At 44.7% G+C, this 134730-nt stretch overlaps 4 protein-coding genes across 10 annotated transcripts; 2 read left to right on the top strand and 2 right to left on the bottom strand.

The window, feature by feature from the left end:
- The first annotated feature begins 16476 nt into the window (after positions 1 to 16476).
- On the top strand, positions 16477 to 27675 carry PHYHIP (phytanoyl-CoA 2-hydroxylase interacting protein). The gene is made up of 5 exons (XM_020975781.2): positions 16477 to 16962; positions 21308 to 21495; positions 22720 to 22894; positions 23676 to 23793; positions 25302 to 27675. The coding sequence occupies exons 2-5, from the start codon at positions 21328 to 21330 to the stop codon at positions 25834 to 25836; spliced, it is 996 nt and encodes a 331-aa protein (XP_020831440.1). The 5' UTR covers positions 16477 to 16962; positions 21308 to 21327; the 3' UTR covers positions 25837 to 27675.
- Positions 27676 to 34640: 6965 nt separating this feature from the next.
- Positions 34641 to 93642, bottom strand: BMP1 (bone morphogenetic protein 1). 3 transcript variants are annotated; one of them, XM_020975711.2, is made up of 20 exons: positions 93196 to 93635; positions 80656 to 80769; positions 78345 to 78521; positions 77677 to 77794; positions 77135 to 77313; positions 76200 to 76305; positions 74456 to 74580; positions 73038 to 73153; positions 54986 to 55088; positions 53810 to 53926; positions 52459 to 52604; positions 51995 to 52190; positions 50565 to 50690; positions 50022 to 50182; positions 48000 to 48180; positions 43487 to 43612; positions 41947 to 42074; positions 41324 to 41537; positions 39722 to 39972; positions 34641 to 35469 (listed from the first exon to the last, which is right to left on the bottom strand). In XM_020975711.2, exons 1-20 carry the CDS (start codon positions 93386 to 93388, stop codon positions 35335 to 35337), a joined length of 3012 nt encoding a protein of 1003 aa, XP_020831370.1. In that variant the 5' UTR covers positions 93389 to 93635; the 3' UTR covers positions 34641 to 35334. The 3 variants fall into 3 exon arrangements, with proteins under 3 accessions (XP_020831370.1, XP_078005765.1, XP_078005764.1); XM_078149639.1 differs by lacking the exons at positions 34641 to 35469; positions 39722 to 39972; positions 41324 to 41537; positions 41947 to 42074; positions 43487 to 43612 and adding an exon at positions 44361 to 44686 and having other exon boundaries at positions 93196 to 93642; XM_078149638.1 differs by lacking the exons at positions 34641 to 35469; positions 39722 to 39972; positions 41324 to 41537; positions 41947 to 42074; positions 43487 to 43612 and adding an exon at positions 44633 to 46681 and having other exon boundaries at positions 93196 to 93642.
- Positions 93643 to 93796: 154 nt separating this feature from the next.
- LGI3 (leucine rich repeat LGI family member 3) lies at positions 93797 to 119315 on the top strand. 4 transcript variants are annotated; one of them, XM_020975750.1, is made up of 9 exons: positions 106294 to 106382; positions 106696 to 106793; positions 108388 to 108459; positions 110614 to 110685; positions 111348 to 111419; positions 111614 to 111685; positions 114705 to 114874; positions 115227 to 115391; positions 116982 to 119315. In XM_020975750.1, exons 3-9 carry the CDS (start codon positions 108440 to 108442, stop codon positions 117797 to 117799), a joined length of 1389 nt encoding a protein of 462 aa, XP_020831409.1. In that variant the 5' UTR covers positions 106294 to 106382; positions 106696 to 106793; positions 108388 to 108439; the 3' UTR covers positions 117800 to 119315. The 4 variants fall into 4 exon arrangements, with proteins under 4 accessions (XP_020831408.1, XP_020831407.1, XP_020831406.1 ...); XM_020975749.2 differs by lacking the exons at positions 106294 to 106382; positions 106696 to 106793 and adding an exon at positions 93797 to 94038; XM_020975747.2 differs by lacking the exon at positions 106696 to 106793 and having other exon boundaries at positions 105974 to 106382.
- SFTPC (surfactant protein C) lies at positions 94849 to 97898 on the bottom strand. 2 transcript variants are annotated; one of them, XM_020975754.2, is made up of 6 exons: positions 97791 to 97898; positions 96642 to 96800; positions 96062 to 96184; positions 95586 to 95696; positions 95366 to 95513; positions 94849 to 94939 (listed from the first exon to the last, which is right to left on the bottom strand). In XM_020975754.2, the coding sequence occupies exons 1-5, from the start codon at positions 97839 to 97841 to the stop codon at positions 95376 to 95378; spliced, it is 582 nt and encodes a 193-aa protein (XP_020831413.1). In that variant the 5' UTR covers positions 97842 to 97898; the 3' UTR covers positions 94849 to 94939; positions 95366 to 95375. The 2 variants fall into 2 exon arrangements, with proteins under 2 accessions (XP_020831413.1, XP_020831414.1); XM_020975755.2 differs by lacking the exon at positions 96642 to 96800 and having other exon boundaries at positions 97791 to 97876.
- Positions 119316 to 134730: the final 15415 nt, after the last annotated feature.

The raw sequence follows: 134730 nt of genomic DNA, 5'->3' as shown, positions 1-134730 counted from the left end.
AAAAAGAAGCAGACAATCCCTGCCCTCACTGAGCTTCCAATCTAAAGGAGGAAACAACATGCAAAATAAATTTATTCCCCTTTGACCCAGCAATAGCACTTCCACGGCTGTATCCCAAAGAGATCATAAAAATGGGAAAAGGACCCACATATACAAAAATATTTATAGTGGCTCTTTCTGTGGTGGCAAAGAATTGGAAACTGCCTATCAATTGGGGAATGGCTGAACAAGTTGTGGTATGTGAATGTAATGGAATACTATTGTGCTATAAGAAATGGTGAACAAGCAGACTTTAGAAAAACCTGGAAAGACCTATACGGACTGATGCTGAGTGAAGTGAGTAGAACCAGGAGAACGTTGTACATAGTAACAGCCATGTTGTGTGATGACTAACTTTGATAGACTTAGCTCTTCTCAGCAATGCAAGGATCTAAGACATCTCCAAAAGTCTCATAATGGAAAATGCTATCCACATCCAAAGAACGAACTGTGGAGTTTGAATGCAGATCGAAGCATTACTGTTTGCTCTTTTTTTTTCTTCTGTTTTGTTTTGTTTCCACTTTCTTGTGGTTCCTCCTATTGGTTCTAATTCTTCCTTACAGCATGACTAATGTGAAAATATGTATAATAGGAATGTATATGTAGAGCCTATATCAGACTGCACACCATCTTGGGGAGGAAAGTAAGGAGGGAGGGGGAGAAAAACTTAAAACTCAAAAGCCTATGGGAGTGGTTGTTGAAAGCTAAAAATAAATTAATAAAATAAAATAGATACTTAAAAATAAATTTATGCAAAACAAACTATAGATAAGATAAATAGGAGATAATTACTGGAGAGAAGGTACTAGAATTAAGAGGAGATGGGGCAAGTGGCATGTTAGTTGGGACTCAAAGAAACTAGGGAAGTCTGTAGTCAGAATGGAGGAGGGAGAGCATTCCAAGCATGAGAAATAAGAGATGGCATGTTTTTTTGTTTGTTTGTTTGTTTTTTGTGGAATAGTCAGGAAGCCAGTGTCCCTGGAAGAGAATAAGGTGTAAAAAGACTGGAAAAGTAGGAGGAGGCTAGGTTATGAAGGGCTTTGAATGCCAGACAGAGCATTTTGCATTTGATCCTGAAGGCAATAGGGAGCCACTGAAGTTTATTGAGGGGAAAGGAGGGGCAGTGATACATGATCAGACCTACCATGCACTGTGCTATATAGACACTGAGGGTTCACACCAAAGAAAATTAATTTTTTTCAATCTTGACATTTGCACTGTAAATGAGATAAGAAAAAAGAAGTAGTTGGTAGCTAAGTGGAAAAATAGTTCATTGGTTCTCCTTGGAGGGGCAAATAAAGGAATTAGAATTGTCTCACCTCCTTCATGCATCTCCTACATATACTCTAGGTTTTATGTAGCTGGTTTTCCCATTTTTGTTCTCTTCACTATTAGTGCTACCTCCTCTATAACGTAGCTTGGGTGGTGATGTTAGCATAAATGTGGTGGACTTTACTGTCTTTGATGGTTAAAAAAAAAAGAGTTTGCTGTAGAAATCTTTGTAGATCTTTTCCATTTTTCTCTTTTTGTTGTAATTCCATTTTCACCTTCAAATGCCTTTGGGATGGCTGCTCAGTTGGGTTTCTCACCAATTCTACTTTAAATTGGTTTTGCCCTATACTGCTTCTACCTATTTTATCTCTAAAAATGGGCATAATAATAGCACCTACCTCCCAGGGTTGTTGTGAAAAGAAAATGAGATCACATATGTAAAGTGCTTTGCAACCCTTAAAGTCCTATGTAAATATATGTTAGTTATTATTATTATGAGTGACTCTGTCCATTCTTCCATTATCTTTCTCAGTATGATCTTGTAAATGAGTTTATATTCTGAACTGGTGTTGCCCTTGATGGACACATTTTATGACTGACAAGTAAGTCAAGTGTTTACCAACAATTGTGTCACTTCCAGTACTGTGAACATTTTCACACAGATAAACCTTACCTTATTGTCAATAAACAGGTAGAGAGAATTGTGGGAAGATGGTAGTATGTCAGGACCTAGGAAAGACCAAACCATTCACAAATACCTCAGGAAAGCTCTAAAAGTGAACTAGAATGAACAATAGTAAAGGAAACCAAAGGAATCAGCTACAAATTCCTTTATCCAGTTCAGGATTGCATAGGACAACCAGGATCCTGCTGAAGCCCCAAATGGAGACGTAAGTGGAAAGCACAATGTTAGCTAAACAGCCTGGCCTTTTTTTTAAAAATATGGATTTATTTATTTTTAGTTTTCAATATTTACTTCCACAAGATTTTGAGTTCCAAATTTTCACCCCATCTCACCCCTCCCCCATCCCCAGATGGCATGCATTCTGAATATCCCTTCCCCTAGTCTGTCCTCTCTTCTATCTCTCCCCCCCTTCTCTTATCCCCTTCCCCTTCTATTTTCCTATAGGGCAAGATAGACTTCTGTACCACATTTCCTGTATTTCTTATTTCCCAGTAGCATGTGAAAACATTTTTTCTGTAAACATATGTTTTTAAAACTTTAGGTTTCAGATTTTCTCCCTTCCTCCCTCTCTACCTACCCTCATTGAGAAGGCAAGCAAGTCAATATAGGACATGTGCAGTTATGCAAAACACTTTCATAGTAGACATGTTGTGAAAAACTAGCTCTATTTCCCTTAATCCTATCCTGCCCTCCCATTTATTCTATTCTTTCTTTTGACCCTGTCCCTTCTCAGAAGTATTTGCTTCTGATTACCCCTTTTCCCAATCTGCCCTCGTCTCTATCATCCCCCTGCTCTCTTGTCCCTTCTCCCCCTATTTTCCTGTAGGGTGAGACAGATTTCCATACCCAATTGAATGTGTATGTTATTCCCTCCATAAGCCAAATCCTATGAGAATAAGATTCCCTCATTCCTTCTCACCTTCTCCTGTTTCCGCTACACTGTAAGAGCCTTTTCTTTTCTGTTTTTTTTTTGTGAGACAATGTACCCCATTCTACCTCTCCCTTTCTTCTTCTCCGAGTATAATCCTCTCTTACCCCTTAATTTTATTCTCCAGATATGACCCCTTCATCTTCAACTCACCCTGTGCCCTCTATCTATCTATCTATCTACACATACATATAATTTTTTCCCTCCATCTACCCTAATACTGACAGAGGTTTCATGAGTTATAAATATCATCTTTCCATGCAGGAATGTAAACAGTTCAACCTTAATAAGTCTCTTATGATTTCTCTTTCCTATTTACCTCTTCATGTTCCACTTAGTCTTGTATTTGAAAGTCAAATTTTCTATCAGCTCTGGTCTTTTCATCAAGAATGCTTGAAAATCCACTATTTCACTGAATGACCATTTTTTCCCCTGAAGGATTATACTCAGTTTTTCTGGGTAGGTGATTCTTGGTTGTAATCTTATCTCCTTTGCCCTCCAGAATATTATATTCCATGCCCTGAGGTCCTTTAATGTAGAAGCTGCTAAATCTTGTGTTGTCCTGATTGTGTTTCCACAGTACTTGAATTGTTTCCTTCTGGCAGCTTGTAATATTTTCTCCTTGACCTGGGAACTCTGGAATTTGGCTACAATATTCCTAGGAGTTTTCCTTTGGGGATCTCTTTCAGGAGGAGATTGGTGGATTGTTTCAATTTCTATTTTGCCCTCTGCTTCTAAAATATCAAGGCAGTTTTCCTTGATAGTTTCTTGAAAGATAATGTCTAGGCTCTTTTTTTGATCATGGCTTTCAGATAGTCCAATAATTTTTAAATTCTCTCTCTTGGATCTATTTTCCAGGTCAGTTGTTTTTCCAATGAGATATTTCACATTGTCTTCTATTTTTTCATTCTTTTGGATTTGTTTTACAGTGACTTGATTTCTCAGTAATCTTTTGGACTTCCTTTACTATTTGGTTAATTTTGCTTTTTAGGGTATTCTTCTCCTCATTGGCTTTTTGGACCTCTTTTGCCATTTGGGTTAGGCTATTTTTTAAGGTGTTATTTTCTTCAGTATTTTTTTGGGTCTCCTTTAGCAAGCTGTTGACTTGTTTTTCATGATTTTCATGCATCACCCTCATTTCTCTTCCCAGTTTTTCCTCTACTTCTCTTATTTGCTTCTCAAAATCCCTTTTGAGCTCTTCCAGGCCCTGGGACTGATTCATATTTTTCTTGGAGGCTTTGGATGTAGGAGCTTTGACTTTGTTGTCTTCTTTTGGTTGTATATTTTAATCTTCTTTGTCACTAAAGTAAGATAATATAGTCTGACTCTTTTTGTGCTGCTTGCTTATGATCCTGGCCAATTACTTGAGTTTTACACTCTTTGTTAAGGTAAGAGTCTGCTTCCAATGTGGAGAATGTACTGTCCCAAGCTTCGGGTGTTTGTATAGCTGTTTTCAGAGATACTTGTAGGGACCTGTAAATTTTCAGCTCTTCCAAGGTGGTATGATAAGGGGCAATGTGTTTACTCCTTTCCTGGCCTGTTCTCTGGTCTGTTAGTGACCACAAGTACTCCTTTCTGTACTGTAACTATGAGGAGGGTTTTCTCTCCACCTCCACTACAAGCTCCACCATGCCAGTGCTCCTTCTTGCCCCAAGACCACCGCCCAGAACTGTGACCCAGATCCAAGCACAGGCAAAGCAAGAGATTCCTGCCTCAGCACTGGCAAAGAGATCCCTGCAATCCCTCTCTGATCAGCCACTTGATTCCCCCTCAGTCTGTGGGCTGGAGGCTCAGGATGCAGCTGCCCCCTCAGGGTCGCACTCTTGGGGAACTGGATCTGAGACCCTGCATTCCTCTCTCAGCACTGCAGAAACAGACTTTTCCCACTGAGCTTCTTAAATTGTCTTTGGCATTTGTGGATTAAGGAGTCTGGAAACTGCCACAGCTGCCCACAATTCAGTCCTCTGAGGCCTGTTCCAGGTTCACTGCACTCTGCACGCCCACGCCAAACTATACTTCTCTCCCAGCCCAGCACTATATACCTTTCTGATCAATCATCCAGGTTGTCTTGGGCTGGAAATTTGTTTCACTCTGTCTTTTTGTGGGTTCTGCTGCTTTAGAATTTGTTTAGAGCCATTTTTCATAGGTATTTGGAGGGGTTTGGGGGAGAGCTCAAGCAAGTCACTGCTTTCACTGTGCCATCTTGGCTCCACCCTCCTAAACAGCCTGGTCTTAAGAGCAGAGGCTGCAACAAGGGTAAGCCCCTGAGCAGTGTTCAGGCATCACCAGTCCCACCTAGTATCCAGGCAGCCTTGGCCTCACCCATGGTAAGAAAGAAGGCCAGATAATTCCTGCAAAAAGTGGGGCCTTGGCTTGTTCTCTGCACTCATGAGATGAGGAATGAAACACTGGTCCCTAATTCTGACACTGAAGCTGGTGATATGAGTAAACTGAAGAACATACCCAACACAGTGATGAAATTTCTTGGATTAAGAGATGCTTAGGGCGGGAGGGCAGAGCCAAGACTCACCTGAGCTCTCCCCCAAATCTCTTCAAATACCTCTAAAAAGTGACTCTGAACAAATTCTAAAGTGGCAGAACCCACAAAGAGACAGAGTGAGGCAGATTTCCAGCCCAAGACAACCTGATATGTCTACAGGAAAGGTCTGTTGCATTGACTTGAAAGAGGAGCGTTCAGCATACAGGACACAGTGTGGAACCAGCCTAAGCAAAGGCGGAGCAGGTTTTCGGGCACTGAATCACCAGTAGCAATGATGGTTTGCAGTCTTCTCGGCACACAGACTCCAGAGACAACTTAGAAGGTCACTGGGAGGGTTCTGTCGGAACTGGGTGAGAGAGAAACACAGTCCAGTACAAGGCTGCAGGGCGTGCAATACAGCCCTGGCCCCAGCAAACTAGGAGCAGGCTTTGGGAGTGACTGAATCAGGAGCAGTAGTGGTGGCAGCAGCAGCAGCAGCGCTGCTCTTGGAGCTATTAGCCTACACGCTGAATGTTTGAAAGCCACCTATTTTGACTTCTGGGAGCCAAGATGGTGGAGTAAGCAGTAAGTAGCTCTTACCCTCCCTTATTGACCTTGAAAAACCCAGAGAATACTGCCCTAGGGAAAATCCTGAAATGATAGAGTCAGCAAAAAGACTAGATGCACAGTCTCTTAGCTCCTGAGGCTAGGGGGATTAATGGGAAAGGTCCCTGTTGCTGTGGCTGAAGGAAGGGAGGCATCCCAGCAATCCAGTGGCAAGCCCCACTCAGCAAACTAGTAACGGGGCCCCTAGCCCCCAGCACAAAGCCTGCGACGGTGCTCCCTGTGTCCCAAGAGCAGAGATCAAATATAAAAGCCAGAACAAAAAGGCAAACCAGATGAGCAAGAAGCAATATAGAAAAACAGTGACCACAGGAAAGTATCTTGGTGACAGGGAAGGTCAAAACACAAATTCAGGAGAGGAGAACATTGTCAATATCCCCACATCTGTAATCTCAGAGGGGAATACGAACTAGTCTCAAGCCTAAAAGGCTTTCTTGGAAGAGCTAAAGAAGGATTTTAAAAATCAAAGAAGAGAGGTAGAAGAAAAATTGGGAAAATAAATGAGAGGTATGCAAGAGAGAGTCAATAGCTTGGAAAAGGAAGGACAAAAATTAACTGTAGAAAACAAGTCCTTAAAAAGTAGAATTGGGTACAAAAGCTAACTGAAGAGAGATGCTTAGGGCTTAACCCAGAAGAAGAGAATAGTTCTACAAGTCTAAGTAGGGTCTCAGAGAAAAACAAACCAAAGCAACAGTCTGGTTCCAAGGACCACAAGAGTACCTGGGAGAAACTATGCCAGAGATAAAAAATGGAAAAGCTAAGAAAGAAAGAGCGACAGAGAGGGTGAATACCTTGCAGATAGGATGACAACCCAAGAATGTCCTGAAAATTAGAGTGGGCCACAGGACAGAAAAGCAGCTCTGTGAGGCGACAGGAAACATGGAAACAAAATCAAAAGACTGAAAAAACCAAATGTGAAGAACATAGTATCAAAAACAACTGGCCTAAAAGACATCGAGGAGACGGAATTTAAGAGTCTGAAAGTCACCGTCAATCACCAGGCAAGCCTCCATTTCCTCATTTGTACTAGATAACTCGAAGGTTACATCTCGCTTTAAATCTATGATTCAGTGATGAGCCTGTGATCTTTGTGGAGTATACATGCAATCATATGAGTTCTGGGACAAATGATAGGAATAATAATTTTTTTTCATAATTCCAAATTATTTTCTAAAATGGTTGGTCCAAGTCACAGTTCCACTAGTAATAAATTAATGTGCCTCATTCCCCCATGTTTCTGTTTTCCCCCCCATATTTGCCAATTTAATGGATTTGAGGCAGAGCCATAACTAGCTGCAGTTGTACAGGAGACAAATTTGTAGTGTGTGTGTGTGTGTGTGTGTGTGTGTGTGTAGGATTGGAGCATAGTGGTGATAGTTCAGCAGAGGACAGTCTAATCTTAGGTTGCAACTCATTCCCCACAAAGTCTGGCCTTTACCTTGTGAAAACCGAATGAAAAGGAAGGCCCTGGGAGAGAGGCCCCATGGCAGTTGGACCCTACTGGTTATAGACCATACATGGCTATGCTGTATACTGCTGGAAGACTTTGTGGTTAGTCGTAAGGACAGTAGTCATTGCAAGGAGGCAACATTCCATCACCATTCACAACAAGGAATATAGATAAAAAATATGTGTATACACACACATACACACGAGATATATATATATGAAAAATGAAATAAAGTAATAATGATGAAAAAGTAGGAATGAGAGGTGATTGATATGACCTGAACTAAAACTATATTATAAATCAGTAATTATGCAAACTATCTGATTATTAATAGAATTTTCATGAATACAGTTTTTTTGCCCCAAGGCGAAGCCCCAATCGTCATACCCTAATTTTGTCTCTGGCTTGATATCTCATATTTCTTTGTGATTCTCTGATTATTAGCACATTGTTAATGGTTTCTGGGTTTGTTTGCTTTTTGATAATCGCTCGTACCCTTTGACTACATATCTATTGAGGAATGGTTTTGAATTGTATGGATTCATATCAGTTTCCTATGTGTCACACTTTGGGGCAAATATTTTTTCCAGACTGTATCTTTTCTTATTCTAGCTATATTTCTTTATTTAGATGAAAAAAGACATTTAAATTTATTTTTGTATTATTGAAGTGGTCTATTTTGTCTTTTATAAAATTTCTATATCACAACTGGCTACCTACTCATTCCCAAACTGCAGTCATTATAGAGCCATTATTCTTTAACCTGGGAACAGTTCGCCTTTTATATTTAGCTTATTTATCTATTTGGAATTTATTGTGGCATGTAATATGTAGGTCTGGTCTAAACCTATTTTACATTGGACTGCTACCATCTTTTTCTAAAAGTATTGTGTAGAAACAAGAAACTTTTTCTAGTATTTCTAGTATTTTCTAGTTCATCAAAAATTAGACTTTTCTATAGGCTTTTTCTAATTTAATCTCTATGTGTTTATCTAATCTAATCCACTCATCAGCTTTTCTATATAATAGCCAGTATCAATCGATCAACAAGTATTTATTAAGTGCTTTCTGTGTAACAAATACTTTTATTCATAATCAGATAGTTTGAATAATCATTGATTTATATATGAATTCTGGTAGTACCAATCTTCCATCATCCCTACTTTTTCAATATTATTGCTTTATTTCCTTTTTCATATATATATATATATATATATATAATATATATATATATAATATATATATGTATATATATATGTGTGTGTGTGTGTGTGTGTATAAATATATATATATGTGCATGTATATATATATATATATTCTTATATATTTTTGACCTGTATTCCTCCTCATGAATTCTAGTATTATTTTGCCTAATTCTATAAAGTATTCTTTCAGTAATTTGATGATATAACATTAATTCTAGAAAATAATTTGGACAACATCATCTATGACCCAACCATTTACATTGAATATTTCTCCATTTGTTTCAGTCTTCCTTTATTTCTATGAGAATGACTTTCTAGTTGTGTTTATATAAGTCCTATGTGTATTGATTGGTTAATTCCCAGTCTAGAGGAGGCCATGCACTAAGGTAGTGCTAATGTGAATGAAAAAGAAGCAACGGATTCAGAAGATATTGTAGAAATGGAATGGACAGGAATTTGTTATTCATTAGATGGCTACAAGCTTTTTGATCCCTTTGCCCCAGGTCTACTGTGTTCTGAGCGTATAGTCAAAGAAGCTGACACCCCTACCACTACCCCATCCCTCCAAGATAAGATCAACTCATTCTTCTTCTTTCCTGTCGTTGGAAAATTTCTAGCTTTTGTGTACCTTTTCCTCGTGAGTCAGAATCCTTGTTTGCTATGGTGAAACCATTTTTTCTTTCTGTGCTTTTCTCCTCATCTACCCCAGCCCTGCCCTATCAACCCTTCATAGCTTTCTTTGCCCTTTCCTTTTCTGATGTACCCTACGGAACTCCGACTCTATGGTTAACAAGCTGCCCCGCGGCCTCGATCTCTGCCTTACAATTTTAGCATAGGCTTGGCCGAGCACCCCTTCTCCCTAGGCTCTAAAGTTTGCAACCTCAGTCGTCTTAGAGAGATAGCTAGGTGATACAGTGGATGAAGTTCTGAACTTGGAGACAAGAAGACCTGAGCTCTCAGCCTCATTTTCTTTCTCATCTCCAAAATGCAGAAAATAATAGCAGTGAATCTGTTAATAAACATTTATTGAGTGCCTACCATGGGCCAGGCACTGTGCTAAGAGCTGGGGATACAAAGAGGCAAAAGACAGCGCCTGCCCTCAAGGAGCTCACAATCTAACGGGGGTAGGGGTAGGGGTGTATGAAACAAACCAACAAATAAATACAAGATATACAGAGTAAATAGGAAACAATTAAAAGAGAGAAGGCACTAGAATTAAGAGTATGCTTCACAAGGTGGTTGTGAGGATCATATGAGAACATACAGAAAATGTTACAGAAATCCTAGTTGTTATTATTATGCACTCAGTTGCAAAGTCCTGGCTATTCTACCATTGACATTTTGTCTCTGTCACCTTCACTCTACTTGTACAGGCGCCGCCCTAACAAAGGTCTTCATTATTTCTTGCCCAGATTGTTGTGATAGTCTCCTAATTGGTCACATTGCTTCCATTCCTTCACCTGTCTTAAGTCTAAGCTAGCTGCCAAATTAATGCTACTAAGATGCACGTCTGAACGTGGCACTCTGCTCATAAATCTTGTTACTACTACATACAGTCTCTAGGACAGGGAATCTTCACTGGTCCGCGGACTCCAAGGAGCCCATGGATAGATTTCTATCCATTCGGATGGGAAAATATCTTTATTCTAAATTGGGTTATTTTATAATCTCACGCATTTTATTTTAAACATAAGGGTTCACCAGATTGCCAAAGAGGTCTACGATGCAAAAAAGGGTTAAGAACTTTTGTTCTAGGACAAAATACAGTATCCTTATCATGACATTTAAAGTTCCCCACAACCTGGATCCTACCTACCTTTGCAGACATATTACTCCCTTTTTATTATTCTACTTTCCAGGTAAACAGGTTTACTAGCGGTTCTCCCAGTAAAGCTTTCCCCCTTTATGTCCATATCTTTGCACAGGTAAAGGGACTACTCCCCTCAGGTTCACTTATAAGAATCCCTGGTTTCCTTCAAGGCTTAGCTCAGGTGCCCTCTCCTATAGGAATCCTTTCCTGATGAACCCAGCTATTAGTGTTCTCTGTATCACAGAATACCAATCTGGACCTTATCTGTGTATGTAGTATGTCCTCCTAAGACAGCATAAATGCCTTGAGGTCAGATATTATTTCATTCTTGTATGTCCCCAGAACCTAATGCATTAATCACATAACAGGTGATTCATGAATATTTTTAAATTAAATGTTTTACTTTATTTCCTTTTGGGTCAAAGTATAAAAACTGGAAGCTAAGAGGAAAGACATGGGTATAATTTAGAGCTTTGTAAAATATTTGGTTGAGTACTTGATGCTGTGTTGGTGGTGGGGGAAATTGGAGGAATATAGGCTATATGATAGTACAGTTAGATGGATTTGGAACCGATTGAGTGGTTTGTCTCAAAGAGTAGTTATTGATGATGTGATATTCAGCTTGGAAGGAAGTCTCCAGTGGAGTATCCCAGGGATCTGTGTTTGGCTCAGTACCATTTAGCACTTCTGTCAATGACTTGAATACAAACACGGACAGCATGCTATGCATGACAATATTGTATATTATATACTACTATGTTGTACATTATTTAACATACAATATTATATATTATACAGTATAATATGATAGTTTTGCAGAGGATGCCAGTCTGGTGGGAATAGCTGACACAGCTGATCAGCATCTCGAAGGATCTTCATGGGCTAGAACATTGGGCTGAATAGAATAAGATGAAATTTAACAGGGATTAGTGTAAAGCCTTATACTTAGCTTCGAGAAATTGTCTTTACAAGTTCAAATTGAGAGGTACATCATAGCAATTTGGCTGAAAAAAGACTTTGGGATTTTAGTGGAATGAAGTTGACGGTATGATTATAGGAATCAAGAAAACTAAGGTGATCTTAGGCCACATTAAGAGAGGCAGAGCTTCCAGGAATACAAAGGTCGTATTCACACTGCACTCTGCCCTGGTCAGGCCACATCTAGCATACCAGTTCAGTTCCAGGAACCACAGTTTAAGAACAATGGTAATAAAGTGGTAACTCTCCAGAGAAGGGCTATCAGAATGTTGAAGGACTCAAGTTGGTGACATATGAGTATTGACTAAAGGATCTAGGGATGTTTAGGTTGAAGACAAGAAGATTGAAAGGGGTGGGGAGGGGAGATCTCTTTCTTTTAGGGCTAATCAGTTGGACTTGGTCTGTCTGGCCCCCAGAAGGTGGAGCCAGGAGCAATGAGTGGAAATGATAAAGAGGAATATTTAGGCTTGCTATAAGAAAAAAATTTCTTAGACTTAGTGCTATTTAAAAGTAGAAAGGGGTGCCTGGGAAGGTAGTGGTTTTCCCCCTCATTGGAGCTCTTCAAGAAAAGGCTGGATACCACCAGGTTCTGGAGGGTGGTGCCAGCTAGGTCTCCCAGTAGCTCTTCTTCAGTGTAGATCCTGCCCGGCTCTCCCCTTCCCAAATGTTGTGGGTCTGGGTTCCTCCAGGGCCCTGGCTACAGGGTGATCATGGCTGATCACACCACTTCAGTGGAGAGATTCACCAATTATGATCTTTCCAGTAAGATAGAAGTCCAGCAGAACTTATCATCTGCCCTGTTGATGATTTCTCTAGTAGAGAGACACTTGGCCCGTACCATCTACTTGCTACTTCTAAGAGTTCCTGGGCACCGAGTACGGTGGTACATGCCTGTAATCCCTGGTGTCAGGCTAAAATTGGCAGATCTCTTGAGATTGGGAATTCTGAGCTTCAGTAGCCCAAGACTTCAATGGCAGGTGTCTGCACTGTTTAGCATCAATATAGTGAGCACTCAGGAACTGGGAGGCCATCAGTTTACCTGAGGAGAGGTGAATTGATCTAGGTCAGAAACAGAGTAGGTCAGAGATACTGTGCAGATCAGTCATAGGACCAGGCCTCAGAGTTTTTCCTGCACTTCCAGCCTGGGTGAGACAGGGAGAGATAGTCTTAAAAATAAATTGGTAGACCCTGGTTGACTTTCCTTGACTTGTCAGATGCCTTGTAATGATAATTGTTGTTTAGGAATGGGCTGGGCTGGATGGCCACTGAGGTCCCTTACAATTCTGAAATAATATGATTCAGTGGCTCTATGATTCTGTGAATTGAATACCCACTCTTAGAGGGTGGGAGGAAAGGAACCAACCAAGGTGATGAAGAAAGAATGATTGAGCAGGTAGGAGGAGAACCAGTAGAGAACGGTGTCAGTAGGCGAGGGAGAAGAAAGCAATAAGAAGGAATAAGCAAGCGACAGTGTATTAAATGCTGCAGAATGGGCAAGGAAGAGGAGAACGGAGAAAAAGGGAGACTTTTGCAATTAAGGGGCCATTGGAATGGTGAGGACAGAAGTCAGATTGTAGGGGACTGAGTGTGTGGTAAGTGTAGATTATTCTCTCCATTACTTTGGCAGTAAAGAAGAAGGAGATGGTAAGATGGTAAGATGAGCCAGGAGCAGGGGCCCTGGAAGGATTTTTGTTGTTGTTGTTATTTTAGCAAAAGAAAGACCTGAGTTAGTCTGTAGGCAATGGGGAAGGAGGGAGAAAGATCGAAAGTGAATACAGTGGGAATGTGAGGACAATTGTAATTATGGACATAAGTGAAGGGGTTAACCTTGGTATATAAAAGCATCCCCTCTGCCCTCTGAGGCAGGAGGGAAGGCGGGTGAAGAAATAAAGAAGTTTTGAGGATGGAAGATGGAAGATGATAGTGCTCAGTCAAAAAGGAGGAGGCAAGCTTATCTTCTGAGAGATGGTGTGTAGCGGTAGAGAGAAGAAAGTTTGGAATGAGAGGGTTTATATAAGCAAGAACATAAGCTTCTAGAGGATGTAACGCTAATGTTTTCATCTAGTATTCACTCCAGCTACTAGCTCAGAGGCCCACAGATATGCACTTAGTCAATTAATTCTTATTCACCTTTATTTATTATTCATTCCCTGGAGCTCAACACCATTCCAAACCAGAAATATTCCCATGCATCATCCACCAAGCATCTGTGGAAGGTCGAATGTAGGGGTGGGTCAGGGCCTGACCTCCCCTTTTACAGAGAAGGAAACTAAACCAAATCTTCCTTTTTTTAATATTGCCCACCCCAAGTGGCAGTAGAAACAGGACCAAAAGCTGATGTCCTTAATGTCTAATCCTGGGCTGTATCCACAAGATTAGGTTGCTCCTTATCTTCTATGTTTTGACATCTTAGTGTAGGTGTATGAGAGGAGGGGCCTAGTTACTTGGCAGAGGGAGTCATTTATCCTGCTTTGTACCAAGTTGCGTTCTGTGGTTCAGAATCTGACAAAACTTGCTGAGGCTCCCCACCCATTTAAGGCAACATGATTCTTGTTTGTCTTGGATATGTGAACTCTTCTTCCCTTTCTACCCACACCTCCTTCACTGGTCCTTTTACAGTGCCTCCTCTACTAATTCTTGAAAGTACCCCTCATTTCTTCTCTGTGAGTGCCCACTCTGACTCAGATAATTCCCTTTATCCCAAAGCCAACCACCATCACCAAGGCCCTGAAGTATTTTGCCGAAAGCTTTCCTTGTTACTCCTTCTCAGCTCTGTCTGCTGTTCACAACCTTCCTTCCTACCACTGAGTCCCCTCTTTCCGCTATCTCCTCTTTCCCATTCCTTGTATTTCTGCTCCATGAACCTGATGCTTCTTCCTTGATGTATCCCATGTCCTCACCCAGTCCTTCCCTGATCATTCTAGCCTAAATCTCTCTCCCCTGTGTCTGGCTTCTGCCCTCTCCGATCCATCCTTGACACAGCTGCCCAAATGATATTCCTAAAGCACAGGTCAGTTCTTGGCCCTCTTCTGCTTAAGAATCTTTGGGGACTTTCTATTGCTTCTAGGATAAAAATATAAATTCGGTTTGGCATTTAAAGCTCTTCACAGTTTGGCTCCAATCTGTCTTTCCTGACCCTTCACGCGCTCTTTTTTTCAACCAAATCGGCCAGTTTAGCGTTCCCTGTACTCAAGTTTCCATCTCCTACCCCCATTGCCTCTGCACGAGCTGAAAAGTTCTCCTTCCTCACCTCCATAACCCCAACCACAAGTCAAGTGCCACTCCTCCAGGAGGACTTTTCTAATCTCTTCTCCTACCCCTCTAAATTTCTTTGCATTTACTCAGGGACACCAGGAATACTAGATTTAAAGTCAGGGATATGGGGGTTCAAGTTCCAGCTGTGAAGTGTGCTGGCTCAAGCCTTTGTCTCTGTGGAGCATGTGTCACCTTGCTATGGTAGAGGTAGCTTCATCTTCGGGAGTTCCCCAAACCACTAAAATCACAGATTCCTTCCAAGAAAAAATCATATTTGTTTGTGTCCATGTTCTCTGTCCCTCCACCTCACAAGAATGCAGACTCCTCGAGGGAAGAAACTTTCATTTTTGTCTTCACCATCCATTCACAATACTTAGCCCACAGTATCCCCCTCCCCAACTCAATACTTAGTACACAGTATCCCCCTGCTCAATACTTAGCACACAGTATCCCCCCACTCAACACTTAGCACACAATATCCCCTCCCCCCAACTCAGTATTTAGCATACGGTAAGTAAATGCTGGTTTAATTAACTGGAATCTATCTCTGGAGTCTCTGGATTCCTGCTGTATTAATTCTCTATGTGTTAGATTTTGTGCATCATTATGCAGTCTCTCATTTGCTATGTCATATGTATAATCCTAGGAGCAAGGCTATAAGCTCCTTGAGGGCAGGGACCATATCTTATTATATCCATTTGGTATCCCCCATAGTATTAGGTAACACAGTGCTTTCTCCATCAATGCTTGTTGCTTGATTACAATACACTAAGTCATTTTTTTTCTTCCAAGTGTCGCCTCAGAGTCCTTATTTCTTGGCAAGTAGAATATTTTCTTGCAGAAGTGTGTGTGTGCCTTGATGCCCAGGGCACAGGAGAGTGTGCTTAGCATGGACCCTGAGATTGACCTGTACTTGTCTCCTCTTGACAATGAAGTTTTAACAGGGATGGGCACAGTTAACTGACTGCTTGTTCTCCCACAACCCTTCATGTATATTTTCCACACCCTTCTGGCTCTACTGCTTCTCCCACTCCTTTCCCTAATAGATCCTTAACTTCTAGCTGACGCTCATCAACCAAGCATAGTTCACCACCCCACCCCCTTCTTGCAGAAGGCCTTATTGCCTTTTATGTTACTGGGAGGGAAACTGAGCCACTCCTTGATGAAAAGTTCTGAGAATCAGGCAAGAATCAGGCTATCTGCAGGCTATACGCAGGTATCTATTGGTAGCTGCCCCAAGCAATAGGATCCCACCCCCAACCTACCCTTTCCTCTCTTTTTTCCTTTCCCCAAACAGAAATGCTGAACTGGGGCTTCCTGGCCCAACACTTCTTAATTCCAGCACCTTCTCTCTTTTATTTCCTATTTGCCCTCTATGAGCTTGTTTGTATATACTTGTTTGCTTGTTATCTTCTCCATTAGATTGCAAGCTCTTTGAGAGCAGGGGCTATCTTTTGCCTCTTTCTGTATCCTCGGCACTTAGTAAATGTTTTTTGACTAACTGACTAGTCATCACCCTCTCTGCCTATAGACCATTATTCTGAAGTTTGGGGGCTGCAGTCAAGTCAGACATTTCCAAGAAGGGGCAACTTTTCTCATGGCGGAATGGGAAGGGGGGGGAGGGTGTCAGTCATCATCAAAAAGCAACTCTGTTCATTCCCTGGGAGACACCCCCCCCCCCCGCCCTTTCCTCCTCCCACCCAGCCCCAGGGAGAGCAGGGACAGAGCTTCTTTATCACCTGACGCTGTGCAGTCACCGATCCCATTGGTGGAGCCAGATTCAGTTGGTCTCTCTCTCTCTCTCTCTCTCTCTCTCTCTCTCTCTCTCTCTCTCTCTCTCTCTCTCTCTCTCTCTCCCCCTCCCTCTCCCTTTCTCTCTCTCTTTCTCTCTCTTTCTCTTGCTCGCTCTCTCCCCTTTTCCTTCTCCTTCTCTCTCCTCTTGTTCTCTCCCCCTCCACGTTGCTTTGATTTTTCCTTCTCTCCTCTCTGTGAGGCTAGGGGACGTTTCACTGGAGATAGCAGGCAGTGTGTGCCACGGAGAGAGAGAGAGACAGGCACTGCCAAGGGAAGAAGCCGCATGGAAGAAAGGTCCTCAGCTGCCAGGAGCCCAGCAAGACAGTGCCGCTGCTTGTAAAGCGAGGAGTGCAGTGCCTTCTGCTGGCCCCAGCCCCGCAGGGGGTCCAGACAGTGGTCCCCGTCCTTGCCAGGTCTTCTTTTGCAGTACCTGGTAGAGACAGGTAAGATGCTCTCCCTCCCAGAAGCAACTTGATGCCCCCGGGGGGCATTGCAACCCTTGGGATAATCAGGCAAGGGGGGTGGCTAGGATCTACAGACTCTGGTCCTCTTTGCATTGCTGTGGACGCTCACCCTGGCATGTGTGTAGGACAAATGGCATTCTCCGCCCCCCCCCCAATTCAGGGGGCTTATGGTAAAAGTGAGGACTTGCCTCAGGCTCCAGGGCACAAGACTGCTCGGTCACCTCGTGACCAGTGCTGCTGCAGTGAATGGTGCCAATGGGGACACAGCAGGTTGGGAGGAAAGGCTTCTGCTGGCATATGGGCTGCTTGTGGGTATGTGCGTGGCAGAAATATGGGTGCCTGTATGCACAGCATGTGTGCATGTTGGGGGGGTGCAGCTCCTTAGATGCACAGAGACATATGAGTGCAGAGCAGGAGGGGGATGTCAGTGTCTGGGTATGGGTTTATGCCAATATATGTGTTTTAACCTGTGTGACCATGTGTACCAGTCTCTGAGTTCCTGTGTCCATGTGAGTGTCCATGTGAAGAGCACAGGAGCAGTTTATTGGTGGTGGGCTACTTTGGCATGTGTTGGCATGTGCACACGTGCAGTAAAATGGGCATGGTGTGGGTATGTTGTGTGTATCATGTGTGCACATACAAGTGTGTGGGGGTGTCCCTCGACCTTGGGGGAGGAATGTGCTCCCGTCATCTCTCCATGTGGGGAAGCTTAACTGTAGAGCAGGAAAGTGATTGATAGGTGGGAGAGAGAATAAATGTTCATGTGTGAGGGTGTCTTTAGATGCAGGTCTCTGTGGGTGTATGATCTGCATAGGTTTGCTTTAGACCTAACATACGGTATACTGTTAAAGCATATCTTGAGGCAAGCTAGTCATACATGCATTTCTGTGCCTGTGGAGTATATATGTACCCATGTATATATATTGGATCAACATGCATGTAGCTTTCTTATGGAGATAGAGGCATATGTCTGTACCTACTGTATGCACTTATCCCAGAATACGACTCGTGAGTCGGAATGCATATGAGTTAACATGCACATACATGAGGATGTCTATGGATAGGACAGCTATGTGGGTGGGATAAGAACAGGGCACTGTTAAAACATGGAAGGTCAGCATAGGCAAAAGGTATAGGGAGACATAGAAGAATGTGTTTGTATGGAGTTGGAGTAGCCGTGTAGAAGTATGTGAGTTGGTATGGACAGGCTGTGTGGATGTATTCACGTGGATGTGGAGGGCAGCGTTTACCTACGAATATGCTGACACGTGGGTGTGAGAATGTATTTCTATATGTGTGTGTGTGTACATGAGAGTGTAGGTGTTTCTCTAGGGTGTTGTCTCGGCCTGTCCCTCACACCCTGCCCTTCCCCAGCTTATCTGGGCGTAGGAGACTGAGTGGCTCACCCCCACCCTCCATCCACAGGAGCTCTGGCTTTATGGCTCTCCCAGTATCAGCCATCTTCACACTCCCAGAGCAAGGATGGTGGAGGCTTCTTAGCCTTTCCAGATCCCTAGGGAGAGCAGGGGGAATGGGGAAAATAACCAGGAGAGGGGCAGTGGCCCAGGCACCAAAGGCCACATTTTCTAGACCCCTCCTCAGACAGCAGCTGTTCCCTTTAGTAGACTTGAAGGGATGTGCGCATCAGTCTAGGAATTCATGCCTCCTCCACACAAATTGGTGAGGGGGCCTCTTGGTTATGTACCAAGGCTGAGCTGTAGCTCTACCGTCATCTCTGTGTACATGGAAAAGGTACAGAGGTTTGCTCAGTATTGTCAGTCATGTCCCAGTGATTTGTTAGCTGGCTCATTCTCCTAGGGCTGCTCCCAGGGCAGCAGATTCTGTTCTGTAATCCTGTGGTTTCTCCTGGGTGGCATTCAACTGCTTATTTTCCAAAGGATTCTAATATCTACATATCCCCACTCATGTCTATGAACAACCCATGCGCCATACACTCTAGAGGGACATCCAAATGGTGCTGTCAATCAGTTAATAAGCATTTATTAAGCACCTACTATGTGCCAGGCAATGTGTTAAGTGCTGACAAGGCACAGGGATAGCTGATTGAGCTTCATAAGTGGCAAGGAAATATTTTGGAGTTGAAACACCAAGGCACAATATAGAAATGACACCATTAAAAGCCCGACCCTATCCCCACCCATACACACACATTGTATCTGCCGCCTAAACATCTCACAGTTAAATGTGGAGACTCTGAGCAGTCTTAACTGAAAGGGAAAGTATAAACTGAACAGTTAGCTAAAAATAAAAGCACATATTTCTTAGACAGGTACAAAGTAAATCCACCACAGCTCCCCCTAACTCTTGGAAAATGGACAGAGTAGACAAGGACATTGCATTCAGAGGAAAACCAGGTATTCTTCTTCAGGGACCTATGTTGTATAAAGACGAAAAGACAGATGAAAGATTAAAGAGAAGAGAAAGAATGGAAGTGAACCAGGGAAGAATAATAACCAAAAATTATATAGCACTTTAAAATTCACCATACTTTACAGTATACTTTTAGCTCATTTGATCCCCACAACAACTCTGCCCAGTAAGCATTATTGCCCCATTTTTTTGGATGAGGAAACTGAGGCTCAAAGGTTAAGTGACTTCAGGGGTAGGATTTCAACCTAAGCCTTTCAGGTTCAGAACTCTTTCCACTACACATGGGTAGGCATGTGATAGGGAGGAAAAGAAAGAGAGAAGAAGAGGTGGAATGAGAAAGAAAGCATGGGGTTGTAAAAGGAATAGAAAGAAAGGGGGAGAGAGATCACAGAGACCAGGGCTCCTCCAATCACTCATCTCCAGACTTCTTCTTCTCTCCTCCATTACAGAACAAGGAAAGCCCTCCTCACATGTAGAATCCACTTCTCTTTGAGGGGAGTCTCTAAGTTGGCATCCCCGTGCCTGAGGAAGTCACACCAATGGATGATGCCCTTGAAGCCTGGCTAAAAGAATCGTCTTCTTTCTGCTGTGGCAGCCTCTAGTTAAAACCACCTGTGATGGTGCGGGGTGAAATGGAGTGGGAATCAGAAACATAACTTTCTTGCTACAGAGGCAAGGAAAATTGTAGCATAATGGATAGCTGATTAACCCTGAAGTCAAAAGACCTGAGTTTCCACCTAAGGTCAAAAGAGGTGCCTCAGATGCTCTCTCCCCAGGTGATAATTTCTCTCCTTTCAGTTTCATCTTCAGCTATATGGAGATAACAATACTCATGCCACCCAGGTCACACAGTTGTCTTCAGGAGATTGATTTGCAAGCCTGATTTAGATGTGAATTATCATGATTATCCTTTGGCATTACTCCCATGAAGCATCAGAGAGAAGGGTAGGGGAGATGTTGGGAGGAAGAGGAATGAAACAGATGGTGCTACAACTAAGCAGGCATTTATTAAGCACTTACCATGTATCAGGCACTGGTGGGACAGGTAAGAGGGAAAGAAAGATATTGTGATAGCATGAGATACACAGAGATCCCGAGAGACAGAGGGGAGAGAAGAAAACCGAGACATTAAAGGCTGACTATTAACAGCACAGGAGGAAAGGCACCCCCTGTGACATTAGGATATGATACCCACATCCTATCCATCAGCTCTTTGCATGCACACCTGTTTTGCACCTAGACACGTCTGTGCCACCTGTACAAGGTGGGCTATTGACCTAATTGACTTATGAGAGTCTGTTTTTTAAAAGTGTTTTTAAAAGAGATAAAGGAGAGAATGCCCACTTCTTCTCTCCAATATCCCCTGTGACCGCTGGATCTCTGAATTTACCTCCTCTCTCCTTATTGAATTCCCTAAAAGTTACCTCTTGCTATTCCCCTTCATTTTCTTTTCTCCATTATCTCCTCCCCTCCTCCATCACTGTCCCTTTCTTTTTTTGATGCCTGCTAGCCCAGAGGCACCCCCCCTTCCTCCCCAGCTCCATCTGCTCAGAATCTGTCCTGCCCTGTGCTTGCAACATTCTCATTGCCTCTGCCACCTGCCAGGTGCCGTCTGCTATGCCTTCCCCTCTGCAGAGAGCTGAGAACTGCAGGGGAGCTGCAGAATGGGAGAAGGCACCCTTCTTACCTCCCAAGCTGGGGGAGGAGAGTCCTCCCACTCGACAGAACCCTGGTTCTCCCTAAATGTTTCTCTCAGATCAGATCTGGGGATATGGGGACATTGGCATGGCTGCAGTGAACATCCTCTCTGAACCTAGGTTTGCATACATTTGGAGGTGGAGGGCAGGGAGGGTGGTGGGGAAGATGACAGGAAGAAATGGTCCTGGGGAAACCATAGGGAAGTAGCATTGACTGCCCCCCACCATTCCATTAGGAGTTGAGCCAGAGGAGAGCATGGAAATGCTGCTGTCCACTCCACACAGCATTGAGATCAATAACATCACCTGTGACTCCTTTCGCATCTCCTGGGCCATGGAGGGCAGTGACCTCGAGAGGGTCACTCATTACTTCATTGACCTCAACAAGAAGGAGAATAAGAACTCCAACAAGTTCAAACATAGGGTGAGTAGGTGGCATGTTGGGTGACCGTCTTCTTCCCCTGGGAGTATTTTGAGGCTGAAAAGCCAAGATGAAATTTAGAAATAATACCACCACCGTCTGACACTCACCCCTTCACATACACACACATTGCACCTGCAACCCAAGCATCTCACAGCAATACCCCTTGGGCAGTTGTTGAGGCTTCAGGGCAGCCAGCAGGGACTGGGAATGAGGTGAGGGATTGATATACTGCTCACGAGGTCCAAGTGTCAAGTTCAAATCCAGCTCCAGGGTTAGATTCTGGAACCCCCTGTGAGTGTTGGTTAGGAGGTCCCCATGAACAGGAGGCATGATTCTGTCTTCTACCCCAGCTCTCACTGCCTAATGGCAGGCAGTCTCACCCCCAGACTGTATCTATGCCCGCACCCTCTACCCTGGTTTGTCGAGAAAGATGTCAGTGTTACCCATGGTTTCCTTCACCTGTGAAGCATCTCTCTTCTACAGGAGGAGATCTCCACTCTGAGGAGTTTGGAGAGCACAGAAGGAAGGTTTCCACTTTCCCAAACTGGGGGAAAAGGAAGGGAGAAGAGGGAGGTGGGAAGGAACTGGTCCACATGATCATAGAACATCAAAACAGGTTACTCACCATCCCCCCCTGGAACTGTTTCCTTTGATCTGGGTGTCTTTTGGCAGGCCAGTTGCCACAGCAACTGAATGCTTAGCATCACCACCATCACCACCACCACCGCCATCTCTCTACTCCCCCCTCCAACATAAGTCATTTTTTCTTTTCTCCCCGGCTTCTTAGCATTTGCTGTTGCCGTGGAGACAGCCCTGCAGTGTGGAGTGCTCTTGGAGAAGTCTTCCTCAAAAAAAAGAAGGCCTTACCGCCCCCAACCTTAGGGCCCTTCCTCCACAAGTCTTTCCTATCTAGCTCCCAAGAAAACTGGATCTCAGGGGAATTTGGGGGCTGGGGGATGCTGGGGGAAGTCTGAGCTGCGTTAATGATCACGCTTGGTATCAGTGGAGAAATGGTGGTTTGGAGAGGGTGGTTAGTTCATGGGTGGTGCTGTGAGTCTCCTAATCTTTGGGCCGTCATTTTGTGAGACCCACCCCTGCCCCCTTGCCAGGGGATGATGGTGTTCTGGTGAGAAGGGAGGTTTCAGGTATGTTGGAGGCAGCAGGGCGGGACAGCCACCTAGCTTGACTCCTGGTTTCTCATCTTCTTCCCATCCTGTCCTATAGGATGTGCCCACAAAACTGGTGGCAAAAGCAGTTCCTCTGCCCATGACAGTGAGGGGTCACTGGTTCCTGAGCCCCCGCACAGAGTACAGTGTGGCTGTGCAGACTGCAGTGAAGCAGAGTGATGGGGAGTACCTGGTGTCTGGGTGGAGCGAGACAGTCGAGTTCTGCACAGGAGGTAGGGAAAGGATCTCTATGACCCAAACAACTCCGCCTCCAGGACCTATTTATCTCTAGGCCCACGGGCAAGGCTCCCCAGGAGCCTCCTCAGATGAGTCCCCAGAACCCTAGTTCTCTGGCCTTTGGCCAACGGGTCAAATTCCCAGCTGTCCCCTCCTCCCAGCCTTGCCGCATGAAAGATAGCGGATTCAGCTCCCGTTCTACCCAAACTCGGCAATGGGGTGAAGAGAGGATGGCATACACACCTGGCACCCTGCCAGCCTTCTCCAACAAAATTCCCCTTTTCCATTGTCAGGGTTCACTTATGAGTGTGACTTGAAGGGTGTCAGGAGGGTTCACACCCCCGAATGTTTCCCTGTTGAGAAGTTTAATACTGGCTTGTTCTCGGGGGCCTCTTCTAGCTCAGTTACTCCCAGGAAGCGAAGCTCCCTCACAGCTTAGGAACTTAGCACAGATTATTTGATCTGCTCCTCTCCTCAGGGACAGAAGAGAAGGGGAGATGAAGGGAAAGACATTGAAAAGAGAAAAAGAAAAGAGCATCGCCAGAGGTGGGGGTGGCAAGCAATGTCCAAAGCATCGGCCTCAGTGTTTTGCTGACGGCTGGGGTCTGCCTATCACATCTGTTAATGAACCTGCCACAAATCCAAGGTCCAGCCAGTTGTCCTGGGATTTGGCTGGTCATAATTAGGGGAGGCAGGATTTACAGAATAGGCTGGGTGACAAAAGGTGGCATTGCCCCCAGCTGGCACAAGACCCATGATCACTTGGGCTCCTTGTAGATTATGCCAAAGAGCACTTGGCCCAGCTGCAAGAGAAGGCTGAACAGATCGCTGGGCGTATGCTCCGATTCTCTGTCTTCTATCGGAACCAGCACAAGGAGTACTTCCAGCATGCCAGGTACAGTATGTCTGGGTTCCCCAGAGGTTTTCATAGGGGATCATGTATTTCTTGCCCCCTAGTTTGAGTCAGCCTTTTCCTCCTACTATCTCTTTCACCTCTCTGTACACAGGGTCATCCTTTCCTTCCAGTCACCCTGGTTGGAATTGTCTCAGCATCCTCAGCTGAGTAGGAAATCTGAGACATGGGGGGTCCTTACCCAGCATATGTGGGTGTACACCCCATTTATCTCAGCTGGTAGAACATCGTGCCCCTGAAGTTATGGGTTGGACCCCCGTGAAGGTCAGTTAGCTTCACTTTCTTCCCCAATTTGACCTTTAATACTGAACAAATCTATTGTCTCCCAAATTGACTCCCTTAGTCAATAAAAAGCATCAATGTTAATTCATCCCCACTACTAGAAAAACTGTTAAAAAGTGTGTGCCTTTGGATGGTGGGTTAGTAGACTATACCACTGTCATATGCTAAATGTTAAAAATGATAAAAATCATTATTATTGGCTTCAGATAGGGACAGAAGGCTGAGAGAATGATATAAGATCACAGATCTAGAACTGGAAGGAATCTCAGAGGCCATCTAATCCAACCCTTTTATTTTACAAATGGGGGAACTGAGGCCCAGAGAGATTTAGTAATTTGTGCAAGGTCACAGGAGTACTAATCAGAGGTGGAATTTGAACCCAGAGCCTGAGCTCTCTATCTGCTGTATACCACATTGCCTCCCACAATTTTAATTCTGCTCCAATCAGTCAGTCAATAAGCATTATTAAGTGCCTACTATGTGCTAAGCACAGTTCGACCTCTGAGGGGAATCGATACTGGCATCTTCTTCAAGATAAGATGTCTCTGGGAAAGCAAGACAGGTACAATGGAAAGGACCCTGAATTGGGAAAGAGAAAAGCTGAGTTTAGCTTAGACTCTGTAGCATCTCTGTATGTGATACAATGTATCTAGCCTGGGCTTGGAGTCAGTAACACCTGCATTCACAATAAGCTCAGACACTTAGCTGCTGTGAGACCCTAGGCATGTCACTTAACCTTCTTGTGACTGTTTCTTCAACTGTAAAATGGGGATAATAATGGTAGCCACAAATCATTTAACTTTCCTTTGACTCAGTTTCTTCCCCTGTAAAATGGGGATAACAATGGCACCCATACCTCAGGGCTGTTCTGGGAACCAAATGAAATATTTGTAAAGTGCTTTGCAAACTTCAAAGTGTCGTACAATTAACTAACTTTCAGCCTGGCTTTGGAGCAGCCACTTGTTTCCTCCCTGAGCTTTTTGTTTCCCCAGTTTATAAAATGAGGGGTTTGGCTTAGATTGCCTCTGAGTTCTAAGAACTTCCAGCTCTAACGTGCGAGGGTTCTCCATTTGACTTGAAGGGACTAGTGATCAGGATGTCAGAGCCTGAGAGCTGGGGCAAATAGCTTCCTCCTCTTTTAACCACAGAGCACCAACAGGCTGCTAACAGATCCCATTCTCTCCCCACCCTCCCTCCTGGCCCAGCAGGACTCACTGTGGGAACATGCTTCAGCCTTACCTGAAGGACAACAGTGGTAGCCATGGCTCTCCTACCAGTGGAATGCTCCATGGGGTCTTCTTCAGCTGCAACACTGAATTCAACACAGGCCAGCCCCCTCAGGACTCCCCATATGGCCGCTGGCGCTTCCAGATCCCGGCCCAGCGCCTCTTCAACCCCAGCACCAACCTCTATTTTGCGGACTTCTATTGCATGTACACAGCCTATCACTATGCCATTCTGGTATTGGCTCCCAAAGGCTCCCAGGGTGACCGTTTCTGCCGGGACCGCCTTCCCCTTCTGGACATTGCCTGTAACAAATTCCTGACCTGCAGTGTGGAGGATGGGGAGCTGATCTTCCGCCACGCCCAGGATCTCATCCTGGAGCTCATCTACACGGAACCCGTCGACCTGTCGCTTGGCACTCTGGGTGAAATCAGTGGGCACCAGCTGATGAGCCTTTCCACTGCTGATGCCAAGAAAGACCCCAGCTGCAAGACCTGCAATATCAGTGTGGGGCGCTAGGGACTCCTAGAGGCTGGGGGGAGGAGGGGATGGATGGTGAGGGGACCAATGTGGAGAGGACAAGGGAGAAGTGGTACATGGGAGGGAACATTAGTTGGCATTGGGCTAGGGAGCTGGGCTTCTCCCTTGTCTCCTCCTGACCCCCATTCCCATGCCATGCTGCCCTCTTTCCCCTTCTCTCCCAGCACTAGTGGGTTAGAGGGAGTGTGGGTGAACGGATCCCCTTTTCAGCTGGCACTGGCAACTTCTCACTCCCATTGGAAGCAAGTCCCCAAAACCTGCCCTTGTCCAGAAGGGCCTGACTGTTGCTTCCATAGGTGTGGCCCACCCTGTGTCTGATGGATTTGGCAAAGGTGTTGGCCAAGTGTGGGTGGGCTGGCTCTTTTTGGAGGTCTCCTTTCTCTTCTAGTCTCCCTGTTCTGCTGTTCCGGCTTTACTCTTACCTGCCCCTAGGTAGTATTGCCCTAGTCCTGGATAGGGCTTCTGGCACTCAGTCCCAGCCCCCGTGATGACTCTTAGGCTTCATCTTCCTGAGGCTTGTCTCCAGGAAAGACGTATAGGGAGGCTTAGGGAGCTCTTCTCCTCAGCCCCAGCCCCCTTACCCAGAGCCAACCGTAAAACTCCCCCGTGTCTTTTTTTTTGAGCCATGTACTCAAATGCCTATTCCCTCAGCAGCTCCCACCTCCAGGTCCAGACCTCTTTCCTCTATAAATAGTCTCCTTTCAATGTGACTTCTTGGCTGTCCCTTGCCCCTGCTATATCCCTAGGAATGGCTATCCTCACCCTACCCCAGGGGCCTCCTGCTTCCCAGAATAGGAGCCTTCTTTCTTTTCTACACCTTGTGGGCACTTAGCTGTTGTTTTTTTCCCCTTTCTTTTCCTTCCTGGGAGTTGATGTGCCCTGAGGCACCTGCCCCTTTGTCCCAAAGCAGCAGAACTCAGACTATAATTAATTGGGGTTGAGGATGGGGAGTAAGGGGTAAGGAAGGCACTGATACTCAGAAATGCCCTTTCTCCATCAGGAATGGACTCTTTAACCCAGTCAGGGCCAGCATGGAGCTGGAGTGCCACAGACTTTCCTCCAGGGGCCTCTGGCACCATGCCCAGCTAGGCTGCTTCTCTCTCTGTTTGCCATGGTTCTGTGCCTGTGTTGTACCTGTGCATAAGTCAGACTGTGGCTTCTCCCACAACCACCTGCTCAGGCTTTTTCTTTTCACCTGGAGGAATCTGGCATAGCCTACCAGGGCCCATTGCATTTTGCCAGAGCAGGTCCCAGTTGGATGTGGGGTCCCCCTTTTGTTGGGATTACTTGAGACTCCCAAGGAAAACATGCCAAGCTTGGGGCAGCCATCCAGGGCTTCCCAGTGATTTCACATAGTTGTTATTTAAATGTGATCACAGGTCAGGGGGTAGATTCCTAGGAAAGGGTCTGACAACAGGTGAATCCCTTCTTGGAATGGATAGTTAAGGGGAGGTCAGAGCTTAAGTCAGGCAGATAAGGAGGTGACAGCAGCTTTCATAGATAAGGAGATAACCAGGCCAAAGAAGTAGCAGATACTTTTCTGAGAACAAGACAACTTTATCCCCAGATGGAAGGATTGAGTGGCTAAAGGACTGTGTCCCTGAGATGGGGCTGAAGGTAGCTGGTGTGAATGGATTGTGCTCTGAGATGCTTGGAAGAGGAGAGGACATAGACACTTCTGGCCCTTCCTGCTCCCTCTGCTTACTACAATGCCAGCAAGAGGTCCTTCCCCTCTGCCCCAGTCCATGTGTATGACCTTTGCTGATGGCCTGCCTGTGCTGTGCTTACAATGTGCATCAATAAACCACTACCGCCAGAGCCCCCACCTACTCCTTCCTTGGGCAGGGTTGTGGGCTGGGGTGTATATATATTCCCTATCTTAAAAAGGAAACTTGAAAGTACTCTCAGGGGTCACTAGATCTATTCAGGAAAGGGATCTCAGGAATCCTGTTCCAAAGCCAAGAGGAACACTCTGTATTGTAATCCCCCTTCTTGGAAAACAGGGCTAGAATACTCCTTCAGGGGTAGCCAGGTGGTGCAGTGGATAGAGCATCGGCCCTGGATTCAGGAGGACCTGAGTTCAAATCTGGCCTCAGACACATAACACTTACTAGCTGTGTGACCCTGGGCAAGTCACTTAGCCCCCATTGCCCAACCAAAAAAAAAAAAAAAGAAAGAAATTGAATAGAATACTCCTCCAGGAATCAGAAAGCTGATACAGATCTGAAAGATCATCAATCTAATCCAGGGTCTTACAGACAGGGAAACTGAGGCATAGAGCCAAGTAAGTGGCATGCCTAAGATCCCACAGCTAATTACTAGTAAGAGCTGTGACTAGCCTCCTAATCTGTTCTTTCTAATAGACTTTGCTGCCTCAATTCCAAACCTGGATATCCTCTCCCCCTCGCCAGGCTCTAAAAGGCTGCTGTTCTGAGTCACCTCTTCATTAGTTACAGTTATGAAAATGGCCCCTTTGCCTAGGCAGAAAAGATCCAGAAAAAGCCAAACAGCCCATTGGCTCTTAGCATGCCTCCCTCAGGAACTGCTAATGTATAAGAGCTAATGAGCACCCTTTCTGAACAGAAGTAAGGATAGCCAGAAGGCTGAGTAAAAGGCTTCCCTCATGAAAAAGTCAAAAGTGGCCCACCGGCCTGGGATTAAGTGTGTGCTTGGTGGCAGCTCATAGGTTAAAGGCAGCTAGGTGGCCCATTAAACAGAATGCTGGACCTGGAGTCAGGAAGATGACTTCAAATCTGGCCTCAGACACTTCCTGGCTGAGCGACTGTGGGTAAGTCACACCTTCCATCTGTCCCAATTTCCTCATTTGTAGAGTGGGGATGATGATTGCCCCTACTTCCAAGGGTGGTTGTGACAATCCAATGAGATCATAACTGTAAGTGCTTTCCAGACATTAAAGTGCTATCTACATGGTAATGATTATTAAAGACAGGACCTCATATAGCGCTTTTCTGGGACTGAATGATATTCTCTGGTGCTGTCCTACCTTCCCTGCCCCAGCTATCCAAGATGGGAATTCCAGTCTAGTTTAGCACCAGGGGGAGCTGTGGAGTCATAATAATGTCATATCATTACAAAAAAAAAATTTAAATAAGAAGGGTGGGTGGGGCAGAGAGTTTAGAAGGCCAAGGATTAGAAGGGATGGCAAAAGGTCACCCAGGTCATCCTTCCTCCAAGTAGGCCTGCATGAAACTATCCCAGCCAGAGAACTTGCCTTGTTTTAGAGTCTAAAGGGTGCCAATTCCACAGTTTCCCCTGGTAACCCTAGGAATAATTTCTTGGGAAATTCTTGGCTCACTGTGAGGTCTCCCAGATCCCCATCACCACCTGGGAAAGAAAGATTATCCTTTGATTCTACCCCTTGTTCTCTTTATTGGGGGTGGGAGTGGGGAAGGGATGATGTGGAAGGGATGAGGAGTTTGAGAGATGATTTTCCATTCCCAATTCTAACTAGTGACTTCTTCCTGTGTTCTTGGGCAGCCACCATGATCAGCTGGGGCAGGAGGCAAGAATTTGCCCTAAGGGGCTTTCCTAGCCGCCTTCCAGAACCCCATTTTTCCTCTGGTCTGACCCAGCTGGTACTGACACGTTAAATATGGGTGAAAAGGCACACACAGTACAGTTATCTTTCAGCTAAGAGGACTGAAGACAACTTTGGAACCTTACGTTGCCCAACCATCTCTTCCCATCCCCTCCCCACTGTGCCTGAAGCTCCTGCCTTACCTCTTAGGGTAGGGCAGGCAGAATGAACAGAGAGACAGTGGGGATGAGAGCCACAGGGAAGAATCTTGGGGGAGGGGTACAGCTGGAGTATCTGTGTCCATGGGGCCAAACTCTGATTCATTCACATAACCACCTCCATTTTGTACACATCCCTAAAAACTCACACGCACGCACACTTCTGATGATACTTGGATATACTCCTGAGTTCACATATGGACATAGACTGGGACAAGCTCATATATACACTCACACTTTCCCTCCTGTTGTCTGTCTACCCTTCCTCACTGCCCCCCTCCTTGGCCAGAGCCCCTCCTACTATCCCTTCCTCCTTTTCCAAGGGGTTGAACCTTATTTTTCTTGTGCTGTAGCTTAGCGGACAAGCCCACATGGTAGGCTGCCACAAGGCTGCTTGCCACGAGGATTCCAGATAGTTCCTCCTGGCTCCTGTCACCTACCCTTCTCAGCCTCTGAGGAGAAGGTGACCACAGGGGACCAGAGACCATCCCCTGAGGTAGGGGGCCCTCAGGAAGCAAAGCTGAGGCCTCCTAAGGCAACCGGCCATAAAAAAGCTAGGCCACTACATCTGGAATATATTAGAACCAGATGTGGTGGGGAAAAGGAGGTGGGGGTAGGGAGAGGTGGTGATGAAGCAAAAGAAACAGCAGCCCTCATTTGATCAGGCAGCCAGTAGGAGGGAGGGGGCAAGAGACCCCTAACATTTATTTAGGAGAATGATGGCTTGGGTTTACGCTAACCCCCTCTCCCACCCCCACTTCGGCTTAGGCTCTAGAATTTTTCTACCTGGCATAAATCCTGTGATATGCCACCATGGTGGAGTAGGCAGACACTACATCATGTGATTTAAAGGTTGCCTGTGCCCTCAAGTACGTCATCCACCCTAACTTTGACTTCTTATGTTCAGCCATTAGTAATTCATTGCTTTAGGTTAAACATTGCCTACTCTTTAGATTGTATTTTAAGATTCACATACAACTAGATGGAGTAATGACTTTGTGGGGACTAGTTTATAGTAGCTTTCCTCTAAGATTGGAGTGGGGTCCAGTGTTCCATAGAGACCCTGGAATATCTGGAATGGCAGGGGATAATAAAAGAGAAAAGGGCAAAAAGAGGGAGAAATCAACAGTTGAACAGAGTCCACTTCACTGGCCTAGGAACCACTCAATTGCCACATGTCTCCCACTATCACTGCCAAGAAGGGCCCCTCAATAACCCTGAGAGGGAATCTGCAAGATGTCTCTGGTACTGTCTAGACTCATAAGGATGCCTTACTATGACTACACCTCTCTCTTACCCCTGTTACCCTTTACCCCGTGAAAGGGGCCAGAGAACTTTCAATCTTTGGTTTCTTGCCCTTATCCAGAGCATTGTGGCCACCACTGCTCCCAGCATCCCTGCCCCAGGTAGGAAAGCTGGCAAAGGACTGCCTAAGTAGCATTCATTTTAGGGATGCACAATAGTCAAAAATCGTACCTCAGAAGCAGCAAAAATCCATACGACACAGAAGTTGAGGTTCCAACACTACTGGCTGGAAATGACTTCAGAGAGGACATCTCTGGCACTTTTTGCTCTTCGTGCCTTAGGGCACCCAAATCAAGGAATCCCTTAGACCTCCTTATGTGGGCTTCATTCTAGGGCCTTGCTCTCTCTCACAGAGTGTCCTTAGGTTGTTTTCCCCTAGGCAAGGGCCATTCTTGACAGCCCTTGATTTTAAACGTTCTCTGGACCTTATAGGACCCAATCTGATCCTAGGATTATGCAGGAATTGCTTTCCCCTTAGAATTATATGCCAGAGCTAGAAATGACATCCATTTCAACCTCTTCATTTTATAGATGAGGAAATTAAGGCCCAGAGAAGTTACGTGACTCAACTAACCTCACACATGTATTAAGTGACTTATCCAGGACCAGAAATTTTCTGCCTTCCACTATGATGTTCATTCTACCACATCACAATGCCTTGTGCTTGGCTAGAGGAATTCTGCATAATGTGGAAGATATACTAGTACTCAGGGGTAATGAGGGTATTTAATTGTGGACATGGTTAAGTTAGGGACAAGGTCTGAGAGAGATCAATTTGTTCACCTCGCCACATGCCCTAGGTATTCAGGAGTTCAAAACACCACACTTAGCTCCCGGGGAAGAAAGGTGGGAGTAGAAAGGAGGAATATGGAGATCTTAGGGTGGCATTTTTGGGATTGAATGAGCTATAGGGATGGTGTCTGGAGGTTATTGGCGCCTATAAGAGCACAGGACAGAACCCAAGAAAAAGAGAGGAGCAGTGCCACTCCAGAATTGGAGGAGATGGTGGGGTGGGGTAAGAACCAAGGATGGAGGCATATTCCTGGAGAACTTAGTAATTTATTAAATTCTGAAATATGTCTCCAGGGACAGCAACCAGCTCCTGAATAGCTTCCACCATCCATAGGAAACGGTTTCTTCCTCCTCTTCCTCTTCCTCTTCCTCTTCTATCCATTCATCCTTTTCTGCTGGTTTCTTCTCTTCACTCTCCTGGAAGACCTCGTCACTGGCTTCCATTTCCTTGTTGTATTTGCTTGCTGTCAGCTGGGTCCCAGGTGACAGGTTGTTGTATTCACCCTGCTCCTGGGAAAACTCCAAGCACTCTATAGGTAATGTCGAATCTGATCTGATCACGATGGAAGGAACCTGTGCAGCTGAGTGTACTTTCCTGGTCCTGGACTTGCGTTGCCTCCGGGCTTTTATATTCCGGAGGGGGACCCTACCACTCTTGATTTTCTTGGACATGTTCCTGTACCACCGCTTCCAAACCACTGGATTCCGAGTATGATTTCTGACATACTTCCTTCTGGAGCGAGGTGACTTCCTTCTGGGTGGCATATTGCTAACTGACCATTTCCTGAGTGTGGGTTTGGTATAACTTGGGGACTTGGGGACCTTGTCATGTTTGGTCTCACAAGTAGAGGCAGAGAGTCTGTCTTTGCACATAATGGCAATATTGGACTTTTTCCTGGCCTGACCGTGTTTAGAGAGCTTGATCCTGGATTGAGCTTGTCTGTGTCTCTTCAAACCAGCCCTGCTCCTCCTGGTCATGGCCCCACGGTATCTTTGGGAGGCTCGCACCTTGCTGGGCAGTGTATAGGCCGACTTCAAGGATGTGACTTGCACAATGTCTTTGTGGTCCTTCACAGTCTTGCTCTTGGAAGCTTTAGGTTGGCAGGGAGGGTGCTGGTGACCGTAGACTACAAACTCAGCCATGGAATAAGTGACCCCAATCCGTCTGGCAAACTGTCTAGCTGAAAGTCCCAGTTTGCTCCATTTTCTGGGGAGCCCTTCCATTCTGCTCCTGGCCCCCCAGCCTGCCCCATGGCGACCTCCATCCCAGCCTTGGGGAGGGTAGGAAATAGGGTGGAGGTTGCCATGGCAGCACTGGCTGTAGTGAGGTCACAAGCACTTTCCCCGTGACTGTAATAAATGGACTTGTTGGGTAATGCCTCCAGTGAATTCCAAGCTCAACCAAGAGATAGAGGTCTATCTCACAGAGGACAGAACTTCCACTTAAGAACATGTCAAGCACTTATTGTGGGGAAGGGGCTCTGAGGAGGTTGGGGATAGGGAGATGGAGAGAATAGTACACCGTCCTTCACAGCAGGCTGGGAACAATCCCCAGGATGCCAGGGCCTTACATAGGGTTGTCAGTGCTGCTCCTTCCCCCACCTTCCCCTTGGGAAAGTACAAAGTCATATTGGAACACTGCTTAGAACTATACCCACCCTCCCAAGCCTCAGTTCTTTCATCTGAAATGGGAAAAGGTAGGATAATAAAAAGCTTGATGAACCAACTATCAGCTTAGGGTTAGGCTATCAACTAGGAGCTGGAGAGTTAGGTAATTAGCTATCCCAGCTCCTCCCTAGAGTAGGCCGCCTGGGGCCATGGTAGCTGTCCAGCTGGAATGTGCCAAAATAGGGGGTAAAGTGAGAAATGAGGCAAAGGATCAGTAGTCCCCTCTCCCAGCCCCAGACCTCTTTCTCTTGGATTAGACTTTAAGGCAAGGCGAGAGAACACAACATTTGTAGGCAGCAGGGATGTGTGTGACTTTTTGATCTCTACTCCCTATAAGTATAGGGGATGAGGTCAATGTATGCTGGTGTAACATTCTCCGCCTCTCCCCATACTCCAAGATATATACACACACTTAGACTCCCAGGAGTTTGGGGAAAGGGGCCTGGAGCTGGAATGTTTGTTCAGCAGCTAAAGGCTGTCTGACTTTGTCTCTCACAAGGAGACAAGACCCGGCAGTGCCTCCAGAGACTTAAGAGCCTGGGGGTTGATGGGAAAACACTGAAAAAAGAGGCTGCTGGATTATTTGGGGAGGAGGGGGGTTGTGTAACAACCCTAAAGTTAGTCTTTCCAGCTCAATCCAGGCTCCTTTTTGCCTGGATTCGGTTTGATTCTCGAGATTAGAAAACTAACCCGCATTCCTCCCCCCCCCTTTCTCTCTCTCTCTCTCTCTCTCTCTCTCTGTCTCTCTGTTCTCTCTCTCTCTCTCTCTCTCTCTCTCTCTCTCTCTCTCTCTCTCTCACACACACACACACACACGCAGGGATGGAAAAATCCAGATTGACAAGGAAACTTACTTCCCCCGTCCTTTACAACACCCCCTCAACTCTCAGTACACGATCTCCCTAGGGATACATTCTCATTCTTCTTGCCAGTGGCTCAACAAAGTGGGGGAGGCAGGGTGCCTGTAGATGCAGGTTCTGTGTGTCCTAGTGGGCATGTATTTTTGCATGCCAATACATATCATATGTGCTGGGTATGTCTGTGTGCTGTGACAATGGGTGTGTACTCTTCTGCCACCATGTTTGAAATAACAGCCCCAGGGGACCAGGGAGCAAAGAAAGAGTGCTGGCCAGAGAAACCAGGTGTCCTGGCTCCTTCCCATACAGCACCAGACACACAGCAAGCCCACACATCTGGAATCAGTATAGCCCCCCAGGCATGCGTGTGCCGTGGAGGCACATCTGGCGAGGTTAGTGAGTACATTGGTTGTAACACTTTCGGTTTATTGGCTGGAGTATTCCCAGATGGCTGACCTCACTGCCCCAGGGAGAAGAGAGGCCCCTACACTGCCCCATCTCCCCATTCCCCCATCCCCGCCCCCATTACCTCCCTCACCACTGCCCATTGGACAGCATGCTCTGAAACCAGAGCTTAAGAATAACACCAAAATGAAGTGGGGGAAGGGCAAAGGAGGAGGATTGGGTTTGTTGGTGCGTTACAATGAGGACTTTGCCACTGACTATACAGAATATAATTTGGAGTGAGAGGGACAAGAAAGATGGGGAAGTCTTCCTCTCCAAGCATACCTCTCCCAGATCACGGTGGAGGGGAGGTTGTGGGGAGGGAGTGCGCTTGGAGAACACTGGTGTCGTCAGATGTTTCCATGAAAACTTCATCTCCTGGACCTTCACCCCTCTCAGTCACAGGGCAGGTACAAGAGGCGAGAGAAGAGCAGTGGGGGGGAAGCCATTTAGGGTGAAGTCTGGTTCCCCTGCCCCCAGAGACTCAACTGGTATCCAAGCTGGAGGCTGTGGCTCGAGAGGGGAAAGGGAATGGCCTCCCTCTGTCCCCTTGTCCAACCATGGCGGACAGTCTATGGGGAGGGGAGGAGCTGGTGTCGGAGGAGAGGAAGCCTTCCTCTTCCCTCTGGGGATGAAGGGAGAGGTCACTTCCTGCTCATTTCCTGCTGTGAAGGGTGTCCTGGAACTTGGTGCTGGTGTAGCGAAGATGGAAGCCTTTTTTGTTGATGGTGTCATCAGAGTGGAATCTCACCAGGACCGAATCTCCAGCTGAGTACACCTCCTCTGGGGGCTATTGGGAGACAGGGGTCAGGGGTGAGGGCTGGGACCCTGGGTCAGGATGGGCAGATGGAGAGCCCTCCCTCTGAGAGAGTAGAATCATAGGATCATAGATTTCGAGCTGGAGAAGACCTTTAAGGTTACTGAGTTCAACCCCTCATTTTACAGGTTAGGAAACTGAGTCCTAGAGAGGTTAAGTGCCTTGTTCAAGGTCACACAATAACTTAGGGTCTGGGACAGGATTCAAACCCAGGTCTTCCTGACTCAAGTCCAGCCCCCTCATTTTATGGATAAGGAAAAATGAGGCACAGAGAGAAATCAAGCAACTTGCCCCATATCACACAGCTAGCTGCTGAAGGAGGTGAACACAGGGCTTTGGACAACAAATCCAGGGCCCTTTCCACTCTACTCCCTGCTTTGCTTGAGTCCCTAACTCACTCTAAGCCTAATAGGAGGTCACGAGACAGAAATTATGGCGCAACCAAAAACCACTGAATTCCTAGTCTGTAGAGAAGTCCAAGTTGTTATAGTCCTGTACCTTGCTGTGTGATTCTGAACAGAGTTATTACTCCTCTGTAGCCCTGGTTTTCCTCATCTGTAAATTGAGGGAGTGGAACTCTTATCTCAAAGAATGTTTCCAGCTTTAACATTCTATGTGCACTATTGCTAGACTGCTCTCTCTGTCTATCTGTCTGTCTGTCTCTTTCACACACACACACACACACACACACACACACACGCATACAAACACCCCCCCAAAAAACCCCCCCACCATTTTCACTGAATTCCTTGGCCCCTTCAGTGCAGGAGAGACTCGTGCAACAAGAATTTGAAGAAGGCTAGCTGGGAAGACAGGTTGACTTAAGAGGGCTCTCAAGTCAGGGTCTAGCTCAGCCAATCACTAGCTCTGTGAACTTGGGCAAGTCACCCTTACTTTGGTTTCCTCACTGGTAAACAGAGCTAATAATTAATAGCTGCCTTCCTTACCCTTCCAGATTGCTTGTAAAAGAGGAAATGAGATCATAGATTCAAAATGTTATGTCATAGTTCACAAAAAGGGCATTTTTTTAAACTTGAGATTTCATTTGTAGAATGAATTACTAAAAAGGAAACTCATCACCACCACCAATGTAGATCAGCAACTCTTTTGTCTTAAAGAGTTGCCTGTAAGGTTAAATGACTTGCTAGGATTACATCAGGGTCACCTAGCTAGTATCATAGCTATCAGGGATAGGCCTGGAACCCAAACCTTCCACACCCTGGGACCTCTCTAATTGTACTACACTGCTTCTCACTTTATAACTATGTGCTTGGTTTTTTAAAAAATTATTATTATTTTTCATCCAGTTGTGCCTTAGAAAAGTTTGAACAGGACAGGGTTCTCTCCAGGATGATTTCAGTGATGAGGATGAGGCTAGAGGAAAACAGAGAATGGAAGCAAAGTCTCCCCCAGACCTAACTAAGGATTTTACCCTCATACCATGTGGTGATTCAGCCCATCATTCTTAAGGAGGAAGGGATAGTCTCTGCTCCAGGCCCTCTGCTCTTTTCTCTCTCTTTTTTTCCCTTTGGTGATTTCATCAGCCCCCATGGCTTCGGCTATCATCTCTATGAAGACTTTTCTCAGATCTATATATATAGCCATAGTCTCTCTTCTGAACTTCAATCCTATGTCTCCAAAATGTCCTATTGGACATTTGAACTGCATGGCCCATAGGCATCTCAGAGTCAAAACATCCAAACAGAACTTACCTTTCCCTACCAAAACCTCCCCTCTTCAGACATCCCTATTACTAGTTGTTGTTCTTGTTTTTCTCTTTGGGGTGAAACAAGGATGTCCATTATCACCACTTCCCTACTACTGCTGAGGGCACCATCACCCTCCCAGGTTCACAACACAGGTTGTTCTTGAGTCCTCATCCTTGATCACTGCATATATCCAGTCTACTGCTATGATATTGTTATTCCTTCCTTCACAACATCTTCTGATATATTTCCCTTCTCTCCACTCAAAACAACCACTAACCTCGTTCAGGCTCTCATTACTTCCCACCTGGACCGCAGCTTGATCTATCCTGCTCCTCCATCATCCTCTACAAAGCTGCCAAAGTGATTTTCCTAAATGTAGGTCTGACCACATCTGGGCCCTTACTCAACAAACTTCAGTGGCTCCCTATTACCTCCAGGATCAAATATCAAGTCTTCTGTCTGGCATTTAAGGCTCTTCACAACCTGCTGATTTCCTACCTTTCTAGCCTTCTCATCCTTTGCTGTCTTCCATGCCTACTTGCATATTCTGTCTCCATGCCTTTGCATTAGCTGTCTCCCAGGCCTTTAATACTCTCCCTTCTCACCTCTGCCTCTTCACATCCCCCTCACCTCTTTCTAGACTCTGCTCAGATGACATCTTCCCACTTTCCTCAGCCTCTCCAGCCTTCCCCTCTGAATTTACCTTCCTTCTGCTCTGTGTGTATCTTATATTACATATGTATTTACATGCTGAATCCTGCATTAATATGTAAATTCCTTCAGTGCAGGCACTACTTTTACATTTTTTTTTTTGGCCTTTGTTTTCTCAGCACTTAGCATAGTACCTGGCACATAAAAAATGCTTATTATTTGAACGACTGATGATCGATAGTCTTTACTTCCTACACTTAGGGTGAGATGATATCCATAAAACAGCCTTGATGCTGGCCAGGCTGCTGCTCACTGGACATCCACGTTAGCCTTTCCTCCCACTAAGGGATCTGTGACCCCACAGAACACCAAGTATTCCACTTCAATCCCAGACTGTCCCTGTCTAGGCTGTACACCTGAGTGGTGGCATATGCTGAGGGCTTTTCTCACCAAATCACAACTGAGTGCTGACTGTGTACAAGGCTTGGAGAATGGGAAAAAAGAAAGAATCCTGAGGTTCCTCAGGATCCTGGTAAATGACCAGACTGCTAGAACTGGGAGACCCTGAAACTGTCCACCTTCATTTCCCTCATTCCATATCTTCTACTGTCCAAGGACAGGAGGGAAATGGGAAAGCAGAAGGCTGCTTGGGGCAGATGATGTCTATGGAAAAAATAATTAGAATTCAAAGAAAGACAAGGAATTCCTTTCTCTTCTTGGCCAGGGCTGGGCTGCAGTGGAAGGTATCGGTGGGGAGAAGCTGAGGGGTATAGGGTGATGGAAAACAAAGCTTTGGAGCCAGGGGATACCAGGCCAGGTGGTCCAGCCTAAGAGGGGCAAGCCAGGAAAGAATGGGGTGTGTGGTCTCTGGACCTTCCTACAACTCCACCCACCACCTCTCCCTACTCCCCTTTCCCCAACCCCTTGCCATTTACACAAAGGCTGAATAAAGCTGTGCTTCCATAAAGGCCAGACCAAAGCTAGTAAGCTAGCAGCTGCTGCAGGGTCATTGGTATTTAACTCATCCCCAGGCATTCAGGCTGCCCCCCAAGAGTGGCCCTGCCCTGAAGAGCAAGAGAGCAGGGAGGTGATGGGAAGGTAGGAGTGTGTGTGTGTGTGTGTGTGTGTGTGTGTGTGTGTGTGTGTGTATGCGTGTGTGTGTATGGAAGGGGGTGGAAGCTTAGGAGAAAGGTGTTGAAATAATTTCACTGGAGGAGAAGAGGAGAGATTTATGTAGAAAAGATTTGTTTTAAAGGAGAGAAAACATGAAACTTACATTGGACTGTTAGACTTTGATCTCCCCTCTAGGACATACATTTTTAGGGGCCTCCTATGGGTGGGGGTGGGTAAACTCCTAAAGTGCTGTGGAGGTAGCTTGGTGGGATGAACTCGACTCAAGGTGGGGAATTTTTATATGTGGGCAAAAGGGACACAGAATATAGGGTGAGTTCTTATTAGATTCCATACCCTCCTCACATGATGAACTGACATAGGCATCTTCTGGCTTCTGGTCTCTTTCTAACCCTGGTTAGAAGGCCCCCTAAGCCTGCTTGGCAGCAGATACATGGGACTGACCCCTTAGGGCAAACAAAACTCCTTCCCTTAAGGATGGGTGGTTTTAGATCAATGCAAACAAAGACTTCAACCAGGAGTAGATCGGAACCTCATGCTTTGGCCCCAAACTGGCCTGTTTCTCCAAGGTCTTCAGAGATACTCATGTAGGCAAGCCAAATATCTCGCCTAATCACCAGCAAATCCTTAGTTCAGTCAGGCCTTCCCTGTCCACACTCACGGACCCCATTTCAAGAAACAAAAGACAAACCCCTAATACAATCTATCTAGTGGAGGGGTAGGGAAGAACTCACCCCAGAGCCACAGTAGCGCCCAAGCCTGGGGGCTGCGCTATCATAGCCATCAAAGAGTTCCATGTAATCATAGCCACAGTCAGCCTCCTCTTCCACCTCGAAGGTCTGGAATACCAGCTCCACACCGTAGCCCTCCTCCGCTACGATGACCCACTCGCAGTCTGATCCCCCAGGGTAATTGTTGTCCCCAAACTGGGCATGGGAGTAGAGGTCCTTCGTCTTCACTTCTGCCCTCACGTGGCCCCCGCATTCTGTACACAGGAAAAGGAGACACATGCCCATGGTGTGGTGGGGAAGGTGAGCAGGAGAGAGAGGTGAGGCAGCTAGCAACACCATCTCCCTTTTCCTCCTTCCTTCCTCTCTCTCCTCTCCTCTTTCTCTCTCTCTCTCTCTTCTCTCCTCTCTCTCTCTCTCTCTCTCTCTCTTTCTCTCTCTTTCTGTCTGTCTCTCTCCGTCTCTCCCTCTCTCCCTCTCTCCCTTTCTCCATCCCTCCCTCTCTCCTTCCTTCTCTCTCTTTCTTCCCTTCTCCCTTTCTCCCTTCACTCTCCCTCTTTCCCTCGCCTTCCTTCTTTCTTTCTCTTCCCCTTCCCCCATCTGTCTGTCTGTCACACACACACACACACACCACACACACACACACACACACACACACACACACACAACACACTCTTTACTGCTTATTGCAAGTTTCTCCTTGGGCACACCCAGGAGCCCAGACACTGCTGATGTGGAGGGGGTGAAGGGGTAAGAGCAGGGACATGACAAGGTCACAGGAAGGAAGATGAGGGAGAGGGGCCAAAACTGCAAAGGGAAGAGGGGGAAAGCTGGGTGCGTGCACTTCACATCAATCAACAAACATTAAGCAGCCATTTTAGGCCTCTGCAAAAGGCCAACCTTGAACAACCAGTAAATACAGTAGACCTACTCAGAAGATCTCCCAGCAGACATCATGCTCACCCCTGCCCCCACACGACTGACTGGCAGCAATGCCCTTGTGGACCCCTATGCTGAGAGATCTCAAGGCCAGTACCCTTTACCTCTAGCAGGTTTACCATCCCCAAGGAAGCTTTACCTGACATCCTAGCCCACAAAGATCATCGACCTCCCCTTCAAATTCTCATAGTGCTTAGTATTTCTACCCAAGGTATTGTTAGATGTGTAATCTCTTCACCTAGACTGATTTGGCCCCAGCGAGCCTAGCATGGGAATCCCTCACCTTTTTATGTGCAGAGGGCCTACTGTGCTTTCCTCCAAAAGTGTCATGATCCTTCAAGGCCCTGAATAGCACCTGACTTCTTCCCAGGATCATTCCAACCCAGTGATCCCTTCCTTGTCAGAAACCCTAGAGAAACTTACTGATTCTAGCACTAATTTGGTATTTGGTACATTAATTGTTCTCTTATGTGTAGATAGATATACATCATGACTCTCTAATTAGATTGTTAGCCACTTAAAGTCAGAGCCTATGTCTTATATTTTTTGCATTTATCTACAATGCCCTATAAACAGTGGTTAAATGAAAAAATGAACAAATGGATGAATGAATGAATGAGGATGCCCAGCCCAAGACCCACCCCCTCCAAACCAAGTCCCGGGTCCTACCTGTGGAATGAGAAGCCTGGAAACCCTTTCTCTGGACAGAGTTGTCAGAATAGAAGCGCAGGAACATGCGATTTCCAGTGGCCAGGACAGGTTCAGGCTTCTTGCTCCCGCAGAAGCGGCCCAGGACAGGGGCTTTGGCATCACGCCCATCATATACCTCCAGGTGGTCATAGGCACATTCTGGCTGTGACTCAATGTCCAACTCTGAGAAGGTCTGGAGAAAAGGAAGAGAGAAGGAGGACATAAGCTAGAGGGGCAGGGGCAGGAGGGGTACAGGGCAGTCCACTTCCAGCCTCAGAAATAAGGCCACCCTGCATGAGATGCCCACAGATTAGACTAGTGGAGGGGGAGGGGCTCGAGAGGGAGGCAAGAAAGGGAGGCAGTGACAGCTGCAGGATTGGGGGGAGATGAGATAGAAAGTTAACATTCTCGGGCGTATGTCTGGGTCAAGTTCAACCATATACCTAGGGCTGGGCAGTGTCACTCTCTATGGCTATGCTCACTTGACTCAATAACCCAGGTGCCAGCCACCCTGTGACTTATTCCAGAAGGTGGAGCAATGGGAGATCTTGGCCAAAGGAGGCCAGAGGAGGGAGAACACATGTACACGTGTGGCGTCTTACCAGTTTGACACGGTGCCCAGCAGTGCTAGAGATAGACCAGGTGCACTCCTTTTTGCTCGGGTATTTATCAGGCCAGTTGGGGCTGGTGATGGTGCCACTGGTGGATGTTACCTTGTGGTCACAACCAGCTGTGGGGAAGTGGGGGAGGGATCAGCATGGACAGGAACGCCATTCTCCCTGTGCAACCCCTGGGAAGGAACTACTTTATTTATGTTTGAAAATGAGGTTTTGTGGGCTATATTCCCTGTCATTCATCTATTCAGAGGAAAATCTAGCTGGTTGGTCCTACATGCCATTAGCCAGTAGGCACCATGTGGGGGTAGTCACCTGAACTACAGGTTTAGCAAACAACAGGACCTAAGTAAATTTTGAAGGGTGTGTGTGGCAAATTCAAACATACAAAAGGATGACAAATGTCGTAACCTCGGGTCTCCCCAAGAAACAAAAAGGCCCTGCTAGACCAGGGAGAAAAAAAAGGGCAGGTAGATGGGGAGTTCAAAATCCTGCCTCATCCACTTACTATCTGTGACCCTGGGCAAGTCATTTAATCTCTGTTGAACTTAATTTTTCACATGTAAAATGGGGATTAATAATAGCACCTACCTCATAGGTTGTTGTGAGGATTAAATGGAATATATGTAAAATGCTTTGCAAACCCTAAAACACTATATAAATGCTGGCTATCATTATTATTATTATTTCTCCAATGACAAATGACAGTTTGATGACATCACGAGTAAGGACAAAAGTGAGCCCAGGATCACCGCCATGCCAGGATGAGGCATCAGATTTACAGATTTAGATACTGTCATTGTATGGTTGTTTTGCATATGTTAGCGTATGCATGTTAGTTTACACTGGTTTACACATTAGTTTACATATGTTTATACATGCTAGTTGCATACTCAGATAGATTTTAGGATTCTCAAGGGCAGGGACTATATTTTAATAAATCCTTGTTGATGATTAATTGATTTGCAGTTTCTCTATCAGTTGACAGTAGATAAATGGGTATTTCCAAAGTACATAAGAAAATGGCTGGTCGTTGTAAGTAGTTTGCTGATGCTATTAACTGGTTTAGCAAATCTTTTCTTCCCATGTAATACAGATAAGTCGAAGGCAAACTTTGACTCAGACCATGTTGGAATGCTAAGGTTCCAGCTATAAAATAGAATTAGTCAAGCCCAAAAGAATGAAGCTTTCCTATTTATTGGCACAGTAGGGAAGGGGGCCAGGAACAAGCATTAAATACCTATTATGTACCAAGTACTGTGCTGAATGCTTTGCAAATATTATCTCATTTTGATCTTCACAATAACCCTGAGAGGTAGGTCCTGTTATGCTCTCCATTTTACAGGTGGGAAGAACTGAGGCAGACTGGTTAAATGACTTGCCCATAGTCATGCAGCTAGTAAGGATCTGAAGCTGGGTTTGAACTCAGGAGTCCAGACTCCAGTCCCAGAGCCCTGTGCACCATGGCGCCCCCTAGCGGCGGCCCCTGCCAGGTAGGTGCCTTGGCATCTCCCGTTCTAGACCTCACCTTCCTTGCAGTCATGTTTGTTGTCATGAAGGACGAAGCCGCTTCGGCATTGGCACTCATAGCTGCCGAAGGTGTTGACGCAGTCCTGCTGGCAGCCGCCATTGTCCTTGGAACACTCGTCCTTGTCTGGGTGGGAGAGAGAGCAAACACAACACAAAGCCCTCTCTGTGGGCTGGGGGCAGGCATGGCAGGGCCGGGGCAGGGGAAGCAAAGGGCTAGACTCCTGGCGTGGGGAGGAGAGGCCAAGCTTTCCTCTCCCCCGAGGGCAAAGGCAAGCTGAGGGTATGGGATCCTGAGGTCAGAGCATGAAGCAGTAACCAGATGTGGGGGGCCTAGCTGCGCAGCCTGGGAATAATCCACGATGTGGGCAGAGAAGGTAGGAGGCAGAAAGTGGCATGGGGGGGGAATGCAAATGGCCGACGTGGGGACCCCCTACCATTACCTGCTTACTGGACAGACGGACAAGTGGAAAAACAGACACATGGACAAGCAGACTGCAAGAGAAAGGAGCAGGACGCAGGGGTCCCTCTTTTACTTCACAACAGGAAATGTCACAGACACCATCAAAATGGGAGGGGATGGGGTAGGGAAGCACCCGGGGGGGAAGGGGAGAAGAGGAGAGCACCAGTTCTGTCCGGCCAGGGCAGGGGGACAGGGAGACGAAGGCCGGAATGGAGGGAACAAAGGAGTTGAGGTGTGGGTTGGTGGGACTCATGGCCCCCCCCTTTCGTCCGAGGTGGAGTTCCTGAGTAACAAACAGGCTGGAGAGGCCACATTGGCCTCACTGAGGGGTCCGGTTTCTTTTCTGCATTCGGTTTTTGAACGGCTGGGGGCGTCCCCGGGGTGGCTGCAGGTGATGGCCTTTTTTCTGAAATGAGAGAGAGAAGGAGAAAAGGGACCAAGGGGGAAGGGTGGGAGAGGTAGGGGGTCAGGAAAGAAGAGCAGGTAAAAACCACATCCAGGATCCGAGAAGCACATTAAACGGGCTGGGGAAGGTCACAAGGAGGGGATGGGGAGTGCCAGGGGCATGCAGGACAGCCATATCCAGGAGCAGCCAGGTCACAGGAGGGAAGCGAGGAGTGCAGCAACCATGGCATAGGAGGGGGAGCTCCTGACAGGGAAGGCAGGGCAATGTGTCCCACCCACCCAGCTCTGAGGAGAAGCCGTTGGGAGGGCCTGCTGCACCAGAGATCCAAGAGTCTAGGGCAGGAAACAAATGAGATGGAGAAACTGATTTTGGGAAGAAGGAAGGGAGGAGAGACAGTTCCTCTGTGAAAACCTAGTTTGTTTTTACAGGCCATTTGCTGGGCCTATAGAGCATCCTGGACATATGATACATGCGCACCCACAGCTTCACTGACGCACTATGACTGACACACATTCATGGAGATACACAAATAGAACCAGATTCACATTCGGATAGGAGTATAGATAGAAACACAAACACATCCAGAGAAGCAGGCATATATATGCCTTCTCGCTCTTTCCCTCTCTCCTCTCTCTCTCCTCTCCCCCACCCCGCCCCCGTCTCCTCTCCTCTTCTCTCTCTCTCCTCTTCCCCTCTCTCTCCTGTCTCCTCTCCTTTCTCTCAATCTCCCTCTCCTCCTTCTGTCTCTCTCTCTCTCTGTTTCCTCTCTCTCAATCTCTCTCTCCTTTCTCCTCTCCTCCTCCCTCTCCCCCCCCCTCCATACACACACCCCAAGACATAAAACAAAGGGAAGAACCTAGAAGTGTCAAACTGCCTCTTAGCAACCAGGTTGCCAAGTTAAGCTCCACTTGCAATCCCTTGGCTAGAAAGGGTTAGCAGGTTCTCAGGCCGTGAATTTGGAGATCCTGGGGTACCAGTCCTCTCTTAAGGTTAAAGGGGTGCCTGATGGCTGGAGCAGATAAGAGAGGGAAGTTATCAGGAAGCAACTCTGCCCTCCAAAAGGCACTGGTGTTCAGGGACAAGAGAGCACAAAGGGGATGCCCACAAAAGTTAGTAGGACAGAGGGCCCTCCACCACCACCGCCACAAAGGGGTAGTTTTACATGACCATTCAGCTCTGACTGTGGGCTCAGCTTCCATCTCCTGGGGATTCTTATTCAGACTAAGTAATAATGGGAGAACTCCTGGGCAGAGTACCTCATGCCTTAGAAGACAAACATGGTATCAAGAGGGGGAATCCCTGAGGCTTTGTCATAGGGAGAAATTTACCAAAACCTCTGGGCGAATTTCCCAAGTCCTGGAACAAGGTGAAGGCTTCCAGGCTCAAAGAGGAGTAAAGAAGATGTATTTTTAGGGGACTCTTGATTTTTCTTATCCCTATTCTCAAATTGGTTTGGAGGGCAGTCGGGAATGCTAGGTCCCGTGGGCCTGTGAGATTTATCAAGTCTTGGGTGCGGATGAGAGGGAGCCTCACCTTCTGAGCCAGGGAAGGGAAACGTGGGAGTGTCAAGGGCAAAGGGAGAATGGGCATGTGCCTGTAGGAAGAGACACCACTCACCCTGCAGTGCCTGCAAGCCCCTTGGCATCTTGCTTGGCTGAGATTGAACTGAAATTCTTCCAGGGTCTTCTGCTTCTCAGCCTAGGGTCTCCTCGTGAGTGTCCAAATGGTTCAAAGAGCCCCAGTCCTGGGGTTCCAAAGCCAGGCACCCCATGCCCCCAGCACCAAAGGAAGAGCCCTCCAGCCAAAGGCTCTTCAGCAGTCTCTTGTACCCACAGGCAGGGTGGGACATCACTGAGCTGAAGGAAGCCATCCGTGGGCTGGCCAACCCTGGCATCCAGGCCTAATGGATTTTGGTTTTAAGAACACCCTTTTCCCCATTTCGTAAGACCACAGTAATAGAAATGCAGAGGAAGACAAGCATAAGCAGGTAATGGTTTTTCCCTAGGGCCACGTCATCCCTTGAGTGGGGTGCAATGTCACTTCTGGCCACTTTCATTAGGCATCACGCACCAGCGCAGGACATGTGGTTTGGATAGGAAAACAGTCTTGTCCATGTTGCATTAATGGACATCTCAGCAAGCAATAGAAAAGGGACAGGGGATGGGAAATGGAGAGTACTTCAAGCAGAGCGGTGGAGCTGGCAATGCCAAGCGGGACAGGATGAAAGAAGCAGGTGCACGGTGGCCAGGTGGGGCAGGCAAGGGAGGGAGAACTCCAGGAACAGGGAGAAGTCAACTGGTGCTGCTGGAGAATGCAGTGCACTGGGGCTTAGGGTGAGGAGGTAGGAAGGCACAGGATCGGGGTGGGGAATAGACAAAGGGAATGTGACTGGTATGTAGGAGGGGGATGTGGCACGAGGAGCAGACAATATCCCTCTGGACACATCTCCCCTTTCCCATAAGGCACTGCACAGGGTGGACTTCTGAGTCCTTTTATTTAGGTGGGGAGTGGGAGGTGGGAAAGGATGGCTATAGAGGAAAGGACGAAAACTGCTTGTGGGCCCAAGTCCAGTGGCTCTAAGCCACATGGTCCTCCCTACCCTTGAGCACCTTCAGAATATTCCATACAATTTAGCCCTGGATTATCATACGGCATTTTCTACTGTTTCCTATTTCCTATGTGTCTGTCTTCTCTCTTTGTGAGTCTGCCAGCTTTCTGAGACCCGAATCCTGTCTTACACTTCTCCTATAGCAGCTCCAAAAGGCAGCTAGCCCAGGATGGAGCTTGCAGTAGTGACTCAACAAATACTCATTGATTAACTGAAAGGCTGGGGCGGGGGGGGGGGGCAGGCAAGCAGGGGGTATTATTCTGGGACCCCTAGCTGCCTTATCTCCCAGCAAGGGGAAGGATCCTATAGACTGTCCTGAAACAGAAGGATATAAAGGGAACAAGGATAGTGCTTGGTATGTTATAAGCATTTAATAAATACTTACTATTGTGACATGTCTTAATCTGGTTCTCCCTCAATTTGGGGCGGAATGGGGACAGGGAATGTTTTATGTTAGGGTGGAGATGCCTAATTATTTCTTTTTATTCCCCTATTCAGGGCCTGTGATTTCATCAGTGCAGGGAACTCTCTGGTAGAGAAACTCTCCAATACTGCAAATCCCCAGCTCATCCATAATATATAGCCTTAAAGGGTCGTCTGGGACAGTGAGAAGTTAAATGTCCCTCAGTCCATATGTGGCAGAGATAGGACTTGTCCCCAGCCTTCCTGACTGCAAGACCAATCCTCTGGCTACTCTACCATACTACCTCTCTATTCTTTCTTAAATCCCTGTAATGATCCAGCCCCACCTGCGTGGAGTTTGGCAAGTGGCCTGACCACCAGCCAAGGTGTTGACCTGTTGCCCAAAGTCTCCAGAGAACATCAGCTCTAAAAGGAACGTGGGGGTGAGAGGGCTGACTCTGCCCCTGGAGGGGTGGGAGGCAGGAAATCCAAACCCACCAGGCCCCTGACCACGAGAGCTCGAGACAGACTGTCATCTCCACCCAAGGTGGAGGAGGAGAGAGAAGAGCTGCACCCTCTAGGCATGATGGGAGAAGCACCATGTTGGATCCTGGGGCAGGGGATGCCAGTGTTACCTGAGAAGAAGTGAGCCTTGAAGCCCTTCTTGGAGACGGTGTTGTCCGACTTGAACTCCACACGCATATTGTTGTACTGGGAGGTTATCACCTCAGGTTTTTCAGCACCACAGAACTTGCCATGAAGTTTGGAATCTGCTGTCAGTCCACTCCTTACCTCCACAAAGTCATACTTGCATACCTGCCCCGATGGGTACAGCTCAAGTCCCACTTCTAAGGAAGCCTCCCTTCCCTAACTTATCCAACTCTCATTGAACTATTCATTCTCTGAACTACGAGGATGGGTTCTTAACTTGAGGTCCACAGACCCCCTCCCCACCCAAGGTGTCCAGGGGTTGATTTCAGGGGGTCCATGAACTTGGATAAGAAAAACAATTGCATCTTTTATTTTCACTGACCTTTAATTGAAATTTAGCATTTCCTTCAAATATTTAAAAACATGATTTTGAGAAAGGGGTCCATAGGCTTCATCAGATTGCCACAGGGGTCTGTGACACAAAAAGGTGAAAAGCCCCTACCCTAGAGTGCTAAAAGGTATCTGGATCCCAAACAAGGACTAAAATTGCTGTCTTATTTAAAAGGTGTTTCATGAGTGCTAATTCTGGTCTTTCCAAAGAGAAAAGCTATTGCTCTTTCCACTGGCTCTGGAGGTCAAAGGATCTGAGTTTAAATCCCATCTCTGATATTTATTTGTGCTACCATTATCCCCATTTTACAAATGAGGAAACTGACAAGGAGAAGGTTTAAGTGATTTGCCCAGTGTCACACAGCTAGGAATTGTTTGATTTGAACTAAGGTCTGCTCTGTCCACTCTGCCACCTAGATGTCTTAATATATGCAAACTATGCACTTGTGTTATGTGAAATCTGTCAATAACAAAAGAAGAGTTTTCCGAAAGCCCTAGGCAGAGGGGACATAACCCTCCTTGGCTGTACCCTGGGGATGGAGTAAAGCCTCATAACACACAGTGCTTGCACTAAATTTCAATCCTATAGGACAAGAGTAAAATACCCACTTGTGAGCTGACTGGTACTATGCCAGAAGAAGACTCATGAGTCACAGTGGACTAGAACTGAATATAAATCCGCAATTTTTAAAAAATCACAATTGAGATACTGATCTACATTATTAGAAGTGCTAAAATGTAAGAGGACATAAACTTTGCAGATGCAGTAGTGTGCTGGTATATGTTTAACAACTAGCTCTCTGGGGAGGAGGGAAGGAAATGTACATGGAAAACACTTTTAAGTTTGATCTGCATTATTATTATTTTCTCCATCATTTCTTTAAAGTCTAGAAATCAACAAAACAATAAATAAGCTCTGATGTGTAGTTTGCTGATTTCCAAAGTATAAATGCTCACAATGAAAATTTAACAATCAGCTCTTGCTATAACTGATCCAAGTTGGCTCTAGCATAGTTCTGCTTAGACTCTCATTAAAACAAAATATCCAGGTTTGTTATTGCTATTCTAAAAAGGTAAACAGAAGGACTAACTTCCTGACTATAAGGGGGATCCCCAGGGTTCTATGACCTTGTCTTTGGGTGTTGATCCCTAAAGTTCTGATTTATCAGCAACAAAGATTTATCAAGCATAGAGTATTGTGTCATAGAGTACATAGGAAAGAAAGGAGGATAGAGAATGCACCCATGATTTTGCCAGTATAGGGAGCTCCCAGGCGAGAATACTCCCTTTGCCAGAGTGGAATGGCATCATTTCTGCAACTTACAATAGTCTTAGAGAGTTGACCAGAGCGTGGAGTCACACAGCCAGTGTCAGAGGTGGCAAGATATGAACCCAGGACCTCCTGGCTCTGAGTCTAGCTTCCTATCCATTAAGTGATGCTCCCTCTCCTAGGCTACATAGATAAATAAGCCCTCCTTCCCCCATCCCCTCCAGACCCAAGTAGGAGGTAAAGGACAGAAGAATGGGAAATGGGATATTAGAAGAATATGGGAATAGAAGAACGGGGCATGACTTCTTGGCCCTCTCCTTGCCTGAGCACTGGAGCTGGTACTTACATCATTTCCCTCTGTCTCAAAGAAGTCAAACTGTAGGGAGATTCGGTACTGGGTAGGTGCCACAAGCTGCCAGATACAGTTCTTGTTGGGAGGGTACTCCTTGGGCCAGCCTGGGCTGGTGATGGAGCCATTAAGCTTGGTAAGGAAACCACCGCAGGCCGCTGTGGGGTCAGGAATATGGGAAGGTGGGGTCAGAGAGGTCATCATATGCCAAAGGTTCCTGGCGTGGGAGTGGGGAAAGAGCATAGGAGAGAGGAGCTGGCAGCCCAGCAGGTGAATGTAAGGGGAAATGCCCAATGGCTCCACAAGCCTACACAGGCAGGACTGGATGAGGATGGGGTAGTGACGGTGGTGTCAGGGGCCAGGCAGAAGCCTCCAGAAACTTTGGGAGCTCCTACATAGAGGGATAGACCAAAGCTCCCATGTCTTCAAGAAACGAACTTATCCAAGGGGTATCAGGAATGACCACTGCTAACGAGTTAATTTCTGGGCATTAGAGGGAGCAGAGATTGGTGGAGAAGGTGGTAACGCAGTGTTGCTCACCTTCACAGCGGCGTTTGTCTGGAGCCAGCTCATAGCCTGGGTCACAGCTGCATTTATAACTGCCCAGAGTGTTGAGGCAACGCTGTTCACAGCCACCTCGGTTGGGCCGGGAGCACTCATCCACCTCTGGTTGGGAGAGAAAGGAGAGCCGCAGGTTAAACCTTGGGACTGAGGTCCCTGCCCGTGAGGTTGTGGAGAAGCTTTCTCGCCCAGGCCTCTTCTGGACTCTTCCAAATCTAAGCTCTTCATTCCCTTCTATGAGTCAAGCTCTCCCCTCATTTCTCTGTCCTATTTTTCAGTGCTCAGGAGGGGACACAGTCTCCTGTGTCACACATGTCCAAGAAGGACATCTAATAGGAGGGGGTATGGACAGAAATGGAGAGCTAGGGCCCTGCAGCTCCCCCTTGGGAAAATAAGGCCAAAGGTTCTTACCCTTTTTGTGCGCCAGGGACCCCTTCTCCTAATGATGTTTTTAAATGTGTAAAATCAAGTACATAACATTACAAAGAAAACCAAAGGTGAGTGAAAATAAAGATGGAATTTTTTCCCATCCAAGCTCATGAAATCCTGTTACTTACAGGCACAGAGATGAGAGTCGTGGGTACCAGAGAGTGAAATTGATAAATTATATGTGTGTACATATCTGTGAATGTGCATGTGTTTGTATGCATGTATGTGTGCACTGTGTGTACCTCGTGTATGCATCACGTGTGCATGTGTATATGTGTGTATGTATGTGTGTGTATATAATTTAGGGGCACTGAACCATTCAGGAAGCTTTTCCTAACTACCCTAACCATAATGACCTCTCCTTCCTCTGAACTAGAACACTGAGTGTAACAGTCAGTTGGCACTGAGCATATCCTGTCCTGAGAGGAGGTATGGTAGAGTGGAAAGGGTGCTGGGCTTGCAGTCAGGGGACACCTGAGCTGAAATCCCACCCCTGACAGTTATTTGCTATGTGTCCATGGACAAGTCACTACCCCTCTCTGAGCACCTTAACTATAGTGGGGATAATCATACCTGCAGTACCACCCTCATGGGGTTGTCATATGGAACAAATGTTTGTATATAAAACCCTTAGAAAACATTAAAGACCTATCTACAGGGTATCCCAAAAGTCTTAGTGAAGTTTAAGCTTTAATAGCTACTCACTTCATCTGGTTTTAAGCTATTAAAGTTTAAGTAAGCTATTAATGCTTACTGCACTAACACTTTTGGGACACCCTGTAGAAATGCCAGTTATTTTTATTATGTCTTATACCATTTGAGATTTGTATTATTGGTTAACTTTTCACTGTGCATATGTCTTGTCTTCCCAACTAGAGAGTGAATTTTTTGAAGGTATGGACTGTGTCTTACATTTCTCAGTTCAGTGGGGAATGAGTAATTATAACTTAGATTTCTGTAGCAGTTTAATGTTATTGCACCTTTGAAAAAGTTGACAGCAAAGCCAGCTTTGTTGATGGAGCCATCGGAGACAAACTTGAGCCAGAGGCGGCTGGATGTACTTTTGATGTCATCTGGCTTCTCATAGCCACAGTATCGTCCAATAAGGGTGCTGGTCTCACTGTGTCCATCCCGTACCTCCAAGTAGTCATAGGCACAGCTGTCATGGCGTTCAATCTGGAGGGGAGATGAAGGGCAGAAGCCAGGTTGGGAGGAGGAGCTTCCAGCTGCCATAGTAACCTGTACCCCAGCTAGGCCCTTGGAGAGGTAGAAGAGATAGGCTTAAAAATGTGAAGAGGCAAGAAGGTGGTTGATCAAAAAGAACTAGGGGAGAGTTGTTGGGCATTGATTGCCTGAAGAGAAAGGAACTAGTGATACACAGGTTTAGAGGGCCATCATTTCCTACGATCAGGATGGTCCCATGTTCAGAGACTCAGCACCATACCTCAAAAGACTGGAAAGTAAGCCCCACGTGGAAGCCCTCAGACACCTGGATCCGCCAAATACAGACTTTGCTGGGTCGGTAGTCATCTGGGTAGTTGGGTGACTGAATGTGACCATTGTCCTTCTTTACATCACCCCCACAGATAGCTGCAAACAGTATGGGTGGAGGAAGTCAGGATAATAGAGGAGACTATTCTATCTGGTGGGGTATTTGACCTTCCTCACCCTCCCGGGTTCTCAGAATTCATGATAATTCCCTACTCTACCGGACTCCTCCCCCTTCTGGCTTCCCTCATTCCCCCGTTCCTGACATTTGTAGAGTTCTGTCAGCTCCTGGATTCTCTTCTTCATAATCCCATTATCTTCCTTCTCCTGTTCTACATATTTCTCTTCTATCTTCCTTTAATCTTGCATCCACTCCAAATTTTCCTGCACCTCTGTCTAATCCAGTCTCCATTTGTTTTCTCTTGGGTTCTGCCTACTGCTGTTGCCCTTTTCCCTACAGCAAAGTGGCTCCCTAATGCTCCCTGTTAATAGGGATCAAATTATCAAATTCTCTGTTTGGCTTTTAAAGCACCTTACAACCCTGCCCCTTCCTACCTTTCCAGTTTTTTCCCACTTTTCTCCCTCCCTTGTACTCTAGGATCTAGCAACACCGGGCTTCCTTTGCTTCCTCTCACATTAAACTCTATCTCCAAATTCTGTGCCTTTGCATTGGCTCTTCCCCATGCCTGGAACACTCTCCTTCCTTACTTCTGTTTTCCTTCACTTCCTTTCAGACACAGTTCAAATCCTACTTTCTGCAGGAAGCTTTTCCCAGTTCCCCCAACTCCTTACCCCAGCTAGAACCTTCCCTCTGACATTACCTTCCATTCAAGCTTGGTATGGACAATTTTTTGCATGTTGTCTCATTAGGATATAAGCTCCTTGAGAATAGGGACCTTGTTTTTGCCCTTTTCTTCCCCCATGTAACCAGTTGTGTTTCAGTCGTGTCTGACTCTTTGTGACCCCATTTTTTGGGGAGTTTCCTTGGCAAGGATACTGGAGTGATTTGTCATTTCCTTCTCCAGTTCATTTTACAGATGAGGAAACTGAGGCAAACAGGGTTAAGTGACTTGCCCAGGGTCACAAAGCTACCACCTGAAGTCAGATTTGAACTCAGCTCTAACTGATTCCAAGCCCGGTGCTCTATCCACGTTGTCTCCTGGCCACCCCATATAACCAGAGCTTAGCACATAGTAAGTGCTTGGTAAATGTTTATTGACCAAGGTCAGTTTAAGAGGGCAAGGACAAGGCATTCTCTTTACACCCAGGCCTTATTGACCCCCCGACAGCACATTTCCCACAAATACCTTCATAAACAGCAAAGAAGCCTTTCCCAACCCAATTGCTGCTGCTTCGGAACTCCACCCAGAGGCGGCTGTCAGTGGAGACAATGGGTTCAGGGAGTTTGTTCCCACAGAACCTTCCTGTAGGCAGTGAAAAGATAGGGAGAGTGTGAGAATAGTGCAAATAAATCCATCTAGAAACCATGTGTAGCTAAAGCAGGCAGCACAGAGGAGGGTACAACAAGGGACTCTTTAACATGACTTTGCAAGTGCACATGTTTGCAATATCAGAAAATCCCACTGTCCATAGCCTGGATGTGTTTATTTTATGATGTCACGTCCCATGTGTCATAGGGAAAAGCTTAACATCTACTGTAGATTGAAACACAAAGGAGACACACATTTCTTTTCTTTCTTTTCTTTTTTTTTTTTTAAGGCAAACAGAGGTTAAATGACTTGCCCAAGGTCACATAGCTAGTGACTATCTGAGGTCACATTTGAATTCAGGTCTTCCTGACTCCAGGGCCAACACACTATCCACCAAGCCATCTACCTGCCCCTGAGATACAACTTTCAAACCTTGCCTGGGGCAGCCAGATACTTCCATCCCTACCTCAGCCCTGACCTTATCTCTGCTTGTTACTCTCTCTTCTCATGCTCCTTTCCCTCATTGGACCATGTACCTAACCACGTACAATAATTGCAAATTTCTTTCCCTTCCACAAACTGCAAAACTGTGAACCAGACCCTGGACCTTGGGGGCAATCACATCAAGGTTCACAGATACAACAATAAACAACCTGCCAGGCTTTTTCCTTCTTATCTTATCTCTACTCCAAAGCTGTCACTACACTGACAGGCAGGCCAGGTAGACACGATTACTCTTGCTTGGTAGAGGAGGGAACTGATGCTCACAAAAGTGATTCTTAAGGCCATAGAGCACAACTGGGATTAGAATCCAAGGCTTATGCCTCTGAGTCCAGGGTTCATTACAGCATATTGATGAGAATGTTTGGAACCATATGTGGAGAAAGGCTTAATTAAGGGAAGTTATAAGGAAAGAAGTGGGTAGTTCTCAGAAAGGAGGATAGAAGTAATAATAACTACCAGCATTTATATAGCACTTTAATGTTCTCAAAGTGCTTTACATAGGTTATCTCATTTGACCATGATGCCTAGAGCAGGGTAGGACACAGTTACCTCGGAGGGGAGCTTTTCTCCAAAACCCGTCTCTAACCTCTACGTAGTCGTACCAGCATAGCCGGCTGCGGTATAAATCCAGGGAAGTAAAATTCAGAAGGATCTGTCAGGGAAAAAGAGGAAGGTGAAAGGCCATATTGCTTCTCCTGTCATCCCCTCTCAGAGATGGGGAACTTGTAGCTTGGAGGCCACATGTGGCCCTCTAGGTCCTCAAGTGTGACCCTATGACTGAATCCCCTTAAGGCCCAAGGACTAGAAGGCCAAAGGCCACAAGTTCTCCACCCCTGCTATACCTGTCCCCAACCAGCTTCCTCACCATAGTGTGTCCCAGCTACCAGTTGAGTGGCCTGCAGTCTTGTGGGGCTCAAGAAAAGACCTCCTACCCTAAAGCTCCCAATGTGCCAAATAGATATATTCTAGAGCAGTGGTGCCAAACTCAAACAGAAAACAATACATAAGTTTCCCTACGGGCTGCAAATTGACTTTGTTTAATCATTTCAGTTGTGTCCAATTCTTCATGATCCCATTTGGGTTTTCTTGGTAGAGATACTGCAGTGGTTTGACATTTCCTTCTCCAGCTCATTTTATAGATGAGGAAACTGAGGCAAATAGGGTTAAGTGACTTGCCTAGGGTCACAAAGTTAGTAAGTGTCTGAGGCCAGATTTGAATTCAGGAAGATGAGTCTTCCTAACTCCAGGCCTGGCACTCTATCCATTGCACCACCTAATTGCTCACATATTGACTTAGAAAACCACAGATTAATATTAGATATGATGTATTGCATTTTGTTTTGTTAAATATTTCCCAAGTACATTTAATCTGTTTCAGGCATCACTTGGCTTGCATTGGGGCAATGCAGACTGCAGGCTGCATGTCTGACACTTCTGTTCAATAGCACCAGAGAGGTACACTCTCACTAAAGGCTTCTTTTCAATGTTCAACTGACATAACTACTAATACTTTAGTGTGAATTAGCTGATCAGAAAGTATTCCTTAGTGACAAGAGCAGTCTAGAATAACATGAGAGTACTGGGTTCCTGAGAGAGGAAAAGTCCTAGAAAGAGGGAAGAGTAGGATGATGGAATGCTGATAGTCATCCCACAGTTATTTTCCTCTCCACAAACTTCATTATTAAGCACCTGTTCCATGAAGGGAACTATACTAGACACTATAGAAGAGACACTATAGTGTCTATACTAGACACTATATAAGAGACACTATAGTGTCTATACTAGACACTATAGAAGAGACACAGTCAAGGAACTCATAGTCTGTTGGGAATGTATAAGAAAAATACACATGAAAATATAACTAATGAGACAGGGCAGCTAGTGATAAGATTCTGCTTTTCTGTGAGTATATCACAGAATAATACTCCTTATAGTCACTAGCACAGTTAGGACCTAACAAATGCTTTTTGGCTGGTTGATTGACTGAATCCATGTTAGGTTAGCAGATGGGGACCTAGGCCTGAGTAAGCATAAAAGCCACACTTCTAATGGTAGTGGGAACAATTTCCTTGGCAGCTTCTAGGTGAGTGTTTCCAGGGGAAAAGTATAAGACAGGTTAATTTGCCTCAGGAAGTATGAGCAGTAAGGGCCTTGACCCAGAGGTCTATTTTCTATGTATGTCTTCTTTCCTGAGATGGTAGCCAAATTATGAGGGCTTTAAATGTAAACTAATCCTTCGACTAGTGGTGAAGTGAAAGAATTTGAGGAATGACTCTCTACTCCATCTTATTAGAAGGGATGAACGGCTCCTAGATAAGAAGAAAGAAATAATTCTGAAAGGTTAGTTAGTAACCGAGAAGCAAAACATACCAGTGGGGAATCAAAGATAGTGGTTGGTGAATGTAAGAATGTAATGCAGGGGACAAAGAGAAGGAGGAGGCAGTAATTCTGCCCCGCTCAAGACTAAGTGGGAGCTCTGTCCACAGAATCCAGACCTTCTGAAGAAGCATCCAATACTGACTGGAACACAAAGACACCAGCAAATGAGAAGAATCTGTTCCCTTCTCTGAGAAGAAAGAGATGCATTATGGTGGTCTGGACTCCCTACTTCAATCTGATGTGCTTGGTCTACTTATGTACTTAAGTACTATCAGGCTGGTAAATACCTTTAAAGCTAAATAAATATACTTTAAACCTTCCACTTCACCCATTCTTACTGACTTACATGGAGACAAATGAGTTGTTCAGAAAAAAAAAACCTCTGGAATATTTCACTAATAGCTCTGGAGCCAAGGGATTTGGTTTTCTGGATGATGAGTTAATAGAACTGTATAGGGATAACAGGAAAGGGATGGTGTGTATCTCATAAATACCAGAGATTTACTGACTTAATCAGTAGGGCTTTCAACTGAAAATTGAGGGAGAGGGGAAAAAAAGGCCCAGATAAAATTATGATGACAAATGGTACGGAGAACAACAGGTGTGATATAGAAGACTCCTAACAGAGGAAATGCCCAGTAATTCTCTGCAGGAGATGGGGTAAAGAACTATAAGGAAGACAGTTAAATTTAATACTTAACAGATTTAACTGTCTCTGTTGTAGTTAATGAACAGCATATGGGCAATAACCAAAGTGAATCTGAAATTGTAATACAAACAGGTTGTTGCAATTTCACAGTTATCACTGAGATGATATATGATGGGCCTCTGGGCTGGAATAAGGCAATGGTAGGACTGCCATACTTGTTTGAACAGAAGGAGTGGGTAGTACATATACCCAAGAGGTATGGAAATCCATGAGGCTGGGAGGGGAAACATGATAGAGGGCGTATAGATAAGGATCACAGGAGGGGAGAAGGTTGATATTGTTCATAGAACAAACCACAGGGCCATTAGCCTATTACAGTTTACAAAACTGATACAAAGAAAACAACAGCATGGTAGCAATAAGCAACTTCAGATATAACGACATCACCTCTAGCTGAAGGATCAGCTTACATTTGAAGCCCTCATAATTGGGCTGACATCTCAGGAAAGAAGACATACATGGCCAAAAAAACCCTCTGGATCACTGGGTCGAGTCCCTTCTTGCTCACATTTCTTGCATCTCAAGGCAAATTAATCTATCTTATACTTTTGCCCTGGAAATACTCACAGAGAAGCTGCCAAAGATGCTATTTGATACATTCGTACCTTACTGATAACTTCACCACTTAGAAGGCAAAGGGAATGATAAAAAGACCTGCTACTCTAGACTTAATTTTAACCAACGATGAAAACTAGTTGGTAATGGCTTTGTGAAGGAAGTACTAGAAAGAGCAAGACATGGACCCTTGATTTTAGGAAAGTAGGTTTTGTTTGTTTGTTTGTTTGTTTGTTTGTTTTTTAAAGCCCAGAGGACAGATCCGTAGGCAAGTCTAAAAGGAAAGCTGTCTCAAGAGGAATGAAAAGTTTACCGATTGTAATTGTGACTAGTCAGTTGTGAATATTCCCAATGAAAAATGAGTCAGGCAGCAAGAGGAATCAATATCACTGCAAGGAAACTCTTGGAATTTTTAACACTCACATATAAAAGATGAAGGAGGCACATGCAACCAAGGATGAATGCAAAATAGCCACAGTGACAATAACAATGTATCAGTCACAAGCATGGTGATTTATATTTATCGAAGTCCTTTTCTCACAACCACCTTCTGAGGTAGGTTAACACTACTACTACCTTGAATTGTGATAATCATGTCAGGAATGCAAAAGCCCAGAATGAACTTTATTTTTAAAATTGATAAGGAAAACAAACCAAAGAAAAAATACTTAAAAAATGTTTAGAATCCAAAAAAGAACAAAAAAAAAAAGGAACAGATCTGGGGAAAACAGTGGAAAGCTAATAGATGATACTGCTCAAGCCATACTTTCTGTCCATTTTCTTTACCAAGGACAATGACTTCTCCAACCAGACCCAAAGGCATAATAAAGCAAACATGATTAAGAGGCAACTGAAGCCTGAGATGAGGTGAAGATGGTAAGAGCACATATCATCATTTTTAACAAGCTCAAGGCTTCAGGCCTAAAAAAATAATATCCCAGAGTACTGAAAAGAGTTGCAGATGTGAGAACATAGAACCACTACTAGTGATGTCTGAGAAATCATGGCGGATGGGAGAGGGGCCAGGAAATCAGATGGGTAAATGCTGTTCCAAATTTCAAAATGTGGAAAAAGGTAGATCCTTTAAACTAAAAGCCAGTGATTTTGACACTGATCTCTGGCAAAATTCTAGGATGATTACTAAACACATGGTTTACATGCACTTAAAAAAGGAAGCAATGATCATTAGTAGTCAGCATGAGTTCACCAAGAATAAGTCATATCAAACTAATGTCATTTTTAAAATTCTGTTTCTAGACGTACACCAGGTGATGCCATATATCTAGCATATCTGTATTTGAGGAAGGTAGTTGCGAAATCACTAGATGTAGAGTTAGAAGAAAACCAAGCCCTGGTTTTGCCAATAAATACCTTACGTTACCCTGGCAAAGTCACTTAATCTACCTGAGCCTCAGTTTCCTTATTTCTGACTCAGAGATATTCTCTGTTCTACCTATCTCCCAGGATTGTTTTAAGTCCCATGAGAGTAAGGACAACATCTTACTTATATTTGTATCTCTTTCAGAGCCAAGTACAGTGTTTTGAACATAGTAGGCACTTCATTTTGGCTCAGATCAATTATTACACTACTGCTTAATAAATGTAAACTTCTAGAAAGGCAATGACTGTTTTTTATGTTTTTGTCTTTGTATACTCAGTGCCTAGCACAGTGACTTACATTAAACACACACTAGGTATTTAAGTACATTTGTTGAATTGAGCTTCTACGTGCCTACTATGTAGGCACTACGCTAGATCCTGGAGATATCAAAAACACAAAAACAAAAAATAACCTCTTGCCCTCAAGGGGCTTACAGGTGGTAGCAACATAGATAGAGAGCAGGAAATAGAGTCAGGAAGAATTGGGTTCAAATCCTGCTTCAGACACTAGCTATTCAATTCTAGGCAAGTCACTTAAAACCTGTCTACCTCAGTTTCCTCATCTATAAAACAGGGATAATAATAGCACCTACTTCCCAGGATTGTTGTGAGGATCAAATGAGATAACAATTATAAAGCACTTTGCAAACCTTAAAGCACTATATAAATGCCAGATACTACTACTACTGCTGCTGCTGCTGCTGCTACTACTACTACTATTTTTTTTTTTGGTGAGGCAGTGGGGTGAAGTGACTCACCCAGGGTCACACAGCTAGTGTCAAGTGTCTGAGGCCAAATTTGAACTCAGGTCCTCTTGATTCCAAGGCTGGAGCTCTATCCACTGCAACACCCAGCTGCCTCCTCCTCCTACTACTATTTCTACTCCTACTATTGGAATTCACTCAATAAAAGATTGTTGAATGAAAGAATGAATAAACGGTAAAACACAATATAAATGTAAGTTAACATTATTATATGTCATGGGCAAGATGAGATGGGTGATAATACACATAGGTAAGTTGTCAAAACAACCAAAGAATAATGATCTAAGTTGATGGCAACTAGGGTTGAAGCATATTCAGTTCACATCAACAATCATTTACAGAGCCACTAAGCAATCATTTACAGAACTATAACAAGGAATCCTGGCACCTATGAAAATTCACTTGAGCACAGTGAAAGTGATCATTCCCCAGAGAATCTGGCCTGTTCCCCAAAGAAGGCTGTGAAAGAAGTTAGAAGGGCTTCTGGAAAGACAGTCTGACCTTAAGTACTGTTCCTCCTGCTCTCTTCCTACCCTCTCTGGCCCACAACCTCATTACCTCACTCTCTTGAGCCCTCTGCCCCAGGCATTGACACCACCACCTCTACCTTCAACTATTTCTATTCCAGGTGAAAGACAGCCTGGTGGCATCAGTGCTAAGCCATGAAGGAAGCTAAGGCTTCTAAGAGGTGTGACCAAGAAGGAAATGTATTTCAGCAAAGGCAGACAGCTTATGCAAAAGATGTGGTAGGAGATGGACCACTGAGTTCAGGGAATAGTAAGTTTGGTTGGAATGTAGAGTTCATGATAGAAATAATGTAAAATAAGAATGGAAAGGGAGATTGGAGCCAGATGACGAAGGGCTTTACATGCCAAGCAAATGATTTTGTATTTTATCTTACAGGCGATAGGGAGCCAGTAAGGAGTCTTAATCAGAGGAATGACATAGTAAGAACCATGCTTTAGATATGTTATTTTGTAGCTCTGTAGAGAATGGATCATAAAGGAAAGAGAATAGAAGCAAAGACACAAATTAAGAGGATGTTTTAGTAGTCTAGGTCAGAGAAAATGGATGAAGATGAGGGTGGTAGTCATGTGAGAGGACAGAAAGGGAAAGAGGCAAGAGATATTGGGAAGGCGGAATCTAGAACTTGGCAATTGATTGAATATGATGTAGGGGTGAGGAAAAGAGGAGAGCTAAGGTTGAAAATCTCAGTGACTTGGAAGGAGAGTGGTACCTTCCATAGAAATAGACAAGTCTAAAGGAGTGGTAGGTTTTTTGGGGGTGGGAAGATTATGAATTGCATTTTGTATATGTTGAGTTTGAAATATCTGTATGATGTTAGGGAGAACTGGTGACGTAAGACTAGATTCAGAGAAATGAGTAAGATTGGATATATAAATTGAGAAGTTAGCTGCATGGTGATGATAATTGAACCCATGGGATGAGAATACCAAGAGCTGGAGTAGAGAGGGGAGAGAACAGGGCCCAGGATGAAGTCCTGGGGAGTGCTCATGGTTGGAGAGTGGAAAGATAAGTCCAAAAGGAAACTGAAAAGGAAAATCACAGAGGTAGCAAAACCAGAAGAGTACAGTGTCAGGAAAGCTGAGGGAGGGGGGAATATGTAGGAAGAGGGGGTGCCAAGTCATGTCAAAAGCCACAGAAAGCTAATAGAAGAATGAGAACTGAGAAAGGGAGTACAGATTTAGCAAATAAGAGGAGGCTGGTAACTCTGGAGAGGCATTTCAGTAGCGGGATGGGGTCAGAAATAATTTTTTAAGAGGTTAGAAGGGAGTGGAAGATGACAAAGTAGTGGCAACAAAGACAATTTTTGCTTAAAATAGCTGTGGAAAGAGACATAGGATGATGACTTGAGGAGGTAGGAGAGGCCTGAGCACATTTTTAGACAGCAGGGAAGGTATTGGTAGATAAAGAGTGAATGAAGATGAAAAAGAGAAAGGAGATGATCAAGGGGCAGTCTCCCAGAAGAAGCATAAGAGTATGTAAGGACATAAGTGGAGGGGCTGGCCATGGAAGGAAAAGGTCCACTTCCTTACTGGACACCTGTGCAAAGGGAAAAGGACAGATGATGGTATAGTGAGGTTTTGACATATAAAGTAGGAAGAAATGAGAAGCTCTTGGCGGATGACCAAGTAAAGTTGAGGTTAAGGTAATCTGGTGTGAGAGAAGGGAGAAGTTGAGGAGACTTGAGGAGAATTGAGAAAGTTTGGGATAGTCATAGTGGGTAGCACAACATAAAACCAATAAGGAAAGAATGAAATAGCTGTTGTGCAATTGACATTAAATAACATAAATTTATAATGCGCCTGGTTGGCAAAATAATGACTTCTTCCAGTAGCATTCAACAGCACACGAGAAGGAAGACAGAAGATAAGTGGAGAGGCAACTGAGGGTCTGGGTCTGCCAAAATATGGATGGCAATAAAATAATGGGGAAAAGATTCGGGAGTAGAGAAGTTTATAGATGAACTGATCCACTATAGGGTCAAGAATTTGAAGGGAGGAAAGTGAGGCACTTGCACTGCCTTGGAGAGCAAGGAAGGGTAGACTGGCTAGTGGGATACGATGAGAATGAAGAGTAGATTTAGGAAAGGTAAGGAAGAAGGAGTTATGGAAAGGATAGGAGGTTATGATGAAAGAGAAATTGAGACCCACAAAAATCATTGGCATTTCTATATATTACCAAAAAAGCCCAACAGCAAGAGATAGAAAGAGAAATTCTATTTCAAGTTACTATAGACATTATAAGATATTTAAGAGTCTACCTCCTGAAACAAACCCAGGAACTATATAAAAACAATTACAAACACTTTTCACACAAATAAAGTCAGATCTAAATAACTGGAAAAACATCAGTTACTCATGGGTAGGCCAAGCTAATATAATAAAAATGACACCTACCTAAGCTAATTTACATATTCAGTGCCATACCAATCAAACTACCAAAAATTATTTTATAGAGCTAGAAAAAATAATAACGATTCATTTGGAATAACAAAAGGTCCAGAATATCAAGGGAACTAATGAAAAGAAATGCAGGGGAAGGTGGCCTAGCCGTTCCAGATCTTAAATTGTATTATAAAGCAGCAATCATCAAAATTGCTTGTTACTGGTTAAGAAATAGAGTGGTGGATCAGTGGAATAGGTTAGGTATGCAAGGCATAGTAGTCAATGACTACAGTAATCTAATATTTTATAAACTCAAAGACCCCAGCTTCTGGGATAAGAACTAACTATTTGACAAAAACTGCTGGGAAAACTGCAAAAGAATATGGCAGAAGTTAGGCATAGACCAAAACCTCACACCATATACCAAAATAAAGTCAAAATGGGTTCATGATTTAGATATAAAGGCTGATATTATAAGCAAACTGGGAGAACAAGGAATAGTTTGCCTGTCAGATTTATGGAGAACAGAAGAATTCATGACCAAACAGGAGATAGAAAACATTATGAAATGCAAAATGGATAATTTTGATTACATTAAATTGAAAAGTTTTTGCACAAACAAAGCCAATGCAACCAAGATTAGGAAGGAAGCAGAAAACTGGAAAAGAATTTTTATAACCAGTGTCTCTGATAAGGGCCTCATTTCTTAAAAATATAGAGAACTAAGTCAAATTTATAAGAATACAAGTCATTCCCCAATTGATAAACTGTCAAAGGATATGAACAGGCAGTTCTCAGATGAAAAAATTAAAGCCATCTTTAGGCATGTGAAAAAATGCTCTAAATCATTATTGATTAGAGAAATGCAAATCAAAACAACTCTGAGGTACCACATCACACCCATCAGATTGGCCAACATGACAAAAGAGGAAAATGATAAATGCTGGAAAAGATGTGGGAAAATTGGAACACTAATATGTTGTTGGTGGAGTTGTGAAACGATCCAACCATTTTGGAGAGTAATTTGGAACTATGCCCAAAGGGCTATAAAAATGTGCATACCTTTTGACCCAGTAATAGTACTTCTAGGGCTATATCCCAAAGAGATCATACAAATGGGAAAAGGATTCACATGTACAAAAATATTTATAGTAGCTCTTTTTGTGGTGCCAAAGAATTGGAAATTGAAGGAACGCCCATCAACTGGGGAATGGCTGAACAAGTTGTGGTATGTGAATGAACTATTGTGCTATAAGAAATGATGAGCAGGTGGTCTTCAGAAAAACCTGGAAAGACTTATATGAGCTAATGCTGAGTGAAGTGAGCAGAACCAGGAGAACGTTGTACACAATAACAGCTACATTGTGCAATGACTAACTTTGATAAACCTTGCCCTTCTCAGCAATGCAAGGATCTAAGACATCTCTAAAAGTCTCATGATGGAAAATGCTATCCACATCCAAAGAAAGAACTGTGGGGTTTTAATGCAGACTGAAGCATATTATTTGCTCTTTTTTTTCTTCTGATTTGTTTTGTTTCCTCTTTCTATTGGTTCCTTCCATTGGTTCTAATTCTTCCTTAAAACAAGACTAATGTGAAAATACGTTTAATAGGAATGATATGTATAGCCTATATCAGATTGCACGCTGCCTTGGGGAGGGAGGAGGAGAAAAATTTAAAACTCAAAAGTTTATGGAAGTGATTATTGAAAACCAAAATAAATTAATAAAAAAAATTTTTAAATTTAAAAAAAGAAAAATTCAGAATTCTGAATCATGGTGGCAAAACAGCTATGAGTGATGATGAGATCAAGAGTATGACCTTTCTGGTGTATAGTCAAGGTGGAATGAAGGTAAAGGTCATGGGAGTTGAAAAGATTAATCAATGAAGAGGCCAGGCGGTATGGGAGGATGTTACTATACATAATGAAGATCTCATAAGGGAAAGAGTTGAAGTGGGGGAAAAAAAGAGAATATAGGGAGAGAAGAGCCTTGGGAGACATCCCTTCTAAATGAGTGAGAAGTGGGAGTGATTTCTGACCTCATCCCTTTACCAGACATGGAAAATGAGGAGTTCAAACAGGTAGGATAGCACTGTTGTGGGAGCCAAGGGAAGAAAAAATGTCAAAGATAGGATGTTTAATAATGTTAAAAGGTATACTGGTCAAGGATCATGAGGACTATGAAAAAGCCACTGGAACCAGCACTAAAGAGACCATTGGTGACCTTGTAAAAAGCAGTTTCAGTCAAGTGGTGAGATCATAAACCAAATTATAGGAGGCTAAACGGGTAGTAAAGAAGTAGGGCCAGAGAGCATACATGGCTCTTTCTAAAAGTTCAACAAAAAAGTGGAGGGAGCAATAGGGTGACTGCTTGAAGGGGTAGGTAGCAGGGTCAAAGGAAGGGGTTTTGTTTTGTTTTTAGGATGAGGAGATATAAGCATGTTTGTAGATAGAGGGAAATGAGCCAGTAAAATAGGAGAGACTGAAGATGAAGTAAGGTATTGAAAGTGACAGAAGGGATGGAATTAAGCACACAAGTGAAATGGTTAACCTTGGGAAGATCTAATTCTCTAGGACAGGAGAAAATGGGTAGAAGAGATAGATATAGAAAAGATATAGAGATATAGAGAAGAGGGGATACTATGGTTCAAATTCTGTTTCTACCACTTACTACATGAATGTCTCCCTCTCTGAGCCTCAGTTTCCTAAACTGTAAAATGAGAGGATTAGACTACATCAGTGGTGTCAGGCACTCAATTGTGGAGTGAGGGCAGGACCAGATTAAAATATATTTGGGAAATACTTAACAATTAATAAAAATATGATAGAACATAGATAATGTTAATACGTGGTTTTCTAAGTCAACATGTGGCCCTCAGGGTTCCTTATGTACAGCTTATTGAGTTTGTTTCTATTTGAGTTTGACACCATTGAACTATATGACCCATAAGACCCTTTGCAGTCCTAACTCTATTGTCCAGAGAGCCTATTCATGCGAGGTCATTCTGAGTCAGTCAGACCACATTTGGGGTGTTTTTGTGGCATCTAGGTTTAAGGATATTGACAAAATGGCAAATATCAGGTACCCATCAAATGGAGAATGTCTTAAACTGTAGTATATGAATGTGATGGAACATCATTACGCTATAAGAAATTATAAATCTAAAGAATTTAGAGAAATTAGGGAAGACCTATATGAACTGATATAGAGTGAAATAAGTAGAACCAAAAGAACAAGTTAGATAACAAGTACAGTAATATAAAAAACAGCAGCCCAGTATTAAAAGGCATCAGAGCTGTGTGATCAATGCTATGACCAATATTGACTTCAGAGGATGGACAATGCAATACCTCCTCCTCTTGATAGAGAGGTGATGGATACAAGATATTCGATGAGGCATATATGTTGTCATACATATCACATTTTGGTACAAGGGAAAGCTCTACTGTGTATGTGTGTATGCGCATGTGTGCCTTTGGGTCACTTGGAAGAGGCAACGATTTGTCAAAAGGGCATTGGTAAAACATTTTATTAAATGGAGGATGTCAAGAAAAACATAGCTAGAAAGTCAAAAGGCCTGGAAATCATGTCATATGAGGAAGAGTTGAAGGAATTGGGGCCTTTTATCCTGAGGAAGAGAAGGTTGAGAGGATACATAGGATCATAGGATTGCTAGCATACGATATCTGATTTCAAATATTTTCAAGGACATTGTAGAAAAGAGAACATGAACGTGCTCTGTGCTGCTCCAGGGGTCAAAAGGCAGATCAGTAGATTGGTTGGAAGTTATAGGGAGATACAGATCCTATTTAAATATAAAGAAGAACTTTCTAACAAATTAAGAACATTCAACAATGAAGTAGCCTGCTACAAAGCAGTAATGAACTTCCTAACAGTGTTTAAGAAGAGGCTGGATAACACTATCAGGGATGTTGTAATTAGGATTCTTGCATGGAGAGGGAGGATGGATTAGATGACTTCTGCGGTCCCTTTCCCCTGCTAAGATTCTAGGATTCTATGAGACTGGTGCCACTGAGAACACTAAAGGCTATAGGATGGTCAGGGACAATTTCAAAGAAGACGCAAGATTCCTAATGAGGCTTTGGAGGATGAAGACAAATTGCATAACCATAACCACTCCTAGTTCCACAGAAATAGCTAATGGAGGTAAGGGACTGAAGAAGGAGGGACCCACAAGAAGGAAGGAGAAATGGAAAGCTGAAATATCTCTCTGGGGAAGAACTGGCTTGGCTGATGAAAGGGAGGAAAAAGGGAAGCGAGAAAGGGAGGGTCAGGTTAGAATACCTACATATAGTTTATCAAGTGTCTATTCCATACAAAGAGAAAAATAGGAGAGAGGGAAATGTGAAAGTGTTGCTTTACTCGTTTAGTTGTATTGGCCATGTCCAACTCTTCATGACCCCATTGACCTATTGCCCATGGGGTTTCTTGGCAAAGATACTGGAATGGTTTGCCATTTCTTTCTCCAGTAGATTAAGGCAAACAGAAGTTAAGTGACTTGTCCAGGGTCATACAGCTAGTTCTGAGGCTGGATTTGAACTCAGGTCTTCTTGACTCCAGGCCCAGTGCTCTGTCTGCTGGGCCACCTAATTGCTTAACAACCTGACTGTTAATAACGTAGCCACTGCTGTGGCCATTAGAAGGTTCTTTGTCTGTATGTTTTTAATTTGAATCATGTGCCCCTGTGCTTTATGGGATTTAACAGATGACCACCTGGAGAGGTCTGGCAGGCCCAGAAGAGCTGGAATATAGTCCTTTGGGAAATAACCCTTCACTTTTCCCAAGCAGGGTTAGAAAGATAAGTGGGTGGAAAGGAGGTGTAGGTCACTCTGAGTAAATATTTGTCATCTCTCCTACCCCTGCCTCTACTTTAGTCAGAAACAAGACAAAAACGTACTCTACAGAGAAAAAGAACATATTCTTCTTTAAGGAAAGTGTTCCAAGCAGAGCTATAGAGGGTATTTTTCACATCTGTGACAAGCAGCAGAAAATATGCCCTCAAATCAACTTTTAAGACAGATTTAGCTGGGGGTGGGGTGGGGCGGGATGGTTTAGGGACACTCAGACCCAAAAATTCTGCTTAGTGGAAAACTCTTTACTTGGAGAATAGTACCTGCAACAAAGAAGTAGGTGCAGCATCTAGTTGCTTCCTATTTTAACTAATTAGTCTTACTATGTAGGAGCTAAGCTCGGTTGTTTCTCTGCTGCTGAAGGGATGTTAGCGCTGTCATCACCTTCTAAATTTTGACACCAAAAACCCTGATAATCCCAACCTCCTTATGAATATGATCAAAACCCTGTTTTCTGTAACCATGTTTTTTTTTCAAGTTAAGGAATAAGGATACATATGACAAAAGAATAATTTTCCTGTCATATAGTTTGTGGGACAGAATATTTGAAACCTGTGGTTTTGGCACTCATGACCTTCTGTGCCCCTAGATGTATTGGAATTGTTTCTTAAATGGATGGTGACAAAGTGATATCTAGGTGACAATAAACAGCATAACAACTAGTGGATTGATTGAACCCCTGATCTATTACTTTGATAATGGGGTGGCAGACTAGATAAACGGGATAGTACTGGTTTGATCAAATGGAAACTCCCATTTCAGACCTAGACAAGTCTAACAAAAGATAAATAAGAGAAGATAAGGAGATGAATAGAGTTTTAGAAAAGTAAGTTTTGATAAATCTCTGGTGATTACTGAATGGAAACCAAAAAGAATAATTAGATTTATTATTGTCCAAAAATTACGCATATTCTAGGATAGGAGTTCGTAATCTATTTTGTGTCATGATCTCTCTGGAAGTTTGATTAAGCCTATGGCCCCATTCTCAGAATAATTTAAATTTACAAAATAAATATAGAAAAACAAAGGAAACCAATTATATTGAAATAAAATGATCGAAATATATTTTTCCAGTTCACAGACTCCATGTTAAAAATTGCTGTTCTAAGTCATGCAAACCTCATAAACAAATGCAGAAAAACAAAAATATTAAACAAATCCTTTACTGTTCATAATGAAATAAAAATTATAATCAATAAAGGATCTCTGAAGAAAGGATTAAAACTTTGATGAAGACTAAATAATTTAATCTGGAAGACTGATGGGTCAAAGAACAGCTCATAGAAACAATAGAAAATTTATAACAATGACACAACATATCAAAACTTTCAGGATACAGCCAAAGCAGTCCTTAAGGGAAAATTAATATCCCTAAACACTTTCATTAATAAAAGAAAGAACAAATCAATGAATTGGGTATACAACTGAGGAAAACAACAAGTTAAAAAATCTCAACTAAGTACAAAGGAGATGAATAAAATTTAAAATAAGAAATTATTAAAATGATAAATAAAAGTAGGAGCTCTTTTAAAAAATATGTAAATCATTAGCTAATCTGATAAAATAGAGGAAAATCAAATTGTTAATATAAAAAATGAAAAAGGATTAATCACAAATGAAAAATAACTAAAGGAAAATATTAGAAACTATTTCATCCAGAAAATGATAACACATGAAATGGATACATATTTACAAAAAATATAAAATACTCAGATTATCAGAACAAGAAATAGAGAATTTAAACAATCCAATCTCAGAAAAAGAAACTGAATCAGCTATAAATGAACTACCAAAGGGGGGGAAAAACACCAAGACCAGATGGATTTATAAGTAAATTCTATCAAGCAGCCAAGGAACAATTAACTCCAGTTTTACATAAAATGCTTGCAAAAATAAAGATGGTACACTATCAAACTTCTTCTAGGAGACAAATATGGTCTTGCTACCTACCTAAATCATAGAGGGAGAAGTCAGAGAATGAAAACTAAAGATCAATATCTAGAAAAAATATTGATGCAAAATTATTGAATAAAATACAAATATTCACAAAGAGGCTAAAGCAACATGTTTAAAAGATTGCGTACTAAAAGCAATTTAGATTTGTAACAGGAATGCAGAAGTAGCTCAATATTTAGAAAACTATAAATATAATAGACCATGTTAATAAAAAAAAATTAAAATCACATGATTATACCAATAGATGCAGAAAAGGCTTTTGACAAAACACAACACCTTTTCATTTTAAAATATCACAAACCCAACATTTCTTTACTATGGTAAACAGTATTCATATAAAATCAAGAAAAAGCATCACGTATAATGGAGAAACAAACACTAGAGGCCATTTAATATGATCAAGAGTTAGGCAAACATGTTCATTGTCACTAGCATTATTTGATAATAGTTATAGAAAGACAATCTGTAATCACATAAGCACAAGCAAAGAAGAAAATTGATCAGTGAAATAGATTAAATACAAAGGTCCAGAAACAATTGAACATAGTAACATAGTGATCAATAAACCCAAGGATACAGACTACTAGGGTAAGGATTCGCTGTTCAACAAAAAACTGCTGTGAAAACTGAAAAGCATTCTGGGAGAAATTAGATTTAGATCAACATTTTAAACTATATATAATAATAATAAATATAATAAAAATATGTTACAACAATGAATAGGGGAAGAGTTCTTGACCAAACAAAGGCGAGAGAAGCTCACAAAAGATAAAATGAACAATTTTGGTTACATAAAATTGAAAAGATTTTGCCCAAACAAAAGCAAAGTAGAAAGGAAATAGTTAACTAGGAAAAGATTTTAAAGCAAATTTATCTGATAAAGGTCTAATATCTAAGAAATATAGGAATTGATACAAATAATGTAATAACAAAAGTCACTCCCCAAGAATTATATAGTCAAGGGATATGAATAGGCACTTCTCAAGGGAAGAAATCCAAGCTGTCCATGATCATATGGAAGAAAAAAAAAATGTTCCAAATCACTAAGAATAAGAAAAATGCAAATTGAAACAACTCTGAGGTTCTACTCATACAACTGACAAAGATGACAAATAAAGTGATGATTTTGGGAGGGGCTGGTGAAGGACAAATATACCTAATACACTATTGGTGCTGCTATGAATTGGTCCAAATACTTTGGAAAGCAACTTGGAACTCTACTCAAAAAAATCACTTAACTGTGCAGATGCTTCAATCCAGTGACACTCTTTTAGGCATGTACCCCAAAGTGATCAAAGACAGAGGGAAAGGACCTATGTGTCTGCAAAAAATATTTATTATCAGCGCTTTTTGTTGTAGCAAAGAACTGGAAACAAAATGGAAACCCATTCATTGAGGAAAAACTGAACAAATTATGAGACATAAATCTAATGGAATATCACTGAACCATAAGAAATGACGTAAAGGAATGGTTCAGAGAAACTGATGAAGACTTGTATGAACTGATGTACAGTGAAATCAGCAAGAGAACAACTTATATTCATTGACTCCAAGATTATAAAAGAAAACAACTGTGAAAGACTTAAGAACTCTGGTCACCATAATGACCAATCCTGATTCCAGAAGACTGATAAATCATGTTTCCCACCTCTAGCTGGACAGATGGTGTACTGTATGTGCAAAGTGAGATATTTCCAGACACAACCACTACAACATAAATTTGTTTTGCTTTTCTGTTACAAGGTTTTATCTGGGAGGAGGGAGGTTAGGAGAAGGGAAGTGGAGAATAATGATAATCATGCAAAAAAAGAGATAAGAGGAAAGAAAAGAGTTTCAATGAAACATTTAAAAATACTCAGAGGTGACTAGAGGGGAATTCAGAGGAGACACAAAAGAGCAGGGCAATGTTGGTACTACCACATTAAATTTAATGTATGTTAAAAGGAATAGGCTGCATGTCTCATGTACAATTTCTATTATCCAGCCTACTTTGTGCATGACAATGTACATGTTTCTATCTTATAATTTTAAAAATGATTAAAAAATAATGATTAAGAAAAAATAAAATTTAATTGAAAAATTAAAGAATGGTTTTTAAAAAGAGGGAACTCCCAGGTCTTTTCTCAGTGTGTCTGGGAAGAACCACAGACTTTTCTCAGCCAGGCACGGTACAGCTAGAGTGACTCACATCAGGGGAAGGCAACGGTGTCAAAGCAACCTCCCTTGATCTCAAGAAAGATTGTGAAATGTGGTGACACATAGAACAGCAAAAAGCAAGACTACCAGAAGTGGGTTCCAGCCTGGGACCTATTGGGCAATGGAGGGGGGTGGTAGGGAGGTGAGCCACTGGCTCATGTAGAGTTGCAAGGATTCTTATTACTTGGTAACTTGAACAATGAAATGAGTGCTTGCAAGTATGGTCATCATTGTCCCTGGGAGATATATTTCCCAGGTTTCTTTGTTAGGGTTTGAGCCCAGAAAGAACAGTAAACCCACAGAAGGTAACTCAAGCCCTTTGTGTCTCAGCTGTCTGCGGCGCAAAGATTATGACAAAAATCTAAGGATCACAGATCTAGTCTAGTCCTGGAAAGGACCTTAGAGGTTACCTAACCCAACTCCCTCATTTTATTCCTGAGGAAACAGACACAGAGAAATTCAATGACTTGCCCAAAATTATAGATTATTAGAGCCAGAAGGGACATTAGGAATCACTTAATCTAACTCCCTCAATTTGCACACAAAAAATGTGAAGTTCAGAGAGAGGTGACTTGCAAAAGGTCACCTGGCGAGGACTAGATGTAAGGTCCAATACAGAGCTCTTTCTACTAAACCACACTGCCCGTGTGCACATCTGGCCTCCCCAACTAGATTATATGTTCACTATATCCCTGACATCGCCTACCACAGTGTACTTAAATACTGAATGAATGAATGAATGAAAATCTGTAGAGAGGTTCATTCCCTTATCCTCAACACTACATTCTCTTTCAGGGTAAAGTGATACCTTTAGGGATATGGGGTAAGGACAGTGCTGGGTAGAGAGGGGGACACGAATAGGTCAGAGACTTGGTAGTACCTTTTCTCCAGGTGTGACAGAGATGCGCCAAACACAGTGCATATGGGCAGAATAGCCATTGGGGTATTCAGGAGAGGAGAAGTTTCCAGTGCTGTCCTGAAGAGTCTCTCCACAGGCTGTTGGACAAACAATAAATGCCAGTACCACTCATTTGTTACAATGACCCCGCCCTCCCAACTTGCATCCCACCCATCCTCAAACCAAGCTTTATCCCTGGCATCCCTTGAAGGGCAGGGGTAAGGATGGGAACAGCAAGCAAGGAGGAATCTCTAGGGAACAGCTCTGTCCCTTTAAATTCCTCTCCCTATACACATACATACATACATACATACATACATCCTCCCACTCACACACATACACACACATACCCCATTCCTCCTCTCCCTGCCTCTCGCTGCCAGGACAACCAGACGTACCATGGGCATTATCATGGCAACAAGGGGTTCCTGTATTTGAGGTCAAACTCTGGTCTAAATCTCTTCCCCCTGCAGTGGGCCCAACTCCTAGCCCAGCTAGGGGTGGGTTAGGGTGGGGAACAGAGAGCAGGGGACAAGGGAGTCATCTGGATCCTACGGATCCTCCTTCCAAAGATCATCTGATACCTAGAACATACTCAACGCCAGCCTTTGGCTGTGGTCTGCCATCCCATCCCACAATTACTTCCCATGAGTCCTCCCACTCTCAGATTTCTATCTTTTGATCCCTTCACAAGGTCTTACCCAGAAGTGCTTATCTCTAGATCCAACCTTATCTCTTGCTCCTCTAGGCCACTCCCTTCAAGCCTTCTCTCTTCCTTGGGCAGTCCTTCAATATACTGCTTTATTTTGCATCCCCCCCCCAACAGTTCTCCTTCTTCCCTACCCCCTGCACAGACTCTGAAAAGCACAGTTTTGCCCCCATCATGCCTGATCCTTCCTACCTTGTACAATTTGGAGACTCTTCATTTGGCTCCAATAGCCCCCTTATTCCCCCAAGATTTGCATGGTACCACCCTACCCCATCATCTTTCACAACTCTGCTCACTGCACTCTGATTAATGCAAGAAAAACCATAATCCCGGAAGACCAAAGTTGAAGCATGCTACCCAACTCTTGACAGAGAGGGGATTGACCCAAAATGCAGAATGAGATATACACTTTTGGACATGGCCAATGGAGGATTTTGCTTTGTTTGACTATGTATATTTGTTACAAACATATTATTTTTACTTTTTGATATTATTATTCAGTTGGGGGAAGGGGAGAGAAAATAAAGATTTGTTCATTTAAATATAGTTAAATTATTTAAAGAAACTACTCTATCCTTTGTGCCATGCCTTTGACTCTCAATGACACTACTCAAGCAAACCCCCAGATGGATGCCTCCAACTCCTCTGCAAAGACTAGCTCTAATCCCTAACTATAAGTATTCCCTCTCACCTGGGCACTTGTAGAGCTTTCGGGCCTGGGCAATGTCCCCCTTACTGAGCCGAGTCCTCTGGCCAATAGGGGGCTTTACTCCATTTACATCGTACTTGGGAACAATGGTGTCCAGAAAGATACCCCTGGGTAGGGAAACCAAAATTAGAATGGTAATGTTGGGAGGAAGAAAGGGAAGTACCTTTACCAGGGACCCACTGAGGGTTGGGCACACAGTACCACCAGTGAGGGGAGCTCCACAGAGGCTCAGTGTCTACACCACAGGTCACAACCCTGCCTGGGTTCAGACATTCTGCAGCAAGGTCAGGACAGGGTGGAGACAAAGTACCCTGTCATTACTATGCTATAGACAGCAACCCCACCCCATGGCAGCTGGACCCACCACGAGGCTGGAGAAGCCACAAGGGAACTCAACATTTAGGGAGGGAGACAAAAATAAGGTATGGGATGAGGCTATCTAGGGTCCTACTGGTATCTCCCCTACTTATTCTACATTCTTGTTAAAACACACTGGTAGATTTTGAGCCTCCAAACCTTTATCTTATCTCTGTCCTCTCCCCACCTCTTCTCACCCCGCTTCTCAAGTTGATTCATGCCTCTTCTGATTCCCCAATTCCTAGCAATTTACCTTGCTGTAACTAGCTGCTCCAGATAGTTTAAAGTTTGCTAGCCAACTCAGTACTTGGGAATAACTCTAAAGATCTTGGGAGCCTGATGGCCTTAGATATTTCCTTCCCTTCTCAATGGGGAATGCTGAAATCCTGGAGATTTCCATGAGGTGAATGAGAGAGTGGGCAGGATTCTACCTCCCCAGAGTCCCTGACTCACATTCAGCCAGATGAAACATAGCATGAAGGTAGGGTGGGGTGGGATGGGATATGGGTTTGTGGGGGTGGGGGGGTGTAATGACCTCATCACTTTTCTTTGGTCTCTGATGTGGCTTCAAGGGTCTGGGAACAGCCTTGGATTGAGAAAGAGCCAGAAGGCAGGAAGAGGGAGAGAGTGGAACTGAAAGAGAAAGAGAGAGATTGAGATTTGGCTGGGGGTGGGGTGAGGGCAAGGGGTAGAAGGACAAACTCAAGAACAGAGAAAAAGACAAGGAAAGAAAACAGAAAGAGCAGGCTGAGTTAGGAGCTGCAAGAGGCCAGGTCCTATTTCCCAGGAGAAAGGAAGTGAGACACTGACTTGAAGGGGTCTGGTGATCTCAAAAGCACCTCCCCAAGCTTCTAAAAGGCTGGACTTATGACTCTTCTCTGGAACTTAATGTAGTACCAGCAGGCATTCCAAATCTAACAATAGTGGCAGACTCTGAGAAAGGGAGGACTGATCTACTGCAGAGCCACACGTGCTACATAAAGGATACCAAGTGAGGAAGGGTGGATGATACACACTTAGGACCTTTGGTCGTAGCTATGGAGGTGCAGCATGGAGTAGTCACTAGAGACCAGGACTTAAAGTCCAGAAGACTCGGATTCAAATCCCACCTCAGACCCTAACTAGCTGTACAATGCTGGGCAAATTCTTAACATCTCAGAGCCTCAGTTTCTTAATCTGTAAAATGAAGGGGTTAGAGGATATGGTCACTTAGCTTGATGTGGCTAAGGTCACTTATATAAGATTATATACGCTACCATCTACCTGTCCCATCAAGGCCTGTGGCAAGTCTGAAGAAACAGCATGCTACTGAGTGATGAGCAAGGTGAGAATGAGAACAGCCACTGGAGGCTTAGGTTCTATTTCTTACCTGGAGAAAGTGTTTCGAGCATAATGCATGATACTGTCAAAGTCGTAAGTCTCCCCCAGAGATTCTACTTCCTCGAGTTCCATCTTCAGGAAGTTATACTCCTGTCCTGTGGAGATGGGGAAAAGGATGCGGGGGGCAGGAGGAGGGGGAAAGGAGAGGGGAACTGCCCAGCTTTGGGGCACCGAGACAGTGTCGGAACACCTGTCTTGGGGCTAGCACACCAGGAAGGGAAGGATTCTCGGTAAGGATAAGGCGCTGATGCAGCTGGGGTCTCCAGTAGTGGGCAGTCAGGAGGAGGACAGAGGTTCCTGCTAACAGGCTAGCTCTGCCCAGATGTCTCAGAGGAAGCTCCAAGAGCGGATGGGGAGAGAGCAAGGAAGGAAAGGGCAAGGGGGAGTGGACAGGAATGGGGCCTTGGTGGTGAAAAGGAAACATCGAGAGGGAGACGAGATGGAGAAAAACAGGGAGAGACTAAGACAGAGAGGGAAAGCGAGAAGGGGAGATGGAGAGCATAGAGGGCAGGGGAAGAAGAAGGGTGAGGAGATGAGAGACAGCAGAGAAATGAATGGCTGGGAAAATAGCTCTCCTGGCCCCTGCCCCCCCCCCTTTTTGCCCCAGAGACTAGCTGGATTCTGGGGTGATCTAAGGGTCTTGTTTAGTCCAGGATTTAGGATAAATTGGCATGCCTAAAGTGGTTCTATAATTGGCCTATTCTACTTGGACTAAGGATGACCAAAGGCTCCTTGGTTCTCTACAGCCTAGAGTGGACTTCCCAGAGACAGAGCTGAACGAGGCTGAAGTTACGGGAGTCCACTGACCACTCTATCTTTTCTCTAAAAGTCTGGTAATATAGAGGTGCCAAGCATCAGACTGGAATGCTAGGGTCATAGCCACAGGACCAGCGAGGCTAAATGAGGAAAGGTAGATGGGATTACCTGGCTGGATATTCTCCCTCACGATGGCCACATGGTTGTCACGGTCAGGTCGTGTGTGTTCATGCCAAAAGCCGATGACATGGCCCAGTTCATGGACAACGATGCCAAACTTGTCGCAGTTCTTCCCAATGGAGATGGCCTGGGGTCCCCCGCCCCGGCGACCCACATAAGAGCAGCACCTGGGGGGCAGGGCCAGCTCAGGGGGGCAGGGCCCGAGCTGGGGGAGTGCAGCTGACTCAGGGGGAGGAACCTGCCTAGACTCCTAGTCCAGGCTGAGGGGAAGGACAGGAGCTGTGGAAGATAGGCCTTAGGGACCTGGACCCAAGACTAAGAGCCTGGACAAACCCAACTAGGTCTGTCCCAAGGGCCAGTGGCCAGAGAGATGGACACTTTAGGGTGAGGAGAGCCACACCCTTTGGCAGCATCTCTGTCAACAGGCAGTGCCCAGCGAGATGTCCATATGAGTAGGGCCACGTCCAGGACAGTGCTTCTATTAGGGGTGGTGCCCCAGGGAAGTTTATGCCCTAGGGTTCCCCACTCACCCGCAGGGTCGGTAGGTGAATACAATGTAGCTGTCCTCATCTGTGCGCTCCAGAAAGGTGACACACGTGTGCTTCTCCCAGTGTCTCATGGCCTGTCGGAAGACGGCTCGTTGGCTGCCTATATAACAAAAGAGGTTGGTCGGGCTGAGCAGGAGTCAGACATCAGCTACCAGCTTCTCTCCTGATCTGCTAAAAGCACTTTGCCCATTAGATCTCCTTCCTTCACTACTATGCAGCATTAACAGAGGCTGGGAGTGCAGGGAAAGTGAGGAGAATGACAGTGATCAAACTTATTCTCCCCATTCTACAGCTGGGAAACAAGAGCCTCAGAGCAGTGAAGGGGTGGCATTGACCAAAGACGGTCAAGAAGGAAGCCCAGATGTCCTGGTTCCCGGTCTCTATCATCCACCTCTATTTATTGCAAAGGGAAAGAGGTTATATGTACTCTGAGGAGTACAGTGACCTGGGAGAGAGGAGTCAACAAGGAGAGGGGCTGATAAGTAGAGAGAGGGAGATAATCTCCCTCTTTGTGTTTCAGTACTGAAGGTCAGCACTCAGTTCCAGGAACCTCCTGGTGCCAACTTCCTAAATAAGTCAGTTCACCTGACCTTGCTCACCCACCCCACCCCCACTCTCACTGATCCTCCAGCTCTGACCCTTCCACTCACCAGTGAAGTTCCCTCCAATGACAAAGGGAATGATGCCATCAGCCCACACCCGTTCTGGCCGGGATGTTGCTGCTCTCCTGCTACGGGACCTGCCCCGGCTCCGGCCCCCCAGCTTCTCCCGGGTCTTCCTCTGAGGCTGTCCCCGGGCAAACTGGTTGGTGAGCGTGGAATTATTTCCTGAAAAGAAGAAGGAAGAGGAATGGAGTTCTAGGTGGGAGAAAGCTTATTCACTTTTTCCTGAGATGCATGAGGGACCTGAAGCCATCTGACGATGTTTGTCTTCTTTTAACAATTTAACATCTGTAAAGGATGTGACTGTTTTACAAACTGCATCCACATATTGGATAATGTAATGGCTGACAATTATGGGCCTTTTGGAATTACAAAGTTCTGTATACTTGCTGTACATGGCTACTATTTATATACTGCCCTTTACATAGGGGATCTCCCTTGACCCACAAGCTTCCAACTATATCAAGCTGCCTTGCCCAGGCCACAGAATCTCAGAGCTTGAGGACCTCAGAAGTCAGAAGTCCCAGTGAGTCCTGAATAAGCAGTCTCCTCTACAAAATCCCTGGTAAGGGGCCATCCAGCCTCTGCTTAAAGACCTGCTCACCTAAAGGCAGCCCATTCTATTTTTGGATAGCTCCAATTGTTAGGAAGGGGCCACCGCCAGTTGTCTTGACCCATGTCTTGCCACTAGGTGCCGACGACTCTAGAGGATAGAGTGTGAGGCTGATGACTTTTCACAGCTCTACCTCACTTAAATCCAATTCACCTACAAGTCAAGATATCCCCTTCTGGTCCTTGGTCCACTTCCAGAATGAAGGATAAACAATTATTAGGAAGTTTTCCCCAACATCCAACCTAAATCTTTCTTTCTACTTCTTCCTCATTGCTCTAGTCCTCTTCTGTAGGGCCAAGGGTAACTATTCTCATCTGTCTTCCCTATGATGGCCCTTCAAATATCCAGAGACAGCTCTTGGGGCCCCTCTGAGGCTTCCATGCTCAAGGCTAACTATTCCCTTATTCCTTCGATGGGTTCTGGATAATAAGCTCTTTGAAGGCCTTATACACATTTCTATAGATAGCCTTATTTGAATTTCACATAAAATCATAGGATGGTAGATTTAGAGCTGGGAGGGACCTCAGAAGCCATGTAGTGCATTTCCCTCATTTTACAGATGAAGAAAGTGAGGCCAGGGGAAGTTAAGTTGCTTGCTCGAGATCACACAGGTAATAAGTATCAGAGGTAGAATTCAAGTCCAAGTCCTCTGACCTCAGAACGATAGCTTTCTGGGATGGTCCAACCCCTCTCTTTACTAGACTGACCCCATCGGAGTTTGTTCAGTGTGGGTTACAAGTCAGAGTCCTTAGAGCTCTTGTCAACAGACACTATGTAGGAACAAGACCGTTCCTCAGGTGCCATCTCTGGAAAGGGATGTAGTGCCCACTCCCAGTTTGGAGCAGTGGGGGGGCTAGACAGAGCTTGACCTAGGGTTCTCAAGGTACTATTTCTTTTTTTAAAATTTTTTTATTAATTTATTTTGAATGATCAACAATCACTTCCATAAGCTTTTGAGTTTAAAATTTTTCTCCCCCTCCCTCCCCTAGACAGCATGCAATCTGATATAGGCTATACATATACATTCTCAAGGTACTATTTCAATAGGAAACCTAAGGTCTAAGGTGGGGAGGAGTAGAGAGGTACTCATTGTCCCCACCTGACTCCACTTTCTGACCCTCCTGTGAAGGCTAACCTGCCTCCAGCTCCCAGATTCAAAGCATCTGCCTGTGATGTCTCAGTGGAGAAGGAAAGGAGGGCACTTCATTTGCTGTGGACACAGGCATTGATGAGTGCTAGGGGCTGAAGCTGTACCCCCTGTCCCTTGGGGGATGTACTCCCAGAGGGTTAGCTTTGTCCCAGTTCTTGTCCATATCACCTGCAATCTCCTTCCAGGGCATAAAGAAAGCCTTCAGCAGAAAGCTGAAGGTGAGTAAGGGACTTGGGTGGGCCTAGCAGGTAGATCAGATTCCTCCAGATCAAGGAATAAGAGTGAATTCTGGGTCCCTGAACCCAGTACAGCCCAGACGACCCATAATACTTCTCCACCCTGTGTGCCTTCTCACGGACTAGGCTGACCTAAAAGAAGAGGGATGGGCATCAGGGCTGTGCCCTGGCCTCCATGTGGCCTCTGTCTGTGGAACAGGAAAGGCTTGAGGCTTTGGAGGCCGCTGGGAAGGCAGTCTCCACCCTGCCTTGATGAGCTCACAGTCCCCTAGGAGCACGATGGCCCAGCACTGGTGATACCTGAGGCTTTGCCAGTCGCCCTGTGGATGGCCCGCTGCCTGAGTTCCACAATCTGTTCCACCTGGAAGCTCTTCAAGTCCTCTTCATCCAGAGCAATGTCCCCAAGAAATGCAGCTAGAGAGAGGCATGAGGAAAAGTCAGTTGGTTGTCCTCCCCACAGCTGGCAGGGTCTCTGACTGCCTACTCCCTTCCCTCACTGGGGGAAACAGGCAGCAGAGGGCCTGAGGTAGCCCACCAGGTGAGCTCAAAACAAAGCTTTTCTGGCCTCTTTTCGACTGGGGACTGTACTTCTGGTCCCCATTCTCCTCCAGGTCCCCACCCTCCTCCTGGTCCCCAACCCTCCCTTTCTCCAAATCTCATTCCCACAGGGTTGTTAAGTATCCACGGCAGAGAGAAAAAAACAGTGAGAGAAGAGAAGAAAGTGGGTACTGGGTTCTCCAGGGAGCTTTGAAAGGCTTTTCTCTCAATGAGCAGCCCTGCAAGAGCAAAGTCTAGCTGCCTGGTTTTGAGGGGGAACCTCTCTAATCATTAGGAAAACATTCACACAGAACAGCAGGGAGGTAGGGGGAGGAGAGCAAAAGAGACTGGAGCCTGAGTCTATAATAACAATAGCTCTTACTTGGATAGTGCTAAAAGGTTTATACAACTTATTCCTCACAACAACCTCATGAGGTGGGCACTACAAATATAGTTATGGCCATTTTACAGATGAAGAAACTAAGGTCTTGAGAAAGGTTCAGGTGAATTGCCTGAGCATCTAGCCTGAGTCCATTTCCTTCTGGGGAGGCAAAGAAGGAAGCAGAGACTGGAAAGAGAAATGTCTCAGGGAAATAGGAGTGAGTTGGAAGTTGGGGGGGGGGTTGCTGTAGTGAGGCTGGATGGGGAGGTGGAGCTAGGAGCTGGAAGCCCTTTCCCAGCAGCTCCGCCCATGGAGACATCTGCTTCCCATCCCACAGTTCAGCTGGGGCTTGGCTGTCTGAATTACACAAATTGTTTTAACCTTGGGTCTTGACACAGATTTCTCTGCCCCAAATGGCTTGCTCTGTGGAAACACATTCGTTTACTCAAACACACGCAGGTACATAGAGGTCCACCTGTGCTCCCTAACAGTCTTAAAGAAACAAAGAAATTCTTCCCACTATATCATGCTGACAATCTAGATGTGGGGCTACTACTGCATGCACACACACTCAAAACCATAGTTAGGCAGGTGCATTAAGAAGAATGCACTGACACAAGATATAAATCCTGGGTCAATACACATTTATTAAGCAGTTATGTGCCAGGTACTGCTAACCACCGGAGACACACAGAAAGACATAAGACAATCCCAGATCTCAAGGAACTCATAGCCTAATGAGGGAGATAACATGCGAACAGCTATGTACAAAGAAGATGTACATGTATATATACATATATGTATATGTGTATTTGCACACGTGTGTGTGTGTGTGTATATATATATATATATATATATATATATATATATATATGATAAATTGGGGATAATCAACAGAAGGAAGGAACTAGAATTAAGGGGGGCCTGGGGAAGGTTTCCTGTAGATGGTGGGATTTATAAAAACACCTAAGAGGAATAAGAATTTATTTAGCACCTGCTATGTGTCAGGCACTGTGCTAAGCACTTCACAAATATTATTTCATTTGATTCTCATAACAACCCTGGGGGGTAGGTACTATTATTATCCTCATTTTGTACTTGTAGAAACTGAGGTTAAGTGATTTGCCTAGGGTCGCATAGCTAGGAAGTGTCTGAGACTGGATTTGAACTCAGATCTTCCTGACCTTGGCTACTGACATAATCATAGCCACACAGCTAATAAGTGGCAGAGAAAGAATCTGAACCCAGGTCTTCTGATTCTAAGTCCAATACTATTTCCATTAGGCCATGGGACCTCCCTATAAACACATCCTCTTAGACCACAAGTTCATACTCACACAAACACTCATGTTCCCTCAAATATTGTATTGTTCAGTTGTGTCTGACTCTGTGATAAAGATTCTGCCTTGGCAGATACTGCCATTTCCTTTTCCAGCTCATTTTACAGATGAGGCAACTGAGGCAAACAGGGTGAAGTGACTTGCCCAGGGTCACACAGCTAGTAAGTGTCTGAGGCTAGATTTGAAAGCAGGAAGATGAGTCTTCCCGACTTTAGGCCCATCACTCTATCCACTGAGCCACCTAACTGCCCTGTTGTCTCACTGAGTCCTAGACTTTTCTATCTAGCCCCGTCAAAATGACTAGCTCATCATCCTCAGATACAGAAGCCACAATTCATCCCTTCTAAAAATCGTATTCGACTCTCCCAGGCCATGGATGAGGAGAGGAGAGTGAGCTGGGGCTGAGAACAGTGGATCCTATTCCAGAGATAGAGGAGGATGCTGTGGAAAGAGCATTGGGAGTAATGATGGCTCCATTGTCTGGTCTTAGGCAAGGCATTTAACGCTTCTGACCTTTTCTTTCCTCATCTACAAAATGGAGGGATTTAGCTAGATGATGTCTAAGCTGACCTCTTTCCAACTCTCAATCCCACGATCCCTCAAGTATACACTCTCACTTGCACACTGCTGTGTAGACACATGTATAAATATTCATTTGTCCAGGTAGCTTCGCAGGCACCTACCTGCAAACACGTAAACATATTTGCACATGCAACAGTAATAATAATCCCAAACATTTGTACAGAACTTTATGCTTTCCAAAGCACTCAATCATCTGTTTATCTCCTTAAACACACAAGTGCACATTTGAGAAGGGAGTTGCAAAAGTGTATGGTCCCTTTATGGTCCCTCCCTGCCAAACTTGCTTAATCAGCTCCCAGCTGAGATGAGCCCTGGGGAAGGCTGAAATGATTCTAATCTGGAACCCTAAATTCTAAGCATTTGGGCCACTGACTGGTATAAGGAATCTGAATAGGGAAGCCCTACCTGGGGGACAATTGAATTTGTGGGCAGGGAGGTAGTTTAGGAAGGTGGAACAGGTCAGAGCCTGCAAGGGAATTGTATGTTGATGGGCCTTACTAATTTACTCGGAGAATCTCAGAGCAAGTCAGGCCTAGATCAGGAAGCCCCATGGGATGGAATGGGATGTCATGGCCGAAGAATGTGTGGGAATAGACTTGGGGGGAGGGAGGGAAGAAAGAAGTAAAAGGGAGAGTTGGAGATGTGGGAGAGCCCCGGGATGGAGAGGAGGAGGAGTTTCTGTGGAGGAACCAGGAAAATCACACCCATTAGGGAATTCCTTCCCAGCCAAAGGCTTGAAAAGCTAACTTCTCCAGAACTAATGCCTTCCCTCCTCAGTCCGGAAGGAAGTTCTGGGGTCAGGGTCGGTTGTTTTCAACTTGGGATCAAAAGTTTTTGTTTTTATTTTCTGCTTGTAAACTAGTCTGGGGTAATCAGTATTTAGAGCAAAGTACTGGCTGAGCTGCAGGGAAAAGGGAAGGAAGGCTGAAGCTTTGGAGCCTGGGGGTCCTAGAAGCTGCAAAGTGAGGCTTAGACCTTCTTTCTGGTGTCTCTGGTAATCCCCTCACTAAGCACAGACTTCGTGCCAGCGGAGTTTTTAGTGTGCCTGAGGATGCACATTCAGGGTTATAACACAGGCATACACAAGTCCCAGTGATGCCAAAATGTGGGCATTTCTTTTGGACCACACACACACACACACACACACACACACACGAGATTTCATATACAAGCAAATATAAGTAAGCATCCATCCCAGCATATATATGTATGGATTCATTATTGACCACATCTTCAAACATATTGGAAACATGCTTATATAAATATTTCATCTTGTCCACGAAAACACCTGAGCTCATTCAAACACTTGATCATTTCAGTGTCTAAAACATATACTCCAATCTCAAAAACACACCCACCTGTGTACACACTCTCTTCCTACAATCCATCCTACAGACAACTGCTAAAGTGATTTTCCCAAAACCTGGGTCTGATCATGTCTCTCTTCTATTTAATTAACTCCGATGACTTTTAGTACCAAATACAGACAAACTCCTGGCTTTTAAAGCCCTTCACAATTGGGTCCCAACTCACCTGGCCAGACTCTTTACACTTTGCTACCCGTCCAGCCTCTATAAGTCAGCCAGGTGAGCATTTCATCTTCTTGCATTTCATCACACATGATATTCTAGCTTAGCTCTAAACCCATGAAGCCCATCATCTGTACCTTTGCACTGACTGTACCCCTATGGCTGGAAAACACTTTATTCTTTACTTCTGTCTTTTTAGAATTCTTTATTTCCTTCTAAACTCAGTTCCAGTGTCTCCTACATGAACCATCTCCTTTCTTGATTTCCTTAGCTACTAGTACCCTCTCCCCCTCCCCCCAAATTCCTTTTTTAAAAAAAAATAAATAAATAACATGGCATAGATGATGGAGAGCCAACGTTGAAGCCAGGAGGATTTCGGTTCAAGACCTACCTCTGACACCTACTGGTAGAATGGCCCTGGGCAGGTTGCAACCTCTCAATGTTTCAGGCACCTCTTTAAGATGATAATTTGCAGAGAAGATGCCAACCTGTGTTATAAAGGAAGTTTTTCCCCCCCAGGAGTTCTCTATATCAGGGAAATTAGAAGTCTAACTGTTGTTGTTCGGTTGTGTCTGACTCTTAGTGACCCCATATGAGGTTTTCTTGGCAAAGATACTGGAGTGGTTTGCCATTTCCTTCTCCAGTAATTTAGGCCAAGAGAGGTTAAGTGACTTGCCTAGTGTCACACAGCTAGTGAGTGGCAGGGGCCAAATCTGAACTCAGATCTTCATGACTCCAGGCCCCAAGCTCTATCCGTTGAGCTACCTATCCCTTATGCTAATGTATCTATAAATTGTCATCTCTCCCCCCCCCAATGTAAGATTCTTGAGAAGAGGGACTGCTCCCTTGTCTTTGTGTTTCCAGCACCTAGCAGCCTGTCCAGCACTTAGGAGGAGTTTAATAAATGCTTGTTGATTAACTGACTGATTGGGGTGGGGGAGAGGAGTGGAACTGCCCCAGCAAATTCTGGTTCATCCAAAGGAATGCCTTCTCCTTTGTGTCACAAGAGACTGATGAGAAGTCACAGGTATTTCAAGTCAGGTATTTAAAACCTAGGATTGGGGATGAGACTAGGAGTGTGGAAATAGGGCAAGGATGTTCTTTCTAGGAAAGGGCTGGCCTTCCTTGGGACCGCCTGTAAGGGGACAAACTTGTTCTCTCTCCCCTATCGCCAGCTTCCTATCCCTGGTAGGGGCTAGAGGGCTGGACCTGGAGGTACCATTTTGGGTTACTCAGTTTTAGGATGATGGGCTTCACGACCCCTCCCCACCTAGCATTCCTGCTCCTGGCCCCAAAGCTACTGGGCAGACATCAACTGTGTCCATCTCTTTCTACATCAGATCTAGAGGCAGTCCTCCAGCTTTTCTTTCTCCCTTGGGGCCTCAAAGAAAAAGAACTGAACAAAGGAGTGAGTAGTGAGTGGGTGGGAGGTGAGTCATTTAATGTGTCTGGGAGTAAAGCCTGGAGGGCCCAGTAAACCACCTCCCTCCATAATTTCCTGGGGACCAAACATGCCTTGATTAACTAATTAAAGTGGACATAATGGAAAAGGCATGAAAACCACATAAGCACTAGATTGTCCATAGGGAGAGCTAGATTCTGGTCATTTCTTCACTCTGAACCTTGGTTTCTCCATATGTAAACTGAGTCCAAATCTGTTGGACTGCTGTTCTATAGACTCTATTCTAGATCTAACATGCCATGAGTTTATAATGGTATTATAGACTTTGAGAAACCTCAGGGGGTAAGGATGGAGAGAGGAAAGTTACGTTCCTGACCATCAAGGCTATACAGTCACCTTCCTTGGGTGATACCTCTATTTCCACTCAGGCCCTCCAAGGAGCCAAGTGTGGCAGGAGAGTTGCCAGACAGCTGAGGTGAGGTGCAAAAGATGAGAGGCATATATTGCTTCTCTAGGGAGGGAATCAGCTGTCTCAAAACCTCTCCTGCTATCCTTTCTCTTTTGCTCATTTTCTCCTTGAGATCTTTCCCCAGAGTCTGTATGTAGGATGTTCCCATGCCAACGTCTAAGATACAGCTTCTAGGGAGGGGCAGACATAGAGATAGAATGCTTAGCTAGCATTCCATCCTCTTAGACTCAGACCTTCCCCTTCCCCATTGCCCCCAGTTTCCTGCATCATTCCAGCCAATGAAACCAGGCTTTGGAACCTCTAAGAAATGTGAGGCATGGAGGCAAGACTCCATCCTACTGCTTTCCTAAAATCTACTTGGGGAAAGAGTCAGGGAAAAAGAAAATAATCAGACTACAAACAAAATATGAAACAGGGAAGGCAGTATGGTTCAGTGGAAAGGACGTTAGATTTGGTGCCTGAAGATCTGGGTTTTAATTGTGCCTCTGCCACTTACTACCTATGTAATGTTAGACAAGGGCCTTAACCTTGGTGGATCTCAGTTTCCTAATCTCTAAAATGAGCGGGATGTGTGTGGCAGAGAATTAGCAAATATGACAAAGATGAAAAAAGTTGGAAATAGCTAATGTTGGAAGGCTTGTGGAAAAACTACCATCCTGGAAAGCAATTGTGAATTATGTAAATAAAGTGATTCACAAGTCCATACACTTTGAGAGATTACACTGATGGTTTATATCCCAAGAAGGTCACTGATAAAAAGAAATGTCCCATAGACACCAAAATATTTATAGCAGCCCTTTTTGTGGTAGCAAAGAACTAGAAATAAAGTAGATGCCCATCAGCTGGGAAGCATAAACAAATTGTGGTATATGACTGTAATGGAAGATTACTGTGCTCTAGCGTCTAAGAAACAATGAATATGGTGAGTACAGAGGATCGTAGAAAGATGGATGAAATAATGCAAAGAGAAGTAAGCCAAGAAACCAATATACACAATGACTTCAACAACATAAACGGAAGAATAATAACCACAAAACAACTAAAACAATGTTGCAAAATTAGAATGAACAAGTTTGGCCCCCAAAAGATACATAGGAGAATACCTCGCCCTGCTCTTTTGAACAAAGGATGCTCTGCAGGTGTTGAACATCACATCTCACCTCAGACTTTTTTGATATCTTCATTTTTTTTTTTTGCTTATTCTTTCCCTCTTTTTTCTCATTTTAAAAATTCTTTGTTATAAGGGATGGGGAAGGAAGAGAGCGACATACAGGGGGAAATATAGATGTATAAAACAAAAGATATTAATAAAATATACTAAAAACAACACCAAAAAATGAAGGTATTGGACTCAATTAGATGACCTTCTATCCAGCTCTTAATCTATGAACTCCTAACCATCCTTCAACTGTCCCAGAATCCTCCCAAGGGAGCAAAAATGCCATGGATCCCATTTAGGGGATCTCTCTCAAAGCTGTCTTGATGGCAACAGCAGTTGGGGGTGGGGGGAATAGGATCTGATTATCCCCAAGACAACCTAGTCACAAGGATGTTTCCATCTTATCGATAGGGCTGTCAACTCTCGGAGACTGCAAGCTTGTTTAAGCTATGTACAAAGGGGGAGGAGGGTGCAGGGTTGAACTGGGATGCAAGTTCTGTCTCTAGGAGGCAGAGGCACATTGCTACCACCACCCCCTCCACCCATTTCAAGGTCAGGACTTTGGCCTTTGTTAGAGTATGGTATGGCACTGGAAGAAAGAACCAGACAGAAAAGGTAACTAGGCATTGGGTATATCCAAACAGTTCTTGGCCCTTGGGGAAGAGAGACAACAGAGATGGAGGAGGGGGTGGGGCAGGGGGAGGAATGAAAGAAAAGCAAGACAAGTGGGGGGAGGGGGAGGGAACAGAGAGTATAATACCACCTGAGCACATCTAGGTTTACGATGGTAGACAGAACTCCTAGATGGAGTTATGGATGGTTTGAGTACTACTAACATCCTATACTCCCTGGATGGTAGACATTGGCCATGTTGACTAGTCATGAGTTCAATTCAACAAATGTTTATTACGTACGTATTATGTGTAGAACTGACAGGTGGCACAGAGGATAGAGTACTGGACCTTGTGTCAGGAAAACTCATCTTCCTGGGATCAAATCTGGCCTCAGACACTTACCAGCTGTGTGACCCTGGGCAAGTCATTTAACCCTGTTTGCCTCAGTTTCTTCACCTGCAAAATGAGCTGGAGAAGGAAATGGCAAACCGTTCTAGTATCTTTGCCAAGAAAACCCCAAATGGGGTCACAAGGAGTTGGACACAACTGAAAATGACTGAACAACAAAATGTGCACAATGCTTTGCTGGGCATTGGGGAAGATAAAAAAGTTTAGTTAAGACTTGGTTCCTGACCTCATGGGGCTTAAAATCCAGTAGAGGAAATATATGTGTGTGTGTGTGTGTATGTATATACACATATATAAGAGTCGAACACAATTGAATACACAATGGGAGCATAGTACAAAATGATTTGGGTGTTCAGAAGTGGGAGAGATCACATATGGTCAGAGGAATTCAGAAATGGATTCACAGAATCTCCAGACACACATAGCAGAGCCAGAATGTGAATCCAGGTCCTCTGACAAATCCAGTGTTCTTTTCTATGGGCAATGGGAAGTCCATGAAGGGTTTTGAGCAGAGAAATGTCACAACCGGCTCTATAAAGAGGAAAGATTACTCTGACAACATGGATCTGGAAGGCAAAGGGAGTGAAGGTGGTCAGGTCAGTGGTAGTGATGACCTGTCCCGAGTTGATAGCAATAGGAATAGAGACAAGTGAACAGATGTAAGACATATCATGGGGGCAGAATTGGCAAAACATGGTTCCTGATTTGATATGAGAGGTAAAGGAGAGGGAAGAGTCAAAGTTTTTGCCAACATGGGAGCCTGGGTGACTGTTGAAACCAGTACGAGAAAGGAAAATCTGGATGATTTTTTTTTTTGGTGAGGGTGGGTAGAGAGATGGGATTAGAAATGACCACATAGGTGGATAAGAAGAGGATGCCCTGGGGCAGCTAGGTGGTGCAGTGGATAGAGCACCAGCCCTGGATTCAGGAGGACCTGAGTTCAAATTTGACCTCAGACACATAACACTTTAGCTGTGTGACCCTGGGCAAGTCACTTAACCCCATTGCCTATCCTAAAAAAAAAAAAAGAGGATGCCCAGTCTGACCTGCAGCTTGGTTAGTCATTGTCCTAAGGATGGCTATCCCCTATAACCAGACCATCTCTATGGCCTGGGGGCTGTCCCCTCAGCTTTCTCTGAAGCAAGCAGTTGCTTCAAGTGCCCATTTCTCTCACCACCAGACCCATATCACTGGAGCTTGGGGACCTAAGTCTAGACTCCACTGCAGTGGAAGAGCCACAGAGAAAGGAAATAATAGAAACAGGCAAATGAGATAATATTCATAAAATGCTTAATAAATGCTTCCTCTTCCTCTCCCCCTCCCCACATTTAAAGGTGGAAAGGACCTTAGAAATAATTTATTCCAACCCCTTCATTTTACAGATAAGGAAACCAGAGAAATTCAGTGACTTCACAAAGGTCACATATTCCCCCAGCCCACTCTAATCTTTCTGTCATCTGACAGGTACCACTTATTTTTGTACATCTGACAGGTAGCTTACAGGCTACATATATTAGTAATTATATTTTATACACGTATGCCTCGTATCCCTTCTAGACTAAGCTCTATGATGTCAGGAAACTCCATGTTACACATTTTTGGTAACTGCCAGAACTTGTGATTCCATCAGACCTGCTCATAGTAGATGCTCAGGAAATATCCATTTATTCAAAGAAAGGGGACACAAACTCCTTTGGGGAGACATGGACCCTGATTTTGTCCTTTACCAACTATGCTCTACCTGTCCCACTTTCCACCCTCTTCCCAGAAAGTATAGAGGGGAAGGGACTGAAATATAATGACATAAAGTGTAAGTTCTACAAGCAATCTTGTTCTTCTCAAATTTCTCTTTTATTCAACAAACATGATTAACATTTGTCACCTAGTATGTACCAGGCACTGTGATAACCAAGATAGTTACAATGCAAGCCCGGCTCTCAAGGCATTTACAATTAGATAGATGCAGAAGATATGAGCACAAAGAATAAAGGGCAATGGAGAAGTCTACACAAAGAAAATCTAAGCAACCACTTTTACTTGATAGGGGGGAGAGGAAATTAATGAAGAGGGAGAGATCAGGGAAGGCTTCCTGGAAGAGGCACCCAAGTTGGCTATTGAGGCTGAGGTGGAGTCAGTTAACTGACTGAAATTAGAAAAGTAGGAAATCCATTCCAGACGCAAGGTATCGTATGAGCAAATCAATCAATCAACAAGAGGTTATTAAACACCTCCTAAATGCCAGATACTATTTGAGGCCATGGGGATACAAGTACAAAGAATGAAAAAATCCCCACTGGCAATAAGCTTCTATTCTAATGGGCAAGGCTGGAGAAGACAGAATAGGAATGAGGACTAAAGAGGCTTCCAGTCTGACCATAGAGTAGAGTAAAGAATTAAGGGTGTTGGAGAGAAAGGCAGATTGGAGCCCAAAGAAGCCCTAGAATTCCAGGATCGGAACTTTATACTTTATTTAGTAGACAGTGGGGAGCTGCTGAAGGTTTTTTGAGTAGGAGTAACATACTGAGTACGGAGATTAGGAAGAATATTCCGGGAGCCACTATCTGGGCCTCTCCTATTTATTTATATCATGAGTTGCATGTATAGGTCTCATCCTCTCTTACCAGGCTGTAAACTCCTGAGAACTCAGACTATGCCATTTAAAAAACCAAACCAACCAACCATCCAAATAAACAAATGCTCTGTGTCCCCCACCAATCAGCACAACACCTTGTACTTAGAAAGCGTTTATCAAATGTTTCTTGAATTGTTGAACTGAGGTCAATAAAGGATTCTGGCTTAGAACTGAAGGCAGACATGGACATTGATGAGTAGGGAAAATGACCTGGCTCCTTTTTCTGTCTTAGGGACCTTCTGTCTCTGCAGTGGTCCACCTCCACCAGGAAGCCTGCCAGGGCAGCAGCTTCAGTGAATTGGAGAGATTGGTATAAGTCATTAGAAGGAGGCCATTTTCCCTATAAGAACAAGTGACCCCCAGGTGTCAGGGCCCAGATTCACCCAGCCCTGAGAATTCTTGTTTTGTTTTATTTTTTTGTGTGTAGCAATTGGGGGTTAAGTGACTTGCCCAGGGTCACACAGCTAGTAAGTGTTTAAGGCTATATTTGAACTCAGGCCCTCCTGACTCCAAGACCCATACTTTGTCCAGTTCACCACCTACCTGCCCCTGCCCTGAGAATTCTTCCATCACTCTACACCATCCTCTCATCCCCCACCCTCCACCCCAAATGCCTTTGCAGAGATCTGGATCCTGGATCAGAAAGCCCAGCTATCACTGTGTTCTGGGTGGCTCCTTGTCCCCAGGCAACCCTGTTCCAGGACTTCCTATGACATAAATGGCCCTGTGGCCTGGCCATCTGGATCTTCCTAGGGCAGGACCCTCGGATGGTAAGGTTAAATGCACTCTCCAATGAGCCACAGTGGGACCACACACCCCCAGTATACACACCTCAGCACTCAGCTCCAGGACCTTGACCTCTGCTAATTAACCTCCTGCCCCTATGGGGTAGGAAAGTGGATATTTAAGATTTCACTTCTCCTTGTACCTTCCCTTTCCCCACCACCAACTTGGCCTTAGGGGTGGGGGGTGCTGGGAGCCTGCTCCTGGTGTGGGGGGAAAAGGTTAATTCCTTCTCTGCCTTGTGTTCATTGATTTTGACAGCTGATTAACCAGTCTCCCCCAGCACGGTGTGGGCTTACAATCACCCAAAGAATCCGAAGCAACAAGAGAAACCAGAAATCTCCCCATTCATTTAAAAATTTCTCCTCTCCCACTTAGGTCAGGGGCCTGTCCCGATTAGGCCCTTAGGGATTTCCCCACCCCTCCTCCTTCCCACTAGCAACCCGGCAGCCCAAAGGGCCATCGAGATAGACTGGAAAACTTCTACAGCTCCAGAGGAGGAGATTGGGGGGGGGGCCGGGGGGGAATGGAAAGTAAGGAAAAACTGCACAGGGGCGAAGACACACATACACAAGTGTGGCCAAAAAAATTTCCAGTGGGTAGAAAAAAGAACTGCCAGCGGCTGCCCTCCCTGGATTCAGGGAGATTTCCCTAGGAATCCTCTCCTGGAATCAGAGAAATAGCAGCAGGCAGCAGCAACAGGCAGCGGTGGCAGCAGCAAAACTTCTGTCCTAGAAGTCCCCCAAACTTCCCCCTCCCTCTCTCCCTCTCTCTTTTGTTCCCCGCTGCATTGCCAACCAGGCAGGCTCGGCTTCCCACACTGGACTGTCCTCCCCCAACCCGAACCCCTAATAGACCCCGTGGCGTGGCAGGGATCCTTTTGCCTCCTCTCCCATACTACCCTCACCCCCCCACAACCTTCACTGTCGGCCCCCCCCACCAGCTCCAGGCCTGCCCGCTCCTCCCCCCCCATCCCCTGGTGGTGGCGGTGGGGGTCACTCACCGGCTTTGCAGGGGTCTTTGTAGTTTAGGGGCTCGGGGTCCTCTTCTTCCCCCAAGTCATAGGTGTAATCGGCCAAGTCCAGCGCCCGGGCCGGGCGAGGGGGCAGCAGCAGCAGCAGCAGGGACAGCAGCGGCAGCAGCAGCAGCAGCTGCGGCAGCAGCAGCAGGGGCGGGCGAGCGGCTAAGCCCGGCATGCTGGCGGGGATGCGACTCCGGGGCCGGGGCCGAGCCCGAGCGAGCAGAGAAGGAAGGAGGGGAAGAGGAGGAATGGAAGGAGAAGGGAGGGATCTTTTTTCCTTCTCTCTCTTTTTCTCCCTCCCTTTCTCCGGCTCTCTGTACCCCTCCCTCTCTCCCTCCTCTCCTATCTCTTCCCCTCCTCTCCTCCTCCCTCTCTTCCCGTCCACCCCCTTTCTCAATTTCTCTCCCCCTTCTCTCTCCCTCTCCGGCCCTTGCTTTTCTCTCCCTCTCTTCCTCCCCCCCCCTTTTTTTTCCTCTTTTTTTTCTTTTAGGGAAATGAGCTCGCCGGAGGGCGTGTTTTCGCTCGGAGCTCAGCCCCCCTCGGGGCCCGGACTGTGCTCAGCCCCGGGAATGGGGCCAGCCGGAGGCGGGGAAGCAGCTAGCCGGCCCGCGGGCGGTCGCGGTCCCTCCCGCCGGGGAGCGGGAGGGGGGCCCTCTCCACGCGTGGGGGGTGGGGGTTCTGGCTGCTGCCGCCGCCACCACCACTACTGCAGTTGCTGCTACTGCTGGCTCCACCCGCGCAGGCCTGGGAGACCAGAGAGCCCCGGGCACCGAAGGGCACGCGTGGGGCGCGGGAGGTGGAGAAAAACAGCGCGATGTGGCCCCGGTATGGAGTTTATTTGTGGGGTGGAAGCTCTGGGGGTGCCTCCTAGTGGCTGGGTTTCTCTGTGGGGTGTCCCTGGGGTGCCAAGGAATCCTGAGACTTTGTCCCAGAAAAAGAAGCAACCCCCTCACCTCCAGCCACAGCCCCTGCAGAAATTCTCCTCTTTTCTCTCTCCCCCTTCTTTCTGTCTCCTTCTCTTTTTCTTCTCTCTTCTGCCCCCAGCGCCGTCTTTCTGTCTCTCTCTGTCTCTCTGTATGTCTGTCTCCCTGTGTGTCTGTCTTTCTCTATATGTCTGTGTGTGTCTCTCCCCCTGTCTCCTTGTCTCTTTCCCCCTCACTTCCTTTCTGTCTATATGTCTCTCCGTCTGGGTCTCTTTCTTTTTCTGTCTTCGGTCCCTCTTGGTTTCTTTCTCTTTCTCAGTCTCTCCTAAACTTGTCCTCTTTTCACGGAGAAAGGCCGTTCCTGAAATAGCCATTGGAGGGCGCTACAGCCTCGCTGATCGCTCCCCAAGTCTCAGCTACTCCCTCCACTCGTGTCTGGGACAAGGAGTCACGTTCCACGGAGCGGAGGGAGCAGCTCTCTGCTCTCTGCTATCTGCCAACCATCTTTCCCAGTCCTACCTTAGAACGCCATTCCTTCCTCCCTAAATCCCCACGGCCCTGGTCCGAGGGGATGTAGTGGATCGACCGGCAAGAAGGAACTCACTCAGGTTTTTCATAAGAGCTTTTCAAGGAGCTCATAAAGTAATTTTATTATTTTTGTAGCATAAGCACCCCGAATCCACAAGTACATCTTCCCCTCACCCCCACCTTCCTTCCCCCTCCTTTTCTCTCTTTGCAAGTTATAACCTTCTTCAAACTCAGGGACCACGCAGGATTTCTTCTGTCCCCTTGGAGTCCAGAACCTAGAAAGCAAAGACACTAGTTACCATGGGAGGAAGTTACCATGAGAGCCAGCTCGGCATAATACATAGAGCCCTGCACTTGGACCTAGGTTCAGGTATTTACTAGATGTGTTACTCTCAGCCAATTATTTAATCTCTCTGTGTCTCAGTTTCCTTATCTGTAAAAAGGGGGAGTTAGACTTAATGACTTCTAAGGTTCCTTTCCAGAGGAAGGGGGGAGGATGAAAATCTCAACTCTCCTCCTCACTCCTACCCCCACTTCTGGGCTTTCCTGAGCATGATCCTCCTCCTCCAGTTCTACCCAGTATGGTTCATCTGAGTTCAGTGCCCCTTGGCAGACACAGACATAATGTCATGCTTTCCACAGTTCTCTTGGTTCAATTTATCAGTACCCTCCAAGAACTCTGCCTCTATCCCCTTGCTCACCGGATGGTCCCTAAATGTAGTACAGAGGAACCTCTCCACAAAGGACATTCATAGTAGGGCCCAGGAAAGCTGGGTCCACCTGGGACTCTGAGCTGGCGTGGGAGTCCTCCTCCTGATCCAGTTTAGCAGTGGGCAAAGAAGGTTTAGCCTAAAAAAAGACATGATTGATATCAGCTACAAACACCTAGAGTGTGCAATGGAAATGGGGAGCGCCACTCACCAGGTGACTCTGAAATTTTCGGGTGATGACATCAAGGCTGGGGATATCCTCTGGAGTCATTTGAGTGATGTAACAGGTGGCACCCAGGGCAGGCTTATACGCAATTAAAAGCTGAGCATGGAAGGGAAAAAAATCAACTCAAGAAAGTTTCTTCCTCCTCTACAACTTCACCCTCAGTCCAGAAGCTTTGAGGGTTCAGAGCTTCAGTCTCCATCTAGTGGACTGTGAGAATCAGCATTAGAGCCTGCCGATCTTTTGGGAGCTAAGAGCTCAGGGAGGGTCAGGTGACCACCACAGAATAAAGTGTGGAGGAGGGCACAAAGGTAGAGGCTGGTGTTCAGACATGTTTGCACCTAAGCTAAATCCCAAACATGCTCGAGAGATAGGGGAACCCCACCTACTAGTCAGTGTGGTGATTGACTTGCCCCACCCTTACCCCCCCACCTAACACCAGCCCTGAGGCATCTCTTGCATACCCGATAGTAATCATACACCACAGTGCCAGAGGAGCCAACAGAGAAGGTAGAGATGGTTCCCTCACGCCTGCTGAGGGCCAGGCGCTGCTGGGCATCTGGCCCCCCGATGCTCATCTCCAGAACCTAGAGAGTTGGACTGTCTGTCAGTTCTGCCATGACCTGCTTATTTCATGTGGACTTCTTCCTCCCTTATCCCTATCCAATCCCAATCCCTTTTTCCAAGTATAGCCTCCAGCTGTCTATGGGCAGTGCCAACCTCATTCATGCTACGCAGAGAGAATGAACTGAGTAGAGCACCTGGGCTGGTGTGGAGAGGGTTGGAGGGTGCCAACTTTGTTATTCTTTAATCAGATCAAGCTATCTTGGTAAAGGTGTCTGTTCTTTCTGCTCCCTGCTTTGTGCCTATTCTTCCAGCCTTTCCAAACCCCATACCTTCCATGCTCATCCCTCTCAATAGCCCCATGATCTTCAGCTCACAGTGCCCACCCAATCATCCCAAACCAAGCTTCACCTGCACAGACCTCCCTGCCCCTCCTGCCAGCCCACTTCCAAGCTGCCTGCTCCTCCAGCACCCCCTCACCATCTCTGTGTGCTTCTGACTCATATGCAGACCCATGAGCAGGGCCCCTAGCACCACAACCACCACCAGAACCACGACCACCACGATGATGAGCAGCCGCTTGAGGGGCAGAGGGCAGCAGGGTATTTTAAACCGGCCTTGAGGGGTGGCAGAGTAGTCCTGTTATGGGAAGAGGGGCCAGGGAAATCATGGTCAAAGGGATCGTGACTGGAAGACTCCCTACCCCACCCCCACTGCCACTTGGCCACTCACGTCAGTGAGCAATGATGCCCATTCTTTTTTTTCTTTAAAAAAAATTGCCTTTATTCTAAACTCTTAAAACACCAGATAAAGATAAGCATTTCCATATAGACAGTAGAACAAAAAACCAAAATTGCACACAAAAATACAGATTGCTGTTATAAACAGCTCAATTTCTTTTAAAGTATATGATCAATTCAGCCTGTACATTTCAAAGCTGTTTTGCTTGTCCCTGCTTTCTAATTTCCCTTCTGTTCTTTTATCTGCATATTTACAAAGGATCCTTTAATGTCTTTTTTTCCCTTCTTTTCTTTCCTTCTAAATCCTTGTTTTTCTTTTTGATTTTTTGCTATCCTATTCCTATCCCTGAGGTTGCCGCTCTTTTACCCTACATAAGCAAACTCCTAAAGACATCTCCTAGGTGTTAATTGACCAATCACCAAGAATGTATCACATTCCTGCTTCGAACTATACTGCTAGGTCCTGAGAAGGATAAGGAGGCAGAAAACAGAATCTCTGTAGTCAGGGAGTCCAGCTAAGAACACACACACACACACACACACACACACACACACACACACACAGAGATAACTCTCAATATGCAATAGCACCAATGATTGTCCCAGTTAGTAAGTGGTAAAGGAGTTGAGAGGAAGAAGAAATCAGGGAAGGGCCACATTGAGGAGATAGGATTTGATTTGGCTCTTGAAGGATGGCTAGGAGTCAGGTAAGAAGAGCCCTACACCAAGACACATATTCCCTGTGACCCCTTCTGGGTTCACCAAATGTACATGAGATGCGCTAGCCTAGGGTATGGGTTTGTGGGTTGTTGGTGGAGAGACTTTAGTCCCATTGTACTAGAGCTTCCTGGCTGCGGCCCTTTCTCATCTTCCCCAAACCTTGTCTTACCGGTGGTGGCAGTGCACTCTCCATCAGAGCCTCTTTGGTGCCCACATCCATGTTGCTTCAGGCTCTGCCTCTTCCTCACACCTCCAGCCTCCTGGTCCAGGGACCTTATATATTACAGCAGACAGTGGAGGTGGCTGGACCATGCATTTCAGAACCCAAGCCAAGCCCTTAGCTTTGAAGCCTGTTTGTTCCTGACCCTCCAGAATCAAAGCCTCTGATAATTCAGTTTGAGTGCCTAAAGGGCCCTCATCCTAGGACACAAAAACCTTCCTGGGCACTGCAAATCAGCCTGAAGTTCAAGCTGAGTAAACTTGGCCTTGAGTAATGTGTTCCACCTACCTTGGGTGTCTCTTTTGTTGTTTCTACCCTTCCTGTTGGCAACTGCCTCTGTTCTTCAGCCCGTGGGGCACTGCCCTGTTCTTCCAGGGTCCCGAGGCTTGGGCAGCCAGGTCCCTGGCACAGCTGGATTTCTGTTATTTCCCCTATTTGTTCTTCTCCCACACAAACTCGCTGGGGCTTTGCTCTAGAAACACAGTCCCTAAGGCAGGGGTGGGGAACCTGTGGCTTTGGCCCTCTAGGTCCTCAGGTGCAGCCCTTTTGACTGAATCCAAACCTCACAGAACAAATTGTTCTGTAAAACTTAGACTCTGTGAAAAGGCCGAACCCAAGAATCTAGAAGGCTGAATGTGGCCTCGAGGCCTAAGGTTCCCCACCCCTGCCCTAAGGGAAGCAGCACCCACAAGTGCTACTGGGTACGAGGGTGTTATCCTGGCATTAGGCTGGTTGCAAAGGTTTCAGCCAAGTGCCAAGTTCCCCACATAGGTCAGACTCTCCACCTCCACCATGCCTATTCCCTGCTCACCCTCCTCCTGACTTTACTCGGTCATTCAACACTGAGCTTTTCCTACAGTAATGAAGCCACCTGCATATAATGGAAAGAGCCCTGAATTTAGAGTCACAAGATAATGGGTTTGAATCATTCCTTTGCTACTTACTTCCAGTGTGACCTTGGGCCAGTGACTTCCCTGCTCTGGGCCTCCTTGCTTACATTGGATGCAATCTAAGGTCTGAATCTTACCATCCTGGGAATCCAAATCCTTCCTGCTCTTTAAGACTCTAAATTCCCCTTTTACTGTTCGTTCCCCAACTAGACTATGAGCCCTCTAAATAATCCCTTAAAGGAAAGATTATGTAAACGGTTATGAGCTAGGCAGTGCCGGTACAATTATCCCCATTTTGCAAAAGAGGAAACTGAGACTCATGTAGATATTATAGTAATAGTAGTAGTAGTAGTAGTAGCAGTAGTAGTAGTGGTAGTAGTAATAGAAGAAGTAGAAGTAGTAATTGTAGCAATAGCAGTAGTGGTGGTAGTAGCAGCCGCAGCAGCAGTAGTAATAGAAATAATAGTAGCAGCAGTAGCAGTAGTAGTAGTAGCAGTAGCAGCAGTGGTAGTAGTAACAGAAGTAGTAGTACTAGTACTAGTAACAATGGCAGTAATAATACTAGTGGTGGTGGTGGTGGTAGCAGCAACAGTAGTAGAAGTAATAGTAGCAATAGCAACAGCTGTGGTAGTAGAAGTAGTAGTAATAAAAGCAGTAGTAGTAGCAATAGCAGTGGTAGTAGTAGCAGTAGCAGTAGTGGCATTAGTAGTAACAGTACTACTAGTATTAGTACTAGTAGCAGTGGCAGTAATAGTAGTGGTGGTGGTGGTAAAAATAGTAGTAGTAGTAGCAGAAATAGTAGTAGTTGCAGTAGTAGCAACAGCAGCAGTACCAGCAGCTAGCATTTATACAACACTTTAAGGTTTGCAAAGTATCTTATAAACATTATTTCATTTTATCCTCGTAGCGATCCTGAGAAGTAGGTACAATTATTATCCCCATTTTTCAGAAGAGGAAACTGAGGCAGACAGCAGCTAAGTGACTTGGCCAGGATCACACAGCTAGTAATTATCTGAAGCAGGATTTGAACTAAGGTCTTTCAGACTCTCTGCCTAATGTTCTATCCACTGAGCCACCTCAGTAAATATCAGTAAATATCAGAGCCAAGACTCAAATTCATGTCTTCTGACTCTAAGTCTACCACTGCTTCTACTACCTCAGGCTTTCTTTCTCAGATCCTATCTCACATGTCTAATATTAGAGGGGCAGAGTTTATCACATATCTGCTATGCTCTGTGCTGCTATGTGCTAAAAAGGGTATGAAGGAGGGAGAACAGAATTTCTGCTGTCAAGGAGCCCAGCTTGGAAGGAACACACACACACACACACACACACACACACACACACACACACACACACACACACACACACACACACACACACACACGGAGATAACTTTCAATATGAAATAGCACCAATGATTGTCCCAATCAGTAAGTGGTAAAGGAGTTGAGAGGAGGGTAAGATCAGCAGGGGAGGCCTTCCTAACTTGGGCCTTGAAGGATAGCCAGGAGTCAGGTGGGGAGACCTCTATGTTAACCTATAGGTCCCCTGTTTCCCCACCCCTCTGGCTGCTCCAGGTCAGGGTTTCTGGGGTGAATCAATATATGTGGGCTGTACTAGCCTCTGGCATGGCTTTGTGGTGAAGTTGAGGAAGTCAGAAAGCCCTAGATTCCAATCCTGCTTACCAGCTGTTTTACCATAAGCAAATTACTTGCCCTGAGTGTCAATTTCCTCATTTGTGACATGAAGATCATAACAGCACCCACGTCACGGGGTTATTATGGGGCACAAAAGAGAGAAGTATTTTGCGAACCTTAAAGCACTATATTAATGTGAGCAATTATTTTTATGTTTCCATACCCCCAAGAGTACCTAGCATAAGAGATTGATTGACTGGCATGTTCCTATCTTCCGAATCGCCTCCTAGCCTTCCTGTCCCAGGGTGGCTGGTTTCTTGTCACTGCATCTCAATTCTCCCCCTAGAGTCCTCTGCGTATTTTCCCCAGTCCTAAACCTGCCCCTCCCCTAACACCCCCTCACACCTCACCTCTTTTTTTCTGGCATCTTTAATTGCTTCCCAGCCATCCAGTTTTCTAAACTCCAGGCCTTTCCCCCAGTTCCTATCCCTTACCTTCCCTAATCCAACCACTACTGGATTCTCTTTAGATTTAAAAATTGACACCGTATTCCCTCCGCTTCAAGTGCACATCTCCCCTATCCATGACCTCCAACTAGAGTACACTCAGGCCCTAGAGGTTGTGCAACTAATTGGATTCCAGGCCCCTGAGAAGGCCTAAGAGGTTTCAGCAGGGCTTTGAAGGAGAGGAAGAAGGAGAGGGGTAGATTGTTTGCTCCTCGTCCCCAACCCTCCAACTGCCCCTTTAAATATTTGCCCAAGTCTCTAGTTAGAAAAATGTCCCAGGAGAAGGTTGGGGGCAGGAGGAGGGGCAGTTAGAAGGGAGGAAAAATGGAGGAAGAAAAGAGAAATCCCAGCCCCATATTCCCTGCCCTACCAATAATAGTGCTTCAGCCATGTCCAGGTGCCAGAGGCTAGGAGCCTGCCCGCCTGCAGTGCCCACCCTTGCCAGCTCCCCAGGGCCTCTTCCCTTAGTTGTCCTGGCAACATTGGAATTGATCAGCTGACTCACAGGCACTGGGCTGGAGCCAGGTGGGGCACTGGGCCAACTGGAAAGCCAAGGAGAACCAAAGGCATCTCGGGGACCCTGTGGGCATCTCTAGGGGCCGGAGGGCCTTGACCCAGGGAGTATCCTGAGCTTTGCGATTGTGTAGAAGCTTGTTCTCAGGAGATCTAGTCTGATGGGGGTGGAGGGAGTTTGTAGCGTAAATTGTTAGACTGTGAATTTATTGTCCTGAATCCTTCACATTACTGCTCCATCCGGGCCCTTATTCTCTGTAGTATGGAATCCTGGCCCTGCATTTATTATCTGTAGGACCTTGGGCAAGTGATTCACTCAAACTTTCTGGGCCTTTGTTTCTTCATCTATAAAATGCAGAGTTTTAGACTAAATGAACTATAAGATGACTTCCTCCTCTAAATTCATGATCTACATCTTTCCTATCAAGGCTTCAGATGAACAGGACGTATCACAAACTCTCAACTCCACTACCTTTTGGGAGTAGTTGTGGGGAGAAGGTGATGGAACATTTTCCTTTGGCTAGTGTAGAAAACAGATGGAAAGACTATTTTCCTCTCTCTCTGAGAACAGCCACCAACATGTTAATGGGTTTGGAGATTTCTGGAGGACTGATGAAAAGAATTTGCTGCTAACATTCATGGTTCTAGATAATCTTCCTCCAGCCTACCTTTCCAGCCTTGTCCCCCATGAGCCCCCCTCTATGAACTCTATTCTTTAGCCATCTTTATCCTCTTCATCATATCTTGAATCTGACCCATGCTTTAAGACCTAGGTAAAAACTCCCCTTCCCAGAAAAGCCTTTCCAGCCAATTCCAAACCACAGGAATGAACTTCTAGCACTCATGTACCATTGACGTTGGCACTGTTCAGTGCTTTGTATTTTCAGTTATCTTTTTATGTGTGTTAATCTTGGCTCTCCAATTAGACCATGACCTTCTAGAGGGTAGGACAATCTTTGAATTGTTCATCAAGCTATAGCATATTCTCTTGTATATGATGGGTGCCCACAAATACTCACTCAATAGATGAATGTTTGGTGGATTGACATGGTGATGAAAGGGGACAACTGAATCTCAGATGCTATTTCTCTAATTGTGTTGATAGCCTATTATTTCAGATCTAGGTTCCCAAGGAGTACCATTCCTCTACACAAAGGATTCTTAACCTGGTGTCCACAGATCCCCAAAGAATGCTTGGATAGAATTCAGGGGGTCTGTGAATTTAGATGGAAAGATTAGATCTTTATTTTTGCTAATTTTTGGTTTCCTTTGTAATCTTACATTTTTATTTTATGCATTTAAAGACTTTCTGAGAAAGGGCTCACAGGCTTCACTAGATTTCCATAGGGAACCATGACACAAAGTGGTTCAGCTCTTTCTCTAGATTTGAATCTTTTGCCTGTCTTTACACTGACACCCTCTATGTTCTCTCTGGGATGGAAAGAACCAAGGCACCCACCTTGGTTTGGGTGGAGGGAGTCAGAGACAGCATACAGACAGTATAGTGGGAAGAGTGCTGAAGAATCAGGATACTTGGGTTCTAGTTTTGGCTACTTATATACATATGTACATAGTATACAGTATACTATGTACATATGCAGCTATATTAGCTGTATAAACCTGGACAACTTATATCACATCTCTGAGCCAGTTTCCTACCTCTTTACACTATGAATAATAATATCTGCCTTCTCTACCTTGGAGAGTGGGTGTGAAGAGCAAATGTAAGTGAAGAAAGTGTTTTGAAGATTGTAAATTCAATACAAATATTGGGGGAGGGTGCTTCAGGAAAATAGGCACACTAGTTCACTGTTAGTGGAGCTATAAGTCTGTGAATTTTGGAAAGCAGTTTGGAACTATGCTCCCAAAGTTACCAAACTTTGCATATCCTTTGATCCTGATATACTATATTGGACTTAAATCCCAAAGAGATTGAAGAATAAGGAAAATAACCTATATGTTAAAAAAAATAGCCCTAAACTAGAAACTAGTGGGGTGCCCTCCTACTGGGGATGGCTAAACAAATTGAGGTATATAACTGCAATGGAATATTACTGTGCCATAAGAAGTGACTAAATGAACTGTTGCAGAGGAAATTGGGAAGATCTCTATGAACTGATGCAGAGTGAAGTGAGCAGGAACTAGGAGAAAAATTTATACAATGACAATATTATAGAGAAAAACAATTTTGAAAGACTTTAGAACCTGATCAATGAAATGACCAATTACAATTCCAGAAAAAAAGATGATGAAGCATGTTACCAACCTCCTGACAGAGAGGTAAGTGATAGACTCAAGGTTGGGAGTGAGAAATGTTTTTCTGGGGGGCATGGTCAGTGTTGTAATTGGAATTTGTTTTGCTAGATGATTATATATTGTAATGAGGATTATATTTTTAGTTTAAAAAACTATGCAATGAAGGGAGCAGTGGGAGGGACAGAGATAATAGTTGCTTGTAAAAAAAATTATTAGTTCAATACTAACATAAAGGATTATGACCGCAAAAGAAAGAGGGATAATTTCCTTCGCATTTTCTTCCACTGAAGTCTTAGACTGGGCTGTGCTCTTGTCCATCATTGCCCTTCTCCACTAGTTGAGAAAAGAACCCAGGAATCTTGTTTCCCTGGGCTTTAAGAATCTCTCGCCTGTCTCTAAGATGTCCCCCATTATGTCCTCTCTAGGATGGATGACATCAGGGAGCCTACCCCTTTAACCCCCTCCCTCATTCTCTCATCACCAGGGGGCGGGGCAGCTCTCACTCTGCCCTTTGTATGCCGGGCAGGGCTGTGCCAGGGACGGGTGGGAAGCCCAGCTGCCCCAACTCCCAACCCCCCTCCCACTACTCCCTGTCACACAAGTGGGCAAGTGCAAAGCAAGTAGGGCAGAAGCAGATGGGTTGGCAGTGATGACATGGGGGTAACCCCATCTTGTTAAAGGCGAAAGCTTAGCTTTTGTGTCTGTGAGGCAGAAGCAGAGAAGAGCTGTATGGAGAAGTACAACACTGATTGGGAACAGGGGTGGCATGGAGAATCTGGACTAGGGAAGACTTAAGAAGAAGGGAAGCCAACTGTTCCTGAGTAAAGAGTCTTTGCTTAGGTCAGAGTGTTCTCATCCTGGAGGCTTCCAGAAGAGGGAGGAAATAATTGTTTACTCAAGCAAGCTCGTCCCTAGCTATGAGAACCCTCGGCTTTAGTAAAACCACTAGCTGGCTCTTTGTGGGGGGGGGGGGTCAGAAATATTCCAGATTCCATATGTGCTGAACAGCAAGGACTCTGTCCTCTCACCCACTCATCATGCCCACTGAACAAAGACATATTTTATTCAGCAGCACATATGTGAACATACATGTGCACCCCACTCCAGTTATCTCAGCCTCTGTTACATATGTTTTTAAAGCAAACCACACACAAAGCAAAGCAACCATGCCCACAAGCCATCATGGGCACTCTGTAGAATGTAGAAACTATGGAGGTAAAGGGGAATATAGTCAGAGGCAGCTAGGTGGCTCAGTGGATAGAATGGAGGGTCTGGAATTGGGGAAGACTGGAGTTCAGATCTGGCCTCAGAGACTTACTAGCTTTGTGACCCTGGGCAAGTCACTTAACGTCTGTTTACCTTACTCCCCTGGAGAAGGAAATGGCAAACCGCTCCCGTATCTTTGCCAAGAAAAACCTCATCGACAATAGTGGCATGCTATGCTCCACAAGGTCACCAAAGAGTTGAAGGAGACTGAACAACAACGTGATTGATTCCCACACTTACTAGTTGTGTGAACCTAGGCAAATCACCTACTTTCTCTGAGTCTCATTCCCTCTTCTATAAAGTGGGGCTATGAATATTTGTACTGCCTACCTCAGCCTACCTCATTGAACTGTGTTTGCAAAGAAAAGTATTTGTAAACCAAAGGAGCTATAGAAATGCTAGTCATTCTTATGACCCATTTGGAGGCCAGGGTAAGCATATGTAAAGACACATACCTGAGTACACAGCCGCCTGTGTATGTATGTATGTACACACAGAGACATGTTCAAACATATGCACAGATGCACACGCACATGCATGTGCAAAGCCCACACGCACAGATGAAAGTACATGCGTGTACACATGTATACACAGAGGGAAGACAAGCATGTACACATGTATGCACAGGCATAAACTCTTGAGAAGATGCAAGACCCAGATATATGTACCGAGGGACAAAGGCACACGCACACACACACACACACACACACACACACACACACACACACGCAGTCCTGAGACACCTGCTTTCCCACACACTGCAGCAAGATCCCTTCCCAACCCCCTCCTCCTCCCCTTCCCTGTCTCTCTAACTCTGAGAGCCCTCCCTCCATGCGCTGTCCCCGCCGCAATCCCTTCGAACCCCACCCCTGGTCCCCAAGTGCCGCGCACTCCGCGCTTGTTTCTCTCCGGCTAGGGGAAAGAGGACTGCAGCGTGGCAGCGCAGAACCGTTGTCAGAAGGGAGAGGCTGGAAATCTGGAAAGCGCAGCTTGGGGCAGGGGGAGGAGGAGGGGAAGGGGAGGAGGGGAAAGGGGGAGGGGAGGAGGAGCAGCAGCGGCTGCTGGGCTGTCGGGGGCTGAGGGAGGGAGAGAGAAGGAGGATCCAGCTGCTTGGGAGTTCTCAGCTGCGGCCACCGGGCAGGGATCCGAGCTGCAGGGGGAGGTGCCAGCCTGGGACGCTGGCATCCTTTGGAGCCTCCGGGGTGGCATTGCCCGTGAGTGAGGAGCGAAGGGTGAGAGGGGGCAATCTCTAGCTGCAGCCATGTTGGGACTGTGGGCATTGCCGCAGGGATCTGGGCATCGGCTTCTGGGGCTGTCCTTGCTGGGCTTCTGCCTGGTCTTACTGGGGGATGCCAAGAGGCCCCCCAAGACTCCCCCGTGCCCACCCAGCTGTTCCTGTACCCGGGACACTGCCTTCTGCGTTGACTCCAAGGCTGTGCCCAAGAACCTTCCCACTGAAGTCATCTCCCTGTGAGTGCTCCAGCCACGGGGGAGGGGAATGGAGGGAAAGACCAGAGATGATGGGGGAACAACAGGCACAGGCTTGGGGTTCTAGGAAGTGCATATTTCTGGGGACAGGCAAAAGGTGTGGGACGAAGAAGGGGGGAGCATAGGTAAGACTGGGGGGAGGAGATCAGGAGTTTCCCGAGGAGGTACCTGGCATCAGAGGGGGATAAGCGTGATGCCTTGTCATCCCAATGCCTCAGAAACAGGAGGTAGATATGAAGGAGGTGGCTCTCAGAGGGTAGGGCCTGTGACATTTGAAAAATCTTTATATCTCCAGGACGCAGCACAGTGCCTTCCAGTGCTTGCTGAAAGTTGGGTGAATGAATGTAAGGGGACCAGCAAGCATGACTGGGGGAAAAAAAAACCAAACAAAGAGTATGTATCCAATATGTATATTGTCACCAAACATGAGCAAATGTGCAAGGCCCTCTGAGTCAGGAGTACATGTCCACACAAGCATGTGTATTCCTTTGGTGAATATATGTATGTGTGTGTGTGTCCATCCTGCATGCCTACCCCAGGGATCAACCCCACAGGGATGCATCTAGGCAGGGAAATTGCAGCCACATTTTCCCCTGCTCTATGCCTTGACATTGATGCTGGTCAATGCAACCTGACATACCAGCCATTCTCCATCTATCATCTGAACTTCCAGCATTACAGCTGGAATCCTAGCTACCATTAACCCTTTGATTACTAGGATGTCTAGAGTATCCGCTCCATGTCTGAGCCTCAGACAACAGTTTCTCCAGTTGTCTTGGTCTCTTTGTCTGTAAAATAAGGACAGTAATAACCTGTTGTGAGGATTAAATGAGGTCATATAATACAAAGTGTTTTTTTCAGCCTTAAAGTGCTATGATAATAATAACTAGCATTCATATATCGTTTTAAAGCTTTGCAAAGCACTTTACAAACATTTCACAACCTTAAGAGATAAGTGCTATTATTAGCCTCATTTTACAGCGTAGGAAACGGAGGCAGACAGAGGTTAGTTAAATGACTTGTCCAGGGTCATATAGCTAGTAAGCATGTAGGGGCAGCTACATGGCACAGTAGATAGAAGTTCCAGGCCTAGTTGTTCAGTTACTAGAGTTCAGAACTACTGGGCCTAGAGTGAAGAAAACTCCCCTTCCTTGTTCAAATCTGGCCTCAAACACTAGCTGTGTAGCCCTAGGTAGGACATTTAACTGTTTGCCTCAGTTTCCTCATCTGTAAAATGAACTGGAGATGAAAATGCAAACCGCTCCAGAGTGTCTTTGCCAAGAAAACCCCAAATGGGGTTATGAAGAATCAGACATGACTGGATAAGAACAACGAAGTGTCTGAGGTCACACTTGAACTCAGATATTTTTGACTACAGATCCATCAATCTATCCACTGCACCACCTCTGCCGCTTAATATATATAAATGCCAGCTATTATTATTGGTATCTCCAGAGCTTAGCACAGGACTTGTAGGACCTTGTCCATAGTAGGCATGAAAATGTTTGTTCATGATGATGCAACAGCTTCTTCCTGATGGGTGTGGGTGGTAAGAAGAGTGCAGGATTTATGGAGGCAGGGAGAAGAGGGTGAACATGTAAGAAACGATGGGGGGAAGGGAGAATAGGTGAGTCTATAGGGAGGGGCTGAGGAGCTTCCCAAGGAATGTCAACAAGGGAGTGGGGGTGAGGGATTGCATCTATGTGGCCCTAGGAGAGGGTGTAGGTGTCAAGAAAGGGAGGATAGGGTTTGAGGTCTGGGAGAAAAGGATAATTTGGGGAGGTGTGAATGAATACAGTGAAATCAGTGGGGAGGGGCATAGATTGACCCAAAGTGGTGTCAGGGAAAAAAAGGAGGGCTTGACTGAGGAAAACAGTGAAACTGATCATTGGAGTAAAGGACTGAGCTAAATCTTCTCCTTACCCTCCACTCACGAAGCATAATTCCTGCTGCACATTCTCTCCCTGACCCAACTGTCTCCCCACAGGACATTGGTGAACGCAGCTTTCTCGGAGATCCAGGATGGAGCTTTTTCTCATATGCCACTCCTTCAGTTCCTGTACGGACCAGTCCTGTCTATGTTCAGGAAACCTTAGGGGATTGGGGGGATTTCGAGGAGAGGCTGTAGTTTTGGTTCTCTGGTGGGTGCTGTCACAAAAACACAAGGGGGAAGCAGGAACTGAGATGGAGAGCCAGAAAGAGGGGATCTCTAGGGTCAGAACCTAGGTACTTTGGCTGAGTTGGTGGGGGGTGGGGAGAGTGGCTGTGAGAATAGCATTTTAAACTAGAAGCCATTGGTGAGGGGGACTGAAGACCCAGACGAGGACACAGTCTCCGATAGAGGCAACAATTTAGCTTGGGTCTGGAGAGTGGAGGAAGGATGGAGTGGTATGGAGATTGACAGTCCTGAGGGTCAGGACCCAGAGCAGAAGTTCTTAACCTTTTTTTTTGTATTGCGGACCCCGTTAGCGATCTTTTGAAGCCGGCGGATCCTATTTCAGAACTGTGTGGTTAAATGCACAAGATAAAATACATAGGATTACGAAGTGAAACAATTATATTGAAGTCCAATTATCAAGATATATTAAAAAAACAAAAAGAAAAGAAAAAAAAGGTCACGGACCCTAGATAGGTTCAAGGTTTCCAAAGGGTTGCTCAAGTCATCAGTGGGTTTGTCTAAAATGCATGGTGGGGGCGAAATGTGTGTGTGAATAACTCTCATTTTCCACAGGAGAGACAGGTATTCAATTCAGATGAACAAAAGGAAGGAAATAAGTGTTTGTTGAGGGTCTATATCAGATCAGGAACTTTACACATATTATCTCATTTGATCCATACAAAAACCTTGGGAAATAGTTACTATTGTTACCCCTATTTACAGTTGAAGAAACTTAAGCAAACAGTAGTTAAATGACCTGTGCAAGGTCATACAGCTAGTAAGTATCTGAGCACGGGATTTGAATTTAGTCTTCCTGATCCAGTCCAACCACTACCTAGCTGCCTCAGAAGCAAGAAATGACAGCTTAGAGAGGAAAAGGCAGAAAATAAAACAAACCGTATATATTGGCTTAGAGGAATACTTGTATCCAAAGTAAGGTGGGAGGGATTCAGGAAGAATACTTTTTTTTTTATCTCGAGAAGGAGAATTTAGAAGGAACTTGTTTAGTTCAGGAGTTATTTATCTGAGCAGCTAGGTACAGTACTAGATAGAGTGACAGGCCTGGAGTCAAAAGATCTGAGTTCAAATCTGACCTCAGATGCTTACTCATTGTGTGACCTTGAACAAGTCACTTAGCCCCTATTCCCCTCAGTTCCTCATCTGTAAAATGAGACACACTGAAAAAGGAAATGGCAAACCACTCAAAAATCTTTACCAAGAAAATCCCATTGTGGCAGCTAGGTGGCGCAGAGGATAGAGCACCGGCCCTGAAGTCAGGAGTACCTGAGTTCAAATCCGGCCTCAGACCAAACACTTGACACTAGCTGTGTGACCCTGGGCAAGTCACTTAACCCCAATTGCCTAATTAAAAAAAAATCCCATAAACAATGTCCACAGGGTCACACAGAGTTGGACACGATAACCACAGACTTCCCCTGCAAGGGATCCAGGGATAGATTTCAGGGGTTCTGTAGACTTGGTTGGGAAAAAATAATTACATCTTTATTTTCACTAACCTCTGTCTTAAATATAGTATTCTGTTCAATTATTTAAAAATCCTGGAAAGGGGTCCATGACACAGAAAAGGATAAGAACCCCCACTTTAGTTCTAAAGAACCTTTGCAAAGTTAACTGAGTATCAGGAGAAGGTACTTTATGGTCCCCTCATACCAAAGCATCGTTCAGTTGTGTGCTAGCTTGTAGTAGATAGGAAGAGAAGAGGAAAGCTACTGGGGAAAGGAAAGTAGGGGAAGCCCAGGACCCAGAGACATCCGTCTTTGACAGGAGAAAGTTCAACTCTCTCTCCATTATTTTTACCCTTGGGTGGTAGGAGGGAGGAGAAAATCTAAGCATTTTGTACATTTTGTCTCAATTGTACCTTACTGTTCTTAATACTCAGGGACCTTCAGGCCACCTATTAACAAATCCACTGGGGCTCTGGACTGGTACTCTGGGTGGAATGGGGAATAGTGGCAGCTGAACCGTAGGGAAGGGCCTTAGAGGAGGGGCAGAGTACCCTGGGAATCCTGACTTCTCCTTTGCCTCCTTTTCTAGGTTACTCAATTCCAACAAGTTCACTCTGATCGGAGATAATGCCTTCATGGGACTATCCCATCTGCAGTACCTGTGCGTGGGAGAAGAAAGGAGAAAGGGTGGAACAAAAGGAGGAGGAGGAGGAAGCTGGGATCTGGGTGGGGTTGAGAGGAAGTTGGATGGGAAAGGTTGGGAATGGAAGGTCAGAGGGTGAAAGTCAATGAAACCCAGGTCTGGAAAAAACCTCAAGAGATCATTTCATCTATTTCACTACCATGTGCATATGACTATAGTGAAACCAGTGTTTCTTAAATGGGGTATCACCTCAAGATTTCCCATTAGGTGTGCTTTAAAATCTTTAGCCCTCAACCCCACCCCCACCCCCAGCTGAATTTGGCTGCCTGCTCTTTGGAAGGTCACGATAGCCACTCAGTGGAAGGAGAAGAGAGGTGAGGGATGGAAGCCTGCCTACTGGGTCTGAAGCACAGACTGCCAAGGAAATGTTCTTTGTTACCAGCTTAAAATATGCGTTGTGCCTTGATTCTTCCTGTTCTGTAAGGAAAAATTAAAGTTTTGAGAAGAACATCGCTCCTTTTTTAAAGCTTCCCTGGGTCAGAGGGCACCATGCACTCTCACCGGTAGCCTTTTTTGGAGACCCTGGACTGCAGTTTGGCTAGGGTTAAGATCGTGGGCTAGAAGCAGGGATGGAATTGAATTCAGTATGCCAGGCTGAGCCAAGCTCTTATTTTCTGTAGCTTCATTGAGAACAATGACATCTGGGCGCTGTCTAGGTTCACCTTCCGAGGACTCAAGTCTTTGACACACCTGTAAGTATAACCCCCCACAAGTCTGAGCACACAGGCTCACCACTGCCTGGGGGTCCCTACAAACAGCTCCTTCCCCAGGGCTAGAAAAGGGGGCAATGGTTGAACTTGACCAAATGATCCCGCTAGCCAGGGGACCCTCTCATAACTTCTAGGTGACTTTGACTGTGACTCAGGTATTTTTTTTTCCCTTGCAGCTCATTGGCCAATAATAATCTTCAGACACTGCCTAGAGATGTCTTCCGACCCTTGGACATCTTGAGTGACTTGTAAGACCTTTTTCCCATCTCTTCTTGTGATCCTGCCTTGGGTCCCTTGGCAGGGAGGGGAGATTCCCTTTTGGGAAGAGGTTTGTGAATGAGGGAGAGAGAGAGAGAGAGAGAGAGATAGATAGATAGATAGATAGATAGATAGATAGATAGATATGTATATATACAGATATCTACATATAGGCATGTATATATATATATACTTATATGTGTTATATGTATGTATTGTCTATGTATACATACACATAAATACATGTATATGTATATATATACTTATATGTGTTATATGCATGTATTGTCTATGTATACATATACATAAATACATGTATATGTGCAGATACATGCATAGGTAAATAAAAGCATCTATATAAATAACATCCAAATACATACACATATACATATAGGTAACTAGTTTAATGTAATTAGTTTCCTTTGTAATCCTATGTATTTTATTGTATACATTTACAAACATTTTCAGAGAAGAGTCCACAAACTTCACCAGACTCCAAAGAGGTCTATGGCACAAAAAAGGTGAAGAACTGCTTTAAAGGAAGTGTTAGGGGGTGGGGAGAGGGGGGTTACTAAAACCTAAAGAAATAGACATGTGTGGGTGCTGGCATCTGGGGGACAGAACTAGAAGAGGAGAATTTAAAATAGTGGCTCATAAAGTTCTTGAAGAATTCCCCAGGTCATTAATGGGTTTGTCTAAAATGTATGATCGGGGAAGAATTTGTGTGAATAACCTTCATTTCCTACTTTGGGGGCAGGAGAAGGGAAGGGAATAAACATTTATTAAGCTAGATGGTGCAGTGGATACAACTCTGGGCCTGGAGTCAGGAAGACCTGAGTTCAAATCCAGCATCAGACACTTACCTAGCTGTGTGACTCTGGGCAAGTCACTTTAACCTTGTTTGGCTCTGTTTCGTCATCTGTAAAATGAGCTGGAGAAGGAAATGGCAAATCATCCCAGTTGTTGTTTGTCCTTCATTCTTGACGAGGACCATGACATCAGGGAGGTGATGCCATGACTTGTAAGTGAATCAGATTTAAGTGAAGGAGCGCTGCGCAAAGTTACCAGCCTCACTCTCTCCTCCTGAGCCATCTGGGTCCAGTGGTGAGATACAGATCAGGATGAATGGAGGTGGCCCTGGATGCAGTGGGAGGCCTTGGCCTTTTTAAGCTAAGGTTTTTCCCAGGTTTGACTGAGGCAACACCCATTCAGTGACTTTTGTATCCAATGATTCAGTATCTTTGCCGAGAAAACCCCAAAGGGGTCACAAAGAATCACACAAGACTGAACAATTACAAACACCTACTATATGCCAGGCACTGTGCTGAGATCCAAATACAAAGAATGAAACAACCCCTTCTCAGAGGAAGCTTGCTCCCCGATTCTAACAGGGGAGATGAGTCCATATAAAAATACATACAGAAGGTATAAATAGCTAATAAACACAAAGGTATACAGAGTAGTGAAATACAAGGAAATTTTGGAGGGTGAACTCACTTGGGAAAGATTCCATGTAGCAATTGGTGCCTGAGCTGCCTATTAAAGGAAGAGAAGGATTCTCCAAGGCACAGGTCAGAAGGGAGTGCATCTCAGGTGTGGGGGATGGATACTGCAAAAGCAAGGAGATGGGTGATTGAATGTCCTGGGGAAGACCAGAGAGAAGACAGTAGGCCAGGAGTGGGGAACCTGTGGCCCTCTAGGTCCTCAAGTGTGGCCCTTTGACGGAATCCAAGTTTGGGGCCGAACTTGAGGACCTGGAAATTCACATATGGCCTTGAGGCTTCGGGTTCCTCATGCCTGCAGTAGGCTATCATGAAAGGGTCAGGAGGACATAGGTCTGGACCTTGCCTCTGATACTTCTTGGCTTGTGAGAACTTGAGCACATCTAATCTTTCTGAGCCTTAGCTTCCTCGTATGTAAAATGTTGATAAGTGCCTGTTGCTCCCACCTCACTGGACTGTGTTAGGGCAAGAATAATGTAACATATGTAAAACATTGGCAAACCCAAAATGTCAGCTGTTGTCATTGGGGCTTTTGTGCCTCAGTAGGCCCTGAGGACAGCATTGTATAACAACTCAGTACATGGTACAACTGATGTTTGTAAAACAACACTGAGTCATCAGGAAACAGATACATCTAACTTCCCTGTGGCTCTTCCATGGACAAGAGGAAGGCAGTGATGGCATGGGATGTAGGTGGAACGGGACTAAATTGAGAGGTTTGGACTCCAGCCCTGAGCCTGCCACCAGCTCAGTGTAAAGCACTCTGAAAATGCCAGTTATTTAGGGTTCCTTTTATGAACTTGAATTAATTCCTTCAGCTCTCTTAATTTCATGGAATCATAGACCTACAGGTGGAAGGGACCTCAGGGGACATAGTCCAACCTTTTCCTTTTACAGATGGTGAAACAGAGGTACAGGTAAGGTTCAATGACTTTTGAAAGGTCACATGATAGTTAGTATCAGAAATGGAATTTGAACCCAGAACCTGTACCCTTTTCACTATACCATATGTCAGTTTCCTCATCTGTAAAATGGGGAAGTTGAATGGTGATACATGGGCTCAAATAACACATTTTAAGTTTATCTGCTTGTCTATTTGTACTATGTTTATTTCAGTCCTTGTTTCTCTTCACAAAGACCTGTCCCTTCTACTCCATATGCCTCTGAATAAACCTTGGGCATGACAAAATAGCTCAAAGTAGACCCTAGTTTGGGGAACTTCTGTGCTGGACTGTCCTAATATCTGTCATAGCTCTATAGTTCTTTCATTATTGATTCGAGTCTCTGTTAAGAAAATCCCAAATGAACCCTATTAAAAGCTCAGCTACATCCATGATTACTTACCCAAGAAAGTAATCCAAGAAACTGAGGAGGGAGAGTTTTTTGTTTTTTGACATTGGGTGCTAGGAAGTGGTCCACAAACTATACTTTGGGAGGAAGTCTAGATTTGAGCCAGGCTCCTGAATGTCATTCTTCCCCTCCAAAATCCCCCACTCCTGTTGGCCAGAGACCTTCGGGGCAACTCACTGAACTGTGACTGCAAAGTGAAGTGGTTGGTGGAGTGGCTGGCGAACACCAACACTACTGTGGCTCCCATTTACTGCTCTAGCCCTCCCAGATTCCAGGAGCACAAGGTGCAGGACCTCCCACTCAGAGAATTCGACTGCATCACAACTGGTAGGAGACAGCCTGTGGATTACCACAGCCCCTTGCCTGCTACCTTACTTATGGGCAACTTCCCAGGGCAGCTGTTGGGCACTACTCTATCAACACCATAAAGCCCCCCACATTTGGGTCACCACTAGATACCCCTCCCCTCTGTGTAGCTTCCCCCTCCCCTCTCATCCTGCTTTCCCCTATTCTACCTTCCTCTTACCCTGACTGATCCCACTCTGTTCCTCCTCTCATTAACCCATCCTAGTCCATCCCTCCCCTTCCATCTCAACCTGCTGTGTCCCGGAGCCAATGGGCCCCTCTCTCAGCTTCACCCCACATCTCCTCTGCAGTGCTCTGCTTCTCCTCCTCGCAGATTTTGTGTTGTACCAAACTCTGCCCTTCCCTGCGGTGTCGGCTGAACCCTTTCTTTATGCCAGCGATCTCTACTTAGCCTTGGCCCAGCCCAGTGCCAGTGCCTGTAACATCCTGAAGTGGGACTATGTGGAACGGCAGCTTCGAGACTTTGACCGAATTCCAGGTACGGAGGCAGCCAGCCTCCCTCCAATCTCCTAGCAGCATGCCAGTCAGCACTATGGCTCTCTGTGCTTGACTCTCCTTGCGATAGGCCTGAGGTTCAGTGAGGAGGGCTTCAGGCTGTGGGCAGAATTGATGTTTGGGCAACAAATGGCAAGCCTCCAAACGCCATGAGTTTTCATTGTGCTGAGGAAGAAGGGCCAGTAGAGCAGGGACAGAGTCTGTTAAGAGGGTGATAGATCCTATCCTTGGCAAAAGGACAGCTAGGATGGAGATAGATTTTGTCTCGTGTGCATAAGGTTTATCTTTGCATAATCATATAAGTTCATACTTGCATGTGTGTGTTTTTTGATTAATTAATTAATTAATTTTTTGTTTTCAACATTCACTTCCATAAACTTTTGAGTTTTAAATTTTCTCCCCCTCTCTCCCCTCCCCCCTCCCCAAAACAGCATGCAATCTGATATAGGCTCTACATATACATTCATATTAAACATATTTTCACATTAGTCATGTTATAAAAAGAATTAGGACCAATGGGAGGAACCATGAGAAAGAAGAAACAAAACAAAACAACCAAAGAAAAGGAGAGCAAATAGTATGCTTGGATCTGCATTCAGACTCCATACTTCTTTCTCTAGATGTGGATAGCATTTTCTATCATCAGTCCTTTGGAGCTGTCTTAGATCCTTGCATTGCTGAGAAGACCTGAGTCTGTCAAAGTCAGTCCGCACAATGTGGCTATTACTGTGTACAATGTTCTCCTGGTTCTGCTCACTTCACTCAGCATCAGACCATACAAGTCTTTCCAGGTTTTTCTGAAGTCCACCTGCTCATCATTTCTTATAGCACAATAGTATTCCATTACAGTCATATACCACAACTTGTTCAGCCATTCTCCAATTGATGGGCATTTTCCAATTTCCAATTCTTGGCCTTGTGTGTGTGTGTGTGTGTTTGTTTGTGTGTGTGTGTATGTGTGTTTAAAGATATGTCCACATGGTAGGTGTATCTGTATGTGAAAAAATGAAGAAGTGCTTAACACGCACTAGGCATTGTCTAAAGTGCCAGACAATAACAAATACAAAAAGGCAAATCCTGCCCTCAAGGAGTTTGCATTCTAATAGGGCTGCTCCTAGACATGCAATGAATCATAGTTGCTTTGTTTCCCAGTGTGTATGTCATTCATACCAAGGGTCTTGTTTTTTTGAGGTGAGTCTTCTTTCCTCCCCAGACCAGTTAACTTCCTCCTACATATCTACCAATCAACCAACATTTACGGAGTGCTTACTCTGTGCCTTGCCCAATGATAGGCATTTCAGAGCATCCAGAGACTTATAAAGACATGGCGCCTGCCTTTTCTCAGTTTTCAGTCTGGGGAGATAAGATCAACATCCATGAATCAATGAGAAAATAACGATGGTCAGGGCAGTAACTGCTGTAGGAGTTTAGGGAAGGAAGAGAAGTGATTGTGGCCTGGGATAGCTGGGGAGGATGGGCAGATGCCTTATTTATAAGAAAGCAGCTGGGATGGAGAGGCAAGGAGAGAGGGACAGTCTCCATAGTGCTACCTTGCTTTCTCTCCCTTGAACAGCTCCTTCAGCTGTGCACTGCAAGCCACTAGTGGTGGATGGCCAGCTATACATGGTGGCAGCCCAGCTCTTTGGTGGCTCCTATATTTACCACTGGGATCCAAACACCACTCGTTTCAATAAGCTTCAGGATATTGACCCAGAGCGAGTTCGGAAGCCCAATGACCTAGAGGCCTTCCGCATTGAAGGCGACTGGTTCTTTGCCATAGCCGACAGCTCGAAGGCAGGAGCCACCAGCCTCTATCGATGGCACCAGAATGGCTTTTACTCCCACCAAGCCCTGCATGCCTGGCACCGTGACACTGACCTTGAGTTTGTGGATGGCGAGGGCAAGCCTCGGTTAATTGTTTCCAGCAGCTCCCAGGCTCCCGTCATCTACCAGTGGAGTAGAGCCCAGAAGCAGTTTGTGGCACAAGGTGAAGTGTCCCAGGTACCCGATGCCCAAGCAGTCAAACACTTCCGGGCTGGCCGAGATAGCTATCTCTGCCTCAGTCGGTATATTGGTGACTCTAAGATCCTGCGCTGGGAAGGCACCCGATTCTCTGAAGTACAAGCACTGCCTTCTCGAGGCTCCCTGGCACTGCAGCCTTTCCTTGTGGGTGAACGGCGTTACCTGGCCCTAGGCAGCGACTTCTCCTTCACCCAGATCTATCAGTGGGACGAAGGTCGGCAGAAGTTTGTGCGTTTCCAGGAGCTAGCAGTACAGGCCCCTCGGGCCTTCTGCTACATGCCAGCTGGTGATGCCCAGCTGCTGTTGGCACCCAGTTTCAAGGGGCAGACCCTGGTGTACCGCCATGTTGTGGTAGATCTTAGTGCCTAGGGAGATGCTGTGTGCTGAGATTTTTCTTTGGAAGATGCCAAGGCGTCCTTTGTAGTCAGTATGTAACCATGTGAAGACACATGTAACCAGTGTTCGTACAAGCATATAAATGTATACACCCCAGAAACATGCATGTGCACATAAGAAACACATGGTAACAGGTAATCATACAGGTCTGACTTGTAAGAACTGACTTAAACATATGTATACACAAACACACCTAACACATCAATATGCATTCCCAAGAATATACAAAATGCACACAAGAGATGTATGCAGGCCCTGTTTTGTCCTCACTCTCTTCTTGTATTAACAAGTCCATATTAAGCCCTCATCTCTCTCAGGCCTCTGTGCCATAAGTGGTTATCTGTGCTTTCCTCTGGCTCTCCCAGGCTTTCCTTTGATGTCTCCGAGTATTTATTTAACACAGTTAGCATTTCTGCTCTCAGGTGGCTAAACCCTTCCTTAGCTCTGTGTCTGAATCCATGTCAGCCTTCCCGCTTCAAACACACACCACAGCCTAAGGCATATACCCAGTCACACCCAAAGAGACACACCAGCTTTTGCTTCTGTTCACATAAGTGTACATAGGGACACACACACACACACACGCACACACATGCGCGCACACCCCCAAATACATGCATATAGACACACCTATGTAGAGTGTCTGCTTTGTCTAACAGGGCTTCTACTCAATTCCCTCCCTTCGTTCACCATGAGGAAGGGTCTGTGAAGCTGCAATGCCCTGGGGAACCAGAGCTGTGCTTGCTCTGCTCACCCACACAGCTGTGCCTGTTCCCACTGTTAGCAAGGATAAAGATGATGGTAGCAGCCCTTCTGTTTGAGCCTGAGCCACCCCCACTCCCACCCTCACCAACAGCAATAATAAACCCCAGGCTTCCCCTGGTGCTGCTGATCCATCCCCCAGCTCTTTCTGAGATGCAGGATTCCCTCCTGTTTGGGGGCAGAGGATGACTAATAGCCTGGTAGCAGGGCACTGATTCCATCTTGGCTCAATACCAATCTGTCCTCACCCTTGAGCCTGCCCATCTGTTTATCCTGAGCTGCCCCGGGCTGGTTCTTTCTTGGGTAGGAGGGGGAAAGGTTGGCAAATGGATACGAGTGCCCCATTTGCCAACAGGCCCCTAGCATCCCGAGGGTCCAAGCTAACCTGGGGATTTCCTGGGGCTCTGTGCGGCTCCTCCACCACTAACTACGAATTGACACACAGCCTTTCAGAATGTCTCCCAGACACACCAGTGCCCTTTGGGGTGGGCCAGGTGTGAGCTAGCAGCCTTGCGATACCAGCCTGAAGGTAACGGTACCTAGGCGATGAGCTTCTGCTGCCACCTTCTGGGCGCTTTGTGTATGAGGAACCAAGGGGTGGGCTGTGGTGAAAGGAGGGAGGGGCTGCCCTCCATTGAGACCCTCAGAGCCTAACAATATCGATCCATATGGCTTAGGTGTAAAGCTCGGGTTCACATCTTTCTTCCAATAAAAACCCTCACCTTTTCCCGTGTCTCCTGTTTAATTTCCATAGGCTCAAAGGCACTTCATTCAAGGCAGTGCCAGGACCGGTGTGCACTGCCTGTCACATCAGTAAGCAAGGGGTCTGGGCAGCCTTTCCTTTCCCCTTCTTCTGTCCCACCTCAGTCTTTCAGACCCAGGGCCAGTCCATCTCTTGATTTGCCAAATGGGAGTCTTCCGGAAAGCAGTAAGTTCTAGGGTTAGAAGCTCACGCATACCCCAGTCACGGTGGTCAGTGGGTAGGTGTGGGAGTGCGTATGTAGGGGGTGAGGGGTGTGTGACCATGACTGGTTCACAAGACCTGGGACTGAGCCACAAGTCAAGGTGATTTCTGTCCTGGAGACAGCACATACGGGGTGCCAGCTCGCAGGGTGAAAGGCAGGGAAGGTGTTTGGCTGCCAGGAAATCCCCGTGGGTCTGGGACATCCTGGAACCAGGAACAAAGTCTGGAGCCCTGAGGAAGGTCTAATTAGAAGTAAGACTCATTCCACCTGGAGGGACCCTGGAACTCAGTCTTGTCAACCCTCTTGTCTCCCAAAGGCGAGAACAGGGAAGAAGTCCAGGGCAAAGACAAAGTTGGCATCAACTGTCTGCTTGGGTGTTGTTCCGTCATTTCAAACTCACCATTTCCCCTCAGAACCCAGGACCCCAGGGTTCTGTTAGACATTTCTGTGGCCCTTTCTCAAAGAATCACAGATTTAGAGGCCACCCTCCCCTCATTTACAAATGTAGAAGCTGATGCCCAGAGAGGCTGTGACTTGCCCAGGGTCACACAGCCAATAAGTGTCTGAGGAAGGACTCAAAGCCAGACTCCAAGTGCTTTGTTCTGTATTCTACCTTGTACTGTCTGTCCTTCATATTCAGTCACCTGGCAGCATATATATATTTTCCTGATAAAATGTCTATCAGATTTTGCCTTTTTCTACTTCTATAACCCGTCTGCTAGCTGAGGTCCTCTTCTGTCTCATCTTAACTGTGACACTTAACAGCTTTATGATTTCTGGGTCTTAGTTTCTTCATATGTAAAAATAGGAAAAATAGGAGCAGCTAGGTGGTGCAGTGGATAGAGCACCGGCCCTGAAGTCAGGAGGACCCGAGTTCAAATCTGGCCTCAGACCAAACATTTGACACTTACTAGCTGTGTGACCCTGGGCAAGTCACTTAACCCCAATTTCCTAAAAAAAATAAACCAGGAAAAATACACCATTACCTATCTCTCAGGATTGCGGTAAGAAAAGTATTTTGCTGCTAGGGGCAGCTAGGTGGTGCAGTAGATATAGCACTGGGTGTGGAGTTGAGAGAGCCTGAGTTCAAATCTAGCCTCAGTTGTTTACTAGCACTGTAACCAGGAGCAAGTCACTTAACTCTCACTTTCTTCAACTGCAAGATGGATAATAATACTACTTACCTCCAAGGGTAGCTGTGAGAATCAAATGAGATGTTTGTAAAGTGCTTAGCCCAGTGCCCGGCACACAGTGACTACCATATAAATGCTCATTCCTCTTCCCTCTTCTTTTATTCAAGATATTTGATGCAAAAAAAAAAAAGCAATAGAGGAGCTTACATTCTAGTGGAGAAGACAGCATATGTTGTAAATAAATAGGTATATACCAATACCCCCCCCCAAGGCATCTAGGTTGTCCACTGGTTAGAGGATTGCCCCTGAAATCAGGAAGACCTGAGTTCAAATCTAGATTCAGATACTTCCTAGCTGTGTAACGTTAGACAAATCCCTTAACCACTTAGCCTCTGTTTGCCTGAGTTTCCTCAACTGTAAAAAGGAGATGATAGCAGGAGCACCTACCTCCCAGGATTGTTGTGAGGATCAAATGAAATGATATTTTTGTAAAACATTTGGCACAATGCCTGACGCATAGTAGGTGCTTAATAAATGCGTGTTCCTGTCCTTCCTTTGCACATTTTAAACTGCTCTACAAATGTATTGTTGTTATAGCCCTGTATGCCTGGATTGCTGGATGCTCTCTCTTCTGTCAATGTGCCCCTGAGCCAATTCCCCCTCCTCTATACCATGGTCTCAGCGACTTCCCTAAAACCTCATTTCCCCCGTGGCCCTCTGCCTCAAGAATCTGTGGTGGTTCCATTGCTGGTCACCTCGAGTCTAAATGCTGCCTGGTATTTAAGACCCTTTGTTACATGGATTCACCTTGCCTATCCGAGCCCTGGGCTAGCAGTCAGGTCAGAGAAGACACTCTCAATGCTAACTGGCTCACTGTGATACCACTCTGCTTCCATTCTGTCCCCTTTGATAAAGAATCTAAGACATTATAAGATTGAAAAAAGATGACCAAGGGGATGGAACTAGGGCAGGGGTGGAGAACCCATGGCCTGGAGGGCCACATGTAGCCCTCTAGGTCCTCAAGTTTGGCCCTAACTTATTCAAAGGATCGCACTTGAGGACCTAGAGGGCTATATGTGGCCCTAAAGCCACAGGTTCCCCACCCCTGGACTAGGGTGTTGGGCAGGGAGCAGGGAAGGAACTATGGTATGGGTCAGTCAATAGTGTCTGGCAAGGTGATTTCCAAAACAGGATCACAGAATCTGGGAGTTGCAAGGGGCCTCATAGGGCATCTAATCTAATCCGTAACTGAACAAAAATCCCCTCTACAACACCCCAACACGTGGGATCCGACATTTGCTTGATATTTTTAGTGAGAAGGAGCCCATTACCTCCTGAAACAACCCACTCCTCCTTTGGGTTTTTTTTTTAAAGGCAATTGGGGTTAAGTGACTTGCCCAGGGTCACACAGTTAGTAAGTGTGTCAAGTGTTTGGTCTGAGGCCAGATTTGAACTCAGGTACTCCTGACTTTAGGGCCGGTACTCTATCCACTGCACCACCTAGCTGCCCCCTACCCATTCCTCTTTTGAACAACACTAATTGTTATGTGTTGGTGAGGTTGGTGAAGCACTGGGCTTGGAATCAGGAAGACTCATCCTCATGAGTTCAAATCTGGCCTCAGACACTTACTTTGCTGTGTGATCTTGGGCAAGTCACCTAACTCTGCTTGCCTTAGTTCCTCATTTGTAAAATGAGCTAGAGAAGGAAATGGCAAACCACTCCAGGATCTTGGCCAAGAAAACCCCAAATGGGGTCACGATGAGTCAGACATGACTCAACAACAACAATTGTTATGAAGTTCCTTTTTCCTTACATCCTGTCTAAATCTCCATCTTATTGTCCCCTGGGACCAAGCAGAATAAATCTATTCACTCTTCCAATCAACAACTTTTCAACTTGAAGACAGAGGTGACGTTCTCCTCAAGTCCAAACTAAAACATCTCAAGGCTAAATATCTCTGGTTCCCTCAACTGGTCCTCATAAGGCTTGATTTTAAGGCTCTTCCCTATCCTAGTCATACTCCTCTGGACACTCGCTTTCCAACCTCTTTTCTAAAATGTAGCCCTGACCACTGAACACCATACTCCAGATGGGTCTGGGCAGAATGGCCCAGTGGAACTGTCACCTTCTGAACCTCTCTCAATGTAGCCTGAAACAATGAGGTTTTTTTTTTGGATGAATAAATAAAGCATTTATTAAGCATTTATTATGTGCAAAGCATTATGCTAAGCAACTAGTTTTTTTAATAAATAAATAAAACATGTATTGAGCACTAACTATGTGCAAAGCATTCTGCTAAGCAACTAGTTTTTTTAATAAATAAATAAAACACTTATTAAACACTTACTATGTGCAAAGCATTCTGCTAAGCAGTGGGCATGCAAATAGAAAAGGTAGACTGTCCCTGCTCTCAAAGAGCTCACATTCTAAAGGGGGAGGCAATGTCTATGGAAGTTTTCAAGATAGATGAAAAGGTCTGATGGTCATTAGGATGCAGCAGCAAAGCAGATTCTCTAATGTCATTTCCACTGATGAAATGCTCAGTCCCTAATGTTGAGCCATTTGACAGTGCCAAGGACTTTGGTGGCAAGAAATTTCTTTTCTAAATGTTCAGTAGCTATAGCTATAGCACCTGCAGGAGCAGATGCCAGGCTTCATCTCCAAAGGGGTTTCTTCCTAAGACGATGGCTGATGACACTAAGCTAGAATCTATGGAAGGTTTGAAGTCAGATGGAAAGGTCCAATGATCTATTCTCAAGGGTCTTGAGTGCAAGGTCCAGGGCTGTCTCCACCAGGGTCTGAAGAGAGATGGTAGTTAAAGGGGTAGTAGTGGTTTTACTTGCCTGGCACCTGTTGCCTCCCATCTCTTCCTTAGGGTACCTTGGTTCTTCAGCTAAGCTGGCTTTCCTGCCCTGTTAGTGGCCATTGGTTGGTGGGAATGGCTGGTTTCTTCTCAACAGGAATTCCTTCCTCAGGTGATGGCTGTGAAGCAGAACAGTCTGAGGGGAGCTCCTACTCTCAGGGCTCCTGTTCTGTTTTAGCTGCTGATTCAGTGTTATTTTATCATTCCTTCCCCATATGAAGTTGATTTCTTGGAACATAATTATGAGGCTTTACACTTATCTCTATTAAATTTCATCTTTTCAAATTAGGCTCAATATTCTAACCTGATAAGTTAATTTTGGATCCTGGTTGTCATCTAACATGCTAGTTATCTCTCTTTGGTGTTATCTACAAACTTGATAAATGCAACCTATGCCTTTAGGGCAACTAGGTGGCTTACTGGATAGAGCACTGGTCTTGGAATCATCTTCCTGAATTCAAATCTGGCCTCAGACACTTACTAGCTGTGTGACCCTGGGCAAGTCACTTAACTCTGTTTGCCTCAGTTCTTCATCTGTAAAATGAGGTACAGAAGGAAATAGCAAGCCACTTCAGTATCTTTGCCAAGAAAACTCCAAATGGGGTCATGAAGAAACTGGATACGACTGAAATGACTCAATGACAACGATAAAAATCTATGCCTTTATTTAAGGCATTAATTTTTTTTTTACATTAGTCATGTAAAGAGAATTAGAACCAGTGGGAGGAAACATGAGAAAGAAGAAACAAAACAAAATGAGAAAAAGAAGAGCAAATAGTATGCTTGGATCTGCGTTCAGACTCCATAGTTCTTTCTCTGGATGTAGATAGCATTTTCCATCATGAGTCTTTTGGAATTGTCTTAGATCCTTGCATTGCTGAGAAGAGCTAAGTCTATCAAAATCAGTCATTGAGCAAGGTGACTGTTGCTGTGTACAGTGTTCTGGTTCTGCTCACTTCACTCAGCGTCAGTTCATGTTAAGTCTTTCCAAGTTTTTCTGAAGTCCACCTGCTCATCATTTCTTATAGCACAATAGTATTCTGTTATATTCACATACCACAACTTGTTCAGCCATTCCTCAATTAATGGGCATCCCCTCAATTTCCAACTCTTGGCCACCACAAAAGAGCTGCTATAAATATTTTTGTATATGTGAGTCCTTTTCCCATTTTTTGATTTCTGGGTCAACGGGTATGCACATTTTCATCACTGTTTGGGCATAGTTCCAAATTGCTCTCCAAAATGGTTGGATCAGTTCACAACTCCACCAACAAAAGGCATTATTTTTTTTTCAAAAGTTAAATAACACACAGTAAAACATAGACTCTCCTAGGCTTCCTGCCAAGAAAGGTTCAAGGTTAAGATAACATTGAATCAACTTTTATTTTTGGAGGCAATTGGGCTAAATGTGACCCAGGGTCACACATCTAGTAAATGTCAGAGTCTGGATTTCAACTCAAGTCCTCCTGATTCCAGGGCTGGTGCTCTATCTACTGTACCACTTAGCTGCCCATTGAACCAACTTTATTGACCATTCTTTCATCTGGCCACTTAACCAGATCTGAATCTACCACCACACCTCTTTATCTTGTGAATAAGAATAGCTTGAGAGACTTTATCAAATGTTTTTCTAAAACGTCGTCAAACTATATCTATCTTGTTCTGCTGATCTGCCCTTCTAGTAATTCTATCAAAAAAGGAAATGAAGGTTTTCTGGATTGACCTTGATGGAGCCAGGCTGGCCCGCTACCATTTCCTTTTCTAAATGTTCCCTAGATATCCCTTTTGTAATCTATTCTAGAATTTTTCCAGAAATAGAAGAAGTCAAACTCACCGGCCAATAGCTTGCAGCCTGAATTTTCTACTCTTTTTTCGAAAATTGGGACATTTGCCTTGCCTGGTCTTGCAGTATCTCCCTCATTGTTCCCTCTTTAAGAAGGTCATTGACGCTGGGTCAGCAATCACATCTGTTGGCTCAGTCAGTACTTTGGAATGTAGTTCATCTGGGCCAGATGACTTGAACTCATCGAGGGTAAACAAATGCTCTTATTATCTCCCTACTTATCTTGGGTTTCAACTCCCTGTTTTGTCATTTTTGTACTGTTCCTTCCTAGGCAAAGATCTCGGCACGGAACTGACGCTGCTACTGTTCAGTTGTGTCTCACTCTTCATGACCTCTTTTGGAGTTTTCTTGGCAAAAACACTGGAGCAGTTTGCCATTTTCTTCTCCAGATCATTTTACAGATGAGGAAACTGAGGCAAACAGGGGGAAGTAACTTGCCCAGGGTCACACAGCTAGTAAGTGTCTGAGGCCAGATTTGAAGTCAGGAAGATGAGTCTTCCTGACCTCAGGCCCAGCACTCTCTTCACTGCCTCTACAGAACTGATGTTTCCCCATATACCCACCCCTCCCTCTTCCTGATTTCCCTATTTCCTTGCAGGACACCAACTCAGAGTCATCCTCGACTCTTTACCCTCCCTTCCTTTCTCCCCTAAGCAATTGGCAAAGTCTTATCATTTTGGTCTCCACAATACCTCTTAGGCAACTTTGTGGGACATTTGCTTAAGGCCCAGTTTCTGATGGATCCTCTGTTTCTGTATACAGCTCAGTTTAAATATAATTAACAAAAATCTATTATTTGCCTAATATGGGCAAGGCACTTCCCTGGGAGCTGAAAATAAAGAGATTTTATCAATCAAATCAAAGAGCCCCTCCTGTCAAGGACATTACATTCAGCTTGATTCATTTTTTTAAAAAAATTTTTTTATTAATTTATTTTGATTTATCAATAATCATTTCCATAAGCTTTTGAGTTTAAAATTTCTCTCCCCCTTCCTCCCCAAGACAGCTATACATTCCTATTAAACATATTTTCACATTAGTCATGTTATAAGGAAGAATTAGAACTAATAGGAAGAACCACAAGAAAGAGGAAACAAAACACAACAGAAGGAAAAAAAAAGGGGCAGCTAGGTGGCACAGTGGATAGAGCACCGGCCCTGAAGTCAGGAGGACCTGAGTTCAAATCCAGCCTCAGACCAAACACTTGACACTTACTAGCTGTGTGACTCTGGGCAAGTCACTTAACCCTAATTGCCTAAAAAAGCAAAAAAAAAAAAAGAGCAAATAGTATGCTGCAATCTGCATTCCAACTCTTTCTTTCTCTGTATCTAGACAGCATTTTCCATCATGAGACTTTTGGAGGTGTCTTAGATCCTTGCATTGCTGAGAAGGGCTAAGTCTATAAACGTTAGTCATTGCACAATGTGGCTGTTTCTGCGTACAACATTCTCCTGGTTCTGCTCACTTCATTCAGCATCGGTCCATGCAAGTCTTTCCAGGTTTTTCTGAAGTCTACCTGCCCATCATTTCTTATAGCATAATAGTATGCCATTACATTCATACACCACAATTTGTTCAGCCATTCCCCAATTGATAGGCAGTTTCCAATTCTTTGCCACCACAGAAAGAGCCACTATAAATATTTTTGTATATGTGGGTCCTTTTCCCATTTGTTTGATCTCTTTGGGATATAGCCCTAGAAGTGCTATTGCTGGATCAAAGGGTATGCACATTTTTGTAGCCCTTTGGGCATAGTTCCAAATTGCTCTCCAAAATGGTTGGATCATTTCACAACTCCACCAACAATGCATTAGTGTTCCAATTTTCCCACATCTTCTCCAACATTTGTCATTTACTTGTTTTGTCATGTTGGCCATTGATTCACTTCTTAAAGAGGCCTATTCACTGAATGGGTGTTGCCTCACTCAAAGAGAGAGCTTGAAAAGACCTTAGCTTAAAAGGGCCAGGGTCTCCCATTGCATCATGATGGCCATCTCCAGTCATCGTGATTGTTATCTGGCCCCTGGAATCTGATGGCTCTGGAGGAGAAAGTGAGGCTGGTGACTTTGCACAGCCCTCCCTCCCTCAAATCAAAATTAATTGCAAGCCATGTCATCATCTCCCTGATGTCATGGTCCTCTTTGAGAACGAAGGACAAATCACAACCACACATTCAGCTAAGGGATACAACTGGTACACAGTTAAGTGCAAGGTACAAAATCAAGGAGAGAGCATTGATTGCTTTAGGGGGCTAAATAAAGGCTTGATTTAGGTTACCTGAGCTGTGCTTTGAAGGAAGCTAGGTGTTCTGCTAAGGTAGTGATGAGGAGAAAGTGCACTCCAGGCTTGGAAAAGAAGCTTGTACAAAATCTCAGAGAAAGGACATGTTCTATCATGCCCAAGGAGCAGCAATTTTGGAACAGAAGGTAAAGGAAGAAAAGCAATGTGAAATAAGGCTAGATAGGAAGGCAGGGAGCAGATTATAGAAAGATTTAAATGCTAGGCTAATGATTTTATGTGTTATCCCAGAGCCAACCAGGAGCAACTGAAGATTTTTGAGTAGGGAAGTGACATGTCCAGACCTGCGTTTTAAAGAGATCAATTTGATGGCGGGTACATTGTTGAGGGGAGAGCTTGCAGGCAAGGGACACCCTTTAGGAGGCTATTATCTGAGTTCAGACAACAGGTGATGAGTGACTAAAACAAGATAGTAGAGAGAAAGGGGTGGAAGTAGTGATCTGATGTGAAGGTAGAAGAGACAAGGCTTGGCAACTGATTGAATTTTTGAGAGGGCCTAGGATGAATATGATGGTTGGAACCCCGGCTTACTGGAAGGACCGTGGTTCCTGGAAAAGAACAAGAGACACTTAGAAGAAGGAAATCTTAAGGAAAAGGGAATAATAAATTCCATTTTGGATATCTTGAATTTGACAAGTCCAACTAACAGTTTTAGAAATTCAAAATTGTAGCTAGGGAGCAAGATGAGAACTCTAAAGAAAGAGTGTGGGGACAGAGCACAAGAAGTCTTAGAACCAGGGGTATACTGAAGTCAGCTCAAACCTGCTCCAGAGAGCTGGCTGTTAAATTTTCAATGCGACTATTTACATCTTCAAAATCAACAAACTGACTTCCACTTTTGGGAGCCAAGATGGTGGAGTGAAAAGGTAGTCACTCTCACTCTCCCCTAACAACCTCTGAAAACCCAGAAAATATCACCCCAGAAAAAAAACCCTGGAACACCTGAACTAGAAGAAAGACAGGGAGCAGCAGTGCCTTAGCAAAAATAAGGGAGGTAGAACTACAAGGGGCCCCAGGTGGATAAGTATCCTGTGGCATTCATCTGAAAGGAGGTGAAGAAAATAAGCTAAAGCCTTCCTAAAGCCCTGATTCCAACCCAACACCAGGTGAGCTGTAGGAGCCCCGCAGCCTCCAATTGTGAAGAAATCCTGAAGCTCAGGTGGTAGAGCAGGCAAACACCAACACCTGGACCTTCCAGTGCTTCAGTGAGGGTGGGGGGAACTGGTGGAAACCAGCTTAGAAAACCACCAGGTGCCTCGGCACTCCACCGCAAAGGAATCTCCTGGTGTATTAGCAGAAACGGGAGACAACACTGCAGGGGGCCCCAGGCAGATAAACATCCTGCAGCACCCATCTAAAAGAAGTGGAAGAAAGCTAAAGGAAAGGAAAAGTAGGCAACCTAGAATTGCCTGAAAGTTCCAGCCTTGCTGATTCCAGCCCAACCAGAGGTAAGCTGCCAGAAACCTACAGCCTCCAATTGCCAGCATAAGAGGCCCCAGCACACAAAGCCAGTGACCAAGACCTAGGCTCCCAACACAAGAAGCTTGGGTCTGTTCCCCAGCAGGAGAGCTCAGTCTCTTTAAAGGCCAGGGAATAAAGAAACACCATGAGTAAAAAGAAACGTACCATAGATTCATATTATGAGAAGAGTGAAGATCAAGACAGAAATTCTGAAGAGGACAACATTGTCAACAAACCCACATCTGCAACAACGAAAGGGAATATGAACTGGTCTGAAGCCCAGAAAGCCTTCTTAGAAGAGCTTAAGAAGGATTTTAATAGTCAGATGAGACAGTAGAAGAGTCCTTCAAAAATACAATTGGCCAATTGGAAAAAAAAAACACACTGAAGAAAACAAGTCCCTAAAAAACACAATTGGCCAATTGAAGAAGGAAGTACAAAAACTAACAGAAGAAAACAATCTGTTAAAAACTAGAATTGGACAAATGGAAACTAATGTCTCTATGAGAGAGCAAGAATCAGTCAAACAGAAACAAAAAAATGAAAAAATAGATGAAAATGTAAAATACCTCATCAGTAAAACAACGACCTGGAAAATCGACTCAGGAGAGACAATTTAAAAATTATTGGACTACCTGAAAATCATGATGAAAAAAGAGCCTGGACAGTATCTTTCAGGAAATCATAAAGGAAAACTGCCCGAAGTCCTAGAACAGAAGGGAAAATAACCATAGAAAGAATCACCATCACCACCTGAAAGAGATCCCAAATTGACAACACCAAGGAATATAATAGCAAAATTCCAAAATTACCAGATGAAAGAGAAGGTGCTGCAAGCAGCCAGAAAGAAACAATTTAAATATCATGGAACCACAGTCAGGATTACACAGGACCTTGCAGCTTCTACATTAAAAGACCAGGGCATGGAACATGATATTCCGTAAGGCAAAGGAGCTTGGAATGCAGCCAAGGATCAATTACCCAGCAAAAATGAGCATCATTTTTCAAGGGAGGAGGTGGATATTCAAAAATAGGAGACTTCCAAACTTTCCTGATAAAAAGACCAGAGCTCAACAAAAAATTTGATCTTCAAGTACAGGACTCAAGAAGGACTTAAAAAGGTAAATGGGACAGAAGATACAATATGTTGTTAATAAGGGGGGGGCTGTTTAAACCCCTACAAGGGAATATGAGACTTGCAACCCTTGAGAACTGTATTGTTATTACACCTTGTTAAAGGAGTATACATAAAGAGGGTGGATATTAGTTGACTTTGATGTAATGATAAAAAAAAATCTAATCAAGTAGGTTGAATGAATGCAAATAAGTGAATCAATCTGATCTTAGAAAATGTATTGAGAAAGGAGGAGGCAGACAAGGATAAATTACATTACAGGAAAAGACACAAAATCATATTAGAGCAGAGGGAAAGAAGGGAGGTGGGGAGCATTGTTTGAACCTTACTCTCATCAGATTTGGCTCAAGAAGGGCATAATATAATCAGTTAGGTATAGAAATCTAACTTGCCCTATAGGCAGTAGGAGGGAAAAGGGGAAAGAAAAGAAAGGGAGGGGGAAAGAAGGGAGGGAAGAAGCAGTAAGACTAAAGGGGAAGAAAAGGGAAAGGGATAATAAAAGGGGAAGGGACTGAAGGAGGCGGTGGTCAAAAGCAAAACACTAGTGAAGGGGGAAAGGAAAAAGGAGAAAGAAAAGCATAAATAGGGGGGAAAAGGATGGAGAAAAAGACACAGATAGTAATCATAACTGTGAATGTGAAGGGGATGAACTCTCCCATAAAACGGAAACGGATTGCAGAATGGATGAAAAACCATAATCCTACAATATGTTGTTTACAGGAAACACATTAGAAAAAGAGTGACACATACAGGGTAAAGGTAAAAGGCTGGAGCAGAATATATTATGTTCAGCTGAAGTAAAAAAGGGGTAGCAATCCTGATCTCAGACAAAACAAAAGCAAAAATAGATCTAATCAAAAGAGATAAGGAAGGAAACTACATCCTGCTAAAAGGCACCATAGACAATGAAGTAATATCATTACTAAACATATATGCACCAAATGGTATAGCATCCAAATTCTTACAGGAGAAGTTCAGGGAGTTACAGGAAGAAATAGACAGCAAAACTATACTAGTGGGGGACCTGAACCTCCCCTCTCGCACTAGATAAGTCTAACCACAAAATAAACAAGAAAGAAGTTAAGGAGGTGAATAGAACATTAGAAAAGTTAGGTATGATAGACCTCTGGAGAAAACTGAATGGGGATAGAAAGGAATACACTTTTTTCTCAGCTGTACATGGCACATACACAAAAACTGACCCTGTACTAGGGCATAAAATCCTCACAGTCCAATGCAGAAAGGCAGAAATATTAAATGCTTCCTTTTCAGATCACGGTGCAATAAAAATTATATGTAATAAAGGGCCATGGAAAGATAGACTAAAAAATAATTGGAAACTAAATAATCTAATCCTAAAAAATGATTGGGTCAAACAACAAATCATAGAAACAATCAATAATTTCATTCAAGAGAATGACAATAATGAGACAACATACCAAAACCTATGGGATGCAGCAAAGCAGTTCTTAGGGGAAGTTTTATATCTCTAAATGCTTACATAAATAAAATAGAAAAAGAGGAGATTAATGAATTGGGCATACAACTAAAAAAACTAGAAAAAGAACAAATTAAAAATCCTCAAATAAACACCAAATTAGAAATATTGAAAACCAAAGAAAAATTAAGAAAATTGAAAATATGAAAACTATTGAACTAATAAATAAAACTAAGAGCTGGTTTTATGAAAAAACAATAAAATAGATAAGCCTTTGGTTAATTTAATTAAAAAAAGAAAGAAGAAAACCAAATTACTAGTATCAAGAATGAAAAGGGCGAAGCTACCACTGAGGAATAGGAAATTTAAACAATAATTAGGAATTATTTTGCCCAAATACATGCCAACAAATTTGACAATCTTAGTGAAATGGATACATATTTACAAAAATATAAATTGCCCAGATTAACGAAGAGGAAGTAAAATACTTAAATAACCCCATCTCAGAAAAAGAAATTGAACAAGCCATTGATGAACTCCCTAGGAAAAAATCTCCAGGGCCAGATGGATTTACATGCGAATTCTATCAAACATTTAAAGAACAATTAATTCCAATACTATATAGACTATTTGGGAAAATAGGTGAAGAAGGAGTCTTACCAAATTCTTTTTATGATACAAATATGGTGTTGATACCTAAACCAGGAAGAGTCAAAATAGAGAAAGAAAATTATAGACCAATTTCTCTAATGAATATAGATGCAAAAATTTTAAACAAAATACTAGCAAGTAGATTGCAGCAACTTATCACAAGAATAATACACTATGACCAGGTAGGATTTATACCAGGAATGCAGGGTTGGTTCAATATTAGGAAAACTATCAGCATCATTGAGCATATCAACAAAAACCAACAGAAACCACATGATCATCTCAATAGATGCAGAAAAAGCTTTTGATAAAATACAACACCCATTCCTATTAAAAACACTAGAAAGCATAGGTATAAATGGAGTCTTCCTTAAAATAATAAATAGCATTATCTAAAACCTTCAGCAAGCATTATATGTAATGGGGACAGGCTAGAAGCATTTCCAATAAGATCGGGGGTGAAACAAGGATGTCCATTATCACCACTGTTATTCAATATTGTACTGGAAACCTTAGCTTTAGCAATAAGAGAAGAAAAAGAAATTGAAGGCATTAGAATAGGCAAAGAAGAAACAAAGCTATCACTCTTTGCAGATGACATAATGATATACTTACAGAATCCTAGAGAATCAAGTAAAAAACTACTTGAAATAATAAACAACTTTAGCAAAGTTGCAGGCTATAAAATAAACCCACATAAATCATCAGCATTTCTATATATTACCAACAAAGCAGCAAGAGATAGAAAGAGAAATCCCATTTAAACTTACTGTAGACATTATAAAATATTTAGGAGTCTACCTCCCGAAACAAACCCAGGAACTCTATGAACACAATTACAAAACACTTTTCACACAAATAAAATCAGATCTAAATAATTGGAAAAACATCAGTTGCTCATGGGTAGGCCGAGCTAATATAATAAAAATGACAATCCTACCTAAGCTAATTTACTTATTCAGTGCCATACCAATCAAACTACCAAAATTATTTTATAGAGTTAGAAAAAATAATAACAAGATTCATTTGGAAAAACAAAAGGTCCAGAATATCAAAGGAACTAATGAAAAGAAATGCAGGGGAAGGTGGCCTAGCAATTCCAGATCTTAAATTGTATTATAAAGCAGCAATCATCAAAATGCTTGGTACTGGCTAAGAAATAGGGAGGTGGATCAGTGGAATAGGTTAAATATGCAAGACACAGTAGTCAATGACTATAGTAATCTATTATTTGATAAACCCAAAGACCCCAGCTTCTGGGATAGAACCCACTCTTTGAAAAAACTGCTGGGAAAACTGGAAAAGAGTATGGCAGAAACTAGGCATAGACCCAAATCTCACACCATATACCAAAATAAAGTCAAAATGGGTTCATGACTTAGATATAAAGGCTGATACCATAAGTAAACTGGGAGAACAAGGAATAGTTTACCTATCAGATCTATGGAGAACAGAAGAATTCATGACCAAACAGGAGATAGAGAACATTATGAAAAGCAAAATGGATCATTTTGATTACATTAAATTGAAAAGTTTTTGCACAAAAAAGCCAATGCAACTAAGATTAGAAGGAAGGTAGAAAATTGGGAAAGAATTTTTACAACCAGTCTCTCTGATAAAGGCCTCATTTCTAAAATATATAGAGAATTAAGACAAATTTATAAGAACACAAGCCATTCCCCAATTGATAAATGGTCAAAGGATATGAACAGACAGTTCTCAGATGAAGAAATTAAAGCCATCTATAGTCATATGAAAAAATGCTCTAAATCGTTATTGATTAGAGAAATGCAAATCAAAACAACTCTGAGGTACCACATCACACCTATCAGATTGGCCAACATGACAAAACAGGAAAAATAAATGTTGGAGAGGATGTGGGAAAATTGGATAATACATTGTTGGTGAGTTGTGAAATGATCCAACCATTTTGGAGAACAATTTGGAACTATGCCCAAAGGGCTACAAAAATGTGCATACCCTTTGATCCAGCAATAGCACTTCTAGGGTTATCCCAAAGAGATCAAACAAATGGGAAAAGGACACATGTACAAAAATATTCATAGCAGCTCTTTTGTGGTGGAAAGAATTGGAAATTGAGAGGATGCCCATCAATTGGGGAATGGCTGAGCAAGTTGTGGTATATGAATGTAATGGAATACTATTGTGCTATAAGAAATGATGAACAGGCTGACTTCAGAAAAACCTGGAAAGACTTATGTGGTCTGATGCTGAGTGAAGTGAGCAGAACCAAGAGGACTTTGTACACAATAACAGCCACATTATGCAATGACTAAGATTGTTAAACTGAACCCTTCTCAGCATTACGAGGCTCTAAGACATCTCCAGAGGCC

Source organism: Phascolarctos cinereus, unplaced genomic scaffold, assembly GCF_003287225.1.
Source record: "Phascolarctos cinereus isolate Bilbo 61053 unplaced genomic scaffold, phaCin_HiC Scaffold_2;HRSCAF=192, whole genome shotgun sequence".
NCBI classification, from domain to species: domain Eukaryota; kingdom Metazoa; phylum Chordata; class Mammalia; order Diprotodontia; family Phascolarctidae; genus Phascolarctos; species Phascolarctos cinereus.
This window is presented reverse-complemented; position numbering and strand designations above follow the sequence as displayed.

Excerpts from the sequence above, each read along its gene's own strand:
- PHYHIP (XM_020975781.2), top strand. The coding sequence starts at position 21,328 with ATGGAAATGCTGCTGTCCACTCCACACAGCATTGAGATCAATAACATC. Across the intron at positions 21,496-22,719 it reads CCAACAAGTTCAAACATAGG|GATGTGCCCACAAAACTGGT; the intron begins GTGAGTAGGTGG and ends CCTGTCCTATAG. Across the intron at positions 22,895-23,675 it reads AGTCGAGTTCTGCACAGGAG|ATTATGCCAAAGAGCACTTG; the intron begins GTAGGGAAAGGA and ends GGCTCCTTGTAG.
- BMP1 (XM_020975711.2), bottom strand. The coding sequence starts at position 93,388 with ATGCCGGGCTTAGCCGCTCGCCCGCCCCTGCTGCTGCTGCCGCAGCTG. Across the intron at positions 77,795-78,344 it reads CATTGGAGGGAACTTCACTG|GCAGCCAACGAGCCGTCTTC; the intron begins GTGAGTGGAAGG and ends TTTGTTATATAG. Across the intron at positions 52,191-52,458 it reads TTACTTTCCAGTCTTTTGAG|ATTGAACGCCATGACAGCTG; the intron begins GTATGGTGCTGA and ends TCTCCCCTCCAG.
- LGI3 (XM_020975747.2), top strand. The coding sequence starts at position 106,174 with ATGTTGGGACTGTGGGCATTGCCGCAGGGATCTGGGCATCGGCTTCTG. Across the intron at positions 106,383-108,387 it reads CCCACTGAAGTCATCTCCCT|GACATTGGTGAACGCAGCTT; the intron begins GTGAGTGCTCCA and ends GTCTCCCCACAG. Across the intron at positions 115,392-116,981 it reads AGACTTTGACCGAATTCCAG|CTCCTTCAGCTGTGCACTGC; the intron begins GTACGGAGGCAG and ends TCCCTTGAACAG.
- SFTPC (XM_020975754.2), bottom strand. The coding sequence starts at position 97,841 with ATGGATGTGGGCACCAAAGAGGCTCTGATGGAGAGTGCACTGCCACCA. Across the intron at positions 96,185-96,641 it reads GTCAGAAGCACACAGAGATG|GTTCTGGAGATGAGCATCGG; the intron begins GTGAGGGGGTGC and ends CCAACTCTCTAG. Across the intron at positions 95,514-95,585 it reads GAAAATTTCAGAGTCACCTG|GCTAAACCTTCTTTGCCCAC; the intron begins GTGAGTGGCGCT and ends GTCTTTTTTTAG.